The 144,179-nt window shown below is 39.0% G+C and overlaps 1 protein-coding gene across 4 annotated transcripts; it reads right to left on the reverse strand.

The window, feature by feature from the left end:
- Positions 1-9,106: 9,106 nt before the first annotated feature.
- frmd4ba (FERM domain containing 4Ba) lies at positions 9,107-111,438 on the reverse strand. 4 transcript variants are annotated; one of them, XM_036571527.1, is made up of 24 exons: positions 71,489-72,335; positions 63,230-63,295; positions 61,148-61,242; positions 60,605-60,697; positions 58,960-59,044; positions 56,043-56,099; positions 54,965-54,987; positions 42,984-43,067; positions 40,347-40,412; positions 39,323-39,380; positions 38,920-39,006; positions 28,359-28,435; positions 26,761-26,899; positions 24,908-25,049; positions 24,597-24,730; positions 24,375-24,491; positions 23,455-23,683; positions 22,790-22,846; positions 22,094-22,226; positions 21,379-21,543; positions 19,493-20,235; positions 18,827-18,959; positions 13,642-13,823; positions 9,107-11,214 (listed from the first exon to the last, which is right to left on the reverse strand). In XM_036571527.1, exons 1-23 carry the CDS (start codon positions 71,648-71,650, stop codon positions 13,670-13,672), a joined length of 3,099 nt encoding a protein of 1,032 aa, XP_036427420.1. In that variant the 5' UTR covers positions 71,651-72,335; the 3' UTR covers positions 9,107-11,214; positions 13,642-13,669. The 4 variants fall into 4 exon arrangements, with proteins under 4 accessions (XP_036427420.1, XP_036427421.1, XP_036427422.1 ...); XM_036571529.1 differs by lacking the exons at positions 13,642-13,823; positions 71,489-72,335 and adding exons at positions 17,405-17,608; positions 111,177-111,438 and having other exon boundaries at positions 11,129-11,214; XM_036571526.1 differs by lacking the exon at positions 13,642-13,823 and adding an exon at positions 17,405-17,608 and having other exon boundaries at positions 11,129-11,214; positions 71,489-72,336.
- Between the last annotated feature and the right edge of the window lie 32,741 nt (positions 111,439-144,179).

Below are 144,179 nucleotides of genomic sequence, written 5' to 3' on the forward strand. Positions count from 1 at the left end.
ATTCTACAAAAACGTTCACTTTTCTATCTCTCCATAGGAGTCACTGGTGTTACCAATCGTCATTGGTGTTACACATAAGAAAGGTAACATCAGAGACATTTTTAATGAAAAATGCATTTTACAAAACAGCTGCTACAGAGCATCAAACCACATGATGTGAATCATGGAATATCCTCTAAAATATGTAGTTTAATCAATTTATATTCTATTTTTTCACAGTTACCTCAGAATAAAGTCGGTCACACCAGCTGACTTCAGCTAAAAGCTTTATATGAAATCATGAGCTAAATGAGAAAATCTCTGATAACTGAAAGACACAGTGGACTCACCATGTGCTTTTCTTCATAGATCCTCAGAAAACAGGTAAAAGGAAGTCAAATGATGTCATCAGTGTGCTTTTTATTTCAAAATAAGTTTTTTGTTACGCAGTAACTCCAGTGACACGACTCCTAGGGACAACAACCTTCATTCTATATTTTATAATATTTATTTGTTTTCTTTATGTCGTTTAATTCATACATTTCATAGTCGTGTATAGATTATTGTAGTTAAAATTGCAGAAAAACTGTTTTTTTCTTCAAAATATGGCCTCAGCCTTTACACATTACTGTGGGGACAAGCACTTCTGTGGTGCTTGGAATTCTAGATAATTGATTTAAAAACCAATATTGCTAAATTGATGGTTCAAGAATGTGCAATTGTTAAAATAACATTGTTTTATTTTAAAATATAAATAAATTGTAACCCTAGCATGTTTTTTAAATGTAATATATCTGTAAACGCTGGGTACACCAAAATTGACGTTTTCTGGTGAATGACCCAGATGCAGTTGTTAATAAGAAAGATCATTTTACAGCACCAGTAGAATCAGATGCAGCTCACAGGCTGATAAAAGCTCAAGCTGGTGGGAGGGAGGGAGTTGATAAAAGTGGGGAACTTCAAACAATCACAAGAAACAGAACTGATAAGGAGTAAGAGTGAGTCTATGGAACTCTTTGCTCATGCATGACTCCTGCATCTGGCAAGGTGAGTGAGCACTGCTGGCTATGAATGAGTAACACTGTGTCTGAGGGAGTACCAGCAAGGCCCTTCTGCTCTCCTAGCAGCAGCTGTTGCAGGAATCGCTCCAAACGGACCTCTCCAACAGTCATGTGGTTTTGATGAAGTGTCCTCAAATGACCTGGGGTGGTGGGGGTAGCAACTACTCTGGTGGCTCTACGACTTACTTAGACAGTTCTTGTAGATTTCTCCTTTACTTTGTCTCCGTCTGCTCACTGTGTGTTGCGTTCTTGCGTGTCTTACTGCTGGTTTAGCCAGTTTTACACAAGCAGCTGGATCTTCATTAGAGTGCCTCTAAGGTCCACACTGTATTAGAAAGTGTTTAAAGAGCTGTTTTACAGCTGGGGCTGAATGTGAAACTGCCACACCTCCATGCGGCCTTTGATCCTGTGGTGTTAAAGCTCTTCACTCTCTTCCACCCATAAAGGTTAAGCATGACCTCATTAGCAGTGACCTTCAGGTGCACGAGTTGATCATCACTGCAAGGTTCTGCACTTTTACAGAGTTGAGCTCTGAGACGTTTTGGAACGTGTTTAGAAATAAAAAACAGCCTTTAAAACAGCCTTTGATTCACTTTAGCTCAGCTCATCGTACTTAATGAAATACTCTTATTTGATTGTTATTTTTTTTTCAGAAACAAAAGAGGTAAAATCTCAAAACGGCCAATTTTTTTTTCTGTGATATCTACGAAGATACAGCCAAGCAAGCTCTCCCATTAGTTAGGACTTCAGGAACTGAACTGAAGGCCTGATGTATCAGATTAACCACTAACAGAATCAGGAACAAAAGAATCACAATCACATTTTGATTTCCAATGGGTGGGAACAATATTGTGAAATAAAACATCACTCTAGGCCTTCTGCAAGTTCTAGGTTCTAGATAGGTCACTGACTCTAAATAAGCTGTAGTCTAAGCAGGTTTCATTTAGTGTGTTAGGAATGGAAAACAGTGGTGGCGGCTCTATGCCAGGATTCTTTACTGAAAGAGTCACTGTAAAGCTGATACAAGGTAAAACATGTTGTGGTGTTAACGTCTTTTACAAGCTTCAAATGTCAATGTTTAATCTAGAATGGCCAAAATATCTTCATAGAAAAAAAGTGAATTGCTGTTAGCTTAGCGCTAACATACTACCAGATTCACACAGGGGCGCTAGCTGAAATGAGCATTATCCTGTGGGAGTTTTGACATTTATGGCCTAATGGCCTTAAGGTTCACCACAGTCATAATTAGAGGGTAGATGAAGGTGCTTTTCAAAGCCCATTTTCTGACCTGAAAGATCAAAAAAGGCTGTAACCTTCATTTTGTAAAATGTGTGCACAGTTCATACAGATGTCTAAAAGGAAAGTTTCAGTGTTTTCCAAACCTAATCTCTGTCTGTGCCACCGTACCATTGATTACCACAGACATTTATTTTGATCCTTTTCCCTGTGCTTAGAAAAGAATGGAAAAGCCAGAGGTGGGAACAAGTCACTAAGTTGCAAGTAACAAGTAAGTCTCCAGTCTTCGCACTTAATCCTGAGTCAAGTCCCAAGTCAAGATAGTCGATTCTTGATTCAAGGCCCGAGTCAGTACAGGTGAGTCTGAAGTCAAGTCCCAAGTCTATAGTCCTAAACAAGTCAGTCTGCATTCTTTAGCTAATTTAAGGCCATAACACTGAATGACGGCAACAACACTGTAGCCTTTTAATGACAGCACGTTAGCAGTTTATGGCTGTATATTATTTTTTTATTATTATTATTTTTTTACCCTTCTAAAATACACTAAAATACAAAATCCATGGTACACAGATAACCATGACAGGCATACTGTATACACAAAGAGTAGTGCACTACATACAAAAATAATTTTTAAAGATCTTCTAAGTGTCTTTCTCAATATTCTTGAGTCGAGTCTAAAGTCTTCAAATTCGTGACTCGAGTCGGACTTGAGTCCAAGTCATATGACTCGAGTCCACACCTCTGGGAAAACCTGGTGAGTCAAAAACTCACATATAGTACATATAATATAAGTTATTGGGAAGTTGCTGAACTCTGTGTACTGTGTGGAATATGTGACTTTATACATCAGTTAGTTCCGTCCACGCAAGCTGATTGGTTGAGAAGCGTTCTAAACTGTGCTGTTATTTCGCCATAACATCACGTTTTTTTCACAAACACCGTATCACTCCGCTGAGACGCTGTTGCTAAGCAATGACTTTGACAGCTGTAGGAGACGGTCAAGACATTTGAATGTTCACTTCTTACTTTGCCACAAACAGAAAATGGACACTTTTAAGATCACATTTGACCGACAGCTGATTTGGTCAGACTCTGAAGATCAGACTACACTAAATTCCCAAACTGTCAGTTGGTCTGTGAGGAGCTGGAGAACGAACTGCCGGCTGTGCAGCGAGTGGGCGGAGCTTGTTACTCTGACGTAGCAATAAGCTGCTTGTTAAGGAACTATAATTTGGCTGAAGGAACTGCGAACATTAAAACATATTAAACGCCGCGTTCACAGCCCAGTTTATTAATTTATTACTTTATTTATTTCACTGTTGTATTTAAGCAATAGAACCCGAGAGGGAGTTTGTTATCGCGAAATAACATCACAGGTGTGATGATCTACGGCAACCAAATCATAGCCGTGATGTTATTTCGCGATAACACACTCCCTCTCGTGCTCTATTGCTTAAATATAATCCAATTTACAGTCTTTATACTCCAACAATGCGGGTGTAAAAGATGAGACAGACATCTGCACTGCTGTACAGAAGCTTTTCCTATGAAGTTTCATCAGCACTAACGCATCGCAGTAGAAGCTACTCTGGTTTATTTCGTTTTCCGTAAAGCACGTGTTCCCAGTCCTAGTTCTGGAGAACCAGAGTTCTTACTGCTCTAGCAAACCCACTTCAGCTCAGGAAGGGGTTGTTATTTAGCTGATCAGTTGGATTAGGTGTATTAGATCATTAAAACACTAAAATATGCAGGACTGGGACTCCAGAACCATTAATATAATTTGCTGGTATCCATGCACAATCAGACAGGCTTAGAGAGAAAATTTTACCAGCCTTGTGATTGGAAGGTCGCTGGTTCGATCCCCTGAGCCGACAGGACATGACTTAAGTGCCCTTGAGCAAGGCACCTAACCCCCAACTGCTCCCCGGGCACTGTGGATAGGGCTGCCCACCGCTCTGGGCAAGTGTGCTCACTGCCCCCTGGTGTGTGTGTTCACTAGTGTGCATGTATGTGGGTGTGTCCCTGCACAGATGGGTTACGTGCGGAGGTCTGATGTCTCTGTGTGCAAACACAGTTGGTCAGTGGTTCTGAATTCTAATTCTAATGTAAATTCTCATTTGTGAAGATTTTAATATATGAAGATTTTAGCATGTATTGCATGGGTGACTATTTACTTCCAGTGTTCGTTAACACTGCTAGCTTACTGGCTCCAATTCTAAACTAAAGAAGCAAAACTTGGACACCAAAAATGTCTTTGCATGACTGCATTTGGAGTAAGTAGAAAATCATGTAAATTAGATTTCTGGCTAAACTTTTCCTTTAAAGATGCCGCAGACAGAGACTAGGTTGAAAAGCACAAATTTTCCTTTAAGAATCAAATTGGCAACTGAAGAAAGACACGTTTACTGTCACATCTGCAGTGAACAGCACATGCCTCGGGGAAGAGCTGCCTCTGAAGGTGAGAGACAGATAGAAGACCATTGTTTGCTTTAAGTCCAGTGTCAGCCGAGGTTGTCCTCCCAGATATCTGTGCAGCTGGTGTCCTGAAAGGGGGTCGCGGGGACAGAAGGACAGAAGAGCACAGCTGCAACACAAACATCCCAGCATGCAGTGGAAGAACTCGAGGAGCGGACTGGACCAGAGTTCACTGCAGTCACGCTCTTCTCTCTCTGCTGCCTCGCACTGAGACCCTGTGAGGCTGACTCACTGGAGGAGAGCTAACAGAAGACAGGAATGTGGAGCTGTACTCGCAAAGTGCTGAAACGTGGCTCGTATATTTGGTTAGAAAGAGAATGAAAGGAGACCAGCCTGGAAAGAAAGGACGAGAGAAAAGCTGAAAAAATAACTTAAATTATTTATAAGACACATTATAGAGGAAAAGAGGAATTCCATGAAATTTTTCAAAATTTCTATATGAGTAAAAGTTTAAGACGTAAACAAACTCTTTCAGAGAGGTTTGGTGTGAAATGCTCTGTTCTAGAGAAACTTACAGAGACAAAACTGTTCACAGTGGTGGTGATAGGAACCAGAAGTGTTTAATGCCTCTAAAAGCTCCTTCACAGAAAATTATTACATGTAATTATTATGAAAACTTTGATGTCTGAGACTTTGTTTTATGTTCATTTTCATTTTGCGATAGGATTTTGGCCTTAAACATGATATTTTTAAATCTGAAGTGGTTATGCAGGCCGTTGTGAGGCAAAATAGTCCCTAAAGAAAAGATATTTTTATTTATATTTACCTCTATTTTATCATCATCAACATTACATAAAACTCAGAAGACATGTAGGTTCACTGGTGTGATTAGTACATAATATGGATACATTTCTGTGGTCTGTAAGTTTCTCTAGAACTGAGCAATTCAACTCTGAATGACTCTGTTTACATCTCAAAAATTAAATTAGGCAGATTTGAAAAGATTTGTGGAATTTCCCTTTAATTATATTACATGCACTGTTTTTAACTCTTATAAACCCATACGTTGATTTTATGTATTTTCTATTTTTTTTCTTTTTGAAACTCTTTTAGGAATCCACTAACACACATTTTCCTGTAACAAAATCGCAAACTTTTTGAAAGGTATGACAGATTATGGAATTTCCTAGCATTTTTTAAATTTAATATTAGTGAGTTTAGGAAAAAACTAAGTTATAAGTTAATGTAACATAATTTTATTCTAAGTCATTTTGGATCATTTCTATTGGTCAGGTCATCATGAAATCTTTTTACATTCTGTTAAAAAATGAAAAATGACAGAAATGGAGAGTGTGTTCTCTGTAGATGGTGTGTTAACTTATTTTCATCTAGAAAATCAATACGTTATTTGACCAGGGGTGCCCAAACTTTTGCATGTAACTGTATATTATGATTAATACCATAATAAAAATTATTTATTCAAGAAATAACTGACAGAGTGGTTTATACATCAGGGTAACGCTTTATTTGAACAGTCCACTTCAGATGCTTTGTAGATACCTAATTTACTTTCAAGCTACATTCAACTAAATATCTACTAAATTCACCATAATTGTCTTTAAACCTGCTCTAATCCTAACTCTAACCTTAACCTCAATCCTAAACCTAAACCCAGCCCTGGTCCAAATCCGTTTGTTAACAATTTGGACGTCTGTAAAGAATCTATAGGGGTCTATAGTGGACTATCCAAATAAAGTGAGACCTGCATCAGCTGTTATTCTTTTCAAATGTAAACACAGCATTTTGAAATTAAACTCTATATGTTTTGTAGTATGAATTTAGACGCAATAAACTTGCAAAAAAGATGCATTTTCACAAAGTTCCTGCCCCGATACACCCGATCCAACTCAAAAAGGGCTTGAAAATGAGCTGGATCAGGTGTTTTGGGCTGTGGAATAATTTAAAATGTGCAGACTGGATTTGGACCCTTTGTCTGTAATGGGGTCAGTGTGTGAATAACGCTAAAACTGCTAAAACATTCACAGAAATAGGCTAATATTTCTGCTTACACATCGTTTGTTGTCATTTTTTCATCCCTAAACATGTTAGAGATCAGCAAAAAATATTACAGGTCAATTATTTACTGCTCCAAAACAGAAAAAAGGACATCAGCTGGACACCAAGTTGTTTAAATCTGGCATTCTGAGAAATTTAGACTGTTAATCTGTTTGTTATGATACGGTTTAGACTGTGGACTGCTGGGAAATGTATTTTTAATGACATTTAGTCAGAACTAGGCAGTAAATAGAGTGCTTTAAACAACAACAGAGGGTCTGTGAGGGTTAATGTTATGCAGTTCTCTGCTGATCAGCCAGAAGTATAAGCATTCCTATAGGACATTTATTATAAAAGTGGACTGCAGGTAAGATTTACTCTTACTCGGCTATGTAAACACAGCAGGCCGGGTTTTGGCTCCAGCGAGGCTTTGCTTATCTTAAAGAGGAATGACTGCTGTGGTCTAAGTGGGTGTGTCACCAATTTTACAGGTTCTTCTGGTTTTACGGCACCTGCTGTGACCAAAGTTTGGCCACTGACAGCAGATATGACCATAAATCTGATAGGGGTTTAAACATGCCTTCTTAGAATTACAGTCTCTTTAAAGGAACCGATGACTGCTTTAGATGGGTTAAAGGTCAAGGAAATAATGAGAGCACAAGTTCTGTTGCACATAAAGTACAAAACAACTGAGCTTCATTACAAAGAGAAACCGATTCCAGTTCAGGAAGACTATACGCTCAAGAGACAGGCTAGATTTCCTTCAAATTATTTCTTTATTATCTAGACGTCTCTCTCACGTTACAGTCGTGTTTATAATTGGTTAGTGTTCAGAGCTTTAATCGTTCATCAAGAAATAAAAAAAATCCAATTATATTTTGATCCTAAAGATGTTTTTGAGTCATTCATTCCAGTATCTTTTGCTGAACTTGTAATCTACCACTAATATCTATGTTCCTGGAATTTCAGAGGAGGAAACGCCAATTTATCCAGAAGCTGGCAGGTCACCATGGATTTCCATGGAAAAAAAATATGCAAAATTTTAAAGCTGTACTTAAAATAGGTTTTTAGATATGAGTCTTTAAAGGGCCCATTATACTACTTTTTTTGTGGTTCGCTAAGGATGTTTGCATCTGATACATCAAGGTCTGATATATGAAAAAAAGCCATAATTCATTCTTAATTAACCACTGTCCAACCTCTCTTTATCCCTTACAAGAAAACAGGCTGTTTTTGATACTGTGCCTTCATGTAAATGAGCTCTGTTCTGAGTGGCTGCCCTGTACTGTGCCTCATTCAAACTAAACTGCCATAGGCTGAATAGGTGGGTTTGTAAATGTGTTGGTTTTCATGAGATCACAAAAATATATCCATATGTAAACTCTGGATTGGGGGGTCGATGATAGCTTTTGAAAATCTAACAATGTTTACATATTACATCAGGCTCATTTAAAATGCATTTTACCACAATATGAACCATTTAAAGTTGCCAAAAGCATTTTAAACTTCTAACGGAATGATGTAACCGAGCTGAAATATTAACCAGGTATAAAACACGAAGCCAAGAACGATGTTTTAAATTAAACCAGCTGGTTTCATGTTAATAAACTCCCAAAACAAGTTTATTATTGGAGGGTGTATCAGAGCATAAAATCCGTTTTTCTGTCTTTTAACAGTTCAACCCAGTTCAATAATTCTTAAAAAAAGAGATAAATAAAATCACATAACTAAAAAAAAAACTATTTGGAGCACAATTTTGAAATTTTGCATGGTTGCATAACTTAAGTTTTAGCTTTTCTTGTGGGAAGAAAAAAAACCTTTGATGTGATCAAAGTGAGTTTGGTGTGCAATAACCCAATTATTACTCATATTGCTGTCAGACAAAAACCTCATCTCCAAAATGGTAACTTTTCAGGAGAATGAAAAAACAATTATAATACCATTATTATATAATTATAATGTAATAATATTTTGGAGTCTTTCTATTGTTCTATTCATCAGGAAATGTTCAAATAACACACAGGAGAGCTGGTGGTTTTCAAATGATATCATCACTGTCCAAGGAAAAACAAGTGTCTCTACAACAGCAGCTTTACAGCAGAGGGCAAAATGTTCTTAACTTTTAACGTAAGTCAAAAAAATATTTTTTTCAAAGCAGTTTTAGAGCATTTCTACTGGTCCATTTACTATAATTTTTTCACACAATATAAAGAACAGCTGCTGTGCTCAAATGATAGACATGTAAAAAAAAAAAATCACAAAAAAAATGGAGATACATATTTTTCTTTAGACAGTGATGATATAGTAGTTAGTCAAAAGATGCACAGCCTGTCAGTACGAATAAACACTTTAAACTCTGATCCAATCTTTTGAACGTTGGTCATTTTTTAATTCAAATGCTTTTTGTTGATACAAATTACTAAGAACCAGCTTAACAAATTCGATTACTATATATTACATGCTTTGCAAAAAACACATAGAAAAAAATTCTCTCTAAAAAAGACAACAGTAAGAAAGTCTATATACAAAATTCACATATACATAAACAGCTCTCTGCTGGAGAGAGACAGCGAACACCAGGCCTTCCAGTATCAGATGCAGTCAGATATTATAACACGTGACAAAATGTGTACAGTGTAAAAATCCACACAGGTGTATTATATTTAAAAATAAGTAGTAGAAATACGGTTTGGGCTTCAAGGAATGAAAGAAATGTAAGAAATCAATTCAATGAAAGTTCCGGTACTGAACGCAGAGTAGCTTCATGATTCGAAGAAGGCATGCGAAGCTTTGAGGAATGAGGAAAACAGCAAAAGCACCGAGCAAAAGCAGCGTTCCTCCTTTAGCTTTTACCATGCCGAACGTGAACGGGTGCAGATTTGCTGTCCTATCATAGCAGATGTGTAAAGCAATACAGTGTCTTTCAAAGAATTCAAATGTTATGAGTAACTCAGCAACTAAAAGCAACTATTAAGGCGTTTACACACCGAGAGAGGTTTATTTGTGCGATTTATTCGGACTAAAATAAATAGAGCATGCGCATAACTGATGTCTCGCACACCATGAACAATTTTTCCGGTTGTGAAAATGCGATATTTATTCACCCTGTGTTCAATTTTTGTGACCTTTTCGTCAGTATCAATAAGTCACTGACTGATCACGATCATCTCTGGTGTTGGCATGGCAACAACCAAATGATGCACTGGCTGTGTCCCTGTAAATGGAACCCTTGTACAAATATCAAAAGGATTTGAATCTCAAAAAGCAGCTTAAACGGGGCTCAAACTGGGCTACAAACATCCGAGTTATATGTGGAAGAACTCAAAGTTTTAGCTGTGAAATGATGCAATAAAGCTCTCTGTGCTACTTTCACATTTCCGAATTGGAAGGTAGCCCATTGTCACTGTTGGACTGTTTGCACTAAACCATGTTCAGCCTGTTTGTTTTGTGCTTCATCACGTGAGAAGATGCGTCTCTGAAAGCAGCTCAAACTCAGCTGAGATCCTAACTGTGAGTGGAAGCATTCATGAAGTTTCAACTCCTGAATGAGGAAGAGAAACTCTGCTTGCTTTTCCAAAGTGGACAGCATCCAGCACAAGCTCAGCTTGCCTGTTTCGTGAGGAGCAAAGGAACGGCAAGATAGTTTTGATGCGAATGTCTCTTCAAATCGTGCTCGGTGTGTAAACAGCCTTTTACTATCTGGAGTGATGGAGCCCTGAAGAGAAACAACACTGAAAGAACAAGCTAGTTTTTCATAGCTGTGTTCAAAGCACTTTTGAGTATGCATACTTGTTTATAAAAGCTTTAAAAAATAATATTCCAAGACAAAAGATAACCTCAGTAGCAATATAAGGGGTATGACTTCAAGTTATTTAGCTAAAAAAAGACTGCAAAATGTCCATGTGGGGGTTTTCACACTACAGACAACAGAAACCACCTGGGTTCAATCCTTCATATTAATATTTGCATGTGTCCATACAGTGGATTTACTAGTGTAATATCCTTCTGTGGTACAGGAGAACTAGTTCAGGCTTTTTGGCTCAAATATCAATCGATATTAAACCCCAAAGAAAACTCCGCAGGCATTTCCAACGGGTAGATAAAGTCCTGCAACACAAGTGCTAGTGCCAACCGCACTCAAAAATACACAGCTCTCTGGGCCTGTTTCGGATCTGTTCTCAGAGGGAATGAGCAGTGCTCCTCTCCAAAGAGTCACATGGCTCTTGCCTGGTAACATTCCTTTGCTTTTGCAGCTTTGGAATGAGTCGCCCATAGAAAAGCAAATTGAGATGGACTTGAAGAAGGCACGCGGAAGCATGAAGAGCAGCTGCAGGTGGCCTCGCTCAGTCCTTACACTATAGTTCCAGGCTTAGAGTCCTCGTGCCAGTAAAGTGTCTGATCTTCAGAGTCAAAACTGTCCACTGGGCTGCTCATGTGTGCATCCGCTTGGCTCACGTCAATGTACGACCTGGAACACAGAAAAGAGTGATAAGAAATGTGTATGAGGAGTTCGAACAGGAACAGGAACGTTTTAACCCCTGGTTTTCTGCAATAAATCACAGGAAATGTGGGGCCAGAGATACTGTTCCACAAATAACTGATTATATTCATTGTACGGAAAGCTATTTTTCCCCAGATGTTGAGAGATTGAGTAAATCTGGCCAACACAGGAAGAATTAAGAAAGCAAACTGTTCTTATAGTCAACAGTCAGGCCTGAAGGAGTTAGACGGTTGACTAATTTAAAGGGCTCATACCATGGAAAACTGAATTTCTCACTTTTTTTTAAATGAAAGAGTTTGATACAGCATATGCTGTTAACAAGTTTCAAAACATATTCACTCCCCAGTCCATATATGGAAACTAAGCTGCCAGTTTTGAATTCTTTGTTCAGTGATGTCACGAAAACCCCATTTACATATACAGTTGTATGCAAATGTTTGGACACTGTCAAATTACATGTTGTTGAAAATAACACATCCTCTAAAGGAAACATACATAAATATTGAATTTTCAGCAACACAATTTCGATAGTTTAGCACAGGGGTCGGCAACAAGCCACATGGGACTCTTTTACTGTTCTGTTGTGGCTCCACAGCAAAATTAGATACTATGGTAAAAATAATATAATCTTCCTTTGCAGTAAAATAAAGCTCTGCTGATCGTTTTAACACAGTTTTAATAATAAATGGTCTTAAACGCTGGAGTTAATGTAGAACTGCTATTTCACCCTTTAATCCTGAAGGTTGGGGTGCAGACTGCTGGTCACCATAGCAATGCAGACAACAATCTGGCTAACGAAAAGGCATAGAGAAAGATTTAAGAACCAGCATCGATAATTTGGAGACAAATGGACTTATTTGCATTTATAATCACTCCAGCTGGTTTCCTAATACGTCTAATCTGCAGTGAGAAACTGTAAAACACGAAAAAGTCACGAAACTGAAGTCATTCGCCAGCTTCTTAGATAGATAGATAGATAGATAGATAGATAGATAGATACTTTATTGATCCTGAAGGAAATTCCTCGTTCAAAATTTCACGTTCCATCTTAAATGGTGCAACAGTTAGCTACATAGTTGGCTACATTCTGGTGCCTTATGCATTTTTAAGGTGGAACGGGAAAATTCAAACAAGAAGCTCATGAATGAGAAGCTGACTTCAGCCCTGTAAATAGTCAAACGCTGAGAGACAATTTTACAAGAAACTATTTAACTTTTGCGGAACAGTTTCCTGACAGAGATGCGAGAAAACCAATTATAGCTGAGCTTAAGCTTAAAGCAGAGCAAAGTAAGTCTGGATTTTTGTTTATATTATATTTTTAGCCTATACTTGTACATTACCACATACTGATACATATTTACAACCAAAATGGTAAAATGTTACTTCAATAAAATGGACAACAAATGTTGTGGCTCCCAAGACGGTTAAATTTTTGTTGAAATTTGACAAAATGGTTCTTGTTAACATTTGGGTTGCTGACCCCTGGTTTAGGATATTAAAAATTTAACATGCGCCATTCTGTGCAGCAACTTTTGCACAGGAGACATTTTATTTATTTTCCACCAGTGTGTTAAATTCAGCAAATAAACAGCAATAGAGCATTAAAATGTGCAGAAGTGTCTTCTCTGTAGAGGATGTGTTCAACTTATTTTTTACTTCAAAATCAACAAAACACGCAACTTGACCAGGGTGCCCAAACTTTTGCGTATGACTGTATATCCACCTAAAACAGCCGAAAGCAGTTGAGCACTGCTCACTCACGCTGACGCTATCAGGAATGTTTCAGTCTGGACTGCTTTCTGAATGAGGTACATTTTGAAACAGTTAATCATGACAGAGCTATTTTACACATATCAGTCTTAAAGGTACAGTAACAAAAAAAGCCTGTTTGATATTAAAGGGGTAAAGAGAGGTGGTAAAAATGAATTACGACTGTTTCTGATACAAACAAAAAACACCAATATTATAAGTGGATCTCAGTAAAAATGTAGGATATGAGCCCTTTAAACCTTTTTTTTTAATGTACATAGACAAAGAGTTTAGCGGCTTGGTCAACACGGGGTTAAAATGTTCACACACCTGAAGCAGGACGTGCACACACAGCGAGTCATGACTCGCACACAGCAATCAAAGCACACAGAGCTGGGGTCACGTGTTCGCCCGCAAAAGCGAGACCCCACCTTTTTTTTCCCCCACTTCACACCAAACACACAGAAACCGAGCCACCACCAGCAAGCACACAAATCTATCCAGCAGAAGAAATAAAAAGCTAGAGAGATAAAAGAGCTGCCAGACAGGTTTGGTGCATCAGGAAATAAAGCGCTGTGAGTGTCAATGGTTGATTGAGCACTCTAGTTAGAGAGTCAGTGTGAGTAGGTTTGGTATGCAGCTCACCACATTCTTTCGTGCTGTGAGTCTCACACTAGCACTGAGTGTAATAATAGTCCTGGTCATAACCACTGGCAACAGCACCAGGCATGTTTAAAGGTCCTGGAGCTGGGCTCCTCCTAGAAAACTCAGGTGGAGCTCTGTCCATGAGAGGCCCTGGGGGTGGAGCTAGCAGATGGGGGTCACGGCTGGCATGGAAGGGATGGTGGTTAGTCAGATAAAAACATAATTCTCTGTCTTAATTTGTGTCTGTGTGTGTTTAGTGTGGACAGTATGACAATATGTTATGCTTAGGGATGCACTAATAAGAGAACAGAGGGCCAATGCTGGTATCTGATGTTTTTCATGTACATATTTGCTGATGCCGATACATAAACAACACCTAATGTAGAGTTTGTGTTCACATTACAAGGTTGAAGCGGCACAAATCCGATTTTTTGCCCTAACGTGACTCAGATCTGATGTTTTCAGGGCTGCGTAAATCTGCGCAAATCAGATCTTTTCAAATCCGACCTGAGCCACTTTCATACGTGGTCCTAGATCGGATACGTATAGATTCGTGGTCTTGCGACCTTAATGTGATGTTTTCCACTGCGCGTGCGCCATCATTCAGCGTTACCATGGCAGCAGCGCTGAACAGAAGTTAAAGCCTGTAAACGGTGGAAAAGCAACACATCTCACTTGTTTCTCCTTCGTCTCGCTCTAATAATGAAGCTGAGAGCTGATCAGAGTTAATTATCTTCACAGCGAAGCTCGTTCTGCTCGTTAGTTTGTGCTGATGATGAACGTGATTCATTCACGTGACGTTACTGAGTCGGAGATTTGAAATCACTTACCAAAAGGAGAACAATCGAGTCAGAGAAATTGGATTTGAGCAAAAAATCGGATTTGAGAAATGAGGCTTATAATGTGAACGTAGCCTTAATCTATCTGCATTAGCGTTACAGAGTAATCCAACATTTATTTATAGAGAGTTACAAATGCAGTAAAATGAATAAAAGGCAGATAATTTAGTGCAGAAGTCCAGCAACGCCTGAACTTTTCCACACTTCTGGATTAGAATAAATACGTGATACAACATCGGTGAAAGCTAAACATCTGTTCGATGTCAATATATTTTTAAAGCTATCACTGACAAATTATCAGTGTATACTGATATGAATGATATGGATTCAATATCAATGTGCATCCCTAGTTATCAAGAGAAACTGTGTCATGTTAAGTTTTTCCAAGTATATCGTGTGTATTGTCAGTATTTCTATAACAATGAACAATTCGGACCAATTACAGAGAACCAAGAACTGTAACTGCATGGTATAAGTTATTATCCTATTATGGGCGCTTTTCCACTGCACATTCCCAGTAGGGCTGAAAGATTAATCGTTTTTATATCGAAATCACAATAAGACAAGAGCTGCATTTTTTTTTTTAATAGTCTACATGGTTAAAAAAGATGGTTCTTTAGCAAAGACAGTCATTCTTTATAGAACCACGAACACTCAACAACCCTTTTGCATGCTTAAATGGTTCTCTGCATGGTGAAATAGTTCTTCAGATTAATGGAGAATGTGTTGCATGTGGTTCTATATAGCACCAAAAATGGTTCTGCTATTATGATACCAAGCTTGCAACAGTACAAGAACATTTTGCTGCTATATAGAACCCTTTTCAAAAAGATGCTATATAGAACCATATACAGCACATTCTCCATGAATCTAAAGAACTACTTTACCATGCAAAGAACCATTTAAGCACACAAATGGGTTGTTGAGTGTTCATGGTTCTACATAGAACCATTTTCTTTAATAGAGAACCCTTGAACAACCTTTTATTTTAAGTGTGTACATTAGCAAAAGTGTTGTTTTAAGAAAAGAAATCGAAATGCCTGTAGAAAACTTAGACCAATCAGAGGCAACCAAACCTCCATGTGTTGTGGCATCACAACCACAACTTACTGGCAGTTTGGCTCACTACATTCAGGGGTCAAGCCTCAAGCCAAAAAGATGGATATTCTGATCTTCTTGGCCAAAATAAATCAGGCCTGAATCTTAATCGTTCAGCCATAATTCCCCGTCAGGAATCAATGGAACTTGTGATTCTAGCTGTATTTCATTTTTCCACCTGCTTGAGAGACAGTTGGAACCTTCACATTAACCAAGATTAATTTCACTGTCATTTTATGCCACTCTAAGTATATTAGGTATAGACTGTATATAGTGTCTATAGGGTAAGGATAGACTTATACTGTCTACAGAGTAAGTACAGACTGTATACAGTGTGTATAGAGTAAGTATAGACTGTATATAGTGTGTATAGGGTAAGGACAAACGTATACTGTCTACAGCATAAGTCTAGACTGTATATAGTGTGTATAGAGTAAGTATAGACTGTATATAGTGTGTATAGAGTAAGTATAGACTGTATATAGTGTATAGGGTAAGGATAGTCTTCTACTGTCTACAGAGTAAGTATAGACTGTATATAGTGTGTACAGAGTAAGTATAGACTGTATATAGTGTGTATAGGGTAAGGACAAACGTATACTGTCTACAGCATAAGTCTAGACTGTATATAGTGTGTATAGAGTAAGTATAGACTGTATATAGTGTATAGGGTAAGGATAGTCTTCTACTGTCTACAGAGTAAGTATAGACTGTATATAGTGTGTATAAAGCATAGACTGTATATAGTGTCTATAGGCTAAGGATAGACTTCTACTGTCTACAGAGTAAGTCTAGACTGTATACAGTGTGTATAGAGAAAGTATAGACTGTATATAGTGTCTATAGGGTAAGGACAGACGTATACTGTCTACAGAGTAAGTATGGACTGTATTTAGTGTCCTAATTCGGCTAATAACTAGCTAGTTTCCTTGTTAGTTATCTTAACTTATTGGTCGACATAAAAATAATATGCTGCACTGTGTTCTATGTGCAAACTCACAAAAATGTCCACACTTAAACAGAACTATGGGTAAAATCTTGAATAAGGGAATAACTCCAAAAATTGACACGTCATACTTTCTCACTTGTAAGTGTGGAGCATTTATTAATGACATAACAGTGTTTGTTAACTTTATCTTCACTTGTAAAGAAGTGGCTAATTACTTATTGCCTTCAGCTTCAAGAGACACGAGTACCATTAGGTCCTATCGGTATCATTCTTGAGCAGATACCAAAAATCGTAAAACTGGAACCTTCCGTACTGGACTGATGACCAGTGGAAAAACGCCCTTTGTCATTCTATTGCTTTATAATTTTTTGAATTAATTTTTTTATTATTAAATCTTTGGTTTTCACTACTGTTTCTTCTTAAATAGTTTAAAATCAATTTTTACTAGCCTTTTAATAAGGTATCATGTCTTGCCAGTGCCTTTTATCTGTTGTTCCTAAACAAGAAAATCTAAACATTTAAAAAAAAAAAAAAATTCTAAATACCACAACACAAACACATAATAGAAAATGTCTTCAAATATCATGAGTCATGATATTTTTGCCATATTGCCCACAATTAATATGTTTTCTCTATTCAAGCACGACCAGAAATGTGAGCCGTAGACATTTTGTTAGGTTATGCTGTCAGGAGAAACACAGAGACATTAGAAAAGCCATGCAGTTACGTTTTTCACAGGAGGATCAACTGAAAAAAACTCCACAAACAGCTGAGACACGGAGCACAAACGACCCTCCAGAAACTCACTTCACAAAACCTGAGCCAGACACACCAAATGCAGAGGAAACCACCACGGCTGGCACACTTTTTTACTTACTATCAAGGGCTACATTTAGCAAAGGAAGCTTTATTAAGCCTTTCATTTCTGGAGCCACCAGAGGGATGCAGGACAGAGCCCGACTGATCCGCCCGATAGCGGAGAAAAGAGGGTGGAGGAAGGGAGGAGAAAGAACAAGCATGAGGGGAGAAGGGAGGAGAAGGGCAGTGCCAGGAGGATTTAGGGTGTGGACTGGAGACATGTCTATACGAGAGAGAAAGAGCGTGAGAGAGAGAGAGAGAGAGAGAAAGGCAGGCATTGGGGAGAACACAGTGTGAAGGCAGGGTCTGTGAGGACAGTCCTAAACTCTTCTGACTTATAAACCAAACTCAGGCAAGCAGCCAATATTTGTGGCCCATGCCCTACAGCACCTATAGCAGAGCAATTAGCCTACCTAACCACATCTTATTACACAGTAATAAAACACAAAGCCATGAGTAAGTTTGTGTTCACAAGGACATTTTGGTATCCATAATAAGCACATCTACTCCCAGTGGTTTCAATTACAACTCAGTAAATCGCTGCTGTCGGAACAAAACCTCGTATTTCCATTTTTGTCGTTTTGTACTTGTTTACAGAATCTGAAAATAGCAGCTGGACTTTACAACATGCCACAATTTCATGATGAACGGACCAACAGAAATGCTCCAAAAGTGCTTGGAAAGAAATCAAGTTCCATTAACTTCCAATCAAAATTGAGAACGTTTTTCCTTCTCCTGTAAAGTTAACATTTTGGAGATACAAGGTTTTGCTTTCCGACAGCAACGAAATGTAAAACATTTAGGAATGAACAGCAATGTGTGAAAATTAAGCTGCTGCCCACTGAAAAAGTTTACCAGAGTTGAACTTTTGACAGTACATTCTCTGACATAACTATGCGTCAGCCAACCGGAGATGGTCGTGGGTGAGTCAGTCAGTCACGTCAATGTTGACCAAGATGGAAAAGGAACTGCTGTGCTCAGGTCACATCCAGAGTTGTGCAATCCAACTCTGAAGATCTATATGGCCAGCAATGTCACTTCCTTCTGTGAAAAACTGCAACTACCAGCACAGTTGGGCAGTTCAGGTCCAAAAAGTAAAACTGTCTTTCTCTAAACAGCTTAAACCAGCAGCGGAGGCTTCCAGGCAGTTGGATCAATGAATTAAACATGGATCCTCACAAGCAGTTGTGGGTAAAAACTGAAAAAAGGTCTCTCTTCTCCTACAAACATGACTACAACAAACCAGCCATGCGCATCAATGTGTGTTTTTATGGATTCCAAAGATATCCTTGTGAACGTGGCTTAAATAGGACAGTGGAACCATCCAACATGACTTGATCTTCATGGAGTCCATTGATGACGGAGCTGCCTGACCCTGTGGTTAAGACAGATGATGTAAGGGATAAGAAGTAGAGAGGTTAAGAGGTCCAGAGGGTCCTACCTGCTGTGTGCTGGGTGGCTGTACTGGACTGAGCTGTAGCTGTATGTGTGCTGGGGGTGATGAGGCATGTTGCACTCTGATAAGCCCACGGCCAGGTGACTACGCCAGTTGCTCGCATTCACTGCTGAAGACACTGAAAGAGTTGTGGAATTAACGTTGTGCCACAGACTCTAATAAGACAAACCTTGACACATTACTTATTATGAGTTAGCAATGATTTAATGGCTTGGGTGATACTTCCATACACTAGTGCTGAACAGTTTGGGGGGAAAATATCTGAGATTCTTTGTGACCAATATTGTGCCAGCGATTTAAATGAGATCATTTTCGATGAATTAAGTTCTGGGCTGTTTTTGTCCTCCAAGATCACTGTAACTGTAATTTCAATATAAAAATGATTTATTGTTTAGCCCCATCGTAGACAGCATTATGATTAGATTTCAGGTTCTCATGCATCTGTGTGCAGAGAACTCAGCACTACCAGCTATTCATTAAGAGCCTTGATATAGAAGTTGTCACATTATAATACATGCTTATACATCATACTTGATTGTGTAATTAGTCTCAGCATTTTGTTTCAAAACCTTTTCTTTATATACGTTTTATTTTAGGAATCCACAGAACTTCAGTTCCACTGAAACGTTAAGACGGTGTGAGCAGCCTTACCCGATGAGTAAGAGGTGGCGCGGTCATTAAAGCCATAAGCGGTAGGTGCGATCCTGTAGGCCAAGCTGTGCTGTGGTCCCCTGTCGTAGTCATAGGCCGGCTGCTTGTGCCCTGTGTTCCGGTTATACCAGCCTCGCAAGTGCTCAGCCACTATAGCCTTTTGTATGTTTTTTGTCACGTTCTCGTTCCTGGACGGCGGCCGGCTCCTCGATTGCCTCAGGGTGGCGTACGGGTTCTGGCTCATGCTATCTAACTCGTCCTGCCCGTAGCCCCTATAAGGGTCATGCGTGGGATAGGCTGGCACGTGGTAGGAAGGATTGACGTTGTAGTGCCCCTCCACTTCACTCTCGTACACGTAGCCACTGTTGACGTACGGTTCAGGCTCCGGGTAGCAGGGGTATCCGGTAACGTAATAGGCGGTGGTGGTGGGCCGTGTCCGTGACGGGTAGGCGTAACCGCGAGTATCGTTCTGTGCTAGGTTGGGCATGCTACCCGTGTTGGCGTAGACATTGCCTTTCTTCCGTCGGTAGCGGTCACGAGCCCGCGAGGTGACGCAGTATTCTGAGCTGGACTGGCTGGTGTGTGAGGAGACGTCGTCCAGGACCTCTGTACTGTTGCTGCGGCGGGCCGGGGGAGCGATGGTGAAGGCGGGCTCGGGGCCGTCCGTCTCTGCCGGGAAGAGAGACTGAGACTCTAAGCTGCCACTGCGCTGCCGGAAGTGATGAGGGCCGTCGTCCTCACACCTGTACACACACACAGACAAGAAGTGCACCAAGTAAGACAATTAAAGGGGTAGTTTGAACACCAAACACGTCTTGATTGACAGACTGCATTTGGGGTAAGTGGGAAATCATGTAAATCTTCACAAAAGCATTCCTTTTTCTTTTATAAACTCACTTTTAACTTATCATCCCAGCCCTGGAGTATCCTGTCCTGATTTTTATTTTTTTACTTTTACTTTCTTATTTCCTTCATTACACATCTGAGACTTAGAACGTTGATGTTCTTGAATTCCTGAGATCCTTCTGAAACGAACAACCTCTCATTTGTCCGTCTACGACCTTCCTATAGTAAATAATCCACTTATTCAGTTTCTTGCTCTAACGCATGCACTTCACCTCAGAAAGGACTTGTTAAAAAGCTGATTAGCTGGATTACGTGTGCTAGAACAGGAAAATATATACACATATATATACATACATACATACATAATATATATATATATATATATATATATATATATATATATATATATGTGTGTGTGTATGTGTGTGTGTACACATGAATGAATAAGTATAGGAATATATGTCACACCATTACTTTGATTAAACAAATCAGTATTAAGTTCTCATTGTGTACAGTGATAGAAAACAAAGCTCCAGGCTCCAGTTCTACACACTGAAACTGATAAAATGATTTAACTGTTGCCAGCAAAATTCATCCTCTGGCAACAGATGAACGTTGTTTGGTTAAACAATATTCTGTTCCAGTTCGTATGGCGGTGGTTGGTTCAGGATGGATACGGCTGTATCCAAAAGTTTGGGGGCCCCTGATCAAACCACATTGTTGTTGAATTTTGACGCATGTTTTAATGCATAATTATTTTTTATTGTTACTGAATCTAACATACTAGGAAAAAACATGTCCTGTGCAAATGCTTTGACACATATAATACATTCTGGTTTATTTTTTCACTTAAACTCAGCACTTAGATAGAAATTGTGCTCTAAAATTTGCAGCAAAGTTACATATTTAAGTTGCTCCATGTCATGTAGAGGATTAGCTCATTTTCTCTTAGAAAGGCAGCAAAATATGCACTTGACCGCGAGTGCTGAAACTTTGGCATATAACTGCATGTGTTGAACGGAAGGTCAGGAACACTGTACCTGAGCTGGATACTGCTGAAGGCGTTGCGGGTGAGCTGGGGGGTGGGAGGCATGCTCCGGGAGTCACGGAGCTGTCTGGAGGTTTGGTAGTAGGGGCTACTGTGTGTCGATAAGGCATCTCGGTGCATATAGGGGTAAGGTTCCTGCACTTCGCCATGATTTATTCTACAACACAGATAAGGACAATGCTTTCACAACATTTACTTCCTCCGAGGTGGAGCTCTTCTTGTTAAGGAAACCACCCCTAATTACTCACAGGGACAAACACAGAAAAAAAGCTGACCCTGCTCGCTGGCACTTCCGCTCAAAACGCTATGAAAAATACCATGACTGAATTAAACCTTAACTCCTACATAAACCCCTACCTTTATATACTGACTTACTGGATCCTAGCAGAGCACAAGCGCCATTAATACGCTGTGTTTTGCATGAATTTCTGTGAAAAAAGGCCTGTGTCCCTGTGCAAGACTACATTTTCTCTCCACCCTCCTCTGAGACTGTTGTCGGCCACGCTACAACTTGCTTTACTCCTCCGGCTCTATTTTTAACGCTATGGTCTGATAACAGACGTAAGTGGAGGCCCAAGCAGGAATGCAGGGGTGGTTTCTTATATGCAAGCCTCAACTAGCTCAAGAGAGAACGGGACAAACGGAGACAGGCAGTGAGAGGAGAGACACTAAGCCAGGAAAGGGTGTTGCTGCTGGGCTTGTCTCACCCGTTCGAGTCCTGCTGCTCATCGTTGGCAGAGGTCCTGTGATCGGAGTGGTAGGGAACGTCCAGGGCGTCCGAAGGGCGGGGGGAATACTGAACTGAACGGGATCGCTGCCGGTGCGTTCCCAGAGCCTCATCTGTCGGTGAAGGGAGAGGAAGCAAGGTGTTAAAGGGCCTGTACTCTACAGGTTTCTTGTATTTTATACGTTTGTGAGGTTTCATGTGCCAAATAATTCATGTTTACATGACCAATTTCAAATCTCCCTTTACTCCTTAAATCAGGCTGCTTTTTTTTTTTTAACTGCGCTGATCTATGTAAATAAGCTCTGCTCTGATTGGCTGTCTTGTATTGTGCCACATTCAAAAAGCAGCACAGGCTGAAATACTCCTTACAACTTCAGTGTGAGTGCGTGTAGCTAAACTGCTGTAGGCTGTTTGGGTAGATGTATGCAATTGTGTTGGATTTTGTGACATCATAAAAACTGTTCACAATTCATAACAAGCTGTTTTTGCAGCTTAGCATCCATATATGGATTGTATGGACGGTATGCTTTGAAACAATGTTTACACACTGCATCAAACTCTTATTAAGGTGAGGAAAATTGAGTTTTCCATTATGTAGGCCCTTTAAGGCGACTGCAAAGTTGGTCAATTTTATATCATAAAGCAGTTTTAACTGTATAAACTGTGTTAGCCTTACCATCTTCCAGATTCAGGCTATCCGAGAGAGAGCTGAGGTCTGCTATACTCACATCATCTGTGAACAATAGACAGAGACAGTGAGCAGGTTTTAATGTATATCGTCGCTGTCCAATGAAAAACGTATCTCCATTTTTTGCGATTTTTACCTTTCTGCATCATTTGAGCTCAGCAGCTGTCCTTTACATTGTGTGAAAATTTCATGATGATTGGACCAATAGAAATGCTCCAAAATTGCTTTGAGTAAAACTCTTTCCATTAAATTACATTGGAAGCAAAGATTTTTTGCCCTCTCCCGTAAAGTTACTCTTTTGGAGATACTTGTTCTCTTTGGACAGCGATGATATGGTTTTCTCATTGCAGTTATGTAAAAACCTTATTTCTTCTTTAAAGTTGTCATCATTTCTTATTGTTGCAACACCTATACCACCATCATAAGTCATCATTACCGTAAACATCACTCATATCCGTTACGCAAGTTACCCCCCCCCCTTTCACGTTTTTGTACTTCCTAAAGACCTATAAGCTGCTCTGAAGCAGCAAATCAGACCAGTACAGACTTGAACCATGAGCCCCAAACTCCTCATTATTGGGCTGTTAAATGAACCGATATAAATCTCCTTCTTATACCTATCTGGATGTTTAATAATACAAACAAGTCTGTACCAGCAATGATGAGGGAAGCTCTCTGTGTGGGCATCTTGCCAGTCTTCACTCTGTAGTCATTAATCTCGTTCTCGATTTCCTGGAGCTTCTTCATGGCATCTAAACAGTTCCTCCTCCGCTTTTTCTTTACGGTTTTACAGAGCTCAGTTTCGTTGGCAAGCTTCTTCGCTGCTTCTACGATCTTCTGCTGCAGAGCGAACCTGCTTTCCAAATTCCTTAAATGAGGGTCCTGAGAGCACACAAATGTCAAGTCAGCAAAGAGCAGCGCAAGATTACATAATTATAAGAAACTGCTAACAAATAAACTGCTTCAATATCATTTTATATGATACAATCATAGGAGAGGATTTCAAATTGTACAGGGTGTCCCAAAAAAATTGACATCATTTCGTAGTCTAATAACAGCCAATTCTCCCTCAAATGATCTCAAATTTTAACAACACGTGTAAAAACTAACCAAGTTTAATTTTTAATGTTTTTCAGGTTGAAGAACGGCGTTCACTAGAAATGAAAAGGCATTTTGTGTGTTAGAATATGCTCGAACACAGTCAAACAAGAGTGTGCAGCACCCATTTTCAAGAAAACTCAATAAAAATGCACCAACTGGAAAGCAGATTTGGACACGGCACAAAAAGTTCAAACAGGAAGGCTGTGTGTGCAGCACAAAGGGATCTGGACGACCACCAGTATCGGAAGATATTACATTTGTGAAGCTGAAATCAGTTATAAAATCTACATCCGACTGAATTTCTTGTTCGAATTTTGATAAATAAATCTTGTATTGTTCAACATGAAGCCTATTGAATTTCGTTTGCCAGGACATGTAGTTACTCAGATATTCACATCTCAAATGATGTCAATTTTTTTGGGACACCCTGTTTTTGAGGAGTAAAAACTAGATCAAAACAAGCACACCATACCGCATCATAGGGGAACAGGTCATCTAGTTTGAAGGCAGTCCCCACGCGCCTTCGTACAGTAGGGGGTTTCTCTCCTGACGCTAGAGGGTACTCTTTAGGCAGTTTTCCAGTCAGCTCCTGCAAAAAAAAAAATAAAAACAAACAAAAAGTTTAGTCTGTAAACCTCATTTTAGATACAACACACTACTAAGCGGTCAAGTAGCTGTAACATGAACCACTCACTGCTTCTCTGAGGCAGATCTTTTTAAGCTCATTGAGCTTCTGGGTCAGAAGGTCCTGAAGGTTCTTCTCCTTCTTCTTCAGCTCTGCAATTTTCTCCTTCTTCAGTTCTTCACTTACCTCAGAATCTGCAGAACCTAAAGGCACAAACAAACTCAACTTAGATACGATCTCCATCTCCGAGTCTATAATTACAATAATCGTGCTGGAGAGGGTCCAAGCTCAGCTGATTACTTCACCACTAATAAGAGGGAGCCTTCAGTTCAAAGGCTTTTATAAAGAAGAATAATACACAGAGTCAGTGAGTTCATCACCTGCAGAAACCAAGCTTCCATTACTGGCCATGATGAGCTGGTCTTTGCTCTCAACACTGACCATCCTGCTGATCCTGGGGGCTCCGATCTCAGTGAGGTCCATAGCGATGTCGCCCAAACTCTTGGTTGTGGCTATTTTAGCCTTTACATAAAGACGAAAAAGGGAGGAGAGAAAGAACAGCTGAGGACGGATTGTCGTTACATCACGTTAATGAACTCTGCAGTGCTATAAAAAGTCCAATCACTGTGCCAATGACAGAAAGCAGGGGTTCTCATCAATCAGCTGAGTGACTATTCCTGGATCAGCACTGCCCATTGGTTTCTAACCAAGGAAAGCTTACAGCTCATCATAATAAGACTAATAGCTTGGAAACATTCATCGTGCTCTACTCAGCATATTCCAATACATATGAAAGACACAAACTCTTCCATGCAGAGTTTGAAGAGTCCATCGTGATTACTTTATCAATTAAAATTTACATTCTCAATGAAACTGCTTAGTAATTAGTTTCACTGATAAACAGTGTGGGAAGTGAACACCACCATTTGCTTGGTGTTAACAAAACACAGAAGCGCTAGCGGAAATTAGCACTACTGAAGCGGTGGTTCTCAAGTTATTATATTGTGTAGACTGACGCAAAGAAATATGTTGCCATACAAAGTTCATGAAATTAAAAAAAAGAACTCAAACTCAAAAGAACATGACCGATTTATCAAAACAGCATTAAAACTGGCTTCAATTAAATTAGCAGATATCTATTATTATTATTTTTTTTTACACAGTGAGCTTTATTTACATATTTATGAAGCATTTTCAATGCCTTCATTTCGTCTTTTTAATAGAGTATTCTGGAATCTGTCAAAGGCTCTGTAGGGTGTGTTAAAGTTCAGTTAAGCCCACTTTTAAGAAAATAAAAAACAAACAAATCGGTCTTTTTCTCCATCTGGAGTGGGAATTCAGGTGGATACTGTTTTAAAAAATCAATTCCTTTCATCCCAAAACTAAATAATCTTAATATGTCCATTAACATATCCTATTATCACATACACATAAAATTAGAGCTCAATTCCAAACATATTCTACAGTCATTCGTGTTGTATAATTATGGCGTAACACCAGTGACTGTGACTCCAGTGACATTCTGGTTAAAAATGAGGATTTTGTAAATTGGCTGACTCATTGTCGGTCAGGTGACCTTGTGCAACTATTTAAAGTGAGTAATAAAAATGATATTTGGCATTATTTTGATCCAATTTTAATTACCCAGCCATTAAAGCACATAACACCTGTGACACATAGAGGTTGTGCTGCCTGATAAACAAAGAATACAATTATTATTTTTTAAAACAAAATACATTTTTACGTAAACATGAATCTCTTTTATACAAACTCCTAAGTTAAACCTCTTAAAAATATTGTTTTATATTAAAAATGGTTCCTCAAATGTTGAAAATTGGTTCTGTGACGAGCTGCTTTACAGATGTAGGGTGACAATGAAACAGGATTTAAAAAAAAAAAAAAAGATATCATAAGGGAAAAGTATTATCTGATCTTACGTCAACTGTGTAAACACACATACCAGCTTTTGGAGCTGTGTCTAATATTTTAAGCATCTTTTTAAGCCCTGCAAACTTTGCGACGTGGTTTCCCCTCCAAATGGAGAATGACCCAATAAAAAACAAAGATTACTTGATTAACCATCAAAATAATTACCAATATTTTCACATAATAAATAGTAACAGCCCTACTGTACATCATAATGCACTGAACTTTCATAAGCATGGGTTCAGGAGACTGATCAGAATAGAGAATTACTGATAGAAATAATAAATACTAATGCTAGCATACTCACTTTGCTCTGTTTACGATCCAGGTAGAACTGGTGCTGACTGATGGCCATCGCCCAGATGGTTTTGATCAGAGAGTGGCTGGCATACCACGAGTGGATTGCCTGCCCAGACTGTCCGAAAGTACGCTTGGACGCTGCCTTCCTGTAGATTAACACAGATACGCGTGTTAAGAAGAAGCATTACAGACCTGATTTAATTGAATTAGCAGAGTGAAGTACTTTGATACAGCAAACAACTACAATGCAAGTGCCCATACAATAATACACTCAGAGGTACAGTAAATATCAACCAAATGGTATGTTCCATTGTCTTTTTAGACTTGCTTTCAGTTTTTTTTTTCTGAGACACCTGCAGGGATCATTTTTTTCATGCTCCTTTAAAGTTCAGTCCTAGAAGTTGGTTGCATTTTCTGCTTCTTGCGATTCAAGTAACTCCAAACACAATCTACGATGAGCATCTATGACAACACCAGCAGCTTCTTCGTTTGACTTGCAAATGTTCTTCTTTTGTGTCCATTTCCTTTTCTTTTTGACAGCTATGCATGCTTTCAGACTCATAGCGTTGAGCATTTGCTTCTCACAATCCATGTAATCCGAAAAACATTCTGGACTCAGGCCAGGCCTCTGTTCTGAGAAAACCAGCAGCTTCTTTGTTTGACGTGTCCGTCTCCTTTTCTCAGTGAGGTTCTTCTTGACAGCTACACATCCTTTCAGACCCACAGCGCTGAGTTGTCTTCTCACAGTGGAAGGATGGACAGAAACACCTGTGGATGTTTTCAGATCTGAAGCAGCTTGATTTTCTCCTCTCTCTCAAAGATGAAAGCTTTAAGTGCTGTTTATCTGATGGGGGCAGTTTTGATGTCTACCATGTTGTGCACGGTTGTTAGAAGTCCATTTTCTCTTTAATGAAGTTTTGAACTCCAAGTTTGGGAAAAATTTGCTTTTTCGTTTAGTATGGATTTTCTTATATCTAATCTCCTCAGAAATAATAATAACTTGTTATAATAACAGTCTGTATTGACTGGAAATGAAATAAATGAAGGGTGGTCTCTGATTTTTGCACAGTAGTGCTGTATATATCAGCTTGTACAATAGTTATTTCAGCATTTCAGAAGAGGGTTTTAACTGAAAGGTCTCTCACAGTCTGTATGACATTCTTATGGCGCGTGGTAAACCTCACTTATATTTACACATCAACACTAGCCACCTCTACATCAACTAATGCAGTGTGTATATCAGGACTGACCTTGAGTTTCATGCTGCTGCAGTCAGAATACAATGCTTTAGTTAAACTTTCTCCATCTTTTACTCTGTAATTGCTTTGTTGGCGCACTACAGTAAAAGCAAAGGCTGCTACATTAAAAGGCCTCGCATCAGTGACTTTTAATTACGACCGAGGTGGCCAGAAGCAGCGTCCTAGAATCTGGGAGCGGTGTAGCGTGAGGAGCCAAAATAGTGCAGTCTTTAACTACAGGAACAGGCTCGTGTGAGACATCGTGAGCCATCTCAAACGAATGGACAACAATGCAATTAGTCTCCAGGTAGAACTGGAAAGGTTGTACACGGCAAAATAGAAAGTACATCCAAGCTTTTCTCCTCACCTCTGAGGGTCGTTGACCTCAACTGCAAACTTCTTCTCACGGAAATACAAGTTCTCAAGCTGCTTCCAGTGAAAGATCTATAGGAGGAGTGAGACAGAGCAGGTTTACTTTAATGCAGGAACGTGTACGTAGGTAAATAAGAGGTGTCGGATACAAAGCTGATGGAAAACAAACATCCTTAAAGTCAACAAACCCAATCCCTCTAGTGCTGGGAGATACAACACTGTACCAAAAACACAACACAATTAAATCAGACGCTGCTACTGACAAACCATTCAAACCGAGCCAGTCAACTTGCACAAATATCCATATGTTCATCTGCAAGCACAGGTCAAAAGCATCAGCTATGAGGTCAATTTAGCTCCGCCGGTGCTTTAATTAAACCGCAAAAGAGCCTCGAAGCTTTTCAAACCTGCCTGAAGGGAGGGAGCTGAAAACAGGGCACCGCAAAACATCTGCTGCTCAGAATACAGGGCTTGAGAAACTCTGCTGCTCTGAGAGCAGCTCTCCCAGGATCTCAGCAGCTACAGTACAATATCCAGCAGGTGCTATCAGCATGCGGGGGCGAGGATTTAACAGGAATGTTAATAAACATTCTCTGCCAGGTACCGGCAAGACGCCGCCACCGGAACGATTACGGATCACCCAGGAACAGTCCGAGATACTACAGCCGACAACCAGGAAAAAGACTTCAGGTACTTTGAATAAATACATACATGAAGGCAAACCTTCAATGAACCAAGCAAATGGCGTCCGGTTTCCGACTATGAGGTCACGTTTTGTATTTCAAGGAATCTAAATGACCGCAACAGTTTCCTCTCTTTCCAGGTAGCGGTTACCGTCCTCACACGTATATCTCCCAAAGACAACAACCTTCACATTGTACCACAGCTTGAGGATGGATAAATTTAAGCTCTTACCAGCAGAGGTTGGGATGCCTGTAAAACAAAAAAAAAATAATCCTTGCTGAACTGGACAGGTCCTGTGCTCGAGTTTCCCACAGGGCTGGGGCTTCCTTGAACAATACTCTCTTGTCCGCTCTCTCAGAGAGAGGGAGAGAGGGAGAGAGAGGGAGAAAAGGTGTTGCAAGAGTTTCAGTCAAGTGAGCCCCTCCCGTTCGCTCCTCCTCCGCGTGACATCATCCAACCTACCTTCAGCAGACTGACGACTTTTGGTAGAGTACATGTTTCTCAGCCCCTCCCTCTCTGAACTGACTAAGCCTTCTCTTTCATTCCCTCCCTCTCTCTCTCTCGCTCTCTCTCTGGCTTCAACTTCATCCTCTTGTCCAACCTGATGAACAGGTTCCACATACACAGTCACAAGCCTGCAGAGTGCTCTGCCTCTCGTCTCTCTTGGGAAGGAATTTTCATTCTTTCATTCAGGCTATTTTCCTCACACCCTTCTACAGCCACTCATTAAGCTTTGTGCTCCATTTCCTGGTGTGTGGACCTTTCCACAGCCTAAACTGCACGCCACCTCCTGTTGATCTGAGGCGATAAACTCCCTGGCCCTCCCGTCTGCCTCCCAAGGCAAATATGCATGGAATCTACTACTTTCTTTTAATCATTAATAGCCAGCCATGGCACTCCTCACCTCTCCGTGCAAAACAAGGCAAAGCAGCTGAAGCTCAGCTCCAGCTGACAGCAGAGAATGTCTCGCCCCTTATCAGTGGCCAGAAGATCAGCACCTATCTCTGCTGAATGCCGCTCCATTCAACATACAGATAAAAACGCAGGCCTTTTAAGAAGATAAGGCAGAATGCATTTCATAATAAAAGAACTAAGGGAGCTGGAACAAACCAAATAACAAAGAATAGCGTCAGAACGTTTGGTTGCAGAAAAATAATGTGCTAATATGAAACAACAAAAGGACACACAGCCAAGATATAGATCTTTTCTGTAACCCACGTGGCTTCTGCTGAATTTCCTACAGAGTTAGGCCGTTTCTGCATAGCAGCTGTTTGGTCAGCTAGGCCAAATACAACGGGTGGAAAATTCTCTCAACAACGCAGAATGTGCTAATTAAATGGCCAAAGGAAAGAGACTACACTTCTCACTGTCTATATCTGATAGTACAGGACAAACATCTAGAGTTCATTCAATTAGTCTGTCTCTGACCAGCAGGGGAGCGATTCATTAGCTTAATTCACAGCCACTCAGATGTAATTAAGATACATTGTTTGCTGATGCAAAGTAAACTTTATTTAGGGACATTAAAATTTTCAGTATCAGTAGATAACTGCTTTAAAATCAGCAAAAGGACAGATTGTCAGATTTTTCCAATATGACAAACTGATTTGATGAAGTATTTACTGTACTTTGAATGTGAAACACATTTAGGTGAAAATACATGCTAAATATCTGCATTTTATTACTTTTACTGCATTTGTAGTGCTGCAAATAAGTATTACATTTCTCTCTAATGCAAATCCAAGTAGTCCCAGATTCTTTATTTTATAATTATGTATCTGCATCAAATTTTATTTTGTTTTATCAAGAACAATTGATGTAGTAAGCTCTTGAAAAAAACTGTGTTAATCCAAAATGCTGCCTTCACTGTACTGCAAATAGATCTGCACTACCCTAAAGTTCACTACTCTTATTACTGCAATGTTCTACACTTTCAATTCTCTATTCAAACAAGCTAGCACCATGTTGAAATTGCATTTTCCTACTTTCTAAAAAATGGAAGTGCCAAAGAAATCTTTTTCTTTGGAGCGATGCCACTGAACCACTCTTGCTTCCCTGAAGAGCCTTTCTTATAGTTCTTATTCAGCCCAGCACTGAGCTGTGGAGCAGTGAAACTGCATTCTCTGGAGTTATGGAGCTCAATCCAATACCTCTGGGATGAGCTGGAGTTCCAGAACTGATCATCCAACATCAGTACCTAACTTCAGTAAAGCTCTTGTGGCTGAATACAATCAAATCCTCAAAGCAAAATGTTCCAAATCTAGTGTAAAGCCTTACCAGAAGAGTAGAGGCTGTTACTGCAGTATTAATGCCCTTCATTCCAGAAGAATGGATGAGCAGATGTCTACAAGGTTTTGGACCTACAGCATATATAATGTCAAACTTTTTGCTACAACAAACAAGCAGCAGTGCTGCATTCTCAAATTAACATATGAATCAGAGTTTCGATGGGTGCCGTTTGGGGGGACATTAGATGAGTTTGGATGTATGAATGAGTACTAATGAGTATTTCTCTAATAATACAAAAAGCTCCACAAACATCTTTAGAATAAACCTGCTGGCAAAGAGAGGAGCTCGCTCTTCCTTCAGAAAACAGGAGCACTGTGTTTACAAAGTAAACATCACATGAAAGTTTAGGTCATGAGTTGATGGCTGGCTCCTTCTTCAACCTACTCAGGTTGTTTCTGTCCACCATTCTGTGTGACAATTTCTCAAAGTATTTATGCTAGAAAGTTAAAAAACATTCATTTAATTTTAAAGACTTTTCAGGACCAAAACTTCAAAGAAAGTTCAAAGAAAATAACACTGTCTTGACAGTGACGAAGCTACACATCTACAAATGAGTAAATGGACAAATTCATTATCATCACTTTGAATAACACACCTGCACCTGAAACACTTCGATGAGTCATATAACCAAAAAATATGAAGCACTGTCAAAATATGCCAGAGATTCTGACACACCTTACTCTATTACAGATTGCTTAACTTCCTTCCATAATGGAACAGCGGAAATGAAACACTGAAGCATCCAAGAGGAATGAAAAATATGTATAAGGACATGATTACAAAGTAAGATTTGCTTACTTAGAAAATACATGGAAATAATGCTATTTTCTAGAATATTAGTAACAAATCCAACCCTGAATATACACTTATATGTAAAAGGAAATGTAAGATAAGGTTACTATAACCAGAAATTTAGACAGAGTACAGTATTGCGCCCCTGGCCGCTGTAATATTTGACACCTGACTACTGGGAGAGGAGACAAATTCTGTCTGAGCATGACCTATTTCAGAAACCTCAGTGATGTATCATCAAATCTAGCGACGGTATAACCAAAAACGTGTGATATAGGTCACACAGATCCAACAGCTTGAGCCTCACCATTTTCATCATTTACATCAGGCTTATCGCTGTTGTCGGAAGAAAACCTTGTATCTCCAAAATGGTAACTTCACAGGAAAAGGAAAAAACCTACTTCAATTTCAAGGTAAGTCAATGGAACCAGACATCTTTGCAAGTCATTTTGGGTCGTTTCTTTTGGTCCATTTATCATGGAATTTCCACACATCGTAAAGAGCAACTGGCATTTTCAGATTATGTCAAAAACTGAAAAACAACAAAAATGGAGATACAAGGTTTTGTTCTGACACCAACATTATGCTGGCACTGTATTAGAGAGTTCCACCACCACCACCACTCAATTCTGCCTGAGCTTGACCTATTTCTGTAACCTCAGTGATGTATCATAATCAAATCCAGTGACAGCGTTACCACAAATGTGTGATGAAGGTCACACAGACAGAACAGCTTGAGCCTCACACCCTTTTCATCATATACATCATACTTATGCTGGCACTGTATCAAAGATTTCCACCATCATCACCCAAAACATCGATTCCTGCAGTTAAGACCAACAAGACATGGTGTACTGGGCCTCAGGCCAGGGTGAGACACTCCACTGACTGAGAACACATCAAGTTAAATATGAACGTCATACCAAAAAAAACAGGTCAATGTTCCAGCACAATATTTACTATGGCTGGCTTTACGCAGTGAAATATTCATGCACAAAGTTGCATGTTGTGAGTTACATGCAACATCACTTCCATACTGGAAAAAAATGGTATCTTGTCAAGTAAAACTATCTAAAATCTAGTCAATAAATCTAATATTTCTCCTGAGATTGTTGTGAGCGTATTTTAAGATTATTTAACTTATGTTTTAAGTGATTTTATTAAGTAAAATTATCTCACTATATGAGAAGCACATGCACTCTCAGCCTGACATGACCGCCAGCCTACTGATGACGTCACTGCCGCTCTGCCACGACTGTGTTTTTGTTGGTTTTATGAGGAAAAACAGCGAACCACGAACTGCTGGGCAACTAGAGTTACACTGAATGTATATTTACCTTGCCATTCCGATAAAAAGATTCAAAATAAAACCTACCATGACAGTAAGACATGAATGTCAGGTTAATTCGCAGAAAAAACAAACAGGCTACTGAAACTAAAGCTGAAACTGAAAGCCATGCTGAAGATGATTAGAACCAGTTATCATTGATTAAAATAGAACTTTGATTAAAATTAAAATAGAACTTATTAAGGATTCTAGGAGGTTGTGACAACGTACAATGTAGCACCGATTACTTTTGCTGTCTCGTCAACGTCGTCACAACCTCCTAGAAAGCTGTCAGATAATGTTGTCTTAACTTTCTGAGGAATTACATTTCAACGTTGTGAGAATGTAGAGAGCACCAAGTAGACGACGCTGTGGGCACCAAAACAGTACGTTGTCACAACCTAACTGTGTTTGCAGGGCTGTTAAGAATAAAACCTACTGGTCTTGCTTCCTAACGGGAATTGGCTTAATGGTTGCCATTATAGGCCATTAGGAAACGATCAAATGTATATGGAATCAGTCCCAGAAGACCTGATTAAACGATCAGAATCTTTTACACTGTGATATCAACCCATCAGAAAACACAGAGTACTAATAGTGACTACTGGACACCACCAGGAACCAACAGATGCTTTTAATGGGTTCTATGTTTTTTTTTTTTCAACAGGGAGGTACATTAAATGCGTTATGGATGAAAAATGGATTAAGTGATGTCGCTAAGCAGCAGCAGCCAAAAGTTTGGCTGATTCTGCCGTTGTGGCAGAGAGTGCACTTGACGTCACTGGGGCCGAGAGTGCATGTCTGCAGCCAGACTCTGCTGCACTATATTGGCACATAATTTAGCTTGTTTTAAGAATAATACCTTAATAAGATTACCTAAAATCTTAATGAAATCACTTAAAACAAGCAAAGCTAAGTGAAATAAGCTAAATAATCTTATAATAAATGCACAACCATCTTAAAATGAGAAATATTAGATAGATCAACTACAATTAAGATCACTTCGCTTGACAAGATACTGCCTTTTGCAGTGCATGCAACTTGACAGTTACACAAAGCAATTCAAAACACAAAGTTGCACACACCACATTCAACCACTCCATTAGTCAGGCAATTGAGCAGTGTGTATGTTTAACAAACCACATTATTCTTGCTATATAAAGTAATCTATGTAGAGTAATTTACATGTCCCTTTTCAACGGCCCCACAAACCATCTTCTGTGTTATTTTCTTATTTTCTTCATTAGCCACTTCTTAGCTACATTAGCCACATAGCTCCAGTGCAAAACTAAAGAAGCAAACTTCAGACACCGAACATGTCTTGGCCGACATTTGAAGCAAGGAGAATAAATCAGATTTGTGGCCTCCCCAATGCTTTAAGATGACCCAAATCTGATCCCAATGAGATCATATTTCCTGAAAAGCCTTTTGCAGTAAAACTAACAGACAAAAAAAAACATCACAGCACAGTAGCTGCCTTCACTCCACATCACTCCACAGACCGGGAAAAGGCGCTCTTTAAAAGCTTTTTAATCTGACGACCCCCAGTAGATCCCTCATGTGAAACAGGCCCGGGCGCGAGACCAGTCCTCTGCTCCCTGAGCCCCCCTACTAAGCTAATTGTGTTTTATTGCTTGATCAATTGTTTGGGCTGAGAGAGGACCACAATGACGGGGGACGGATTTGCATAATGAGCGCGGCCCGCTGGTGGCAGACTCGGGGGAGCGGGCCAGGAGGGAATACAAAGGCTAGCTAGCACTGACAGCAAGCACAATCAATACTGGCAAGATGACGGGGCGTGCTCTGACAGGGCTGTGTACGTTTAAAAAGAGCGAGTAAAAACACTCGAGAGAAGGAGCGAGAGGGGGGAGCGAATGAGTGAGGCAGGGACAGAAGAAAGAGAGGGAGGTAGGGGGAAGAAAGAGGGGAAAGAAGAAAAAAGAGGGGACAGATCTAGCGTGAGGGCCCCTCATGCCCCCCACCCACGTCTTTGCTATAACTTTGCCAGGGGAAAAGCTGGCTGAGAAAGAAAATGAAGGGTGAGGAAAGAACTCCCATCCCTTATTTACACCTCAGCTTTGCCAGACTGAATCCCAAAAGGCTCCCTAGTGGTGTTTTGGGCGATGTTGCCAAAAAAACACCACGAAAAAGAAAATCTACACTGGTTTTAATGGATTACAGGTTCTCTTAGATCTCTGTGATCTAACGTATTGTTCAGTGGTGCACAGTAGTGCAATAAATGTGTCATCAAAAACTGGTTAGAAATATCTGCAAAATCGAAACATCAGTCAAAATCCGACAATTATTTTTAAGCAATTGTTTGCTGACACAGATTTGAGTCCGATTCATTGTGCATGCCTTTCAACTCATCATTTTGTAGCAGGTAAAAGCAGTCTGTCTCTTTACTGACTCTGGAAGGCCCAGTTTGTAAAAATTACTGACATGGTGGATTCAAATGGAACTAAAATCCCTGTGAAGTGTAAGCTGGTGAGGCAACTCGGAGCCAAACCCCTTTCACACACCAACGGATCCAGCTCGAGCCCATGCCTCCCAGCTCTGCTCCCCACAGAGCCCCACAATTACACCTTCAACTGAAGGGCTGGGCTGCAGAGAGCGACATGCCCATTAACGCTCTGCCACTGTGCAGGGCACTCACGCGCCCAGCTGTGCTCTACTGAGGGCTCAGCTAATGGATGCCAGTAAGCACACACTGTAATGAGGGGGTCCTGCGGGGGAAAAACGCAGCCCCTCTGCCAAATGAAAAAGAGCAAAGTGTACATACTTCTTAAATGGCAGGGCAAAAAGCCAAAATCTGTCAGGGGGAACATGTGAAAGTGGGAGATAAAGATGCTAGTTAACAACAGACTGAAACAATAACAACAGAAACAATGAACGCCACGTTATTTGGAGCAATTTTGTTTGCTAAAGGTAACTTCCTTTAGATGAGAAAAATGGTATCTTGGCAAGTGAAATCATCTTAAATCTAGTCGATATATGTAACATCCTTATGAGATTGTTGTAACAATACACAAAATGTAAGATTACTGAGCCCATTTTAGATACTTTTACATGTTAAGTAGTTTTTGGGGGGCAATCATGGGCTGAAGGTTAGGGAACCAGCCCTGTGACTGGAAGGTCGCTGCTGAGGTGCCTTGAGCAAGGCACCTAACCCCCAACTGCTCCCTGGGCGCTGCGGATAGGGCTGCCCACCGCTGCGGGCAAGTGTGCTCACTGCCCCCTAGTGTGTGTGTTCACTAGTGTGTATGTGGTGTTTCACTGCACAGATGGGTTAAATGGGGAGGTGATATTTCCCAGTTGTGGGACTAATAAGGGTCATTTAATCTAATCTAATCTAGCGGAATTGTCTGATTATTTTGGGAGAATATTGCTTGTTTAAAGCATTATTTCTGAAACAAGCTAAAAGATCTGCATTAAGGCAAGCAGAATTACCCAGCAACAGGATAAGCCACTTTCACTAGACAAAATTTCTTAAAATAAGGAAAAAAGACACCTAGAAATGAGCTGAAATAAACACACAGTGGGTTTACTAGGTTGCCATCAAGTAGCTGTTACTGGAGCATCTAGGCAAGGACAAAGAGGCTAAAGAACAGCTGGCAGTTTCATTCTTACACGGAACTGTAAACAAGTCACTTACTGCCACAGCTTAGTCTCAGGCTGGTTTCACGCCTACTTCATTTGATAAAGTTCAAACCAGAGTTTGTTTTTTTTTTGTGACACTATCTTTTTCATTTGGTTCGGTTGGTTTCACACCACAACGGTTTAAGTGCATCAAATTACACACCTGAGTTTTTATTTATTGTGTCAGACGTTTTGCAGAGATACAAGCGCACTGCTACTCTCACATTCGCCACTGTTTGAGCCAAAACTTTAACTTTGCATGAAAACAAAGACATTTAATGTCTGTATGCATCACATTCAATAATAATAAACCTTACTTAACATCTGCTTCTATATGACTGGGCTGTCAATTTGAATGTAGCCAATCAGGTTGCGGATGCAATATGTTCTGCGATCCATGTGCCAAAATTATAGTAATCGCTTTGCTGTTGTTTTACTGCTTGTCTGCCGTTTTTAGCAGCAGTTCGTGCTGCAGGAATAATATAATAAGTAAGATTATGCAGACAGTACAGCGCTGATGTGCTGCAAGAAGAAGCAGAGAAGCTTGTTCTGATGTTGAATTCCATCATTTGGTGTGGACCATCGTAAAAACGCACCCCAACAAGCAGCGAACTGAACCAGGGTTCACTTAGCGGTGACGCGAGACCTGCAATTTTGCCAGACCACCGATCATCTGTTGGGTGCGCACCTGAGTATGGGTGGAGTGTTCACGCCTGCCATAACGAACCCAACTAAAGAAAAGTTTGTTACGTCCACATCAAACAAGGTAGGTGTGAAAGTGCCTCTGTATATTGTGTTCAAGTAAATGTTAAATTTTGGAGCATTTTCATTGCTGCATTCACCATGAAATTACAGGGTGATTCAAAAAGATTCATCCGATTTCAAAGCGCTATATTTTACAACCATGAGGCGCTTAGGAACCAATCACATACCAATTGAAAGACGGGGTCACAGAGTTTCTTACTGTCACCGGAAGATGGCTCCCTTCAGTCTGTGACTCCTCAGCAGAAAGCGTTCTGCGTTGGTTCGTTCGTCGTTGGTTCCACAACACTGGATGATCTCCGAAATCGCACTGAAAGAGCCGTGAGTACAGTGACACCCAACATGCTCAATCCAGTATGGGATGAATTTGACTATGGTGTTGATGTTGTCTGTACAGCTGGAGGAGATTCATACTGAGCACTTGTAAAATTACATAAACTTTATGCTCATTTAAACCATTTACAGTTTACCGCATTGTTCTGTAACGATTTACAGGTGAAATCATTTTGAAATCGGATGAATGTTTTAGAATCACCCTGTATAACACACTGTTAAGAGTAGCTGGCATTTTCAAATTCTGTAAAAAAAAAAACTAAATGGAGGAAAAAAAACAAAAAAAAAACAAAAATGGAGATACAAGGTTTTGCTCTGATAGCGTCAATATGACAAAACATGAATCATCTTTTAATATTTTTCCAACAATCAGTAATTAAAAATGTTAGATATACAGTAGATTTAAGATGTCACTCAAAAAGACATCATTTTAAATGCAACACTGCAAGAACTAACTAAATGAATTACCACCACAGCGAAACACACAAACCTCCTTGTTGAATTTAGCACCACTGATACAGTTTCTCGTTTCGGCAGGTCGTTCACACTTTCCTGTCGTTCTCACTGTTTATTCCAGATTCCCTGCCTTCCCTGACCTTTTTCTCACAGATTCTCTTTGTGCGCTTATTTACAGGTTGGTAAAATATTAACTTAGGGGAAGGTTCGAAGATAAAGTGTCGAAAAAAGCAAAAGGGAACACGTCACTGTATTCACAAAAGCAGCACTGTACCTTTCTAGGCTTCAGCTTGTCCTGTTGGTCATACTGGGCAATGCCTTTATAGCTGATTCCCAACCACCACGGGATCCCCTGCTTGTCCTGTGAAAAGGAAACAGTGGAAGGTTTAAAAGGTACAGTTTAAAAGGGAAGTTGGGCTGTTATTGAGGCAGTTGCCCAATTAGACTAGAGACATTAGCAAAATAAAAAGATCAAACGCATAGACTGCGGCTAGTCAGGTTCGCAGCATCGTTTGAACTCCTCAGACAGTTTTAATGAGCCAACTCAGCAAACTTTAAGACATGCACACCACTGTCAGCAGGTACAGACGATGTACTTAAATTTTGTTTGGGTAACAAAGCAAGAACTTTATTCTCCAGCAAGCTTTTGTTAAAAATGATGCTAAATGTTTGCATACCTTCACTTCATAGTAATGAACCCCATATGTAGGTAAAGATTCCACTAACAAAAGATACCTGTTGATGGAAAAGCAGAGGTTACTCATCAGAAATGGGAAATCATGGCCATTTAAGACGTCTAGTTCTGTTAACATTATAATTTGGACGGGTTACGTTTAACTTGTATGCTATAAGTTAGTGACGACAGCTTCACGCCGCTACTTTCAGAGCTGTCAGGGCAAAGAAAGTCTATTTGTTGATCAACTCCAATACAAATTAAGCTGGCATAAATGACCTTGTGTTACAGAAGGGAAAAGTAGGACAACATGCCGGCAGTTAGCAATGCTAGCAGCTGCCCTGCTCAGGCAATGTGTTTAATTAAAGGGGAATTCCACCATTTTTTTTTCCAATTTCTACATAAATAACTCGATAAGATATAAATAACGCCATTCAGAGTGGTTTGATGTGAAATGTGACATTTAGAGATAATTACTGAGGAAGCAGACGTCTGACACCTAGCCTCTTAAAAGTTATACCACTAATGTATTTGATTAAATAACTATGAATGCCTGATGCCAGACATAGTTTTGGGACAGTTAATGACAAGGGTTTGCAGGGCTACATGCAGGGGACTGTAAGGCAAAACAGTCCCTAAAGAAAACTTCTTTTCTTCAGATTTACTGTCATCAACATTATCATTGAAGTGCTGAATAGATATAAAATAAATAGAATGATTATATTTGTGTCATAGATATTGTGACCTCTTATCACCACCTCTGTAAAGAAATCTCAGTAAGTTTCTCTATAATAGACCAGCTCACACCAAACCACTCTGTGGTGTGTCTTTGGTTTGTTTACAACTACAAAAATATGCAGGAAAAACATGATGGACTTTCCCTATGATTCATTTTCTTTAGCAGACAGATTGTGATCCTTTCACAAACAAGTTCAAAGCAGCAAATATGAGGCTCTGATCCAAATGATAGGCCCTTCATCAGTCAGTGCGCTTGTGGTGATGGTGAGATAAATTATTAGTGTGCTTACTGTACAATGGCTTTTCCTCGGGTGAGTCCCTTGAGAGCTTTGTAATGCTCAATTACCCTGTCTTCACTAAACACAGAGAGAGAGAGTGAGAGAGAGAGAGAGAGAGAAAAAGAAAAGGGAGGGACACACAGACAGAGATCGAGACAGAGAAATGAGTCACAATTCACACGTGCAAAATGAACAGTAATTGAATGCTGCTGGGCCAAAGTGTGAATGTGCCACTTGAAATGACTGCTGCTCTTTAACCAGCCAGATACATGAGTTCAGCGTGTTCATCCGTGAAATGCCATCTGGCCAACTGTCCTGTCAATCACCCAGCGTCTGCCCTTCGCCTGGTATCTCCTCTAATTACACTACACATACCCCAATAGAAAGTGGCTGTAAGGCAGGAGCTTCACAGCTGCTTCTGCACACGTGCCCCCACACACGCACAGGCATCACACCACGTACACACACACACACTCCTATATTCAAGTGTGTCACTTGTCCAGTCCAGCTGCTTCTCTCCTGAAGGGCCACTGAATAAGCTCCACACACCAATGAAGCTACTATTCTAAACAGGTGCCAGACCACCTCTAGGTGATGTTCCAAAGCAGGCATTATTAATTTAGTACAATAAAGGAATGGTTCAGCAAAAAAATCTAATTTACATCATTTTCCAAATCTTTACCCCAAACCAGGGCTGTATGTGATTTTATTTAAAAGTTTGTAGCATTGGTGCCATGAAATTTGAAAGTGTTGTAGCACAACTTAAAATAACACTAAAATAAAAGCATAACAATCCCAATTAACAGAGATTGAGTGTCAATAACAGCTGCAGCAAGCAATTTTGGGAATTACTGACTTTAGTACTGATTCACAGTACTTCAGATCCCCCACTAGGGGGCACTGTTAGCACTCAAGTAGCATTTTCGTGCACAAATAAGTGAGATGAAGCTGACACGTGAATCCACACCAGCAGGATCTTGAGTATGGTTGCTGTCACAGATATCAAAATGAAACACTAAACAGTTTAATATCTAAAATAATGGATATAAAAACAGTATACCTATTTTGCACGTGTGCAACTTTGTGTTTGCACGCGACTAATTTCTCCTAGTACGTGACAATAGTGTTGCATCGTACAGCTCTGTCCCAAATGTAGTCAGTCAGCCAAGATGCATTTATTGTCCGAATTTTCCTTCTTTATTTTTTTTTATTTTTATTGTTGTTTTATGCTGGAACTATGGGGCTAATGTAGCTAACAAACAATAATCTATAGTCACCCAAAATCATTTCCGCAAATACATGTGCAAAACTTCATATACTTGCTTCAAATGACATCATGAAGCTATGTAATCTTATTTTGAAAGCTGATGTTTTGTTAAAATTGAAAGAAGTGCATTACTAAGTCAAGAGAAAAAAGAACATGCTGAAGTATGGTGAGCATGCAGTGCTGCGAGCTGCCCTGGAACATTTATTTAAAAAAAAATTTCAGAGGTATCAGATTTGGAGGGAGTTTTTCGAGCCATGTCATATGTCTGGCTATAACACATATTAACGATACAAGCACAGGGTCAAAAAGAACAACATTATACTGATGAAGATGTGATGAAAAGAGTAGATAATTCACTCACATCCTCAGAAGACACGTCCTTCACCAAGTTCTGACTGAATTCTTTTTAAACATGCTTGCAATCATCAGATTAATCCGCCCGGGGGAGGGGCCCGAAGCACAAACCATGTTACCAATTGTTCTTCCGCACACTGTCTGCAATTACACATTTCCACCAGAGAGGTCTCCAAATGCCCAAATCAACTGTTTAATAAAATATCAGTAACAGCAAATACAGGCTGCATTTAGAATAAGCTCAAAATAGGACTATATTATCATCCACATTACTTACAGGCCTCCAGTATAATTCTGCCTTCCATGTGGGGCATGTAGCGCAAAATTACTGTGAGACAGTGAGTTACTTCTGATTTTACCACCTGAACTGTTAAACATCTCACAATGAAGTGCTGCATTCAGGACTGTAACAACAGAACTGAAAACTCCTGAGGAGTCTTATACATCAAAAAACTTCCTAGAGATGCTATATTGTGTAAACTACAGCTTTTGCCCATTGACTGTGACACTGTACTGCTATATGACATCATTTTTACTGATACTACCTTTAAGAGGTGAATTTGCAGGAAGCACATTTTATTTCAGCTACAGTTTTGTTGCTTTTTATTTACTTTATGGAAAAGACTTTGGGCAACTATAGACTTTTATTATTCCCTAGCTTCATGAGCCTCATAGCTCCTGTGCTAAAACTAAAGAAGCAAACTTCAGACACCAAACACGCCATACTTGATCTATTACATTTAGTGAAAGGGGGAAATCATGTAAAAGTGATATTTCCACAAATTGTTCCTTTAACCGGCCGTGTTTTGGGGTAATTAGTCTGTTACTCGCAGGGACTAAACACTTTGCATCTGGCTGTAATAAGTAACTTTGACAATCATAGCTACTTTGAGCTTCTAGGCTACAATTAAGCAGACTGGAGGTGATAATTAAAGGCCATTAGAGGGAAAATTAAGGCTGTTTGAGGTGAACAGTAAACCTGTGAGTAGAGGTTGGTACTGGTTACTGTTTCTTTAAATATCACTTACCAATAGGTCAGCGATGGGTGCTCCTTTAAAACAGCTGTGGGGAATACGGGGAGCTTCTTCAGGTCTGATCTTGCACTTTCATCACTGAAAAAGAATGTCTTATATTAACCAGATGACAAGACAAGTTATACAATACATAACGTGGTTAAAAGGGGACAGATGGCTGTCGGAAAAGGTTTATGTAAAACTAGGGCCCTACAAATCGTTAAAATAATGAATCGTAATTAGTCACATTATTTAGTAAAGTTAACCCTTGTGTGGTGTTGATGTGTTTGTTACTCAGTGGTCTGCTGGACCCACCGCATTATTGTTTTTTAAATCAATACAGCCATAACAATTTATGTAAAAATACCAGATGTTTAAAATATCACAAGTGGCCAGCGTAGGGTTCTCCTTTAGCAGCTGTAGCCAGTCAGCAGCCTGTCCATGTTGTCCACCCTCACACACACAGACACACAGACACACACACACACACACACACACAGACACTAACAGCAGGCCATGTAGGAGGAGAACAGAGTGAAGGACACAGCACCTCCACACTTTTACTCCCTGCGGGTTCACCCAACACCATGTGTAATATAAATGTGTGGGGGGTGAACAGAGTGAAGACACTGAAAATTGTGGTATTTTATATGTTCTTCACAGAAAATGAGCAAAGGCCAAGAATCTGAGGTTGAAATAATAATCAATCACATCATTTTTTCTTTCGGTAAACACTGAAAATGGTCCCACAGACCCCAACACCACACAAGCGTTAATTACGATCAACTACACTAAGTAAGAAAGATGAACATGAACCAGAACATGAAAATTACGTGAGCACCATAGAGTTTTTTTTATTACCCATACAGGAAATGCAGTTGGTCAATGGTGCAAAAATATATACACAACCACACAAAAATGTAATAAAAACAATAAAATTACCACAAAAAGCAACACCTTTAACCACAAAGGTGCAGCCAAGCAACTCAAGCTTCAAACCAAATTCCATTTGACTGTAATACATTCATAGCAGCAGGTTGGAAAAGACTGTTTGAACCTGGTTGTTAAAGTTCTGATATAAAGGAGAAACTTTAATAATACATTGAAGCTTATTTAAGACAAGGTCAGTGCAGAGCTCACTAAATGGCCCAGTTCCTATAAAATGACTTGCTATTTTGATTAACCAGAGTGATTTACATATCATATATACCATATATACAGTTAACGGTTCAGCTCCTCCCTGATAGTAGCCTCTCGCTGTTGTTCATACCGCTTGTGAATTCCTGTTACAGTGGAGGCTCTCGAGGGGAACTGGAGCTCCACTTGGCTGTTGCTTTTGTTACTTTGCTACTGATTGATTTATCCATAGGTCTCTCGCAAGCACTGTCCAGAGTAGTCTGCTTAAGGTTTCGCCTTAAAATCATTTAAAAGCTGTATTTGAATGAGATACTATCATACAAACATACTCCTGAAACTACTGCAGATGTTTTGAAGGAAAATACAGCATTTAAAATTGTGGCGTTTACACTGTATTGCATTAATGCCTTATTAACTTATTTAAAAGTGAATTATCAGACATACTTTTGATAAAACAAAGTAAAAATATGCATTCAGTAACAAAAATGTGCTTTGAAAAATGGTGAATTGGGGGAAAAACAAAAAACTCAGCTGGTCTGACAGTCTAACACTGATAACGACCAGCAGAAATGGATGTTATGGATATTTTTTCCTCAGAGGGTTTTGTTGACACCATCGGGTTTGCAGACACCAGTGGGTTTTATCTTCCCTTCGGTCTTGCCAAATCTCTGTAGATAACGATAAAACCTTCTGAGGTTAACCATGTTTTGTCCTGTTAGTCTCTGCATACCTCCTGCTCTATACCATTGTCTACATTTTAAAATAAACCTCACATAATCTTCCACTGAGCCTTTCACAAGGATTCACTGAGACTCTATATATGGCTGGACTGTTCAGAGCCACAGACGTTCATTATCTAAATTTGGCTTTGTACAGCTTATTTTTTCCACACACGTCCTGTATCGCTTTAGATTAAAGCTAAAGCTTGTGGCAATCTGGTATTAATGGTAATAGCATTTATCTTGGTGGGGAGAACATGCTGTATATCAATGTCAAGATGGAAGATAAAGCTACCTGTGAGTCACTCAAAACACACAGGCAGAGCAAAGTGCCTTTCAATTATAAAGCAACAAAGAGAAGTGCTGCTTGGCTGAGCCCTGCGCTGCTAAACTAAAACAAAAGCCATTCAAGAGATCTGGCAGGCTCCACCGAGTTGAGAGGTAGAGACACAACCCACACATTCTCCTACAGGCCCGCAGCATTCAGCAAAGGAACGTCTCGTGCTTTAAACATATTTACACTATTAGGTCTATCCACCCTAGAAAGGGCGGATAGACCTGATAGGCTGAAAGTTAAGCAGGCTTTCGCATCTTCTGGCTAGTGACCTGCCTGCCTACGGTCACGACTTCAGCATGGCTGATGAGGCTGTTGTGCCAATGCAAGTGTGCATTACTGCCAAAGTATTTAAAGGAATACGTCCTTGTTAGACACATTGGCAGCAACACTGAAGGCTATAGGAGACTAGTTAACACAAACTGTTTAACAAAAGATCCTGTCATGATTATTATATAGTTACATCATCAGGATTATCTGAGCTGATCATTCATTTGTAACAACAAACAATGTAAACTGTTCATCGGTTGGGTTGAAGCAAATACATGTACATAAACAAACAAATAAAAAAATACATTCATTGAGACATCATGTGTCTTGCAAAAACAAATGTTCTAACATCTGACTGATGAGTAAACATCTTTAGAAGACGATGGCAAGTAATGCGTGTTTATTTGTTAATAACGCCTTTAGAGGGCGGCAGTTAGTAACATTGGTTTATTTGATGGATGTGAATAACGCCTTTAGAGGGCAGCAGTGAGTAACGTTTGTTTATTTGATGTTTGTGAATAACACCTTTAGAGGGCGGCGGTGAGTAACGCTGGTTTATTTGATGTTTGTTAATAATGCCTTTAGAGGGCGGCACTGAGTAACGCTGGTTTATTTGATGTTTGTTAATAACGCCTTTAGAGGGCAGCAGTGAGTAACATTTGTTTATTTGATGTTTGTGAATAACGCCTTTAGAGGGCAGCAGTGAGTAACGTTTGTTTATTTGATGTTTGTGAATAACGCCTTTAGAGGGCAGCGGTGAGTAACGCTGGTTTATTTGATGGATGTGAATTACGCCTTTAGAGGGCAGCGGTGAGTAACGCTGGTTTATTTGATGTTTGTTAATAATGCCTTTAGAGGGCAGCAGTGAATCGTGTTTATTTGTTTCTTAATATGTTTGTTAACACTAAATCAAGCAAGATAGCTAATAATTAGACCATTTTAGGCTTGCTCTTTAATAGCTGCACTACAACAAAGTAAGAAATTATTAATTGCAATTTAATCGTCAGCTAAAGTTTCATGATCATGACCAGCCTTTTTCTGGGTAAAGCATTCCCTCCCGAAACACTCCTAAAAACAACCAACAGAAAACTCAGTCAGTGAACTGCAGTGTAAAGGAACTGCAGGCAAAACTTCAACCCTACTGGTCACTGCTACTAAGCTTGACTGGGCACTGCTGCATTCAGAGGCACTGTTCTCTGCACAAGCCAGTAGTTTTAACAGTTCAGCGATTCATGGTTGATGTTTAGTAGCATAAATCTGGCTGCGGATCTAGGCGGGTTGACGATGTGGTAATGTACAGTATGCTGCGGCACTCTGACCACAGCGCCCAGTCAGCAATCTGGAATTCATTACTCTGTCTGTAGTATCAAACGGCTCGCTGCGGGGGGCCAAGTCTCCACCCAGCCAAGGCAACATGCAGAGGAGGAACAGTAATGTGTCAGCTATTTCACTGAAGACCGAACCACTCCCCCACCCCCCACCCCACACACCAAAGGGAAAGAGAGAGGTCATTATATTATGATGTGCTTGGCTAAACAGTTAGAGGCCACCTGACTCAATCTTCGAGGAGCAGAGCAATGCCAGAACTCGGCATGTAAGTGAAGTGTGAGGCACAGATTATGTGTTTCACATCAAATCAGTGAGGAAACTCTGATACATGACAGTCAAACTTGGGCAATAAAATGATATCAAAAGAAAACTTTCTTTTTGTTCAATATAGATGATGAATCAGTGTTTCCCACGGATTTGAAATGTACTTTACGTGCGTGGGTGGAGACACTGATTCTAAAGCGTGAAGCAAGAACAAAATTCATCATAACTTTGACAACAGTGATTGCACTTGGCTATTTTAATACACTTTTTTTTTTCATTTAAAAGAATATGCAAGTATTTCAGTAACATACAAATTGCTGCTGTCAGGACAAAACTTTGTATCTCCATTTTTGTCATCATTGTCATTTTTTTGACAAAATTTGAAAGTGTCATCTGCTCTTTACATTGTGTTAAATTTTTATGATGAATGGACCAACTGAGATGCTCAAATTACCTGGAAAGGTCTGGTTCCATTAACTCCCATTCAAAGTAAACAAGTAATTTTCCCTTCTCCTTTAAAGTTAACTTTCTGGAGACATGAGGTTTTGTCTCGACAGTGACAAAATATTAATAACACTAAGAATTCTTTATTTATAGGCTTAATTTATGTCTTCTTTAAGTGCCAGTGATGTATTTGTCCTCTGCGGCATGTAAATGTATAAAAACAAAATGGTCTGATCTGCTGCCTGCCTCAGTTTTAACCTAGCATCTTTATTAGTACTGTAAAAGGTGATGATCTGGATCCGTTTCTGAGTCTTTTTGCTCCAGTAAAGGCCACAGCAGACTTCTTGCGTAACAAAATTCTCGAGGGTTGTGCGAAGCCGAAAGCGCCTTCGCGAACTTACAAGCTTGCATACTTTCTGCGGTTTGGTGTTGCCTGTTGCAGATGCTCCATGTGACGCTACGTCATTTTTTATGATTAGTTTCACTGCTGGAAAATGATTTTCACAGTTCTAACTATGACTAAGTTTGAGTTCAGAATACTGCTACCATTTAAGGTGGAACGCGAAAATTCAAACAAGAAGCTGGTGAATAGCAAGCCAACTTCAGCCTCCTCCTCTTGTGAACCTAAACATAAGATAACCTTATATCATTTAAATATCATAAATATTAGTGTGTCTGTCAAAGCCGAAGCTCCTCAAAGTCGTCCATCCTTGCAGCAAGGTTTTCCGTGCCATTTCCGGACGGCGGAGCTGCCACTTCCTGCTGCCAGATGCCAATCAGGGACTGAACCCCCTCTCCATCTTTGATTAATGGCATGCCTCTTTTTTACCGACCAATCAGAGGCTTTGTCACATAGCGGCTTCATCTACGGAGATCGCCCAGCTGCCATGTGCGCGACACAGCGAATGAAGCCTCCGCGTGACGTCTGCTGTTGTTTGTTTTCTCCACAATTACATCATATTGTTTGCTGAAGCCAGGCGAACGTCGTCTCCACAAGAACTATGCTGAGGCCTTAAGTCACACTACAGCTCTGCTGGAGAAGAACAGAGAACTGAGGAGTTTATGACTAACAGCAGAAACCATAATCACTGGTAAAGGGAGTTAAACACATGAGCTGGATCCAACTAACGTGTTTTACATGAATACACGAACATGAAATGTTCAAAACGCACTTCTCTATATAGACGTTTCTTCTGACTGTATCTCAGTGAGGTTTAAGCTCACTTAATGACTGCAAAGTGCTTCTCTGTGAATTTGCACACATCGGGACACCTGAGCTACGGGTCTCTCCTCCTCGTGCAGCTTCACGTTTAAATATTTCTCAATACTCATTTGTTAAGCAAATATGTGATTAAACTCTAATGTAACTGCAACTAGACATTCTTTCGAACTAAGATAGCAAATTCAGCTGGGATTAACTGTAAATATGCTGACTTTATGCTCTTCCTGCTCACTCCTGCTTTTACCTTCACTCTCTCTCACTCTACCTGCACCCCAACGTGAGCAGCACTCAAGTAGCAGCCAAAGTCACAATTTTTTTTAAACGAGCAAAATATACTTTAGCAACTGTTCTTATATCCGAGTGCATCGCCGAAGTATAACCTACACACTTAAAAAAGATGGTTCTTCAGAGGTTCTTAAGTAAAGAAAATGGTTCTGCAGAGAACCATGAACACTTAAAGAACCCTTTGCATGATTAGAGTTCTTTGCATCATGAAAGAGTTCTTCATAATGTGCTGTAGAGGGTTCTATATAGCACCAAAATGGGTTCTTCCATTGTTACGATATCAAGCCTGTAACAATAGAACCCTTTAAGTGCTATACAGAATCCTTTTCAAAAAGGCTCTATACAGAACCATATATAGCACATTCTCCATCAATCTGAAGAACCCTTTCCCGATGCAAAGAATCCTTTAAGCTCAAAACATTTCAACGTTTTTACTTCTTACTTTGCCACAAACAGAAAATGGACACTTTTAAGATCACATTTGACCGACAGCTGATTTGGTCAGACTCTGAAGATGAGACTACACTAAATTCCCAAACTGTCATCACCACTGAGCAGCTTTTCAGTCGGCAGCTGAGACAGAAGAACAGCTAAACAACCTGGAATCAGCCAGAAATGAACCCAACACCATTCGCCAAACTAAATGGGCTGTAAGATGCTTTACAGACTGGCTGGAACAAAACAACATTAATACTGATCTGGCAAAAAGTGACAAAACTGAGCTAAACTTGATATTGCGGCAGTTTTATGGCTCAGTCCGTACTTCAGAAGGTGAGGCCTACAGCAGACTGTGCAGCGAGTGAGCTGAGCTCGTTACTCTGACAGGCAACAAGTTGCTTGTTAAGGAACTATAATTTGGCGGAAGGAACTGCGAACATTAAAACATACTAAACGCCGCGTTCACGGCCCAGTTTATTAATTTTTTACTTTATTTATTTAACTGTTGTATAAAAGCAATAGAAAACAAGGTTGTGCGTTATCACGAATAACAGCACGGCTCTGATGATCAAATCACAGTCGTGATGCTATTTTGCGACAACACACTCCCTCTCGTGTTCTATTGCTTAAATAAAACATTGGACACCTCAAAGGTCAGGATAAAGAAACACCCCATAAAAGCAGTCTTACACACAGAGCAGAGGTTCTTCACCACCAATGATGCCTGAAATTGTGAGCTTCTGCATTCAGATTGAGGTTTTCTCCCACACAAGAAGTTCCAGCTCAAATTAGAGGTTCCTCCTGCTTTTTAAAGGCAGACGCATCGCTGATGACATCACTAACCAGCCCGACGCCTGTTTGTCCGCCAAGGAGCGATATCTCTACTCCCTCATGCTTCATATCCACCCAGGCTTAAAGATGGAGGAGCGCAGGGTGGATGGGGGCAGCTGAAGGGAGGTGGGGGTCCTCCTCCACTCCTACTGCCCTAATCTCCTGCCATGCTGCTCTGCTACAGCTCCTTCTTTATGGAGAGGATTTGGGGGCCTCGAGGCGTACGGGTAAAATACAAGCTGTTGGAAGGCGGACAGGACAGGGCTTCATCCTAAGCCTAGTGGCCCTGAGAATATATGCTTTCAGTTTTCATATTCTGTCCTGGAACTACTTGGCAGCTCTGTTTTATTGCTCCTGCTGAAAGGACGAAGACTACACGAGCAGGAAATCAACTTGCGTGACACAGAGCACTCCAGGCAGAAACTGACTGTGCATGCAAGGCATTCTGAAAGTAATCCTGCTGGCCCCTAAAAGCAGAACAAAATGTCTTCAGGTTTAATGAATCGAGTCTGGTCATAAGATGTACTGACACTCTGTTCTACTGTTCTGTTTCAAAGTATGGAACATGTTCTCTAAAAGGAACACTTCACCTACAAGCGCTACCATCGCTAATAAGATAAGGCCTAAAAAATAAATGTAAACGAATCTCAAGTTGTCTTAACTGAACTTAACTTAACTATGACATGCTAGGGCGTCGCTAAAGTGTTGGTAGGCTCTTGCTGTGTGACCGCAGGTGGTTGCTAAGGTGTTAGCAGACTGTTGCTATGGCATTGTGGTGGTTGCTCAGGTGCTGCTAGGTCAACGCTAATTGCGTGATTTAAGGATTTCTCGCATCATGAAAGGGTTCTTCAGAGTAATGGAAAATGAGCATTAATGTGCTGTAGATGGTTCTATATAGAACCTTTTTGAAAAAGATTCTATAGAACACGCAAAAGGATTCGTCTATTGTTATAAGCATGACATCATAACAATAGAAGAACCCTTTTGGGTGCTATAGAGAACTATTTTCAAAAAGTCCTATACAGAACCATCTACAGCACATCTTCCATCAATCTAAAGAACCATTTCCCACTGCAAAGAACCCTTTAATGATGCAAAGGGTTCTTCTGGCATCCAAGGTGGTTGCTAGTGTGTGTTTGTGTGTGTGTGTGTGTGTGTATACACCGATCAGGCATAACATTATGACCACCTCCTTGTTTCTACGCTCACTGTCCATTTTATCAGCTCCACTTACTATATAGGTGCACTTTGTAGTTCTACAGTTACAGACTGTAGTCCATCTGTTTCTCTGCATACTTTGTTAGCCCCCTTTTACCCTGTTCTTCAGTGGTCAGGACCCCCATGGACCCTCACAGAGCAGGTACTATTTGGGTGGTGGATCATTCTCAGCACTGCAGTAACACTGACGTGGTGGTGGTGTGTTAGTGCAAAGAACTGGATGCAGTTTAAGTCAGCAGAGAATGAAGTTGTATTTATGGAAAAGATTTGGGTGACTACTGACTTCCAGTGTTTTAGCCTCGTAGGTCCAGAGCTAAACTAAAGGAGCAACATTTTTTTTTTTAAATTAGATTTTTGCTAAACTGTTTCTTTAAACAATAAAAATGATGTCTTGAATGAAATATGATGAACTATGCTGAACTATTTTCAAAAGGTACATGAAAAAATAAGGTTATATTAAAGTTGACTTAAAGGTCTGTTAGCACTGAACAAAAGAAAATGATCACTGAACATCAGTCGTATTTTTGGAACAGCCATTTCTTTCCAGTCCTTCTTGTACATCTCCTTCATCTAATTTACGAGAAGGCAAAGCAGTTGTTGCAAAGCGTTTTTCAAGAGTAAAAACGATCCAATCGCAGCACTGAGCACACACACGTCTCTGCTTTCACTCCACATGACGCCGAGCCGTGCAGAGCTTTGTGTTCAAATAATGCATCATGGGGCCATTGGTGGGACAGAGGCAAACAAACGGGTTTAGCCTCAGACTACCCGCTCATCCACTTTACTGCTGTAATGTTTACAGATTACCGCTGGCTTCACTATACGATGACGCACTGCCAGTCCACCTTAAAACAGGCCACCTTATTTATTATTTAATGCCTAAGAAATCTTTAAGCAGCCAGTAAATATGCAAGTTTAAACAGAGTAATAACAAAAGACACACTGTAAAATGATTACAGGTAACAGAAATGGACATTTTTCCTCCCATAACCACCCATAAACTCTGCATTAACATTCGCTGATGACATCACACTACAAGACTTTTATACAGCTTTGTTATTTGATGCATTAATGTATGTAGCTGTAAGTTAAGGTCAGACTGCTGTGAAAGGAAACCTTACAGTAGGGAACCCAAGCCAAAGACTTTGGAATGAGATTAGTTTGGGTTGCCTTTGCCAGCTTACAGCATCACCTAGTACAAGTTAGAAAATGATCAACTAGTGCTGAACAAAAAAAATCATGTAAACATTAACTTTAAACTGTTAACTCCCACACAGCAAATCCAAAATGAATCTCTTCCTATGAAGTTAATAATCAGTTTTCGATAGACAAATATTCACAGCGTTTAGACTTATCAGGGCCAGACCAGTATAAGCATTTCGTGGACGATGCTGTTTTTAAAGGGCTGAAAATTCTACCAACAGATAATTTATATTTTAATTTCAGATTTGAATGTTATTTTCCAATAGTTTTAGTTAAACAGTGCTTTATTGACAAATACAATTGTGAGCTGTAATTGTCAAACACCTAAAACGCTAATAAACAGCAGAATTACAGTCTTAAATAACAAACATAAGTAGCACTGGAGCTACGGCTTTTGGCTTCTGTTGATTACCTCTCATTTTACATATTTTAAATTAGCCATTCATTAAAAAAAAGCTTCTCTGGCAATTATGCAGCTACAAATGTAGCTAACTATCAGCGCTGTATCTGCAATGTTTTTGCAAGACCAATAAAATCTCAGGTTGTTCATATCAGCTGATATATCAGTTGGGTTCTAACACTTAGGCACTTACAAAAATCTGACGATTTTCTAGGTGAAAATCCGTTAGCACATCCTCTAGCGACAACACCCTTAAAACTATGGTATTTTTCACAGTTTCTAAGTTTAACATATTGGAAAAAAGTAAAATACACAACACAAAATGTGCCATAACTTTTGCACAGGCCACATTTTATGCTTTATTGTTTCCAATATGTTGAATTCAGCAAATAAACAGTAATTGTGCATTAAAATGTGCAGAAGTGTGTCTCTGTAGAGGATGTGTAACTTATCTTCACATAGAAAATCAGCAAAACATGTCATATGACAGGGACGTCCAACCGTTTGCATACGACTGCAAACTAAATTAATAGACACACTTTGCGTACAGACTTCATTCGCAATTAACATAAATGCACTGTCATATTCAGGTTAACATAAACCTTCTGTTTGACTTTTTGAAGAAGTCAGGGGTCAAATTTTACCATTAAAAATCATATAAAGTCTTTATAAAGCAGCAGGCTGGTCAGCAACCGCATGAGAGTCACGATACGATATAGCACAGCATCAGGCGAGTCAGTAAGTTTTATGGGTTGTGGTGCTGCTAGAGTATTTTATTGAAATGTTGCCTTTGCAGTGGATTTTTTTTCTCCCCTCAAGCTCAGGTTTGCCATGAGCGCATTCATTTTAAATATCACACTGTTAAAAGCACATTTAGACCTACTGATAAATCCATCACCATATTGATTTGAGTATTGCCAAGAGCTTATTGACAATGTTTTGCAGCACAAACATTTTTCAACACAGCTGTATAAAGCAGTACCAGACGTGGCATCACACGTCATCACATCTCATCTCAAAGTCTACTTTCTGAAATTATAATTCAATTAATCATGAATTCTTTAATATTAAAGGGGAAATTCCAGTGATTCTTCAACACTTCTTCAAAATTCAATGCATGAAATATCAGCAAAGTCATTCAGAATGGTTTGATGTGAAATACTCCATTCTAGAGAAGTGTACTGAGTCAGAATTGTTTACAATGGTGGTGATAGGAACCAAACGTCCAAAGCCTTTAAAAGCTACATTACAGAAAGTAATTAGGTGAACTGGTTATGAATACACTGCCTGATGTTGGATACACTGTTTTATGGTAGTTCTGAGAAAATTTTGACTTAAAATATATTTTTTAAAAGTTATTTTTGACAGAGCAGTACATGCAGGTCATTGTCAGGCTTTTTCAGATTCCTACCATTTAAACATCATTAACAATACATATAAAAAACTTGCAAGACACGTGTAGGTTCACAGGTCGTTTAGGTCGTAAACAAAATGGCTGTATTTGCATTGCAGAGATTGTGACCCCTGGTCTGCTTCCCGTCACTCCACCACTGTAAAGAACATCCAAGTCGGTAAGCGTCTCTACAATTAACCATTTCGCTTCAAACCACTGTGAATGACATTGTTTCCGATTGATTATGCAGAAATTTTAAAATATCAGTGTAGTTCCCCTTTAAGTGCAGCCCAGCTACTTCTACACTGCCAGTCTTTAGAATATAACACCAACAGCCTTTGCCCCCTTAACAGAGAAGTGATGACAGCCCACCGATGACTCAGACTAGAGATATTTTCCTTCACTCATTCGTGGACATTCACACTGCCACAGACCTCAGTCATTAGCACCCCGACATACAATTACAATGACTCTGGTCATAAATAAGAGTGTCAATCTCAGGTCTTTACCTTGTGTAGTCTCCCTTTGCCTCCTGAAAGGAAAAAAGCACAACTGTTAGGGACAGTGCACATCATGTGCAAAGTGCAAAGTAGCCACATGTCCTGACCGCACTGCTTCTCTTTATAAATGGACTTGTGTAGGCAACATGCCTTAAGAAGCTTAAGTCTCATGAGTGAGTGCACATGCAGTCGCACAGTGTAAACTTTACATAGGATCTCTGTAGACTCAACGAGCGTGTTCTCACAAAACCCAGCCCTGTCGGCTGAACTTTGGTTTGAATGATGTTTGTAAAGACACATAGAGCAGAGTGAGGCAAATCTAGAGCTCATAAATTATTTCAACATCAAGAAAAGAGAGAAAAACTATGGAAGCCAATTCCCACCACCTCTAAAAAAAACATTAGCACCTAATTTTTTTTCATTATTTAAAAAAATTAGGTATTTATTTTATAGGCCATTATTTTAAGTCTTTATTTTGAGATAATATGACTTAACATTTCAAATAAATGGTATTCTCAAAATAATGACTAAGCACATGAAAGTAATGATTTAGCATCTCAAAATAATGAGATGTTACATAAAAGAGCATCTCAAAATAACGAGAAGTCATTGTTTCAATGTAATAAGTCACTGTTTCTGTCATTACTTTTCATTTTTGAGAAAGTTTCATTATTTTGAGATGCTAATACTTTGAAATAATGACTTGGCATCTCAAAATAATGACTTGGTACATCAAAGTAATGACTTAGCATCTAAAAACAATGAAATAGTGCATCAAAGAGCATCTCAAAATAATGAGAAGTCATTATTTTAATGCACTAAGTCAATATTTTTTAGATTTTGGGAAACTCATCATGTTCGTCTCAAAATAATGAGAAAGCATCTCAAATGACTTAGAATCTCAAAGTAATGACTTATTAAGTCATTACTAAAAAACACTTATTCCCTCAACAAACTCACAGTAAGGCTGGGGAGCCTCTATTGAATCAGCTCTGATTCAAACAGGCGGAAACTGCAGAGACTACATGCAGCGTGTTCGCTCACATTACAGCTTGTCAAAGTCCACAAAGCTCAAAATTTCACTCACCTGCAGCGCGTATGCGGCTAATTTAAACACATTTTCGCTCTCCAATTCAATTGTCCCCTGTGGGAAAACAGCAAATGCGAGAAAAGTCAATAAAAACTACCGTTAAGTCCGCAAGCGGACTCGGTTAGCTCAAACTACTCTCTCCCCCAGAGTCCTCACAGGTTCCTGCGAGGGAGAAACCATTCACACAAAGGCGGGGGGAGCATCAACGGACTCTAATAATTAAAACTGGTGAATTAATTTATACTTACCGCATGTCTAAGCTTCAGCAAAACGATCAGTACACCTTGACACTCTACACCATAATACACCATATTAAATACAAACATGATCGCGTTTCCTCCTTCAGAAATCTGTTGGTCGTAACCCCCAAATTACATGGTACAGCCTACAAGCAGGTTCAGCGTTTACTTCGAGTGGCGTCAAGTGAACTGAAGCAAACTCTCCTGAAAAGAATTACAGCCTTTAGGTTGGTTTAATTAACTTTTGTTTGTTTTTAACACTGCAAAATGTTTAATTTTAGGCTAGAAGTCTACATCTTTCGTGTAACCCCTCTCGTTAACGTGCAAAAGTTTTCAGACACCTGCTCATCCGGCGTTTCGTTTGAACTCAATGGTATTAAAGGGCCCATATCATGGAAAAACTATGTTTCGTTGCTTATTTTAAATAAAAGAGTTTGCTGTAAAGTTAAAGTTCATATACAGAGTATATATAGAAAATAAGCTGCAAAACCAGCCCCTTTTTAATTCTGTTTTTAGGACATCACAAAAACAACCTCGTTTACACTTATTCAAATTTTCAGGGTACAGCCCTATGCACCCCACTCATTCGTGCTGAAGTCATAAGGAGTGTTTCAGCCTGGATTGCTTTTTAAATGAGGGAAAAATACAGGGCAGCCAATAAAAACCGAAGCCATTTACATATGTCAGTCTTAAAGGCACAGTAACAGCCTCTTTAAGTCTATGAGAAGGTTGGAAAGTGGTCATGTACAAATGAATTATGACTTGTTTTCAGTCTAAACAACACAAACATACATGGACGTCAATAATGCACAAGAAAAATGTAGAATATGGGCCCTTTAATAGGGAGTTGGGCCCACTTTGCTGCAGTAACGGCCTCTACTCTTCTGGGAAGGCTTTACACTAGATGTTGAACATTGCTGTGAGGATTTGATCGAGCATTAGTGAGGTCAGGTACTGATGGTTGATTAGTTCTAGAACTCCAACTCTGGATGGATGGATGGATGGATGGATGGATTGCAGTGTTTCAGTAGCAAGACATATCATTGCACATAAACTTATATTTACTGAGCAGAAAATTCAAAATAGAAATCAAAATAGACATAAGTTATAGTATAAGTAGAAATAAAAGTATATCTGTTTGCATATTTACATAGTATATAAGACAGATTTGTTGTATTTACATGATGGCAGGCACTAAGTGGTAAACTAAATAAACTTTCTCTAGCAAGACTATAACCAGCGACCCGCTGATATGCGTAATTTTTTGTAAACTGTCTACATGTTCATAAAAACAAAGAACATAATAAGGCTGGATAATATATCGTTTAACTTTTATCACAATATTAGCATAGCAATACATCTCTAAAAAGGTACTCTGGCCATATTGTGCAGTAAGAGTATTGTAGCATAGCGTTGTTTAGCTACAGCAGTGCAATGGAAATACACCGAGATAATAGGAAAACAAACTGTTTGTGTATGGAGAAAAAGAGTGAGTGAGTGAGAGAGAGAGAGAGAGAGAGAGAGAGAGAGAGAGAGTGAGTGAGAGAGAGAGAGACTTGAGACTGGGCTGCTGGCCTTGCGTTCTTGGCATTGCCCTCCTCTTCATTAACACAAACCCAGTCCAATATTGTTATATAGTCCAGCAGACAGACCTCCACTGTCTGTCGCTGGTCTCAGACCAGTGGACACCTTTTATTCAATTTACGCCCCCCCACTGACCCCCCCCCCCATTACACTGGCACACTTTGCAATACCAAAATCCAGTGAGTCAAGTGATATTTCTAGAGGATTACAGAATCAGTAGATACTTTGTACAGGCGCCTGAATGCTGGCATTGTGCAGCCAGAAACAATGAGGCTGCTGGCAGTAGAACAAGCAGCCGAATGAAGTTTAAAATTACTGAAGGTCTTAGAGCAAATCTGGAGTAAATGCTTTCTACTGGCAGATGCCTGATGTGGAGTTAGCGTAGCTCCGTAGCCGTGTCAGTGGAGTAACAGCTCTTAAGGTGGGGAGGAGCTGAACGGCAGCCAACTGACCCTAACAGCTTCACGCTGCGCCTGCTGCCTGTAAACGCCCATCAGATAAAAGACCTACAGGCCTACTGCGCTCTGAAGACAGTGAGAGGTACTGCAGCCTTAAATATGTTTAAAGTGATAGTTCAGCGAAAAATCTAACGTGTATAATTTCCTCCTTGCCCTAAATTTGTCCTTCGGCCAAGTTAGACTTGGTGTCTTAAGTCTGCTCCTTTAGTTTTGACTGGAGCTACATTAGTAATAGCAAGTAATAGCCAATAATTAGCATTACTTCAGGCCTATATCACCACACAATTACCTCAAACCACTTGGAGTTGTTAAGTAAGCTCAAAAAGACTTGTTTGTGTGGTTTATGACACTGTATGACATACTGTTTTGTATAAAAACAAATAAATGTACAGACAAATGATCTAGTCATGCAGTTTCCACAATGCATTTGGTGGTCATAAGCTTTTGTTAATTGCTACCTACATGACTTGGCCGAATGACTACATTTGAAGAGAAAAACTGTAGATTTTCTGCCCAATCCTTCCATTTGTGCCTCAAATGTGAAAGTACACAAGTGTCATAACAAGAATTACCAACGACAATCAATGAAAAATACATTATTTTCATAACAAATGAATATTTATGAGCACTTACATCATAGACAGAAGACTTTGCGTTCCGGTAAAACAGCTCCACCGTTGTTGTGTCTTTCAAAAATGTGATACTCTCGATGTAAAACCTGTCAGAGGGCACAAGGTCATTCTATATTATAAGGCAGAGTTTTGATCAGATTAAATCATATAGATTTTTCAAAATATCTATATAATTGTGTATTTCAATTGCTGAGATGTCAATAGTCATTCAGAGTTTGATTTGATATGGTTACTGGAGAGAAACATACTGACTTTCTTTACAGTGGTGGTGATGGGAACCAGGGGTCACCATGACTACAACACAAACATAGCCATTTTATTTACTATCCAAAACAGGCAATGGACATATATGATGATGGTAAAATGGTGGAAAATCTGAAAAATTAAGTTTTTTGGAAGGGACTATTTTGCCCCATGTGCCTCTCCATTATGAATGTATTTCAAAAATACGTTTTAAGCCAAAACCGTCTCTAAATTATTATAAAGCAATGTTTTGGCATCAAGCAGTGTTCTCATAACCATTTCATGTAATAGCTTTCTGTGATGGAGCTTAAGAGGCATTAAACTCTGCAGACGTCTGGTTCCTATCACCACCACTGTGAACAGTTCTGACTTTCAGTTCTGAATTTTTCTGCAACTTATAATTTTACATCAAAACACTCTGAATGACTGTTTACATGTTAAAAAAAAAAATTTAACTATGCAGAAAATTACAAAATTGGTGGAATTCCCCTTTGAGGAATATACTGTACCACCATGCTGAATGTAAGTATTAAGTACAACAAAATACAGAGATTACTGTCTGTAAATCTTCTCAGTTGTCCAAGCAAACTACAGAAAACAGTTCTCTCTAACGCTCAATGTTGGCACAACCGCGCCCTCTAGTGGATAGAACCGCATGGTGATAGAGCATGGTTGTACATCTACACTACTGTCAAAAAGTTAAACAATGTGGATTTAAATCTCATAAACTAAATGCCAAAAAGCATTTTTAGAATTTTTATTGAACATGTCAAATTGAGATTTAAACAATATAGTAATGTACTGCAGTTATCTGAAATATACTGTAATATACTGTAATTCTTTATTTACAAAAATGTTTATGTCAAGTTTTTGGCCCTATAATTTTATTCTTGATGTTATACAGCTTTTTCACTCATTTCAGAATCATACACATATGCTGTATGGCTCTATTTATTATTCTGAGCACATCTAATGCAGGCTTTTTTGCTCTAGCTACATGGACAAGCAATATAAAAAATCCTTTTAAAGTTTAAAGTTTTATTTGTCACATACATAGTCATACACAGTAAAACTAGCAGTGAAATGCTTGGATAACTGCCTGCTCACATGAAGCATTAAGGTAATAGGGGGGATATATGACATGAAGTGAAATAAAGGGATCGGAAACAGCAGTTAAATAAAAAAAACAATATTGCACAGAAAAAAAATATAAGAAAATATCCATCTATGAAATATACACTAGAAACAATGAAAATATGAAATGTGCAATGTACACATTGCATTGTTAGGAGTAAATTTATATATACATACATATGCAGTTTATACATTTATCTATAATAAAATTGCTTCTAAATTATTGAAAACACTGACTACATACTTTCCAAATGGTAGTGGACTCTCACCTGACTTGGAATTTGAGCTCGAGTGGTCCAGTCTTTTTGGAGAAGTCGTGCTCCAGGACTCTTCGGTTCAGCTGGAGCCAGTTAGTCTGACCGCTAGTGAGAGAAAAGAGTCCACTATACTGCAAAAACTGCATAGAGCATTACATTCAATCATCTACAACGACTTTGCGCTCACTGATTTATTTCTCTTTAGCTTTGCTAATTGCTAATTAACTTTGCTGACATGCTCGTTTATTCAGATTGGTTAATTAAATTCATTAATCAACTGCCTTCATGTCATTTGTAATGTTAATGTTGCCCCTGAGTCCTAATGTCAACATGTTTTGTGACACACAAAACGTAATTACAGTCATGACAACAGTTCATGGAGACAATAAGTGTAATAAATAAATGAATCTAGGCTTTAATCCAAACACATTAGTGCTTATTTATTTCAGTATGAACTCTATGACAGCTCATAATACGTGTTAGATAATAAAATATCAACAGGAATGTGTTCATTTCTAGTAAATTAACCTCAGCACATGCGATAAACACACTTACCCCTCATCCGTGAAAGAAATTCCAAAATACTCTTTCTCCTTCAGGTTAAAATGGGAAGAGACCAGGTCCAGCAGATCTCGAGACAACAGCTTTGGCTGAAGGAAAGAGAAACGTTAGGGCGTTCACTAGCAGTGCACTGAATTAGATTTACTATTAGGAAAGAAAGCTAAATTAGTGTTTTAAAATTCAGATTAAAACACATTTGTTCAGGCTAACATCTGCCAAACATGCTGGATCACTGTAATTAAGTTAGCTAATGTACTGTTCTTCATTTAATTATTCTACACTTTTTTGTACCTTTATCAGGATTCCAGTTTACTCTGCAGGATTGTAGAGTCTATACACTGATCAGGCATAACATTATGACCACCACCTTGTTTCTACGCTCATTGTCCATTTTATCAGCTCCACTTACTATATAGGTGCACTTTGTAGTTCTACAGTTACAGACTGTAGTCCATCTGTTTCTCTGCATACTTTGTTAGCCCCCTTTTACCCTGTTCTTCAGTGGTTAGGACCCCCATGGACCCTCACAGAGCAGGTACTATTTGGGTGGTGGATCATTCTCAGCACTGCAGTAACACTGACGTGGTGGTGGTGTGTTAGTGTGTGTTGCGCGGGTCTGAGTGGATCAGATACAGCAGTGCTGCTGGAGTTTTTAAACACCTCAGTGTGACTCCTGGACTGAGAATAGTCCACTGCAGCAGCAGATGAGCTATCGAGCTATCTACAAGGTGGACCGACAAGGTAGGAGTGTCTAATAGAGTGGACAGAGAGTGGACACAGTGTTTAAAAACTCCAACAGCACTGCTGTTTTAACGCACAATTACTTTTAGTTTATTTGCTGTGTTTCTATCATATTTGGGGAAGAAAACACAAAATGTGGACTGTGCAAAAGTTATGGCACATTTTATATTTTTTATGTAATTTGACCAGGGATGTTCAAAGTTTTGCACTGTATATCATTATATGTTATTCTTACTCCTGTATTTGCTGTAAAAACCACCACTCTACATATTATGATTATTAATAACACAAATATTTTACCTGTTACCAATCACTGCTTTTTGAACATCACTACTTTTTAAAATGTGGAAAATCTTATTAACATATGCCATCAGAAAAAAGAGGCATTTGTCCACTAAGGTAACTGTCCAAATATAAATGTACATTTTGGACATTACACTGTCCTAAAATCGTACACCTTAAAGGTGCATTTACGTTGTTTCCAGGGGAAAGTACATGTTCATATTTTCCTAAACGTATTTCTTTTTTTAAATAGAAACATTTTTAAAAAGCCTGGAGTCAGGACAGGATGTAGGGAGTCAAATTAAATGTTAATAAATAAATAAAAGTAATGACAGCAATAGAATATGCAAATATTCCATATCGCTGTCGTCGGAAGAAACCCTCATATCTCCATTTTTGACGTTTTTCAGTTTTTGACATAATTTGAAAATGCCTGTTGCCCTTTACATTGTATGGAAATTTCATGAGGAATAAACTAAAGGAAATGACCAAAAATGACTTGGAAAAAAGTCTGGTTCCATTGACTTACATTAAAAGTAGAGTAGGTTTTTTCCTTCTCCTGTAAAGTTACCATTTTGGAGATACAAGGTTTTCTTCCAACAACAGCAAAATGTTCCCTAACTAAGGGAACTAATGACTTACCACCTCAGTGACAAACGATGGACACTTTGTTCCCTTTTTTTCTTACTTGGCAACATACATTATGCACTAAACAGCTGTATGTCTGGGTATATACAGCTGTATGCAAAAGTTTGGGCGCCCCTGGACAGTGTCATATTTTGTTGCTTTTTGAAGTGAAAAAATAAGCTAACACATCCTCTGCAGAACACACTTCTGCACATTTTAATGAGCCATTACTGCTTATTTGCTTAATTTAACATATCAGGAAAAAAAATCACACATAAAGCAAGACCAGTGCAAAAATTATGGCACATTTTATATTCAACATCTTCTTTTTCAAATATGTTAAACACAGCAAACAATATGAAATTGTGCACTAACTACAACTGCAGCGAATGACTGAAGGCTTGTATTTAGGTATTAAACTCTTACCTGGACCAAGAGTTCCAGCTGTCTGTCATCCAGCAGAAGCACCTGGCACTGCCGGCCCTCCGTCATCTGAGAGAAAGAAACAGACACGCGCTGACATTATCATGGTGTAAAAGAGACAGCGTGTCTTTTGAAAGTGGGATGGCATTGAGTGTTATTGTTATTGGCTGCATGGTCAGCAGTTCACCTCCATATACGCTGCTGTGACCTCTGGAAATGAACCAGGCAGAACTTCTGGCTATAAAAGTCTTGTAAGCTAAGCGCAGTTAATGTAATAATGTGAGGGCATTTTAGGAGTGACCTTGTCCATTTTTGTCCAACTAAAGATCTAGTGTATAGATAAATTGGATTGTGGATCCATTGGTGTGATTGATAGTGGTGTTAAACTGCGTCAGCTGGATCTATAGATGCAGTAAAATATTATGTATCAGTGCTGGAGATTAATGTCCTTTTGAATAAATGCCTTTCATTAATTATGTCCCAATATCCAGCATAATGTGAATAAACTAGATGACAGCACAAAAATGCTTTTTCATTTTGCAGCATTATTAATGTGTTCCAGATAATGAGCGTATACTGGTCCGGTGGCTTGAGAAGGTCCGCACCCTGCTGACTGTATGAAACTGCTGGTCCACCCTCGGACCACCTAGATTACTGTCCTGCATACAAACTCTAACTAGTTTTTAATCTCCTCAGTTTGAATCCACCGAGACTTTTATTTAAAAAAAAATAAGACAAATATTAGGTAGAAAAAATAAATAAATTGGACTGTGAGTGAAAAATGAGTGATGATAAGTGGGATTTTGTCTGATATTCTGCTTTACCACTGGTGGGCCTCCCAGAAAACGCTGAGCAGCTAACTAATCTAGCTTTTTTGGTTGTAGGTATTTTCACATGTCCATCGTTTTTCACTCTGCAGTCTTAACTAAAGAAAGGAAAGTAGGAAAAATAAAGAAATTGGACTATGAGGGGAAAATGAGTGATGATAAGTGTAGTTTTGTCTAATATTCTGCTAAACCACTGGTGGGCCGCCCAGAGAACGCTAAGCAAAACTACAGTGGACCACCAGCTTTGCCTTCAGCGGTCCAACAGTTGCTCACTATACTCTTGCTATCAGGGGTGTTTTAGATATCATAGCATAGCACCTAGTACCTACCTGGAATACCTTAGTAATCACCTAGAAACACCCAAGCAACCACTTGGAATACCATAACAACCACCTAACAATAGCCTGGAATACCTTAGTAACCAACTAGCAACACCCTAACAACCACCTGGTATACCTTAGTGACAAGAAATTACCTGGGATACCATAGCAATGGCCTAGCAACACCTTAACAACCACCTAGGATAACATGCAATGGCCTAGCAACACCTTAGCAACCAGTGGGAAATCTCAGTTCCTCTCAAGGTTTCTTCCTCTTTCCTTGGCCCTTGCTTGCTCATTTGGGGCTTGGACCTGTATTTCTGTAATGCTGCTTTGTGACACCCATTGTAAACACTGCTATATAAATAAATAGCTGCTGATTAACATTACACTGACACTAAAGGCAGTGTAATGTGCTTTAAAGATGGTGCTGTTCCAGCCGCTTTCAGTGGAACAGTTTTCACGTTCCCCTTAAAAGCTGTCTGCATTCGGGAGAGGAAGAAGTCTACAGTGACCAATGACGCAGCACGCCCATTGCCAGTATGTGTGTCTGTTTACCTACATCTAGTTTCTTGTTAGCAAGCTGTTTGAACATATTCAGCTAACTAATCTAGCTTTTTTGGTTGTAGGTATTTTCACATGTCCATTGTTTTTCACTCTGCAGCCTTATAAGCTGACGTTATTGGACTTATGGTGAGCTGAAGTGATACCAGCGCTAGTATTTCTAAAGTTAATAATCATCTGTACACTCTTAGAAATAAAGGTACGGTGCAGGTACATTTTTCATTCATCAAGGTACAAACACTGTAAATGTTCCCTCAAAGGTACAACAGTGGTTTTAAGGTCCAATTGTGCATCTTAAATAAGTTTTTCCAGGTGAAAAGTTCGCATTTGTACCTTTTCATAACCAAATGTTTTAAAACAGAACAATAAAATAAAAGCCTGGAGACGAGACGGGGTGTGTGGAGTCAGTACAGCTTAGACAATGTCATTTCAGTGTATTATGGTACAGTTATGTTCCCTGACTAAAGGTACTGAGATGTACCCTTGAGGGTCCCACCCCAGTGACAAGAGGGATCCTGCCCCAATGAGAGTGTAAGGCAATAGTGGGACATATTTTCCATTTCTTGTGAAAAGGCCTATTTGAATTGAAAATGGAGCTGAATTGAGCCACATGCATCAGAGGAACAACTCTACTCTATAGAAGCTCTTTCAGAACATCAATATAAAGCTGAATGTGCTCATTAAAGCAACATGAGAGTATAAGAAAGGAAACCCATAAGAGAGGATGACGCACGCCCACAACAGGAGCTGAAAAAAACACTAAACCGGTGTATACTTGAGTTTGTGAGGACACATTGTTCTCTCTGCAAGAACCCACAACAATGCTTTAATTATCCCCTGTGTTGATTTAATGCCTGTTTTGCAAGACGTCTTACTCTGTCCCTTAAGAGCTTCAGCTGAAATCAGTTCTGACAGATGCGTCTTATCAGTCTGTCTCATCACTTCTCATATTGCTTTTAGCTGATTGCATAATCAATACAAGCACTTGGTTGAAATGTCCCTCTGATGCAAACTTGGTTCATTAAATTAATTAAACTAAAAATATATTGAGCTGAATGGATCGATACATAGAAGCTATGAGTGCGCTCTCAATTAATTAATTAATTAGCTCTGAATTATCGCTCTTCACCACCTGCAAACTGCATCTGCATTGATAACGTATTAGTTAACCCTAATTAGCACAGTCTCTGTGGGCACCGACAAGTAAAGGGATTAGTTCAAACTATCTTAATAAACTATTTGTTGCTATTGAAACATTAAAACGAACCAATTTAAAATGATTTTGTTGTTTTTAAGCAATTTCAAGCCCAAAAAAACAGACAGTACAGACAAAACCATGAGATCAGCCCCTAAAAACACATAGTATTGTCCTTAATCCTTTTTAATAGACAGAATTATCGCCGCTGTTAATTACACAGGCTCCATTGTCTAAGCAGGGATTAATCACTATAGTAACCCTTTAAAGGACTTTGCATGAGCTGGCCAAGATTTATCAAAGCTGCACTGTAATGGCCAAACAACATCAAAACATAACAAAATACAAAGCACATATTTGTGCATTATTAACTTTCAAATCTGTTTTAGCTCTGTTAGTTATGATTTCTTCTGTTTGATCCTTAAAGGGCCCATATTATGGAAAAGACACGTTCTTCTCTTTTGTAAAAGAACAGTTTGATAAGGTATGTAAACATTGTTTGTGTAAAAACACACGCTTCACTGTCCAGTCCATACAGTCCACATACGGAAATAAACTGCAAAAACAGCCCATTCTGAGCGCATTGTTTTTGTGATGTCACAAAAACCAACTACAGCCGTTTAGCTCTGTCCACTCACGCTGAAGGAGTGTTTCGGCCCACTCCTGTTTTTCGAATGAGGCAGAATACAGGACGCCCAATGAAAACATAGCTCATTTACATATATCAGTCTTAAAGGTACGGTACCAAACATAGCCTAAAGGATAAAGAGAAATGAGAAAATGGTCATATCAATATTTTCCTATCTGGCAAAAATTTGTTCTTCTTTAAAATATTACAAGTGTTTAAAAGACCATTTAATATCTGTGTTGTAGTCGTGTTTCTCGATGTATTGTTGCCTATACATTTATGTTTTATTGTTTCACTTATTGTGATTATATATTTTTACTATCGCTCAGGAGTTAATATGGGTGTATAAATCTTCATCATTACACAAATACACTAGTAATTTCATATATATACACTCACAGATGACCTTGTGCACACACACATATGCTTACACATTCACATGTTTTTATTTAATGCGTTATGCCGATATTTAGGTCATTTGATGTTTATTTCATTATTATGTTTTGTATATTGTTTTGTATTTTCTATAGCATTGTGAAATTTTAGTATTATTTAGGTGGAGGCTTTATATAAGCCTATTAGGTTTTTTGCCTCTGCCTGCGCTGTATATTATGTTATCTTTGTTTATTTGTGTGTATTTTAAATTGTGCAAAAATAAAAAATACAAACATAACTTTTTAGCAAGAATGAAATAGGAGCTGCACTAGTGGAGTAAAGATCTGGATGTGGCTTGTGCAGGTTTGAAGAAGTTTTGGTGATGCATTTTTACCGAAACCGCTTGAGCTATGGTGACTAAAATTTGGAGACAAACGGCTAATTAAATTAAATGTAATTGATTTAAATACACATCTTTAGTGATATCGGCACTTTTACAATGTTTTATTGCCCAATGCAAGTAATGATGCTTTCAGTCAGTTGTTCAACATAACAAACCAAAGAAGTCTTCTCAGAGAACCTTTACCTTGACCAAAACACCAGAGACAATGTTCTTAAGGTCTTCCCTGACAGCATCAGCATTATTTAAGCTCAGTGTGGTCCCACCACCCCGCCCCCCGTCTATTGTGCTCGTCCACCCCCCACTCTTAACCTTCACTGATGCGTGTCTTCACTGGTTCGTATGTATTCACTCATCACAGCCACCTCGTTGTGCTGCTGTCTGTCAGTCATGGCTCTGCCTGGCTCAGAGTGGCCTTTGCATCATCACTGACCACTGTGTCACATTGAGTACGGAGAGCAGTGCATCTAATTGTTGCCCACTGACCAAGACGTGCATAGAGTAGTCAAAACAAACAACTATCTGAGATTCTAGAGAATATGCTTGATAGTTCTGTCCTCGGCAATGTTGCATGTGGCGACAATTTACAATAATTACTGACGGTTTAGAACTTTAATGGGATTTTACCACTTTTTGAAATGTTTTAACCAACAAAATGGTTAAAATGGAAAGTCAGAGTGGCTTGATGTGAAATGCTCCGTTCTAGAGTCAGGATTGGTCACAGTGGTGGTGATAGGAACCAGACGCCTGAAGAGTTTAATTCCTCTAAAAGCTCCCTCACAGAAAGTTATTACATTAAATGGTTATGAATGCACTGCCTGATGCCTAAAACTCAGAAGACACGGGTAGGTTCACTGGTGGTTTTGATTAGTAAAAAAATGGCTATATTTGTGTTGTAGATATTATGACCCCTGGTTCCTATCACCACTGTAAAGCATTTTGAGGTGGTAAATTTCTCTACAATAAACAATTTCACATCAAACCATTCTGAATGACATTGTTCACATCTCAATGACTGAATTTTGTAGAAAGTTTGGAAAAAAACCCCAGCAGAATTCCCATTTAAGCCTTTAAAATCCCAGTCGTATTAAAGACTAAGCCTTATTATTCAGTAACTACAGGGACTTCAATGCAAACTGGCTGAGTTCTTCATAGGTTATAGAGGTGAGTAATAAAACTTTGGCCATTTAAGGGGTTAAACTGCAAGGGCCTTACTTTACAGTTACTTGACTTACATATAATGTCGTAGCAGTTTCCAATTCATTTATATTAGCAACTCAGTACAAGGTACAGTACAGTATGATTAACTATTGAGGTGTTGAGGCAGAGAAAAGTGCATATTCTACACTTTCAAACCGTTTGTGTTTGTAAGTAGAACAGTCAGCAGTGCAGATTCAAACCTGCCACTACAGAATGCAAACTGAATGTGTAATTCACTGCGCTAATTACATATGCAGTTACGTAATTACATTTGAATAGTATAGCAAAATGAAAATAGCTCAACCTCTAATTAATGAGGTAACTTCAGTTGGGATCAGCGAGTGACAACTGAGTTTTTATGTAGAGCATTGTACATAAACTAAAGTAGAATTTCAGTCATTTTCATTGATATGCACAGCCAGATAGTCCATTTTGAGTGTGTGTGGGGGAAAGAGAGTGTAGGAGGAAAAAGGGAGGGGTCATGTGATGTGCACCGGTCGTGACACATAGGTCAACGGCCCCTGAAGCCCATTCTCAGGGTTACGAACTTCAAACAAAGCCCCCTCAGCAGTGCCCCCACCTTAAAACTCGAGTTTCTCTCTATAGTTAACTACACATACCACAAAAAAACCCTTAAACAGCTCAGTGGTGCTGTTCTGATTTACTCTTATAATCACACTGACGCATCTGCACTGACCCATAAATCTTAAATCCTTGTGATGTTTAAAAATGCCAGCTATTTCTGCTCCAGCCCAATGCTAAGTACACTCAGAGTCTCCACTGGAGGCGTCATGGAATGAATAAAACAGAGTTGTAATGACTCAGACCTACCAGCCACAAAAACTACTATAAAGGTTTGATGCCAAAGTCTGGAGAGACGATTGTCTGCACATATAAATATGATCCCACTGTCAAAACAGTGAGGACAAGCAGACAGTGGTTTACTAGGCAGTAAAAAAGTGTTAATAAAGAAATATAAATAACATTTCATGACAATAAAAATTGGGACTGATTTCCTTCTCTTTCACTAAGCTAAGTGAAATAGACTTATGCATTTCATTCTCCCTGCAAGAAATATGTTCTATAAAAAAAAAGACAGAAACAAGCTTAGGTTTTAAAATAACTTTGGTAAAAACAATTGGAACAGATTTACTTTATTTTATTAAGCTTGTTTGAACCAGACTTATTAATTTCATGATTCTGGCCCGAAATTGAATTCATAAAGGTTCATTGGTGCACGCTATTGCCAACTATTTCCATCTGGTCCAAAAACAACCTTTTAGTTGAAGCACATCTTTAGGATCAGAGGGAAGTTGCAGACTGTGAGCGGTCCACATTTGTTCCCAACCCTTTGGTCAACCCAAAGACCAAAGACGTCTTTTGATGTTTCAGCTTGATGATTTAGTTTAGTTAAAGTGACCTGTTGCAGGCAAAATTAATTATTAGACATAAGCTGCAAGCGAAATGGATAACTAGTTGCGTTTTAGGCCAGTTTTACAGTTGCATGAAGCAAAAGTGGCTTTACATACAAAAACTTTGAGTTGCATAATGTAAAGTGTCCTGCAACTTACTTGAAACTCAGCTGCAAGTGTCTCAACCTTGTGGAAAAAGTTTCACAAAGCCAGTCAAAATGCAGATTATGCATGATGTGATCTTGTCAAATGACATACTTTTAAACCACATATTTCACCAGATCTATGGACAACAAAATAAAACAAAAGATGGTTTATTGGATGGTTGAAACTGAGTTTATGTAAAGTTGGCAGTTTTTATTATTTTGTCAGTTCTCTGAGCTGTTGGCTTAACTAACCAACTAACACTAAGAAGTGTTTAAAGCTGTAGCTTGATTCATTTTCTCTTCTCTAATTTTACACAGAGCTCAGATTCCTTTGGGATGCGAATGATAAAAAATATCATAGAAGAGGGTGAACAGGAGGAGCAAGACATCAAGTACAACTATAATGGCTTATTAAACTTTAATCAAACTTTAGTGAAATATGTAGTAAAGAACCATAGATGGATAAAAGACAGATAGAAGACACCATAAGGATGACTTTATACAGCAAGAATGATATTGTGTAACAAAAGATATGATCTTTTAAACTGCCTTTTTAGTGAAGTAATCAAATGTGCTGCGACCTTCAAGAAGACCTGGATGTGGTTTGAGTGGGCTGAATAAAGCTTTTCTGATGTATTTTACAGAAACCATTTGGGCTTTTTGGGTGACTATTGAGTTGTAGTGTTTTTTTTAGCAACGTTAGCCTCGCTGTTCTGGTTCTAAAACCAACTTTTGGACTACAAACATGTCTCGGTCGATCCACTACATCTGGACTAAGTGGAACGTTGCGTAAATTTGATGGGCAAACCTGTCCTTTAAGGCCAAAAATGTCGTAAACCCGCAAAGCAGGCATCTCCACTTTCTCCAGTCAAAACCAACCAGATCTCACCATACAAGAACCGCTCTATTAAAACTGTGATAGCAGAACCAAAGATCTGACCGAAAACATTCTCCAACTAGCACTCAGTCACTCAGTAAATTCCATAACATATGGTCAGTCTGTGTAAAATGTCAGGCTTTCTAACCACCACATGTGGCTTCTTGAAAGCTACTGCAAGGAATTTAGAACAAAATAACCAAAAAAATCTTTACACAAACATTACATACAAAAACTCAGAAGACGCACGCAGTAATATTTACAGTTTTACATCACAAGATGCTGCTATCTGACCTCTTCCATTCCTCTGTGTCATACCTGATAGACATCTCCTATATGGCACAGTGTCTGTAGGAACCTTCTACACGGCACAAGACCTTCATTGTAGCATCTTCTCAGCACCTGCTCGGCCACGGTCCACACCAACTGACTCCCTGAAGCCAGGAAGTCCTCGACCCCGCAGAGAAACCCCAGAGCCATCCCAGAACACTCCTGCAGCCGGGCTGATATAACCTGACTGGATCCCGGAGGAGGTTTGGGTTAGAAAGCCAGAGGCTGGACTCAAGGCTCTCTCCGTGGGCTTCAGTCCAAGTCTTTCCCCCTTGGAGGAGAAAGCAGGAGGGCAGGCCCCAGAGCTGCCTGCAGTGCCAGTCCTTCAGACGAGCCCATTCTGCCCACTTTACACACACACGCACAAAGTATATACACACACGCGAGCAGACACAATGACTGCCCCAGTCTTTCCGCTCCTTCCACATAAACAGGCATTGTGGTTTCTGACTCTATTCATTTCGTGCTTTTCACAAGTCTCTCTCTCTCATAAACTGCCCTACGCACAGACGTTTACGTAAATATTTACTCCCAGGAAAAGAATAGCTGTTTTTGTGTTTACAGCGATCAGCGGATCAGTGCGCCACATCCAGGTCTTCTCATAACGTGTTTATTTCACTACACATCTATGATAGTGTGCAAATGTCAGAGACCACTCTTCATTCATTTCATTTCCAGTCAAAACGGTCATTACGTGCAAGCTATTCTGATATGTTTCAGAAGATATTTCTAAGCAGATTAGATGTAAAATTATCCACTTGCAGGAGAAAGTCAAAAGAAAATAAGTGGAAAAAAACAAGACTTCGCAAAAACAAAGTTCAACAAATGATTAAAAGCTGCAGAGAAAATGGGCCTCCTAACAACCACCTGGAAGACCTGGTAGACACCAAAACTGCCCTCATCAGAGAAACAGCACTTAAAGCTTTCAAACACAAGGGTGGTATGGAGTGAGAATCAGTTAATGTCAAATTTCGCCATACAGTACTGTGCAAAAACAAAGACCGTTTCCCTTAATTTCTTAAATTTTCAGTCAAAACTGTTCATTTCAGTTACTTTATCACTCACTTATTCAAGTTATTCATCAGGAGAAACTTCTGTGGAGATTAAAATATAAGACAACCAACTTGCACAAGGAAGGTGAAAGAAAATTAGAGTTCAAAAATGATGCAAAGATTAAAAAAAAAGGGAAAATGAGAAAATGGGACTTCTAACAACCACCTGGAAGACCTGGTAGACACCAAAACTGCCCCCATCAGATAAACAGCACTTAAAGCTTTCATCTTTGAGAGAGAGGAGAAAATCAAGCTGCTTCAGATCTGAAAACATCCACAGGTGTTTCTATCCATCCTTCCACTGTGAGAAGACGACTCAGCGCTGTGGGTCTGAAAGGATGTGTAGCTGTCAAGAAGAACCTCACTGAGAAAAGGAGACGGACACATCAAACAAAGAAGCTGAACAATGGACTGATCACCCCAGAGTCCAGACCTCAACACCACTGAATGTGTTTGATTACTTCAGAAAATGATCAACCAGCTTCTAAGACTGAACTTTGGAGGTGTGGAAAAACATCCCTGAAAAACTAAAGGAAACCTCATGACAAGAATGGAAGCGCTCATAAATAATTATGAATGAATTATTATTGTTATGAATTTTTATCATAAACAAATTCTGAATTTATTATAAATGAATAAATGTATATTTTCTTTTGTCGTTGTGGCTTCTGTGTAATATTCTGTTAAAAACGTTTACTGCATTTTTTCTTGACATTAAAAAATGAATAACTTCATTAAATAAATGAAAGGTGGTCTCTGACTTTTGCACAGTACTGTGATAACTGCCTTTAACATACCTCGCAGTAGTTCTTCTATGCTGAGTAAACAGGGAAATGAAAGGTATTTAAAGATACTGTGTGTGTGTGAGTGAGTGAGTGTGTGCATGTGGTGCATGGGATGTCATTTCCTCCAGGCACCAGACGTCTCCACCCGGTATATTCCGAAGGAAAACCATTTAAAAATAACCACTTTCATTTCAACCATCCGTGGCATTGAGCCAGCACCAACACAATACAGCCATGACTGACTGCACTGTGAATTTGGAAAACGAAACAGGCTTTAAAATTCTGGACAGAAAAATATGAAACAAACTGCAGCACATTTCAAACCTCTGGTTTTTACAACCCTCACTTGGAAATGTATAAAAACTAAGATAAAACATGAAACAATGAAAATATCAGTGAGAAATGATAAAAGAAACTATAAGTAAATATGTATTCTGTGTAGATCCTTCATCATCATTAGCCACGTTTACATGCAGCCTAATAATCCGGTAATAATCCGACTAATAGCTCAGTCAGAATAGAATACGTCCATGTATGCACCTCCACGAGGTGGGTAATCCTGTAAATAATCAGTTAAATAGAAGAATAATAGCCATGGAAACGCCCGTATCCGATTACCCTTACAATCGGAATGTGTAAGTACGTTCTACACATGTGTGTTCGCATCATAGCAAAAGCAGAGAACTCATAAACCGGCTCAAAAGTTTATACCGTTCAGCATGGCGGAGCAGAAACTGGTCTGCAGAGGAGACAAACTTTGTGCTCTGATCTTTAAAAGACGGCGGTGGGACGGACGTCCAGCTTATGTGTCTCGGAACACGACGGCTTCCTCTCGGCCTTCTTTAATAAGGGCGTTTTTCTGAGTCTGACATATTTTTAAAATAATTAAAAACACAAGCGCGATAACTGAAAACTCATCTCACTCTGATTGGTCTCACATGATGTTCGCTGTCATGGTAACATTTACTCTAAGTGGTTCTCCATGCATGCGCGTCATTTTCGATCGGCTTACTTGTAGAGCGCATGTAAACGAGGATTTTCATCAGATTGTTGAGTAGAGTGAGAATATAAACACCTCAGTCTTAATCTGTAATCGGAATGTGTTCAGTCGCATTGGCAAAAATCTTTGCATGTAAACACAGCCCTTTTTGTCATTACAGTATTATGTAAATGTCCCCTGTTTTCTCTTACAGTGTCAATTACTGCACTCACCACGTTAACACAATTATTTGTGGTAGCATACTACATGCTCGCCATATAACAGGCTCTCTGTGACACTCTACACTCTATATTCTCTGTACCTGGAATATATTCTCCCCTCAATAAAGCAGGCTGAACAGGCTAACAGGCTCCTCCAGTAATATTCTGAGACAGGCTTTAGTCTTCGGTCAATTTAATATTTTGCCAATGTAAGAATACGTTACATGAATGCCGGTTATAAGTTACAAATGTCCGTGTTTAAGCTATACTCTTAAAAAAGATGGTTCTTCAAGGTTTCTTCAGTAAAGAAAATGGCTCTATATAGAACCACAAATACTCAAAGAACCCTTTGCATGATTAAAAATTAATTAAATTAAATGGTTCTTCAGATTGATGGCGAATGTGCTATAGAAGATCCGATACAGCAATATAAAGGTTTCTTATATTGGTATCATGTTAAGCTTGTCATAACAGAAGAACCCTATTTGGTGCCTTATAGAACACTTTTCAAAATAGTTCTATGTAGAATCATCTACAGCACATTCTCCATCAATCTGAAGAACCATTTAGCAATTCAAAGAACCCTTTAATCATGCAAAGGGTTCTTTGTGTGTTCATGGTTCTATATAGAACCATTTTCTTTACTGAAGAACCCTTAAAGCACCATCTTTTGTGTATAGAGTGTGTATAGAGCTTGGAATAAATGTCTTAAAGTGAATATACACCACTGTTAGCTTGGCTCTACTAGGCTTGAGAAAGCGTGTGCAATGTACCACTATCCGATCACATCCCCTTACTGCCCTTACTGAAAAAAGAAACAATGGACTGACCACCCCAGTGTCTGGACCTCAACATCAATAAATGTGTTTGGGATTACTTGGATTGTGAGAAGCAGAAAATGTAAGAGATAAAAGTGTGTGTCTGTGTGTGTGTGTGAGTGTGTCTGTGTGTGTGTGATTGTGTGTGTGTGTATTGAAGGGGGGGGACCTTGATACCAAAAAGCAACATAACACTGTTGTCAGAAGAAAACCTCATATCTCCAAAATGAGAACTTTACAGGAGATGGAAAAAACTGACTTTATTTTTAACGGAAGTGAATGGAAGTAATTTTGGGTCATTTCTTTTAGTCTATTCATCATGAAATTTACAGACAGTATAAAGGGCAACAGCCATTTTGAAACTATGCCAAAAACTGAAAAACAAAAACGGAGATATGAGTTTTTCTTCCAACAGCAGCGATAAGCATCACAAAAGCAACATAAGTTCCACAATATTCCTATTGTGAATTTACCATCACAATAGGAAATAAAATGGTGAAAATGGTGATAACATGTTGCTTAAATTACACAGTTCTATTCTCTCTGAAGACTCACATACACTACAAAAAAGAAACAGTGGTTACTGGCCAGCCAACTGGTGTAGATCTTCACCATCTGCGTGTTCTGAGGCTTGCAAAAGCGTTACTGACATCAGATTAAAAAAACAAAAACAACACGAGGAAGAAGAAACACACAAAAACGCACACTCAGCTGTCATGTGCAGCAGTGGACCATCTGAAAAACATCTGAAAACCATTTCCTGCTGTTTGTTTGTGAGCTGGCGGACTCCCAGAGCACAACACGCAACATGATGATGATAAAGAGCAAACAGGCAGTGAGCACAGAAGGCTGAGTAGATCTTGTCTTGACATGATTCGACTATTTTGGTTTGATAAAAGCAGTTCAAAAGCCTGAAGCGACAGCCACTTTAATAAAACAGGCTAATCAATACAGAGACCACAAAATCCAGGGTGGTTATAAAAGTCCCCTGATAATAGTTACATAATAGGTTTAATAATTATAAAGTGCAGACTCATAAACTGATAACTGACATAAACTGATTTTGTTTTGGCTGTATGAATATTGATAGTACTAGATAAGTGCCATGCACCATAAAGTCTGAGGTACTTTGTAGTGCAAATGTTTCACATTAGCCTGTATGCACACTAATTTTTAGCATGTTGTCTATCACATTGAGTGTATTTACATGCACTTAACAATCCGATAACTGCAGAAAATCAGATATTGTCAGTAATCTGATCAAGGCATTTATATACACTTGAGTAATCAGATAATGGGGAAACTCCAGGTCTACATAAGACAGGCATAATCAGATTTCTGCTTTGCAAACAGCCAATAAACTCACAGAAGAAGATGCAGCTTAAATGTAATGTAAAACTTAGGTAAAAGGATTCTTCTATTGTAACACGCTTGACGTCGTAACAATAGAAGAACACTTTTCAAAAAAGTTCTATACAGAACCACCTAGAACACATTCTAAAGAACGCTTTCATGATGCAAAGAACCCTTTTATCATGCAAAGGGTTCTTCGAGTGTTCATGGTTCTTTATAGAGCCTTTCTTTACTAAAGAATCCTTGAAGAAAGAAGATGTTTTTTAAGAGTGTGCAAGAAAGTATAAGATGTGGGTCCTTTAAATACCCATTTAGCATGTATGGCGCAGATTTGTGAACAACTGCTGATAACACTTTATTTGGACGATCCACTGTAGATGCTGTGTAGATTCTCAGTCTGTCTTTAACAAACACTAAATATCTATTAAATGCAACTGAACTTGAAGTTGTGTGTGAAAGGTTCTATTAAATCTGTCCCTAAGCCTAAACCTAACCCTAACTTTAACCTTAACCTCAAGGCAAAACCTACAGCTACTCTTAAACCTAACCCTAATCATAATGTTGTTGATAATCTACTGAGTATCACCATATAGTGTCTTAATAATATAAGTGTCTGTAGATCATCTATAGGGGACCATCCAAATAAAGTTTGACCCAAATGTCAAGAACGAAGACAACTTGCCATCTGGCCCCAGTAAGTTTGTATCAGCATTATTTACCAGTCACATTGTCCAGGTGTACTGTGGCTAAACCTGCCGGTGGTGTCATTGTCTGTTCTTTGGCTTGTCATAGCCATAACATGAGTTGAGAGGCTACTGTTCCTCTGCTGTGGTCTTCGCCACAACAACAACAACATAATAGGTAGAATAATGGAGTATGTTGTATGCACAGTGATGCAGGCTTAGTTGAGCGGTTACAGAGGGCAGAGAGGGGCCTCAGGCCCCAACACGCCTGTCCTTCCACACCAGCACTGATCACTCTGCTCAGGGTTCAAGCAGAGGATAAAATGAAGATCCTCCCTGAAACAGTTTAGGGATTTAGGAGTGACTTATTCAATAATGTCTCTCTCTCTCTCTCTCTCTCTCTCTCTCTCTCTCTTCTTCAACAGCCCACTATAACAGCCACAGCTGTGACGAACACAAGCCTCTCGTTGTGTTGCATGTTGCACCGCCAGCACATCTACAGAAATTATGAAGGGGGAAAAGTACAAAGTCGGTGCTCAGACTCAAAGAACATTTGTGTAAAAGTGCCTTTGAACTACGACCAATGAAATTCTGACCCCGTGTAGAAACAGGCAGCTGCAGTTTAGTCACCATCGCAGTGCATTAGTGGTTTGACGCCTGAAGTCAAAGGTTTGACTGCGTTATGGGTAACTGCTCTAGCCCGCAGCAAAGGGTCAGCACAGAGGGCAGTGTTACTCCTCAGTGGCTGTGTTTCCATGCAAAGATTTTTGCCAATCCGATTGAATACATTCCGATTATAGATTCAGACTGAGGTGTTTATTCTCACTCTACTCAGCAGTCTGATGGAAAATCTCTGTTTATATGCACACCACAAGTAATCCGATCCAAAATTATGCGCATGCGTAGAGAACCACTTAGTGTAGACGTTACCATGACAACAAGCATCACGTGAGTCCAGTCAGAGTGAGACGAGCAGCAGTGAGCAGTGCTTGTGTTTTTAGTTGCTTTAAAATGATGTCAGACTCAGGAAAACGTCCTTCACATGTCCTTATTAAAGAAGGCCGAGAGGAAGACGTCGTGTTCCGAGACACATAAGCTGGACGTCCGTCCCACCGCCGTCTTTTAAAGATCACAGCATAAACTTCGTCTCCTCTGCAGACCAGTTTCTGCTCCGCCATGATGAACGGTATAAACTTTCACTATGACGTGACGAACATGATCAGAACGGACTTAAACTTTCAGATAGGGAATGTAATCAGATACAGGCGTTTACATGGTTATTATTCTTCTATTTAATGGATTATTTACAGGATTGCCCACCTCGTTCAATCCGAAATTCTATTCTGAATGGCTTCAATCGGACATAGTCTATTCCTATTGAGCTATTAGTCGGATTATTAACGGCTTATTAGGTTGCATGTAAATGTGGCTACTGCTGTGCCGTACAGGCTTATCTAATGCTGTTTCTCAAGCCCATGTTCTTCAGCTTAGGGATGCACAATGTTATCAGAGTCATATCGATATCAGCAGATAATCTCTTTAAAAGGTATCGGCGTTGGAGAGATGTTTAGATTTTACCAATTTCAAATCGATATTTGATGATGTATTTAACGAATTCTGTAAGAGCAGATCATTTAGGTGATGCTGCTGTGCTGAAAATACAGGCTTATGCAAAAGTTTGGGCACCCCTGGTCAAAAGACATGTTTTGTTGATTTTCTAAGTGAAGTTAACACATCCTCTGCAGAGAACACACTTTAATGCACATTTTAATGCACAATTACTGTTTATTTGCTGAACTCTGCATTTTATTCACTTTACTGCATTTGTAACCTCACAGAAGTACAGAAATAAATATTACCTTTCTCTGCAATGCTAATCCTAGCTCATGTAGTCTGCATTTCAAAATTTATAAATGTTTATTTATGGGCATTGGCACATGCATGCATAAAAAATATCAAATATCATCATCGGCCCATAATTCCCATATCGGTACATCCCTACTTCAGCTCCTGTTTCCCACTTCATGAGCTACTCTGGAATTCTGAGAACAAAAGTATCTGGTGAATGTGTTGTTGTTGTCACTAGGGCATCACATTATAGTGACCATAGTTAGGTTATTCCAGATATCAAGTCATGGTAAATGGGGAGTCATAACGCATTTTCCTTTCGTACGGTTAAGTGTTTTTGCGAGCGCAATATCAGGGAAGATCTTGTCTGCTGGTGCACGGTGACTTAATCAAGTCTTTACATTTTGATGGATGGTGTGATGAATCATATTTAATATGAGCAGGGGCATGAACTAACAATAAAAAAGGACATTTTTATTTCACATTGACTTCACTTCAAAGCAAAATTCCACTGGGCAATGAAATCAAGGAGAAAACCTAAAATGACAAACTGTCACTGTTACAAAACATCAGACTTTCCTCTATATTGTGTGAACATTTCATGAAGAATAAATCAATAGAAATGCTCAAAAATGACTTCAAATAAAATCCTGTTACTTTAACTTGCATTAAAAATTACTGTTACGCAACACTTTACACCACAATAATTGTTTTTTTGCTTATAGAAACACTATATAACATTAAAATAAATTTAAACACACATTAATGTAGCAAATGTAGTAATTAATGTAGTAGATATAGTAAAGTAGTTCTTGTTAGCTAGTTTAAAATTGCATAGAGCTGTTAAATTCCATAACCAGAACACTTGATTTATGATAATAAAGGACTAATTGAGCCAAACCAGGTACTGACTGACAACTACAACTACTACCAAGGTGTAGAAATGGTTAAACAAGCACACTGACATACATAACATCACTTCTTATTGTATTATACACATAGATTTTTAAAGAAGATGTTGCTCAGGTGGTTAAAATGTTTGCATTGTGCTGTATGAGAAGCACGAGCTAGCTAGTAAACTCAACATGCACCTCACTGGTAGAGTTCGGGTTTGAATCTCAGTTGTGCTGTGTGGTGTCTCTGCAATGCAACAGAACTGTCCAAGTGCGCAGAATGTTCAGTTTCTCTGGATTTCAATCGATATTACCCAACTCTGCTAATCTTATGAGACATATTTGATCCCATCCATTCGGGCATTTTATGCTGGTCAGGGATCTGGCTCTGTTCTCCCGGGCGAAAGACAGAGAGAGATTGTGTGAGGAGAGAGAGAGAGAGAGAGAGAGAGAGAGAGAGAGAGAGAGGTTGGAAAGGTCTGTTTGCTTCAATAATAAATGAGGCTGTGTCAGCTCTCCGAGGTTCAGCTTGTAGTCTTACTGTACTAGACAAAGCAGTAATCAGCACAGAGACCAAAACAAACACACACACACACACACGCACACACACACGCACACACACACACACACACACAAATACGGTGCTGTGGGTTCACACGCTGCCTCCAGGTTGGATGTAAACACAGCTGTTCTGCTGAAGCTGTGCTTTACGACCAGATTAAAACAGACAGCAGTCTGTGCACTAAAACAAAACCTTACTCTTCAGTCTCGCAGCACTAAAGAGAAAAGGCTTTACAGAAAGAGTTACTCAGTAATGATTCAACAAACAACACTAGTACATAAATAATTACAGAGAACTGCCAAAGGCCTATAACATAGTTCATATTTTCCTATAATAATAAGTATAGTTTTAATTCACAATAATTCATTTGGTCAGAAAAATCAAATAATAAAAATATGATCATATCAGTAGCATAAACACATCCAATATGGACTCTACTAGGCCTACTGTTGTGTGATTGTTTGCAATTAATTAACCCCATAACAGGTTTATTTCATACAAAGGCTTATTATTCAGTTACTACAGGGACTTCAATGTAAAACTAATGGAGCTATTCTTAGGTTATAGAAGTGTGTAATAACAAACTATGGCTTGTTAAGGCGAAAAATAAAACCTACACATATTCCCACTTGCCTCAGATATAGAAACATTTGGTGTCAAAACTGCGTTCTTTAGTTTAGCACTATGAGCTATGAGGCTAATGTTGCTAACAAACACTAGAAGTCAATAGTCACCCAAATGTTTTCCATAAATACCTCCCCAAAACTGCCTCTCAAACCACTTTCAAGTCTTCATTAAACACAGTATGGCTTACTGTGAGCTACAAAAATGAACAACAATGTGTGTTGTGGCTAATTCTGATTCCTTTGCAGAATCTGACATACGTTTCAGATCAAAATCAACATTAAGCAGTTATTCCTAGATAAAAACAACAGAAATTGCAAAGGTAGTCTGTAATGTCTCTATGCCTGCGTGATGTGCGTGTACACCAAGTGTAGTCAATACAGCCCAACATCTGAACGTCTAAAGTGGCTGCCCATTGCATTCAGCTACACAGCTTTAATGAAGACCTGGGTGTGTTTTGAGCAGGTTGAGAGAAGTTTTGGGGATGGATGTAATTTTGTTTTTTCACGTCTACTATATGTTAGCAATGTTAGCTTCGTAGCTCCAGTTTAAAACTGAAAACCAATCTGATGTATGGAGAAAATAGTATAAATTTGAATTTTCGCCAAACAGCTCCTTTCTCTCTCATGGAACAATGAACTTCCAGCATGTTCTCTACTGTGAAAGCATTCTGTGCTTTCTGTGGTGTGGTAGTAGCAGAGCTGGAGCTACGCTGTAGTAGGCCTACACAATATGGACAAAATACTAGTACATGTCACAATTGTGATATACCTTGTAATATAATAAAAAGGCATTAGTAAATCAATAATGCGACAAGGTTAAAGACTAGGTAGCAATATTAGGTCATACTATTGAGATAGTCTAGTTTGAGTTTCAAGTTACATTCAGCTAAATATCTACTAAATTGACCATAATTTTCTTTAACTCTAAACCTGCTCTAATCCTAGCCCTAACCTTAATCTCAACCCAAAACCTAAACCCAACCCTGGTCCTAGCCCTAACCCTGGTCCAAATCCTAACCCTAACCCCACACTGTTTAGAATCAACTGAGCTTCAATAGATAGTTTGTTAACTATTTGAACATCTGTAGAGAATCATAGGGGACTATAGTGGACTATCCAAATAAAGTGACCCATTATTTTTATCATTATTAATCAAAATAACTTTAAACACCCACATATATTGATCTCAATATCAGAAAGGCTAAATATGGTTGTTTGCAAAGTTTTTTTTTGTTGTTTTGCTGTGAGTATATGTCAACACACCCTCTACACTCTCAGACATAAAGGTACTGTTCCTGGGGCAGTGCCCTGCTTTTCACTGGGGTGGTTCCCTCAAGGGTACATCTCAGTACCTTTAATCAGGGAACATAACTGAACCATAATCCATTGAAATGATATTCTCTAAGTTGTACTGACTCCACACACCCCGTCTCGACTCCAGGACTTTATTTTATTGTTCTGCTTTAAAACATTCGGTTATGAAAAGGTACAAATACAAACTTTTCACCTGGAAAAACTTATTTAAGGTTCACAATCAGACCTTAAAACCCATTGTTTGTACCTTGATGAACGAAAAATGTACCTGCACAGAACCTTTATTTCTAACAGTGTACAGTGAGCTTCCCTAAATATTCCTGCTAATTTTATTGCACAATTCGTTTATTTACAGTGTTACATGTGTCATAACTTTTGCACGGCCACATTTTATGTTTTATTTCTTCCCGATATGTTAAATTCAGCAAATAACCAGTAACTGTGCATTAAAATATGCAAAAGTGTGCTCCCTGTAGGGGATGTCTTCACTTATTTTCACTTAGAAAATCAACAAAAACATGTCGTCTGACCAAGGACGCCCAAACTTTTGCATACAGCAATATTGTGCAGCACCCTGTAGGCCTCAGCGCATTACCAGTGATGAGGCGTGTTATGTATAACACTAATCCCAGCCTAAACCATCCATACCGAGCATTACCGCTTGTAATAGGATAACAGATCATTTTATCCAGTAAGGCAGCACCGTCTAACCTGACCCCTACTTTTGTCTTGTATCCCTGCCTCAGCTGGACAAACGCTGATGACCGCACACACTGACTCACTCTGCTCTGATGTAATCTGTGTGTGGAGAAGCCTCTACGCGTCATGGGTCGCACAGAGGACGTCTTTCACTGCCGTGGCAGTTACTCTCCTCTTGAGTGCTTATTGTCTTTCTTTCTATTAGGGGACAATAGTGTGTTGTTCATCAGGACACCCACAATGCGGTGCTCGGCCAGCCGTCTGTTGTAGTTGCTAAACGAAGCCAGTAGGAGGGGTAAGATCCCAGGGGAGAAGCTCAGGGTGAAACGCTTCATGCAGAGTCATCTCTATCTGATCAAATTTCTGGATGTAAACACGCTATCAGCATGCAGTCCTTTGTTGAAATGACTGTCAACTGAAACGGAGTGCAAAGATCTGTCTAGACTGCTGTTTGGGTTTAAAGGTAAAGATAAGATGTTTATCAGACATATGTATGAATCAGTTTTGACTGAATCTTGAAGTGTGTCTTCCGTCTCTGATAGTGATGAGGCTTTATAGTAAAAACCATGCATTCCTACAAGAGGGTTTCAAGCACCATTTCTAATGATTGTGAAGTGGCAAGTTACTATTCTCTCGCTCGCTCTCGCTCGCTCTCGCTCTACAGGTTTGTAGAAACCTGCTTATTCTTAACTTCCTAAATCAATGGTTCAGATGAAAACAAAGTCATTCAGAGTGGAAATCTATAGTCAGAATTGTTCACAGTGGTGGTGATAGGAACCAGACGTCTGAAGAGTTTAATGTCTCTAAAAGCTCCCTCATAGAAACATATTGTAAATACACTGCCTGATGTCTGAGACATCGGCCTCATTCATCAACCATTCTTAAGAAAAAAATTCTTCTTAAAACCTACTTCTGCAGTTTTGATGAAGATTCTGACATTGTTCATGTTTTCTTATTTGGGATTTCTTCTTAGCTTAGAACAGAATCTACACACACAGTCAAGAGCACAAAGGTGTGAACAGTTCTGCAATTTAAGAACATGTCATGAATCTGATGTAGACTTTTTCTTAGGAGTTCCCAGATAGGAAAAGCATTCGGGCCCAGATCTGGCCCACATCCCCCACTTGCCATATGGATTGACGGCACTTGGACGGACCACTCGCGGTTGCTAGATGTGGACCACATCTGTACCAGATTAGGGCCACAAAGTCAGCCTAAAGTGAACCACACAACTGGGCCTAATCTGGGCCAGAAGATGACTACAAGATGTGGGCCATATCTGAAAAAGATCTGCAGCAGACTCATTATAGATGGCAAAATGTTTCTGTCCCAGATCTGGTCTCATTTCCATCTGGCCCACTTGCCACATGGATTGACGGCACTTGGGCGGACCGCTCCCTGTTGCTAGATGTGGGCCACATCCGTGCCAGATTAGGGCCAAAAATCAGACAAGGGTAACCACACAACTGGGCCTAATCTGGGCCGGAAGCTGACCATAAGATGTGGGCCATATCAGAAACAGATCCGCACCAGACTCATTTCAGATGGCAAAATCATTCTGGCCCAGAACTGGCCCACATCCCAACCCCCATTTTCATCTGGCCCACTTGCCAAATGGATTGACGGCACTTGGGCAGACCAATCCTGACTGCTAGATGTGGGCCACATACAGACCAGATTAGGGCCACATGTCAGCCAAATGTGAACCACACAACTGGGCCTAATCTGGGCCAGAAGCTGACCACAAGATGTGGGCCATATCGGAAACAGATCCGCACCAGACTCATTTCAGATGGCAAAATCATTCTGGCCCAGGACTGGCCCACATCCCAACCCCCATTTTCATCCAGCTCACTTGCCACATGGATCGACGGCACTTGGGCGGTCTGGGTGGTTTGATATAAAACCAGAAGAATAATGCCATCTGAATTGAGTGGATCTGTTCCAGATACATCCTACATCTTTTGGTAAGCGTCTGGCCCAGATTAGGCCCAGTTGTGTGGTTCACTTTTGGCTGAGTTGTGGCCCTAATCCGGCCCAGATCTGGCCCACATCCCACCCCACCATTTTCATCTGGCCCACTTGCCACATTGTGATTGACGGCACTTGGGCGGGCCGCTCCTGACTGCTAGATGTGGGCCACATACGTACCAGATTAGGGCCACAACTCAGCCAAAAGATACCCACACAACTGTGCCTAATCTGGGCCAGAAGCTGACCAAAAGATGTAGGATGTATCTGGAACAGATCCGCCCCAGACTTGTTTCAGATGGCAAAATTATTGGCCCACATATCTCGTAAGAACAAATTAAAGAAAAATATATTGGTGAATGAGACCCATTGTTTTTATGATAGTATAAAATAAGGTTTTGGCCTGAAATGTATTTTTTATTTCATTCATGGTGGAGAGGAACTGGCCAGGCAAAACAGTTCCCAAATAAAATGTGGACATAAAAACTCAGAAGACACGTGTAGGTTGACTGGTCACTTTGGATAGTAAATAAAATGGCTATATCTGTGTTGTAGACATTGACACCTGGTTCCTATCAGCACCACTGAGTCAGTAAGTTGCCCTACAATGACTCATTTTATATCAAACCACTCAGAAAAACTACATCTCATTGATTGAATTATGCAGCACCATACTCTAGATAGGGGAAGGCCTTACACTAGATGTTGGACCATTGCTGTGAGGATTTGATTGCATTTATCCACAAAGAGCATTAGTGAGGTCAGGCACTGATGTTGGATGATCAGTTCTGGAGCTTTAACTCATCCCAAAGGTATTGGATGGAGCTCCATCCCTCCAGATAATGCAGTTCCAGTGCTGGGGGTGGCGGCAGATTTTCAAGCTGCTTGGCATTGGGCGTGGTGACCTTAAACTCATGTGCAGCTGCTCCAGAGTCCCATTCTATTAGTCAATACTTTTCCATGGAGATTAATTCACTAATTAGAACTAGTATCTACATATCCTTTATGTTCATGATCCTCAAACCAATAATTGTGGCAGGCTTTAAATATGGGTTTTATTGTGTGTTGTGAGCATCCTGACCAACCACAGATGTTCTTTGGGTGTTTTAGATGAATCAAGGCTTTCACATTACCCAACAAACATAAATGATTTCAGTCTAAATGATGCAGGTGCAAGACTGCATTACAATATGTAGCAATATCATCGCAATATGGTATTTTCTCCAGATCACGCAGCTGTAACTCATGGTCACATTTACACTCTGATCAATATTAATGAGTCCCTCTCTTGTGTGTATCTCACAGTGCGATGAGGCAGATCCGCCTCGGCTGCCAAACACATAATCAGTCTCCATCGTCAAGGTTCACGGTCATGTGACATCAATTACTGTGTACAGTGAGAGGCAGATTAATTGCCTGTATGAGGCCTGTAAAAACATGTCATCTCTTGCATGCATGCAGAGGGTCTGCACAGACCTGATGGGCGAGCAGCTGTCTGAAAACAAACATGCACACAGGCCAGCTGAAGGCCAGTTTGCATGTGTGGTATGTATGTGTTCTGGGATTGGCCTTCTAGAGCAGGTGGATTAGCAACAGCATGAATTTTGAACTTCATTCATTCCTTCAATTTTTAGCATCTCACAAGGAGAACTAATTTACAGTCACAGTACATGCACATACACTATACATCCAAAGGTTTGAAGACAACTGTTCATCCGGTGTATCTTCCGAAGGGGTATTAATACTGAATTTGTCCCCCTTTCCTTCAGTAACAGCATCCACTCTTCTGGGAAGGCTGTTGGAACATTGCTGTGAGGATTTGTTTGCATTCAGCCAAAAGAGCATCACAAATGCCGATCCGGCTCATCCCAAAGGCGTTGTATGGCACTCCATCACCTCAGAGAATGCAGTTCCAGTGCTCCAAAGCCCAGTGTTGGGGGAGCTTTATAGCCCTCTTAGGCTCATGTGTGGCCTCCAGAGCATCCCCTTCTATTGATCAGTACTTTTCTATGGGGATCAAGCAACTGAATGTCTGTGTCAGCAATGGGTGCAGCTTAAAGTAACTAAACTTACTCATAAGAAGGGATGTCTGGATACTGTTGGACTTAGCAACACTTTAAAACACAAAGGCAATAAATGAGTAAAAAGACAAAGCAAACGAAGGAGAGCATAAGATATGATCACAATCTAAAAAATATAAAGAGTCCTAAGAGTTGGACTGAGAATTCAAAATGAAGAATAATCAGGTTTGCCACTTATCTGGTTAAGCAGCAAATCAGATTACAGCGTCCTACTGAAGTTTTTCGGTATTATGTAGCTGGCTCTCCCGTAAATAGACTATTCATTTTTTCAACAAGCAGCTTCCTTCACACTCTTGTGGGGAGTCCAATTTCTCTGATTCACCGCTGATTTCTGATCAAGGGTTGGTGTCAGAGAGTAGGTGGGCAGAGTAGTCTCAGTATACCCATTATTCAAGTAAAAGTACACTCTTATGCAACAGTGTGATTACCCTTGGCCAAACTACAGGTTTCCTTGATTGAAAACAAGTTAACATATTCTCTACAGGGAACAAACTTAAATATGGCGCTTTCTTGCAAATGTTAATGCGCAACTTCGGTTATTTGCTGAGTTTAAAAAAATAAAACATAAAATATAAAGGTGCCATTACTTTTGCACCAGACACATTTTATGTTCAGTTTTTTTCAAATATGTTAAATCCAGCAAATAAGCATTAACTGTGCATTAAAGCGTGTGTTCTCTGTAGAGGATGTGTCCTTATTTTCACTTAGAAAGTCCACATAAGTCATGTAATTTGACCAGGGTGCCCAAACCTTTGCACACAACAGTGTAAGAGTAAAAAGCTAAAAATCATTGGGAGAAATAATCTGGCTGTTTGTAATGGTGCAAGTAAACAATCGAGGGGCTCTCAGATCTTGTTGGGCAAGATCTTTCATTGGGCTCTTTTGCTCCCCCCCATGGCGACAGGCCCGAACAAGTTACTACACACCTCTGGGTGTCACTTCACGCTGAATAAGAGAGAAGCTGTAAGTGCTGGTGCAGTAGGGAGAAAGGGCTTCGCTACACAGTCAGGCCCTGCTTTTGTGTACACTTAGTGGGTTTAAAGAGTGACCGCGAAGGGGGCGGGTGCGGAGGTGTGGTTCTGCCACTGCTACACCATTGAGATGTCTGTTCAGATGAAGATTTGGGGCCTGTTGTTGGCACAAGGCCAGAGAGCAGCTCTGCTGCTGAAGCCTCTGAACCAGCAAACAGTGTGTGTATGTGCCACAGATGCCACAGAGCAGAGCAGAGCAGAAGGGGGGAGGTGAACGATGCTGCTGGCTAACGTCACTCGCATGCTGTCCGTCTGCCCCCACTGATAAAGTCCCAGGGGGATAGTGGCTCTGTGCTGTGGAGGGAGAAGTGTGCTGGGTTTAAATATTGTATGCAGGAAATGAATGGCATGAAAGGATTCCTTTATCTTCCCTGCAGGGGTCAGAGGAACGGACAATGACCTGGAGGTAAGTTAACCATTGACTGAATGTCACACTGAATGGACACATTAAATACTGAAAAAAAAATGTTTTCTGAAAGTGAAAACCGTACTAAATAACTGGAAATCTATACATATAGTGTAGTGGTGATGATAATGGGACACACCTCTTAATCCCTGAATTATGGTGTTTCATTCAGCCCCATTGCCACAACTACATATAATATCAAGCCCCTAGCCATGCAGTCAGCCTTTACAAACATTGGTGAAAGAATGGGTCGTTCTAAAGAGCTCACTGAATTTGAATGTGGTGCTGTAATTAATAGGATGCCACCGCTGCCACAAGCCTGTTCATGAAATTTCGTCCCTCCTAGATTTTCCACGATCAACTGTGAGTGGTATTATTGAAAAGTGGAAGCATTTAGGAACCACAGCAACTGAGCCATGAAGTGACAGACCACGTAAAGTTACAGAGCGGGTCGCCGAGTGCTGAGGAGCGTAGTGCATAAAAGTCACCAACATTCTGCTGACTCAATAACTGAGTTCTAAACCTCCATCAACATGAGCACAAAAACTGAGTGCCAGGAGCTTCATGGCAGGGTTTCCATGGCCGAGCAGCTTCATGTAAGCCTTACATCACCAAACACAATGCCAAACATCAGATGGAGTGGTGTAAAGCGCCGCCACTGGGCTTTGGAGCAGTAGAAACGTATTCTGTGGAGTAACAAATCACACTTCTCTATCTGTCAGTCTGATGGACAAGTCTGGGTTTGGTGAATGCCAGAAGAACGTTACCTGCCTGACTGCACTGTGCCAACTGTAAAGTTTGGTGGAGGAGGGATGATGCTATGGGGCTGTTTTTCACGGGGTTGACCTAGAACCCAGTTCCAGTGAAGGGTAATCTTAATGCATCAGCAGACCAAGACATTTCGGACAACTGTATGCTTCCAACTTTGTAGGAGAACCTTTTCTGTTCCAGCATGACTGAGCTCCAGTGCACAAAGCAAGGTCCATAAAGGCATGACTGGGTGAGTTTGGTATAGAAGAACTTGACTGGCCCTCACAGAGCCAGTCAAGCCCATCAAACACCTTTGGGGTGAACTAGAATGGAGACTGCGAGCCAGGCCCTCTCATCCAACATCAGCATCTGACCCCACAAATGCCTTCTGGATGAGGGCAAAAAATTCCCTCGGACACTCTCCAACATCTTGTAGAAAGCTTCCCAGAAGTATAGAAGCTGTTATAGCTGCAAAGGGGGACCAACTCCATATTAATGCCGATGGATTTAGAATGAGATGTCATAAAAGCTCCTGTAGGTGTGATGTGTTGCTGTCCCAATACCTTCATCCATATAGTGTGTGTATGTATATATACACAGGCAGTTTCTACTGAACATCTTATCTGTCCTTTTTCCAATGTTTATTCTGTTAAGTACTCTGCACTCTAAACTTCTATAGCTCTAAATCATCATAACATGAGTTTGAACACATTGCCGTTCATCTACTACATCCTGTACATCCTCATGTTTCATTTACAGGAAGTTTTTACCCTCATTTCAGCGATGGAGACCTTTGTCCTCCTTCCTGCTGACTCAGAATGGAATGCTGTTTGGAAATGAGGAACTCTTGTGTTGAATAAATAGCAGTGAATTATACGCAACATCTCTCTTGCAAAATAACACGCTGGTTCATACTGAGGGCAGAAAAAGCCTCCATGACTGTTAGAAAAAAAAGCCACAAATTTACTACGAGAGTAAGATCTAGCTTTTTTCCTGCCATATGGCACAGACCTAATTCAATTACATTACTCTCGGCACATGGGATTCAAACTGAATTAGGGTTTATGTGATAGACTGCTAAGACAGTGCAAAGTGAATCTGTTCCAGCATTTAATCGTTCTGGAAAACATTCATATTTAATCAGGCTTTTTATTTCCTTTCACAGGCAATGTAAATGCAAGGCAACGGGGGGAGTTCCTTTGAGGAAGAAGGCCAGAGACCCTTCATATGGCGATGACAACCCAGAGTTAAACACAGGTTATCCACTAACTTTAAAGGGGAATTCCACTGATCTTTCACATTTTCTGCATAATCGAATCATTGAGATGTAAAGTGATTGAGAGTGGTTTCATGTGAAATGGTTCATTGTAGAGAAACTTACAAACTCATGTTTCGGTAACACTTTACTGTTGGGTGCTGTTCATAAGGCTAAATGACACCTACATAAGCTTGTCATTACAAATGACATAACCCTACATAACTGCTTATAAATGCTTATTGCAACAGGCGTCATCTGTCATAAAGGCTACTTTAGCAGACTTTGATCAAAGTTGGCAGATGTAACCTTAATAGCGAATGACGATTATTGGAACAAGCATTTATAAACAGTTATGTAGGGTTTTGTCAGTTGTCATGACAACCTAACAGTAGTCATGTTGCTTAATGAACAGCACCCTACAGTAAAGAGTTACCCATGTTTCTTTACAGTGGTGGTGATAGGAACCAGGGGTTGAAGGGAGCCAGGAGTTGTCTAAGCAGTTAAATAATGTGGTTAACAGAGACACATTCGAGACTAGTGTTGGAGGCAACACAGTGCAAAGTAATGTAATGCAGTAATACAGTAATATGATTACTTTTTCCTGCAACAAATTACTATAATGCATTAAAGTCACTGACTTAATACACTTTTTTTACTTGCTTTACTCACATGTCTCTAAGAAAGCAATATTAATTACACATGATGCATTTAAAGCACGAATTTCCTCTATATAGATTCTCCATGTCAGTCCTTGTACATACTTTGCATGCGCATGTGCAACCTGAGTCTGTGTGTCTGCTTTGTGATGGACTGGTGACCTGCCCAGGGTGTTTCCTGTCCTTTAATTATGCAAAGGGTTCTTTGAATGTTCGTCGTTCTATATAGAGCCATTTTCTTTACTAAGAACCCTTAAAGAACCATCATTTTTGAGAGTGTACAATATAAGCGTATGTGAAAACGTGTATTGCTGTCTTTGTTGGATGTCAGTCAGCCATTCACAGCCTTGGTTATACTACTGTATAAACTTGGCTTTACTCAAGGCTACTCCTTGTTCTTCTAGACATGAGCGTATCACTTACACTCGTTCAAACAGGGCCATCAGACCTCCTCATTGTCTCCATCTCCACCCCAGGGTGAATCATACGTTACTGTCAGCCGAGGATGACACCTGTTTGGCACCTTTTTCCCAGATCATCTGTCTCTCAGGGCTTTAGAGCAGTGGACCGGGGCAGGGCACACTCAGCGTGCATCAGGTTTCAGACTGAGCTCGGGTCATATTGTCGGTGTGATGAATCCATTGTGCTGACGCTGTTCATTTTCATTGCCAGATGAAGCTCCTGCCTGATAACTTGAGGCTCCAAGAGCAAAACTGGCAGTAGGAGACGGCAGGGCCTCATTGTGACAGTTGTCATGGAGTAAAGACGCACAACGAAATCATTGATGTAAACTCAACCTTGCCTAAAGTGAGCACTTGAGACTTGGAACTGGAGTAGCCATACACCATACACTGCCGACTAGTTTAACACCTCAGGTGTTAATTTAACACCAGCACTTCAGCTGAATGAAGGCAACTTCTGGTTCTTTACACAGTGATTTAAGACATATTTACGGCTCCTTATCAGGAAGTCAAAGAGGCTATGCAGCATAATTCTCAGTTATGCTATATGTCTGTCTTTAGGGGTAGGCGATATGACCAAAATATCTCATCACAATGCCTAAAACCATTTCATAATCCATAATACGTATCATGATATTTTAACACACAGACTCAATGCACCAGTAGTGCATCACTGTACTATAGCACAATGCTTTTTATTCAACATTTCATCCACTATACTTCACTACCTTCAATTTAACAGACCTAATTATGCTCTCAGTTTAAAGGAGAAATCTACCAATTCTTTACAGTGGTGGTGATAGGAACCAGGAGTCACAATGTCTACAACACAAATATTGCCATTTTATTTACTATCCAAAACCACCAGTGAACCTACACAAGTCTTCTGAGTTTATATATATAATGATGATATTTAAATGGGGGCAGTCGTGGGCCGGAAGTTAGGGAACCAGCCTTGTGACCGGAAGGTCGCCGGTTCGATCCCCTCACTGACAGTATGTGACTGAAGTGCCCTTGAGCAAGGAACCTAACCCCCAACTACTCCCCGGGCGCCGTGGATAGGGCTGCCCACCGCTCCAGGCAAGTGTGCTCACTGCTATCCAGTGTGTGTGAGTTCACTAGTGTGTATGTGGTGTTTCACTGCACGGATGGGTTAAATGCGGAGGTCTAATTCCGATGTGTTCAGACACAGTTGGCTAAAAGGTTCATTTCATTCATTAAATAGTCATAAATCTGAAATAATAAGTTTTCTTTTGGGACTATTTTGCCTTGCAACACCCTGCATGTATCTCTCCACCATGAATGGATTAAAATACATTTTAAGCCAAAATTTTATCACAAAACTGCTGTAAACCAATGTGTCAGACATCAGGCTGACTATTCATAACCATTTCATGTGATTCTGTGGGAGAGCTTTTAGAGGTGGACGCCTGGTTCCTATCACCACCACTGTGAACAATTCTCATACAGTAAGTTTCTCTAGAACAGAACATTTCACATGAGATGTCAAACCTGTAACAATAGAAGAACCCTCTGGGTGCTATATAGAACCCTTTTCAAAAAGCTTCTATAAAGAACCATATAAAACACAGCCTCTAAATACCTGAATCTGAATCCCTTTAACAATGCAAATAACCCTTTAATCATGCAAAGAGCTTTTGTGTTTATTTAGAATTCTATTTTATCATGTTATTGTTTTAAGTTTGATTTTATTTCATTTTTAATGTAAATTTAATGCCCTCTTGATTTCTTTATTGCTTTTACTTTTTTATTTTTATTTATCAGACTGTTGTTTTCTTTTCTTGTTCTTCGTGTGCTGTCTGGTTTACATGACCTGCCCTAATATTTAATTGTACCGTGAAGCACTTTGAGTGCTTAAGTGTTCAAAGAGTTTTTTTAGCCCACTTTGGTCCAGTCTTGTTTGCTGAGGCTTACTGTCCTCAGACCGTGATGTGTTGACCAGCCTGTAGCCTCTGTTTCTGACTCCAGTGACAACTCCAGATAGTGGGACTTGACAGTGGAATCAAGTGGAGGGGGTCCACTTTCACACAACATGAAGAACAGAAGAAATTCTGACTCACAGCAGGAAATCCTGCCTCATCACGTCTCTGTGGAGGTTTCATTCACCAGGAGAGAATGAGAAATCTGCAGGGTTTTGCTATGTTTTGCTGGCTTGACCCTCACACTGGTGATTCACCTTCTAATGGGGTGTTGACATGGTCCCCTCGTTCGCCCTTGACCACACATAAACCACTATTTCAGGTCAGTGAGGCTTTCTCACACAGATAAGCACTCTGTCCTAAAAGCTGACCAAAGCTTGCATTGTCCTGCCCAGCTGAAAAGGCTACCACTACAAAAGAAATGAGGCCTACTGTACTGCTGCTGATGCTGGTGCTCAACTTCTATAGACTGACTAGGCAATTTATCACAATATGTTATTGTTATCCCAAAAATTCTGTCATCATACACTTTTCTGAGTATGTTATAGGTATTATAGGTATCATAGGTACTAGAACACGGAACAACTGCACGACCTACCATTCAAAAGTTTGCAATCACTATTTTTTAATCATGTAAAGCCAATGTGGTTGCACACAAGTGCATAAACTGAATCTAATATGTTTGTACTGTACGACTCCACATGTTTAAAAAAATTGAAATTATTAGTAGCTAAATAAAAATGAAGAAATGTTAGATGTGTCCACGAATGATGAACAGAGCTGTAGAAGTTTCTAAAATGACTGAGCAAGCTGCAGAACAAGAATTAAGAATTAAGATTTAAGTTGTAATAAACTTAATAACCGGAGATCGTTAAACAAAACCAATGTAAACAGACCTTTACAGTATATTATTTATCATTTTATCAGCAAAAATACTTTTTCATGAATGGTTTGTAATATTTAAAGAGACTACATCTTGGAAAACCAAACTTTTCATTCAAACCCTTCACTCCACAGGCCATTCCATCCATATTTCAAAACTAAGCCCATTCTGAATTATCACTGTTTCTGTGATGTCACAGAAAACAACCCATTTACATTTACCCACCTATTTATCATTTATAGTTTAGCTTCGCCCATTCACACGGAAGTTATGTGTTTCAGCCTGGACTGCTTTGGGAATGAGGCTCAATACAGGGCAGAACAGAGTTCATTTACATATATCAGTCTTAAAGGTGCAGTAACAAAAACGGACTATTCTAAGGGATAAAGAGAGGTTGGAAAGCCGTCATGCATGAACAAATAATAACTGTATATAAAATACAAGAATAAGTTAGGATATGGGATGTTGTGAAAGTTTTATTATATATCAAATAACTAAACATGTTAATATTATAAAAATGGACCAATTAGAGAGAGTCTGTAAACAACAGCCAGTGTAGATTAACTGCATTAACTACCCTATAAATAATAAATTTTCCACTTTAATAAATTATTTTCCTAATTTTCTTCTGGAACAGTTTATTTTCGCAAACACTGAATTAAAAAAAAAGTGTTGTCGTCATTTTTTTATAGCCTTTTTCTTATGTAGCGCTACTTTTCAGCATTGTGTCTATTCCAACTTGTTCACAACAAAACTATACATTGCGATACAAACCATGCATCGTGAAAACGTTTTCACGTGTCATGATATCTCCCAGCCCTGCTACGACAACCCAGAGCCCTGCTGCGGAACAGTAAATGGTCCCAGCACTCGCTCTTCTTCTGTGTATCGTCTAATCTTTGGCTTTAAACCCATCCTGCTGTCTCCTGTATGAGTAATGCTCAGACTGTGCGGCAGTTGGAAGTGGTCAGAACCGAACACCTTTGCCAAAAAGTCTCACACAGTTTCCGCTCTTCTGATTCACACGCACTGGATCATCCCAGACGAGTGGGGGATGTGAAGGGGGGGTGGGGGGTTTACAGCTAACCCTCTGACTCCCATATAGAGTCCCTCTCCACCCTCAAGCTGTGCTGTTCATATGGGACTTCACTCTTTACCCACGCTGCGCTATTGATTTCTGCCGTTTCCAGACTGTAGGCCATGACTGCTCCCCTGTGCCCCACTGTTTCTATATACTTCATGCTAATGTCTCTCCAGAGAGGAAGCACACTCACAAATATACACTGAGCGGGAGCCGTTCTGTAGACCGTAGCGGATACACCATCATCACAACCCCTTCCTTCCCTTGTCTGTCACTGTGGAATTACATTAACACTTATCATTATTCAGACTCTGCACTGGCGTTGAGGTGTCTGTCTGTCTGTGCGTCTATATCTGTGTCTCTCTCTTTGTCTGTCTATCTTTTTTGTCTGTGCATGTCTTTTTTTCACTTTTTTCACTTTTGCCTTTAAGCATCTTTTGCTTGTCATTTTTTATTCAAATTCTTTACTTTGATTTATTGTATCTTAACACAGGACGAGATTTTCTACATTAAAAAAAACTATTGATTATAATAGCTGTAGGAAAAATCAGTGTAACATCACAACAGCAAAGAACTAACTTTCTGCTTTTTATGCTGATTCTGAGACGTATTTACACAAATATTGGTAAAATAAAGCTTTTTTAAACTGATCTTCCCAGATTAATAGCTTCACAACTTTGTGTGGTTAATTTTTATCATACTTACATGAACATGCACCAGCCACACATTTCACTGGATGGTTTAATGGAGTAATATTTACTTTATAAAGGTGTTTTCCCACTGCATATTTAAAATAAGATCTGACCCAAACACGAACCAGCTGAACTTATAGTTCTAGTTCTAGTTCTAGTTCATTTCTCATTTGCTTAAGACAGACTGAACCATAATAATAACCACAATTCATGATTTAAAGCCCATTTGGTCATATTATGCCACACATTGGCCAATTAGCTATCTTGCCCACTAGTTAGCTTACCTTACTGGCTGGTATGAAATATCATACAGCACTGCTCTGCTCACTCACTCAAACAAATGTCCACATTTACACAGATTTATGTAGAATCAAACATGATTCATGTAGAATTTCTCTGTTGAGTGTTAAAATATGAGCCAAAAATTCATTCTGTGGCCGCTAACGTAAATGCTAATAGCTTTAGCTTATGTCGAACTCTCTGCAAAGTTATCACCACCGCTGTAAACAGCTCTGACTGAGCATTTCACACCAAACCACTCTGAATTACATCTTCACCATTTAATGATTCAGAAATAATAAAAAAATCATAGTCCTTTTAAGTTCTCAATTATCTTTCCCACCTTTGCCTTATAGGCCGGCCCATTGTGTTGAAATGTTTGCATTTAAAGCACCATACCCATATGGAAATCTGATATATGTCCATATATGCACATGTATCATAAAGGGTCAGGTATGTATTTCAAAATATATGTACATATATATGTATGTTCATATCATATAAGTATCAAAAGCTGGACATATATGCATACTAAATGGATTTGATATATGTGTTGGATAGGTGGGTGAGCTCATATATGCATAATATATGGATGACATATGTACTTTCTGTCTGATAAATGTCTGATCCATGGATCATATATAAATATATATATATATATATATATATATATATATATATATATATGTATATATATATTTGTATGTCTAATACATCACCAGAAGGTTTTTTTAAAGCAAAAATCTAAATGAAATACACCAGCAACATACATGAAAAAAAAACCTATATTAAATAACATGAAGCAAGAATTTATTTTCAAAATAATTTGGCACATTTCAATTTCAAATCAATTTCAAATAAGTTGGTCCAAATGTAAGTAATATTAGTTAAGGATATAAGAGAAATCTATATCTCGCTGTTGTCGGAAGAAAACCTTGTATCTCCAAAATGGTACCTTTACAGGAGAAGGAAAAAACATACTTTACTTTTAATGTAAGTCAATGGAACCAGACCTTTTTTCCAAGTAATTTTGGTTCATTTCTTCTAGTCCGTCCATCATGAAATTGACATACAGTGCAAAGGATAACAGGCATTTTTTTAAATACGTCAAAAGGTTTTGTTCCAACAACAGTGATATGCTAATACAGATCATAAATTTAAAATCCATACATTGCCATATATCAGATTACCATCTGGGTATAAATAAAGGTTTGATTTGCTGTCTGTGTGTGTGCCTGAACATGTGCCAAGCATCTATGTGTAGCATGTGTATGTGTGCCTGATGGACAGTGTAATTACAGAGCAAATCATCCTCAATTTTCCCCTCTAGCGCGTTAGCAGAGCAGCGGGGAAGCTACAGTGCGCTGTATGAAACAGATCAGTGCCTGAAACCAGCATGCTTTGTTCTCAGGGCTTTCTGCTCCGAGTTACTGCCTGAGATCCACAGGAATAAGTATATGCAGTAAACGATGCCAAAAAGGCCGACACCTAAAGCTCTTTACAGAGCAGACTGCTCTGCTCCAGGAAGGGCCAACAGGCTGGAGTCTCCCACAGCATCAGTTCACAGGCTTTGTTTCTCTGAACACACAGCGAAACCTGTTTCAAAGCCACTCCAAGAACATACATCAGAAACAAAAAACAATGGAAAACTGGAAAAGGATCAGCGGAAAAAGCCTTAAATAGACAACACGGAGCAGGACGACAAGACAAATACAGTCTTAGGTTACGGTGAATGCAGGTTTACCGTGGGTGCATTATCATTAAAGGAAAACTCATTTTTTAAAAACCTATTCTCTGTGTGCTGTATCTGTAGCATATGGCCATTTTTCCCTGAACATACTAAAAACAGAAAAACTTTTAACTTGAAACTGCTTACAATAGAAGTCAATGGACAGTTGTGTGACTGCCTGCACACTGACTTTCATTCTAGGTTTTCTGCTCTTTTACTTTGCCAACAGTGCAGCTCATAGGTTGAAAAATGCTGTAATTTTAATGGGAGGGCTAATAAATAACTAAATAAATAAATAACACTTACCATTAGCTCGCACACTGTAGCGTCAAATTTGAGACCCCTTCCCAGCTACAGCGACAAAATAATGAAATAAGCTATCTATTTAGATGGTCACACTTAAATGTTTAAATGTTGATGTTTACCATTAGCTAACTAGCAGCTAATAAGACATTCACGCTGTGTTTCACATCAGAAGCTCCAAATGTTAGCTTGGTGATAACACAATACTGCTAATCCCATAAGGGTGCTAATGGAAGTTATCATTATTGTGGTGGTGGAAATCAGATTAAAGCAAGCTTCTTATGAAGTACAGTTCTGAATTAAACATTGTCATGTAATGACACGCTTACTATTGGTCAGTACAAACGAAATTAAAAAGTTGATATTCATTTGTGTTTATGCAATATTTTACTTTTATTTTGTGCAAAAACATTAGTTCAAATAACGGATCTAGGTGGCGTTTCATTAAATGTAAAATGCATTTGACATGGAATCATACATAAGCTGAGTGAATCTACAGATTGGGCTTGACCTAAATCAGCCCCATCCTAGTAAACTCATATCTTTCTTATGTTTTTTGTGTCACTTTTGTTCTTGGGTCCACAGAAGTCCAGTATAATCAGCTTCTAGGCCCATTTTCAATACTTTTTAACATGCTCTCACCTACTTCGACTCACCATTCGGATGTGCGTCACGTTTATGTTACGCAAGGGTTTACTTGGGCAGAAGGGGAGGAGGGGACGGTGATGAGCAGATTCTTCAAACAGAACATTGTCACCCTCAGCTAGGTTAGCCTCAGTGAGCTAATTGGCTAGCCATAGAAACTTTGTAATGCAAAACATTTTTTTGAGAAGTTTGAGCAAACATAACATTCAAAAAATTTGTGAATAATTGCTTCGTCTGGCTATAACGTTTCATAAAACTTGTCTTATATGATTTTAAATTAGTACTCATTTTTTCTGTTACTGTCTGTAAAGCACTTTGAGCTGCCACTGGCATGAAAAGTGCTATATAAATAAAGATTATCATTATTATTTTTATTGTAAAGATTGGTAGTGCTGGTGTTGCTAACTAGCAAGCTAGCCAAGTGATGAATTTGTGTCAGCAGTCATGTATAAGAGATATGAGTAACAGTTAAGTATAAGAGTAGTTTGCAACTTTAAGTCCATGGTTTTGAAATGTTAAGCATTTTAAAATAGTTTACTTCTATGGATTATTAACAGCTTTGTGGAGGGACGAGGGCAGGATAAAAAAGCTATTGAAACGGACGGCTTTTAATTTGTTAACAGCAGGTAAAACGACGTGGATGCCATAAATTAACCTTTATTTTGATACCCTTTTTTCTTTATATCCCATCTATATCAGCCACCCCTGGAGTATTCCTTTAAAAGCAAACAGCCCCTCACTGTGAACTGTGTTTTATGTTAAGTACAATCAGGCAAAAAAGGACAAAGTAATGAAATAATGCATCCATTAGGCACATAATTCATGCAGACGTGCGGTTTTTCAGGGATTTGTTCACAAACATGCTGTCTATTGTTCCTGAAAAGGGCTTTTCACTCTCTGAAGAGACGAGCTGCCTCCCAGAGGAATCTCCCACCAGCAGAGAGCACTTGAAACATCTGCCATCAAAGCCCCCTCAATGCACACGTGCGCGAGGTGAAAGAGTGTGTCACTGTGAATTAGCCCAGGAATCATCTGAGTGACTCATATTCCTCGATAAACTCACCTGCTCTGCATAACATTCAGCCATTCCTGCTGGACTGAATTAGCAGAGGCGGATGAGCACATAGATCCTGTTAATTTGTACAGGAAAGATGGCCTTTAGCTATCTGAGCAAGGAAACAACAACTGCAGCTTTTCCATGTAATTTAACTTTACAATTAGCAGTAATGTGCAAACATCCCATTTCCGTCATGTGGGTCTGTTCGAAATAAGTCAGAAATTTGCATTTAAAATGCAACATGCCTGTTTTTTATGACTACTGAAAGTTACAGAATAGCTAAGTCATGTTGACATGAAAACCATAAACCGCAATTTTTGTATTGTTACAGGGATGGAAATGTCGTTACTGTGAGGTTTACAGTGAAATATCTGCTAGAAGAGGTTGATAGAGAGAGAGAGACAGAGAAAGAGAGAGAGAGAGAGAGAGAGAGAGAGAAAGAGAGAGAGAGAGAGAGAGAGAGAGAGAGAGAGAGAGAATCTCTTCTAGTCTAGGGTTGCACAATGTATTTGTAAGCAAAAGTTTGTTGATTTTGGTGCTGTTGCTTTTCTATGTGAAAATTTTAATTAGCCTGCATAACATACTGGCAAAAAAATAAAACATGAAATATTTAATGTTCAGCAAACTAACAGTAACTATGCACTGATATGTGCATTAAAGTGTGTTCCCTGCAGAGGATGTGTTAACTTCACTTAGAAAATCAACAAAACATGTCATTTGACCAGGGGCGCCCAAACTTTTGAATGAGACTGTATTTTAGCACAGCAGCCCAGCATCACCTAAATGTTCTGCTCTTCCAGAGCTTAATAAATACATCATCAAACACTGATTTGTAATATCAGTCAAATCTAAACATCTCTCCAACGCTGATACTTTGTAAGCGATTGTCTGTAGATATTGATATGACTCTGATAACATTGTGCATAAGCTGAGGAACATGAGCTTGAGAAAGCAGCATTAGATAAGACCCGTATGGCACAGCGGTGAGGAGTGATAACCTGTAACGCTGCCCTCTGTGCTGACCCTGACGCTGCAGGCTAATCCTAAAATATGCAAATGAGCCCTTGAACCAATAATGTAATTGTGTAATCCAACAAAAATAAATTATTTTGATCAAAAAAAGTAAAATAATTAAAATAAAAAAGGCTTATCTTAAATCACATTACTTCATTCATTCACCCACACATTTATCATATATTGCATGGTGTATCGCAATATGTAGCAATAAACAGTAACACTTTATTTGGATAGTCCACTTTAGATGCTTTGTAGATCCTTAATTTACGTTCAAGTTAACCTTAACCTCAACCCAAAACTTAAACCCGACCCTCACCCTGGTCCTAGCCCTAAAACTGGTCCAAATCCTAACCCCAAACCCACCACTGTTTAGAATCAGAATCAGAAGTAGAGTTTGTTAACTATTTGAACATCTGTAGATAATCTATAGGGGGCTATAGTGGACTATCCAAATAGAGTGAGACCTAAACTTGTTTGTTTTTAGTAAGAATCACCTCCTTTCACAGAAAAAGGGCTGTTTGACATGCAAAATGACCAAACACAGATTGTTGTTGGTTTGGTGTGACAGGTAGGGTAGGCTATTCTCAAAACAGGCCTACAACAAAAGCACACCCGCAGGAAACAAAGTGATATGTGCAGGCAAATATACAAGGATATCTCAGTTGCTGGCTTAATTTCTACTGAAAACTCTTAGATAACTTTCAAAGATGTGATGCAGTTTTCAGTGTAGCTGCTAAGTCTTGTTCCAAAAGACTCATCACTGCGTGCAGAGCAGGCAACTGTTTGCAAAAATGGAAGCTTTAGTGAAAGTTCTGCTGGGAAGACTCCAATGCTACGTCATTCATTCACTGGCCCTGATCACAGGCCTACACCTGTCTTCACAATGACTCGACTTGTGTACCTATTCCGCTGCTTTCAGGTGCTTACATTTTGACGTTTCCCTCCTTCCTCCCCACCACCACCAGTTGGGTCCCTGTCTGGTTGTCCGGGGGTAGGCTCCGCCCCTGCCGTCTCTATCTGGCAGGGTCAGCAATGGTCTCGATGCTCCATGACCTGGACCGAGGACGGGGCCTATGCCAAAGACTCCTTAATTTCTACTGAATTGTTATCTTTCAACTTGTAAAATTCCACTGAGGATATTAAAAATTGTCCTCCTTCACTCTTTAGAGTAAAAGCTTTCTGCAATGTAGCTTTTAGAGGCATCCACCCTTCAAGGTTGAAGCACAAATGTAGCTGTTTCTGCTGTTTCATTGACTCTTCTCCACTTATATTCTGACTTCTCAGCGCTCCTGTTGCGTTTATTTTGTCCTATTTGGTGCTCTGATTGAACAAATCAATAATAAGTGCTTTCTGTTTTGAAAATTGTCCGCCTTCACTCTTGCCTCCTGAGTCTTTCTGGCAGAACTGTGTTTCCCCTTAGACCCCATGTGTCGAACACAAGGCCTGCGGCACAATCCTACCCGCAAAATAACTCTAATTTTCTGTTAATGTTAGCCCATTTCACCATGAGCTGCACTACATGCACTGCAATGTAATGTGTGCTCCCACCTCCTCCCCAACAATGATCTATGGGACCACGATACAAGATGCCAGGTGTCTAGGTCAAGTGTTCTAGTGTCTAGTCTAATGTTTCATATAAAACAATTTGTATTTAAAATGTCTTTTGAATCGTTCAAGTATTCAGTGCCTGTTTTTTGCTCTTGTAGTTTTTTGGCATATTTTGAATAAACAATGGCCAGTTTGGGGTCATGGCAAAAAGTAAAAATAAAATAAAAACACAGCTGGTCTGGATTTGCTGAGATTTTTTAATATGGCCCTTATAAGCTACGTTCACATTACAAGCCTCATTGCTCAAATCCGATTTTTTGCTCAAATCCGATCTCTCTGACAGGATGGTTCACACTCGTTTAGGTAAGTGATTCAAATCTGTCATTAATGTGACGAACCGGCGTCCTGAAATGACCCTCATGAGCACATCCTACTCAGTAACGTCACGTGAATGAATCACTGCATCATCAGTACAAACTAACGAGCAGAACGAGCTTCGTTGAGAAGATAATTAACTCTGATCAGCTCTCAGCTTCATTATTAGAGCGAGACGAAGGAGAAAAAGGTGAGATGAGCTGCTTTTCCACTGTTTACATGTTTTAACTTTCATTCGGCGCTGCTGCCATGGTAACGCTGAATGATGGCGTGAGCGCAGTGGAGAAGAAGCACATGAATTATGATCTGATTGTCACATTAAAGTCACATGGCCATGAATCAGATACGTATCCAATCTAGGACCACATATGAAAGTTACTCAGGTCGGATTTGAAAAGATCAGATTTGTGTCCACACAGCCCTGAAAACATCAGATCTGAGTCACATTAGGGCAAAAAATCGGATTTGTGCCGCTTCAACCGGGTAATGTGAACGTAGCCTTAGTGGTTGAGTTTGACACCCCTGCTTCGGGCAGAATAAAACCAGTGTATGAAAGCGCGTACACACAGACGCATGGATGGCCAGTCAGAATGTACCTGACAAAATCCCGATAGCTGTGACCAACTCAGCATGATAAAGATATCAGACAGTCTGTGTGTGAGTGGGCGGAGCATCTAAGACTCTCAACCCTTTTTCCAACTCAAGCATGTTTTTCATTCCTCACGTAAACTGAGAACTAACATGCACCCCAAATGATAAGGAGTGGCGTGGCTGCTTTTGTTCTCTCAAATTACTCACGGTCCACACATAACAGCAAGTCTGCATCCCTCCAGTGTCATGTTCTGCTCTCTTGTTGTACATTATCTGCCCCCACAGACATAAATATTCCTACTTTGTAACACAGGATCAGTTATATAATATAACACTGTGACACGCTTGCTCTTTAGCTCAGCTGATTTAATTTAATCTTCATTTGCCTGTCCCTTTGGGGCGTCCTTATTCTGTTAGCAGCGGCTGTGGGGGCTTTGAATTGATTTCCACTGTTAAGCTTACTGCTGGTTCAATAACTCACATTGACTATCAGCTCCCCAAACCTCAAAGCCACTTCAGCTTTCACACTAACTGAGTCCCTGAACACAAACAGTGGTGTGGACTTTAAAACTCAGTCTGATGGAACATGGCAGCTTTATTTACTTTAAGAAGTATCCCTCTTCATAGTGCCCAGCAGTATTGATGGTTCAATACACAGTTCAACAGTTCAGTTGTTCAATACACAGTTCAATTCATGCACTCAGAGTCACTCAGAGTGGTTTGGTGTGATATGGCTCACTGTAGAGAAGCTCATAGGTTTCTTTACAGTGGTGGTGATAGAAATAAAAGTATGAAAACTACATGTAATCAAATGGATCACAGATGTTTTTCCGAAGTATAACTATACAAAATGTCATCATTTTAAACCAATCAGAACAAGTTAGATGGCATTTTTTCTCGTTATGAATGAACAGGGTAAGCCGACTGTAGACGTTGAGGAAGAGGAGGACTTTATGGAGCCTAAAACATGAACTAAAAGAACAAAAAACAGGCTTTAAAAGGGAATTTAATTGATTTTCCAAAATTTCCTCATTAATCAATCAAGAAATAAACTCATGTAAACTCTGAAAGTCATATTCAGAGTGGTTTGACATGAAGTATTTCACTGTAGAGAAACTAACTGATGCCGATTTTTTACAGTGGTGGTGATAGGAACCAGGGGTCACAATGTCTACAACACAAATATAGACATTTTATTTACTATCCAAAACCACCAGTGAACCTACAAGTGTCTTCTGAGCTTTTATAAGGAATGTTGTTGATGGTAAAATAGTGAAAAATTGGGCATTATGAAAAATAAAAATAGAAATATATAATACAAAAAAACAAACAAAACATATTTGAGGCCAAAATCTCTCTCTCAGACATCAGGCAGCATATCTGTAAGCATTTAGAGTAAAAGCTTTCTGCAATGTAGCTTTTAGAGGCATTCACCTTTCAAGGCTGAAGTGGAAACGTGGCAGTTTCTGCTGTTTCATCTACTCTTCTCCACTTATATTCTGATTTCTCAGTGCTCCTGTTGCATTTATTTTGTCCTATTTGATGCTCTGATTGAACAAGTCAATAATAAGTGCTTTCTGTTTTGAACTGCGCTCTAAATGAGCTGTTGGTCAGAAAAAACATGGTGCAGCCAACAATAATGGAAGCCTCGTGCACCTTTTATACAGTAAAAAAAAACATAGTAGTGCACAGAAAGTCATGATACTACATGCTGAGAGGTGGATCACTCCTCTAACTCCACTGGCGACAGATTTTAACAAGCTTAAAGGGGAATTCCACCGATTTTTCAAAATTTCTGCATATTTAAATGGTTAAGAAGTAAACAGTCCTTAAGAGTGATTTGATGTGAAAACCTTACAATAGTGGTGATAGGAACCAGACGTCCAAAGCATTTAATGCCTCTAAAAGCTACCCGAGAGAAAGGTATGACATGAAGTGGTTGTGAATACGCTGCCTGATGTCTGAGGCATTGTTTTACAATAGTTTCAGAATATGGTTCTGGCCTAAAATGCATTTTTCAGTATCCATTCAGGTACATGTTGTGAGGCAAAACAGTCCCCAAAGAAAACTTGTTGTTTTCAGATTTACCACCATGACCATCATTAACATTATATAAAAACCTAGAAGACACGTTCACTGGTTGTTTTGGATAGGAAATAAAATGCTGTAAATAAAGTGCTGAAGACATTATGACCCCTGGTTCCTATCACCACCACTGTAAAGAAATCTGAGTTTGATGTCAAACCAACCAACTCTGAATGACTTTGTTTACATCTCAGCGTTTGAATTTTGAATTGAATTTTGAAACGTTGGTGGAATTCCCCTTTAAGGGGCTATACCAGGTTCTCAAAATCATCAGCAAGACACTCCATAGGGTTAAACTCCTTAGATGTCTGGTTCCTATCACATCTTTAGAACGGAGCATTTCATTATTTACATCTCAACCATTTAATTATGCAGAAATGAATAATAAAGCTTTAATAAAGTTAATGAGCCCATGAGTGCTCCTGCTTTATTCCACAAGAACGTCTTTCAAATCAATAGCTTGTTTTGACAGGACTGTTTTCTACTGTTCTCTTCCTGTACACCAAAGGAAGTTTACACAATGTTGTAAACGCAAACCTCACAGAAACCAAATTTCCAGAAAGGAAGCAACTTATTGTGAACTGTTCTTTCAAAACAGCACCCAGAAAATGACATAACTTTTTGGACTCGGGCTTCATCTGAGAACAAGTGTGCTTAGGAGAAATTTCATGCAAAGCCCGCATTTAAAAACCTGTCCGACAGGATGTTAGACCGAATTCGGCAACCTGTCAGATTAGACATCGGGAACAGACTGGGCTTACAACTGTATCATGTGACGACACCTTCTGAAACTCTGAGCGTGTGAATGAAAACGTCTGGTTAGAAATGGTGAAATGCTGACAGTCAACACGCGAGAAGAGGTTGCACAATGGCTAGTTCTTCAACCAAGGACACCAGCCTGCAGGGTGAATGAGCCCTACAAGCGGCGTCTAGACAGGCAGGAGAGCAGCTTTCTGTAGAGTTTTGCGCTTTAAAAGCTCGACTTGTATAGGCCAGTCCATTAATGTAGCCTGATTGGCAAATGACTCTTATCTGTGTTGGCTGAGCACCAGCAATGGAATCTTCTGTGTCTGTTAATAGCTTTATTGAATCGGAACAGCTGACCCCATTAAAGGCAACTGAACATCCTAGACTGAAATCAACACAATGCCCGCCTGTTTTTGTTCTCTGAGCATGTGTGTGTGCCCCTTTCACCAGCCCTCAATTCAATACTGGCCCCATTACAATCCTGGACAAAAACATAATGCACAATATTTCTGGTCCTAAGCAATGTGCTGCTTGTTAAAGGAGAATTCCACCAACTTTTACAAATTTCTCAAGAATTAAATCACTAAGGTGTAAACTAAGTCAGTCAGAATGGTTTGGTGTGAAATGCGCCGTTCTAGAGAAACGTACCAGGCCAGAATTGTTCACAGTGGTGGTGATAGGAACCAGACGTCTGAAGCCTCTGAAAGAGCCCTCACAGAAAGTTCTCAAATGAAATGGTTATGGCCAGTTTTATAATAGTTTCAAATCAAATCACGTTTACTGTTACATCACATTTACACAGGTGTGAAGGTGTGTGTATTTTTATTATATAAATATATAGATTATATATATAGATTATATATCTATATATAATATATTGCTTTTGTTGGAAGAAAACCTTGTATCTCCAAAATGGTAACTTTACAGGAAAAGGAAAAAACCTACTTTACTTTTAATGTAAGTCAGTTATAAAAGTTATTTTGGGCCGTTTCTGTTTGGTCCAGTCATCATGAAATTTACACACAATGCAAAGAGCAACAGAGATTTTCAGATTATGTCAAAAACTGAAAAAGGACAAAAACAGATATATATATATATATATATATATATATATATATATATATATATATATATATGTGTGTGTGTGTGTATATACACACATTTATATATATGATATATGTATATATGTATATAATTTTTTCAGATATATGACTATATGACTATTTTACCATTAACATTACATATAAAAAATCAGAAGACACGTGTAGGTTCACTGGTTGTTTTCGATAGTAAATAAATTGGCTATATTTGTGTTGTAGACATTGAGACCCCTGGTTCCTATCAGCACCACTGTAAAGAAATCAGTACATTATTCTACAAGGAACCATTTCAAATCAAACCACTCTGCATGACTTAACATCTCTGCAATTGAATTATGCAGAAACTTTGATAAATAGGTAGAATTTCCTTTAAAGGAATAGCATGATCAAACATGCTAATGTGCCTAATAGTAAATACACCCCCCCCCCGCTAGCATAAAATAATCTGCATAATACTAATTGTTTGTAGTTGTTTTGACTCAACTATTCCTTTATTCCACAACCATGCGCTTGCTTGACAACAAAACTCTCCCTTTGTTTAGTTATTTCACTTTGTCTTTAACAACATCACCTGATTTGAATGTCCACTGATGCTCAAACACTCACCATAAAGGCCAGCTTTATTACTTTATTAGATTTAAGGGTCAGCATGTGTTATGCTCTCTCTAAATCTGGTCTGCGATGTGTGAGCCGAACAGCCAGGATGTCACATGTCCCTCCTCTCCTATTGTTTGTCTTTCTCAGGAAACAGGAAGTTCAGAGCCAGAGTCTGCCACAACGGAGGGGAAGACCAGGGTCTTCTGATAAAGGTCTAACTCCCACTGTTCTTTAGACACACCAGGCAGGAGTTGTAATCAATGCCTGCCAGCTGTGGTTATAGCAAAACAAGTGTACACACGTTTCATGGGTTCTCCCATGACAACCAGTGGCCTGCATGTGACGGGCACCTGCCATACTGTTTTTACTGCTGTGCAAATAGTTTATTTACTTAACAGTCTGCTCTGTACAAGCTTCTGCCTACATGCACTATCATGTCCTCTAGAGGTGACACAATACCACTTTTTCTTTTCTGATACTGATACAGATATCGAAACCTTGGGAATTGATCTGTATTGATATTTTTTTCTGAAAACTGAATGATTAAAATGAACTATTTTTTAATTGAAGCGCTTCACTTAAGATGGGATTTAAAAGCAAAAATGGGTTCTGTGTAGTACCAAAAGTTTCTACGACTTAACAAAAAAAAGGTTCTACGACATAACAAAAGCTCTTTTTTGGTGCTATACAGATCCACATATTTATAGAACCACATACAACAACCATAAAAGAACCATTTATGCTTTCAGGTGGTTTTGAGTGTTTACAGTTCTAGGTAGAACATTTACTGAAGAACCATTTACGGGTTCTCCCATGACAACCAGTGGCCTGCATGTGACCGGCACCTGCCATAAGGTTTTTGCTGCTGTGCAAATAGTTTATTTACTCAACAGTCTGCTCTGTTTGAGCTGTATATAATCATATCATATAAAGGCGACACGATACCACTTTTTCTTTTCTGATACTGATACTGATATTGGAACCTTGAGTATTGATCAGTGGGACATTGTTTTTGAAAACTATGCCTTAAAATGAGCTTTTAGAAGTGAAGCGTTTTTACTGAAGATGAGCATCTAGAAGAAAGCTATCATGCTGATATCAGATCCAGGATTTTCTGCTGATATCATCCCGAGACTGATACCAATCGATACCAATAGGCCGGCTCTAACATCTCATCAAATCTGTAATCAGAATATCCTTCTCTTTGGACATCTTCACATCTGGGAATGATGACAGTATAAGCAGTATGAAAGATGTGCTGATGATGACTGCGTATTTTGTCAGTGCCATAACAAAACCGTACATTTTTATATCACTGTACACTTTTTCCGCTGCTTTCCACTGTGTGAACATTACATGACGAATAGAAGTCGACTAACAATACTTCTCATAAATCTCATTACATTATTGTACATTAGAGTTAAGAAGGCCTTTTTGCTTCTCAGTTCAGAATAGCTTTATTAGCATGACTGTGAGGTACAGGATGCTAAAGCATCACAACAGTAGAAGTGCTTCTCTTTTAATGTTATTATTTTGGAGATACAGTTGTGTTACAGATGGTCCATGATTGATGGACCAACATAAACAGTCAGAAATGACTTGGAATAAAACCTCTTCACATCAACTTACATTAAAAGTTAAGATTTTTTTACCTTCTCCTGTAAAGTTACCATTTTGGAGACACTTTTTTTTGGACAGCATTCAGATCTTTCTTGTATTAATTGCTCACTGTGTGGATTTAGACTTTTGTGCTGCCTTTCATGTGTTTTATGTATTTTATATGTACAGAAAGCGTCTTATCTGTACCCAACTGTGGAAAGACCAGCATGTAAAAGTCACATCTACAGTGATCCGCTGTGTTCGATGCCATCGCTGTTTTGCAAAAACCCTGTGTTTCCACTTTTTTGTTTATTTTGTTTGTTTCACTTTTGTGCATGATTTGACTGAATGAAATGCTCCAAGATTAAAAAAAAACTTACACTACACTAACTTTCATAACAAGTTGACAATGTTTTTCCAGAGACGATATAAAATAATGTACACATATTCATATATTCACTGGAATGTGACATGAATGAGCATCCAACACTTCAACAAAGCGCAGCAGCCTTTTGTTTTCACACACCAAAGACCAGGAACACACCACTAATACATATTTACTATTCATATACATATAAAGTTTATATATTATTGCGCTTATTTTAGTTACAAAATACTTTGACTGATGTTTTTTCTTCCTTTCATTGCATTTCTATTACCTGTACCTGTTTTATTCTTTTGCCAGCTTTTGTTTAATTTCCCTGATGTTTTTTATTCTGCAAGGCTGCATGTTAAATATACGAAGTGTTAAATAAAGTGCATTATTATTATCATTATTATTATTATTATTATTATTATTACTCAGCAGTTCTCTCGCTGAACTGCAGACCCCCAGCAACATCCCAATAACAGCCCGAGCCGCCAGAGAGTGGCTTCCCTCTGGAACACAGACCCACAGCAGGAGTGAAGAGCAGCACAAAGCGCTCTGCTGAACACTTGACAAAGAGACAGGAGCTCTTACCGTCTCGCGCTCCGGTCCCGCGTGTCTGTCCGCTCGGTTTGTTTTTCCTATCGCAGTCTGAACTGCAGCCTCCTGATCCCGGTCATCAGCGCGCGGCTAAAGGCGCAAACATCCGCGTAAGGGTCTTTCGGGGTCTCACGTTCTTCACACGAGGAAGCAGGATCTGCCGGCAGCTCCTTACGTCCTTCTCGCTCGCGCAGGGTCCATTCACTCTCTCTCTCTCTCTCTCTCCCTCTCTCATACACACGCGCTCCGTTCTCACTTCCCCTCCCCTCTCCCCCCACAGCGCACCCGCGTTGCCAACGTAACGCGCCCGCAAATGACGCTCAGCTGAACCGCTGCAGGTCAGCCGCGATACGATACGACACGATGTCGGTTCGATACGATACGGTTCGATATTTGACAGCGACACGATATTTAAATATATCGTTAAAAGGTATCAGTTTTTATGTTTGTCACCTAGGACAGTGTATTCAGTTATTCAGTCATCATTACTTTTGCAAAATTTCGAGGAATACAACAGAGAATAAATATACAAAACAACAAAACAATATTATTGTATAATTTTGACAATTACTATAAAACAATGAAATATGATTATTAATAACATTTCCCTTGTTACTACATTTTAATTTTTTATTAAAGTTCACACTAAAGTCTACTAGCATCAGTTTCAAGCACTGCTTGAATCTTTTAGCCTTGATCACAAAACTGTTTGGGGTGGAGACACTGTTTTCACTTAGATATGTACAGGCCATAGAGTTCTACCCCACCAATATCTCAGAAGCACAGGAGCCTAAACACTACTAGCTAATCCCAGCGCAGGAAGAGGGACACTACCAGCCAATACCAGCGCAGGAAGAGGGACACTACCAGCCAATCCCAGTGGAGGAAGAGGGACACTACCAGCCAATCCCAGTCCAGGAAGGGGACAGTACTAGCCAATCCCAGTGGAGGAAGAGGGACACCACCAGCTAATCCCAGTTCAGGAAGGGGACACTACCAGCCAATCCCAGTACAGGAAGAGGGACACTACTAGCCAATAGCCAATCCCAGTACAGGAAGAGGGACACTACCAGTCAATTCCAGCACAGGAAGAGGGACCCTGTCAGCCAACGATAGCGCAGGAGGCGGGTTTGTCAGAAAAGAAATAAAGCCAAAACAGGCATGTGGCTAAAATTCACTGACCTGAGTGAACAACTGAGGTCACTCTCAGCAAAAAGGGTTCTATATAGTACCAAAAAGGTTCACTGACCTGTAACAATAGTAGAACTCTTTTGGCACTATATAGAACCAAGTGTTGATTTTTGAGGGTGTTGATTTCAAATAATAAGTCATTTCCTTGTAAAAATACTTCTGTGTGTTACTTTCCTGTGCATAAATTTAAAAAGGAAACATCACAAAGTATCAGAGAAATGCACTTCAGTTTCTGTATTTAGTTTCTATATTATCACACTGTGGTCATAAGGAGTTTTTCAGCCTGGGCTGCTTTTTGAATTAGGCACAATACAGGTCAACCAATCAGAACAGAGGTCATTTACATAAACCAGTCTTAAAGGCACAGTAACAAATCAGCCTGGTTAATTCTAAGGGATAAAAAGAGGTCGGTAAATGGTCAAGTAAAAGCTCAATGAACCTAAATAAACATCATAAGTGGACCTCAGGGGAAAAATACAATACAGGGTGTCCCAAAAATTTGACATCATTTGAGATGTGAATATCTGAGTAACTACATATCCTGGGCAAACGAAATTCAATAGGCTTCATGTTGAACAATACAAGATTTATTTATCAAAATTCAAACAAGAAATTCAGACGGATGCAGATTTTATAACCAATTTCAGCTTCACAAATGTAATATCTTCCAATACTGGTGGTCGTCCAGATCCCTTTGCGCTGCACAGACAGCCTTCCTCTTTGAACCTTTTGTGCCGTGTCCAAATCTGCTTTCCAGTTGGTGCATTTTATTGAATTTTCTCGAAAATGCCGCTGCTCACTCTTGTTTGACTGTGTTTGAGCATATTCTAACACACAAAATGCCTTTTCGTTTCTAGTGAGCGCCATTCTTCAACCTGAAAAAAAAACATTATAAATTAAACTTGTTTAGTTTTTACACATTTTCTTAAAAATTGAGATCATTTGACGGAGAATTGGTTCTTATTAGACTACAAAATGATGTCAATTTTTTTGGGACACCCTGTACAATCAAAATGGAGGATATGGATCCTTTAAAATTCACACCGGTCCTACATAAAAGCACTAAAACGCATTTCATTTCAGTTGCATGTGGTCGACTGTGGGGTCCTTTGTTTGTTTTGTTTTCACTGGCCTGTATTCAGGTAGCAGCCAAGTTCTTTGTTTGGGCAGAGTCATGGGAAACTCCCTCACGAACAATAATAATGCCCCGTCAGCTCCGACCCACCACTTACTGATGACAGATAAGCATTATTGAAAATGTGCAGATATCACAGGTTGGGAGTAAGAATACAGGAATCCGACCAACACAACAGCATGAAAACGATCAGCTTACAGCAAAAGACTAAAGCTAAAGTGTAATACCTAAAGGGCCCATTTCATGGAAACATGAATTTCCCTCCCTTTTTTAAAAAAGAGATTGATGTAGTATGTAAACAAAGTTTCAAAACATACATTCAACACACAACATTCACTGTCCAGTCAATACAGTCCATACAGGGAAACTAACCTGCAAAAAAGAGTTTGTTTTGAACATATTGTTTTTGTGACATCACAATAATTTACATAATAGCTTATGCAGCCTATAGCAGTTTTGCCCCACCCATTCACCCTGAAGTTATAAGGGGTGTTTCAGCCTGGGCTGCTTTTTGAATAACACACAAAACAGGGCCAATCAGAGGACAGGTCATAATAAAAAAACAGCCTGTATACAGTTATATGGAACAGTTTAAACAATCCTGGACAAATGACACATAATCTACAGGGAATATACTTAAATATGGATTGTTTCTGCACATTTCAGTGCATAATTCCTATTTATTTGCTGATCTGAACTTATGAGGGGAAAAACATTACATTTAAAATGTGCTATAACTTTTGCACACTCTACATTTCATGTTTTGTATTTTCCCCAACATGTTAAATTCAGCAAATAAACAGGAATTGTACATTTACATATATCTGCTTATTCAGCCTACAGCAGTTTATCCCCGTCCACCATCAGCCAGCACTGCTTTTTGAATGAGGCACAATATAGAGCCAATCAGAGCTCATATATCAGTCTAAAAGGTGCAGCAACAAATTAGCATGTTTAATTCTAGGGGATAAACAGAAGTTGGAAAATTGTCATATAAAAATGAATTATGACTGTTTTTGGTACATAAAAGTGCACAAACATTAAGTATGAACCTCAGCAGAAAGAAATAACATCCAAAAAAAATGGAGGAGACACTGCAAAAAAAAAACAGAATCTTGTCAAGTGAAATGATCTTAAATCTAGTCGAGATATCTAATATTTCCCATGAGTTGGTTCTGCACTTAATATTAGACTATCTAGCTTATTTCTAGATATTTTTACTTGTTTTAGGTAATTTTGTCCAGTATACTGGCAGATAATTTTGCTGGTTTCAAGCACATTTCTCAAAACAAGCAAAATTATCTGCCAATATAGTAGATAAAATTACTTAAAATGAGTAAAAACTGTTTGGAAATGAGTTAAATAATCTTAAATTAAGCTAACAACAATCTGAACAGGACAAATATTAGATTTACTAACTAAACTTAATTAGATTTAAGATAATTTTACATGACATGATTTCATTTTTTTGCAGTGAAATGACTGAAATGTTGATAAATCAAAAATTGATAATTTATTCACAATTTAAAGTATTTTGGGAACAGGCAGAGGGGTGTTCTGTGTAGAGGATGTGTAACTTATTTTCACTTAGAAAAACAATAAAACACACTTTCACTATGGGTGCCCAAACTTTTCCATAAAACTAAATTTATAAGTGGCAAAAAGAGTTTGGAAGTGGTTATGTAAAATGAACTATGACTATTTTGGGTATATAAACCTACGCAAACATTATAAGTGGACCTCAGGAGCAAGAAATATACAAGAAAAATGTAGGACACATAGCTACTTGTTTTATACAACTGCACTGCATTACAGTTACAGTAATAAAGTAAGCAATATGGGTTCAGAGAGATGACAAGATCAGGTCAGAGCCAAACTTCTGAAAGCCTCCATGCATTTATATTACTTTTGGTGCACATATTGCTTTGGAGGTGGTGGTGGTTGTGGTGGGTGGGGGGGGTCTGAAATGCGTGAGGGTTAACAGTCTCGTCTGGTCCAGCTCTGTGATTTCACCCTTGAGTGAGTCGGAGACAGCGATGCAGCGTCTGCTCCCTCTCTCACATCCATAACGATTGGCCTGATTATGAGAGGCGACGGCTTAACAAGTTCTCAGGATTCACTCAGCAGAGAAAAGTTCTTCTCCTCACTTCATCGGCCATGAATGGACCTTTTCTCAACACGTGTACATGTGTAGAATCAGTCCCCCTGGTCATCACTGTGAGTTACAATAAAAAGAACAACTGACTAAAAGTCACTTTCATCACAGGCGTTTTGAACTGATTGAACAAAACTGTTACTGAACCCTTTAGATAACCTTGTATATGGACTATATATTCAACATTTTTCAGACAGCTGTTCTAATTACTGAATTTAGCTCCTTTAAGGCTGTATAATCTCCATTGAAAAGCATTGCCAATAGAACTGGACGCTCTGGATCAGTTGCACATGAGCCTAAGGTCACCATGTCCAATGCCAAGCATTAGCTAGAGGGGTAAAAAGTCCCCCCCAGCATTAGGCAGAACTGCATTCTCTGGAGTGACGGAGCACTATCTAATACCTTTGGGATGAGTTGGGAGTTCCAGAACTGCTCATCTAACATCAGTACCTGACCTGACTTATGTTCTTGTGGCTGAATGCAATCAAATCCTCACAGCAATGTTCCAACATCTAGTGTAAAGCCTTCCCAAAAGGGTAGAGGCTGTTACTGCAGCAAAGAGGGGCAAACTCCCTATTAATACCCTTCATTTCAGAAGAAACGCTCAATGGGCAGGTGTCTACAAACTTTTGGACACACAATGTAGGTGCACATTTCAGTTCCTACAAATTACATAATTACAAAAAGAGTACAAAATAATATATCATTAACATAAGTAAACGTTCATAACTTTAATAAATGTTGATGTTACAGGGTTTTATTCTGAGCAATTTCTGACCATTTCTATTCTTCATGACATGTTAACATGATGTAAATGACAGCTGATTACATGCATTACCATTCAAATGTTAGTCATATTAAAGGGCACATAACATGGAAAAACTAGTTTTCCTTTTTTTTTAAATAAAAATGTTATGTTGTATGTAAACAATATAAAGGTTTCAAAACATATACCTCACTCCCCATTCTATACAGTCTATATATGCAAACTAAGCAGCAAAAATAACCCATTTTGAATTTGAAGTTTTTATGATGTCACAAAAAAACAACATGTATCCCCCTACTCAGCATACAGCAGTCTAGCCCCACTAATTCACATCAAAGTTATATGGAGTTTTTCAGTCTGGATTGCTTTTTGAATGAGGGAGAATTCAGGGCAGCCAGTCAGAATAGAGCTCATTTACATATACCACTCTTAAAGGTACAGTAACAAAAAAGGCTGCTTACTTCTAAGGTATAAAGAGTGTTTGGAAAATGCTTATGTAAAATGGGCATTTTCTCATATTGCATTATTATCCTTTGTACATAAAACTACACAAACATTAAAGGTGGACTTCAGAGAAAGAAATAAAATCCAGGATAAATGTAGGACATAGGAGCTTTAATAATTTTCATTCAAAAATAACTTTAACGCAGATGGAAGCGTTATTAACTAGACACATAAACTAATTTGGAGCAAATTCTTCTTATAAAATAACCACTTTTTAAACATGAGTGACTCTGGAAATTCTTTTTATTACAAGTTCATTCTCAAGTTCATATTGTACAGCTTTTTCAATGGTTTTATATTATGACAGTTTTTGATATGACAGTGATGACGTAGCAGTTGCTTTGGTAGGGGAAGCATTTTTTAGGTTACATGACACCTATTTATCACTGCTGTCAGAGCAAAACCACATATCTCCAAAATGACAACTTTACAGGAGAAGGACTTTACAGGAGATACTTTTCTTTCAATGTAAGGCAATGGAACTAGATGTCTTTTCAAACAATTTTGGGCCTTTTCATTTTGTCCATTCATTATAAAAATTATGCACAGGGTAAAGGGCAACGGGCATTTTCAAACTATGCCAATAACTGATCAACGACAAAAATGGAGATACAAGGTTTTGTTCCAACAGCACCAATATGGTTGTCATGACAACTGACACAAACCTAAATAAACATTTATAAAAGCTTATTCCAAAAGGCGTCATCCGTCATAAAGTTCATTCAATGTTATTTAAGCAATAGAACGGCCAGATTTACGGCCAAATGACAGCAACAATGTTATTTGCAATAAAACACAACCTCGAGTGTTTCTATTGCTTTTATACTACAGTTAAATAAATAAAGTAATAAATTAATAAACAGGGCCATGAATGCGGCGTTTAGTATGTTTTAATGTTCGCAGTTCCTCCCACCAAATTTTAGTTCCTTAACAAGCAGCTTGTTGCTGCGTCAGAGTAATGAACTCCGCTTACTCGCTGCACAGTCTGCTGTAAGCCTCACCTTCTGAAGTACAGACTGAGCTATAAAACTGCCGCAATATCAAGTTCAGCTCAGTTTTGTCATTTTTTGCCAGATCAGTATTAATGTTGTTTTGTTCCAGCCAGTCTGTAAAGCATCTTACAGCCCATTTGGTTTGGCGAATGGTATTGGGTTCATTTCTGGCTGATTCCAGGTTGTTTAGCTGTTCTTCTGTCACAGCTGCCGACTGAAAAGCTGCTCAGTGGTGATGTCAGTTTGGGAATTTAGTGTCGTCTCATCTTGACCAAATCGGCTGTCGGTCAAATGTGATCTTAAAAGTATCCATTTTCTGTTTGTGGCAAAGTAAGAAGTAAAAATGTTCAAATGGCCTGAGCGTTTCACAAGTGTTTGTGAAAAAAACGTGATGTTATGGCGAAATAACAGCACGGCTTAGAACGCTTCTCAACCAATCAGCTTGCGTGGCCGGAACTAACTGTTGTATGATTAGTCATAACATCTATAACATTAGGTTGTGTCATGACACTCTCTGGGGTGAAACAACAGACTGTGTAGCTCGATGTTTGTCATAGTGACATAATGGCAATGATATGACAGCTTGTCATATCAGGCTGGTTGAACAAAAGTAAGCATTCTCTGTGGTTCTTAGATGAAGTGAGTTTCATTTTACCATTTATAAGATTTAAGATGTTACATCATCAGCATTATGTCACTGTGATATACACTAAGCTACGAAGTCAGTTATCATAACATGCTCTGTAATTTTACCCAAGAAAGTGTCATGACACAGCGCAATTTCACCTCACATATGTGTTATGTCACACCCCCTCCCCTCGTTCCGGCTATAACAACCTTCACTCTTCTGCGAAGGCTTAAAACAAAATTCTGGAGTGTCGTCTGTGGGAATTTGTGATCATTCAGTCTAGACAGCATTTCTGAGGTCAGACTCTGATGTTGGACAAGAAGGCCTGGCTTGCAGTCGACGTTCCAGTTCATCCCAAAGGTGTTCAGTGGGGTTGAGGTCAGGACTCTGTGCAGGCCACTGGAGCTCCATCACACCAAACTTATTAAACCTTGTCCTTACTGGCTTTTTATTTAATTATGGCCATTGCTTCTCCTGCTTTTCCCCTTTTCCATATCTTATACTAATGGTCAAACCTTATTCTCTGCTCATCTTGCTGTTGTGTTATTGTTTTGCTATCCGGTGTTGACCAGAAGAGGATGGCTTCCCATTTTAAGTCTTGGTTTTTCCTACTATTCTTAGGGAGTTTTTCCTTGTCACTGTTGCCATTGGCGACGCTCATGGGGACTTGGACTTGTCTTAACGGAGCTCGCTTTGCGCACAAGGGCAGAGTCATGCTGGAACAGGAAAGGGTTGTCTCCAAACTGCTGCCACCAAGTTGGAAGCATGTAATTGCCTAAAATGTCTTTGTGTGCTGTGGCATTAACATCACCTTTCACTAGTACTAAGTGGCCCAAACCCTGAAAACAGCCCCAGTCCATTATCCCTCCTCCACCAAACTTTATTGTCGGCACTATTCATTCTGCCAAATCCAGATTAGTCCATCAGACTGCCAGATAGTAAAGCATGATTCATCACTCCAGAGAACATGTTTCCACTGCTCCAGAGTGCAGTTGTGGCACACTTTACACCTCAAACTTATCATTGCGCATAGTGATCTTAGGCTTGTGTGCAGCTGCTCGGACATGGAAACCCATTTCATGAAGCTCCCAGCACACAGTTCTTGTGCTGATGTTGCTTCCAGAGGCAATTTGGAACTCTGTAGTGAGTGATGCTTCAGCGCTCGCCGACCCCCAGTTTCTGTGGTTTACTCCTTCGTGGCTGAGCTGTTGTTGCTCCTAGATGTGTCTATTTTACAAGGATAGTACAGTTGCAGTTACAGCTACAGTTACAGTTACAGTTATAGTACAACTTACAGTTGGCTGGGGCAGATCTAGCAGGGCAGAAATTTCACAAACTGACTTGTGGCAAAGGTGGCATCCTGTGACAATGCCACGTGTAAAGTCGCTAAGCTCTTAAGTACAACCCATTCTACTGCCAGTGTTTGTCTGTGGAGACTGCATGGCTATGTGCTTGATTTTACACACCTGTTAGTAATAGGTGTGGCTGAAACACTTGACCTCAATAATCCATATACACCATATACTTTTGGCCTTATAGTGTAGATCAGTACTGAACATGAAGAACAATAGAAAAAAAAGCACAGCTGCTTGTGAGCTTATTTGTGTGCGGAGGTGTCCAGCTCAAAGGCAAATGGTTTTGCCCTAAAAGGCAAAATGTGTGGGGTAGGCCATGCAGAGAGAGAGAGAGAGAGAGAGAGAGAGAGAGAGAGAGAGAGAGAGATGGGGAAGGAAGGGAGTGTCAGAGCTTTGGGACTATGTAGCTTTCAGAACAATGGAAAAGCTCCTGAAATCATTAAATCCACTGCTGCTGGGAAAAAGGAAGGGATAGAAAAAGAAAGGCAGCTTTGTTGTATTCAGTTAAACCCACCCACAGTTGAGGTGTAATTATAGAACACATGCACTGTATGATTTTTTAAAAGAAAGACCAACATTTTCAATACATGTAAAACAAAAGAGTACATGTTTGCTGTCTTTGCGCTCATTTGGGCTCCAAAACTGCTTCTATAGCACTGTGGAAACAGGTAGGAGGGAAAAAAACAGTCTGTCAGTCAAAATACAGAGAGGAGAACAAAGCTCTCTATAGCACACATTAAAGCCTGGGTGTATATTTCTAAAGTCACCATTTATACAGATCAGATATGAATGCTTTTATTATATTAATACAATGCCACTTTGTCTAAGGCTGAATTTAACCATGAAAATAAGGAGGCAATTAATTTCAAAAATAGAATACCCTTTCCAAGAATTATTATCAGACATGATTACAAGCTACATTAGTCAAAGCCCACAGAGAGCAATCAAAATGACTTTGGCTGTTGCCAAAGTCGTGATACATATAAGCACAAAGCAAATTTCCTAAAGCTGAAACTAAAACAGTTGACATGAGGATTTACCCCCCCCATCTCCTCCCCTCCCCCACTGACTGGGATTTCTGGAAGAGTGTCATTAGGCCTCCTCCTCCTCCTCCTCCTCCTCCTCCTCCTGTGCCATGTGTTCAGTGAGCATCTCAGCGCCCCCCAAATCTCCTCTTGGCCTCAGGTACCCTGGGGATTACCTCAGTCTTGTCATTTCCGTAGCGGCCAGTCCACCGATGCTCAGTCTTTTTGCATGCATTTACATGTCAATGCTATTTCAGCAGACCAGGCAATTGTCAGAGCTCGTGTTCCTGTATGGGCACCTATACTTCCTCAATATTATGACTACATAACTTACATGTTGGTGTTGCAGTAGTTACTGAATAATTTATGACAGTTATTATAAATAAAGCCTTAAGATTAATAAGTCAATAATAAATAGAGCTGACACAATTACTTGAGTAAACTTGGTTACAAGATTTTAAAAAAAGATTAAAATTTACTTTCTAAATGAATAAGCAGTGATTGGTTGGCAATCAGCTGGTTGGAGACTGAAGGTCAAAATCAATTTTTTGTTTTTCATGATATATGAGGGATATGTGTGGACATGAAATATATATATATATATATATATATATATATATATATATATGGTTTGATTGACATTGAAAGTAAAGTAGGTTTTTTCCTTCTCCTGTAAAGTTATCATTTTGGAGATAAGAAGTTTTCTTCTGACAAAAGCTGTATATATGTATGCTATGCCGAGAAACAGATGGACTACAGTCTGTAACTGTAGAACTACAAAGTGCACCTATATAGTAAGTGGAGCTGATAAAATGGACAATGAGCGTAGAAACAAGGAGGTGGTCATAATGTTATACCTGATCGTTGTGTATATATATATATATATACATATATATATATATATATATATATATATATACATATATGTATTGCTGTCGGAAGAAAACCTTGTATCTCCATTTTTGTTGTTTTTCAGTTTTTGACATAATTTGAAAATGCCTTTTGCTCTTAACATTGTGTGTAGAAGAATGGACCAAAAGAAACAGCCCAGAAATACTTTGAAAAAATTCTGGTTCCATTGATTTACATTAAAAGTAAAGTAGGTCTTTTCCTTCTCCTGTAAAGTTACCATTTCGGAGATACGATGTTTACTTCAGACAAAAGCTATATATATATATATATATATATATATATATATATATATATATATATGCATATATATATATATGCATATATATATACATATTCCCTAGTCACCTTCCCTGGTTTACAGTCACTCAGCATCCTCCTCTCATATTCTACAGCTTGTCTGATTTGATAGCCTGAGGGCCATGACCCAGTCTGCATGTACTGTTATGGAAATTTGGACACCTAGTAGATCTTATCATCACAAACTGTCTCCTGTATTTTTCTGTAATCTTGTATATTTGCCCTCAAGTACATGAGTCCATTATCAGGCCTACAAAAGCAGCTTATTATCATTTTGATTAAATGGCAGTGTATCGCACTCGAGAATAGGTGGAGATCCTTTTTCCTCTTGGTCTGTCTTTCTTCTGCTCGCCTGGTTTGAGTAGGTCACTCTTCACTTGCCTTAAAACATGCTATAGATTTTGTAGGTTATAAAATTGGTGGTTAGGGGTAATCTTATGTATCCTGTGTAGCCCATCATTCTGTCTTCTTTCTTTTTGTAATTGTGTGTGTCAGTTCACTTGCCACAGTGAGGAGAGCCTGAATGAAGAGCCTACTCACATGACACTGTGCATCTTGTCCATAAAACTGAGTTATGTGTTTGGTTAAAATGGATCGAGTCCAGTCCAGGCCACCACCTAATTTAGCTTATTTTATGCTGACATCTAGTGGACGAAGCACAGAATGCTGCTTGTTAAATACTGACCAACGCTGATCTGGACTCACACTCACTCACTTCTGGACTCACACTCACTTCACAGGAGAACATAGACTTTGGACCACTAAAAAATGCCATTTTAGCCCATTAATTTCTTACACTTCATATTTTCTTTGATTCATATATTCTCTGAACTTGACTGAGCACATTTTTTTAATTATTCAAAATCATATTAAATCTAGTTTTGATCAAATAGGACTACTGACGTTTAACAAATTAAAACGGCCTAATCCTGTGAATAAAAGTATGAAAATTACATGTAATCAAAACATTCAAATGGATCACAGATGTTCTTCTGAAGTATAACTATACAAAATGTCATCACTTTAAACCAATCAGAACAAGTTATGTGGCATTTTTTCTCATCATGAATGAACAGGGTAAGCCGGCTGTAGACGCTGAGGAAGAGGAGGACTTTATGGAGCCTAAAACATGAACTGAATGAACAAAAAAGGCTTTAAAACGGAATTTAATTGATTTTCCAAAATTTCCTCATTATTCAATCAAGACATAAACTCATGTAAACTCTAAAAGTCATATTCAGAGTGGTTTGACGTGAAATATTTCACTGTAGAGAAACGAACTGACGCTGATTTTTTACAGTGGTGGTGATAGGAACCAGGGGTCACCGGGTGTACAACACAAATATAGCCATTTTATTTACTATTCAAAACCACCAGTGAACCTACACATATCTTCTGAGTTTTTCTGTGTAATGTTGATGATGGTAAAGTAGTGATACATCTGCAAAACAACAACAAAAAAAAAGTTTTCTTTGGGGACTATTTTGTGTGTGTGAATGGATTAAAAGCATATATTTGAGGCCAAAACCTTCTCAAACTATCATAAGATAATGTCTCAGGCATCAGGCAGTGTATTCATAACCATTTCATGTGCTATCATTCTGACTTGCTTTGTTTACATCTTAATCATGTAGTTTTGCAGAAATGTTGAAAAATCAATGGAATTCTCCTTTAAAAGGTTAGTGGCAGGTTCATGGTGGAATATGTTTGTAGACAAATTGGGCCTAAAACATCAGCGTGCATATCGAATATATACAAAAAACAGTGTACAGAAAACAACTCACGGGCAGACAGTCAGCTGTTGAGCTGCTGTATGATTTTAGTACTTCACACCAGCTTTCCTTATTCAGCAGGAGAAAAAAATCAAGACTCCAAGCATTCCAGCACCCAAACATGGACACAACATGTGACTCCATCACAGCGCACTGGCTGGAAGACCTTTTAACATGAACTCCCTGGTGTGCTCATCCAATTCAACCCCCTCCACAAACACAGAGGCCCAGACCTCTTTATGATTGTCTGAACAAAAGGAATTTCAGCTGATTTATCATTATATTACCAATGTTTAGAAAGATCTCCACTGGCTGCCTGTTTCCTTTAGGATAGATTCTAAAGTTCTCCTACTATCTTTTAAGGCTCTAAATGAATTTAAAGCACCTGTTTACAGAATGTCTGTCTGTTTATGTTCCAGCATGTAATCTTAGATCTGTATGTACTGACCTTCTGCAAACAATACAGAATAATGGAAAGACGCTTTGTGGAGCTTTTGCTTCAAAACTGTGTAGTTTAGTTCCACCTTTTATTAGGCAGTCAAGCTCAGTGCACACGTTTAAGAAACATTTGGAAACTTAAATCTATAATTTGACATAGACATGGCATCCCCTGGTTCCTATCACCACCACTGTACAGAAACTATTTCACAGCAAACCACTCTGAGTGACTCTGTTTACATCTCAATCACTGAATTATGTAGAATATATACAGTATATAAAGGAGATGCAACATGATGCAAGAGTGTTTCTGCAACTACAGGCACTTGTAGTGGATTTTTTAGCTCAATGCATAGAGAACAGTTCAGTATTCTCATAGCACATGTTCACATAAGAAATGGCTGGTAAATGTACTGAACTAATGTAATTAATGAAGCATATTTTGTATCAAAATCTATTTTGTATCCAGTTTTATTCATGTCCCACACCTGTGATTTTGAAATTCAGATGTATAAAAGGAAAATTATTGACATCTTTTCATTTGAAACCACACTGTATTAATGTTAAATCATTCTATTAACCTGTCATTAATGTTATTTTCCTTCTAAATAAACCTGTTCCACATTTACAGTTATATGCAGCTATACTGCATTCTCTGTAAAGCACATGTTAAGTTCATAAAAAAACAACAAAACATGTCGTTTGGCCAGAGGTGTTCAATTTTTTGCATATGACTGAACATGATTTGCAAAGAAATGTCTGAAATTCAAATAGCTGCTACGGCTAACATTAGCAGTAGTAATGGAGCAGGCTTCATTTATTAACAGTGCAGTTCCAAGCTTAATGGGAAAGCAAAGTAGAGTAACGCCTTAGTAAGAGTCTTATTAGGCAGTCAAGCTCAGTGCACATGTTTAAGAAACACTTGGAAACTTAATTCTTTAATTTGCCTTTTAAATAAATTTCTATATCTGCCTTTTTCATTTATATTTGTAATTCGATCTCTCATTGCTTCAGATGATTTAATACTCTTAACTTTCATTTATTTAATTCTTTATTTCCTATTGCTGCTTTGATTTTTTTCTATTATTGTTAAGCTTCGTCACCTGTTTGTAAAGCACTTCATGCTACTACTGGTATGAAAAGTGGTCTAGAAATAAAGTTAATAGTATTTTATTAGTAACAGTGAAACTGAGTTGAAAGAATTTGAAAAAACTGCGAAAATCTCACCTGTTCTGTATTTAACATATCATTTTTTTTTAATTAGGCGACCCTTATTAGTCCCACAACAGGGACATTTAACTTCCGTGTTTTTAACCCCATTCATGCAGTGAAACACCACATACACACTAGTAAACACACACACTAGGGGACAGTGAGCACACTTGCCTGGAGTGGTGGGCGGCCCTATCCACGACACCCAGGGAGCAGTTGGGGGTTAGGTGCCTTGCTCAAGGGCACTTCAGTAACATACTGTCAGCTCAGGGGATCGAACCAGCGACCTTCTGGTCACAAGGCTAGGTCCCTAACCTCCAGCCCACGACTTTAGGACAGTGAAAGCACCCATACTTTTTTACTGAAGTCCATTTGTGACCTTTGTATGGAGCCCTGCTGGTGACATCCCATGTAAATAAAAATAATGCATGGCCACACCTTTTTAACACGTGGGAGTGAGATCCTAATGCGTGGCCATGACTTAGTAAGACATGGGAATGACATAATTAAGACGTAGTCACAACTTAGTAAGGCGTGGGAACGAGATCATGCCTTATTAAGTTTTGGCCACACATTTGGATCTCGTTCCCATGCCTTACTAAGTCGTGGCCGTGACTTAATTATCTTGTTCTCATGCATTACCAAGTGGTGGCCATGCATTATTTTTATTCATACAGGATGTCACCAGTGGTGCTCCGCACCTTTGCATATTTTTACGTATGAATATTTTTATGTATGGATCGTTTTCCATCCTCTCTTTATCTCTTAGAATTACACAGGCTTTTTGTTGATGACCCTTTAAGACTGATGCATGCAAATGAGCTCTGTTCTGATTGGCTGTCCTGTATTCTGCCTCATTCAAAAAGCAGTCTGTGCTGAAAGTCTCCTTATATCTTCACTGTAAATGGGCGGGGCTAAACTGCTGTAGGCTGAACAGATAGATTTTATGCGCTGGGCAGAGGTACATTTTGAAACGCCAACAATGTTTACATATTACATCAAACTTTCATTTCAAATGTTCCTTTAAATATTCCACCATCTTCATAAAGCAGTATTCCTGTATCAGCCAAATGGAGGCAGCACGAGTTTGGTCCTTCAAATCAGAGCAGAGAAAGCAGGGCCCTATGGGGAGGAGTCGTGTTGTAATGTGGAGAAGTTGTAGCATCAGCAGCCTGGGTGCACACAGAGAAGCACGTATACTAACTTCCCCTTCGCTCCTGTTAATTATCGCAATTTCAAAGGCATTTTCAATCACCGCTGAAACACCTCAGCTTGAGGCTACCTGCTCACTGTAGTATATTGCAGTGCTGCAAGTGATATGTGTCAAGTCAGAAGATATGTTTAACATCATCTTTAAAGCGTGACCTTGAGTTTTTCTTTGACATGAAAAATATTAAGCTGAGTGGTTTTGGCCCTGAGGCTGTAGCGAATTTAGACCTGTTGCCCCCGTCACATAGCTGCAGAACGAGAGTCTCAGTGAATGGAGTGCAGTAAACCTGTGATAAAATCACTGCTTCGCACAACTTCAAGAGGCTTCTTGCTTTTATAAAACACAATACAACATAAAATATAAAACATTCTTTCAATAATTTTTCAATAATCAATTTAAATCATCATTGAACTAGTTTAAGTTATCACTACTAATACATATTTTCTCATCTAATAATGAACATATCATAATATCACAGCATTTAATGCAAAAACCTTTGCTTTATAAGTAGTTTTCACTCACTAAATTACCACCATGACAGCAACGCTAACTGCAATTATCAGTCTTTTTTAGCACCAAGCTTTCCTTTCCTTTTCCCACGCTGGGGCTGAATCTCAAATCGCTCCATACTCCCTACATAGTACACTATGTATGAATGAGAACGCTGGCTCCTGCACCCAAACAGCACATGATACATCAACACATAGTCATTTAGAATTCAGTGCAGTTCCACACTGGTCAAACAGTGCACTAGCCAGGAAAACTTAAACAGTGCCCAATATAGGAGGGTGGGACTTGTTTGAGATTCAGCCTGGGTTTAATGCTACTTAAGGCAGATGTGACTAAAACAGTGACATGCAAAGAGTGAAAGTCATTAAAGTGACACATTCTTTAGTCTTTATATTGCAGTTTTGCAGAGAATTACGCATTATGAATGAGATCGTTCCAGTTCCAAAATCTGATTGGCTGAGCCACATTGTAAAATACACAATACATGCACAGCAATGACTGCCTCAGGACAACTGAACTCTGTATCACTGCACCGTGTCATGAAAAGTCCTTGTGCTGTGAATGGAATAATCTTCAATGCTAATGCAGCTCTCATGGACCACCGAGTGCCATTTTTTGTTTCAGCTGAGGGGCTGACAACTTATTTTCTTAACTAGAACTAAGCTGGTCAGCTAGCTAACAGGCTGAAAGATAGAAAACAAGCTAAACAACTCCATTATTAATAGCACAGTCTTGAATTACTATGTGATTCACTCACCTGCATTATAAAAGACTAAAGAATGTCAATTGAATTAATTACACGCTTCAAATATCTGTGTTTTTGTCATATCTGCCTTAATAGTCTCAAGTTCAGGCTGAACATCAAACGGCTCCGTACTCCCTAAAGAGTGTGCTATGTAAGTTTTAAGATTCTAGCTTCTACAGCCAATTATTGCACTATTTACCAACTATGGATGTGTCTGAGTCCCAAATGACTATTTTGGCTATATTATGGCTTTATTATGGCTATATTATGCACTGTTGGGGTGCAGTATTGAAATTCCTACGTAGTGCACTATGTAGGGAGCAGAGAGACATTTGAGATTCAGCCCCAACATAGCAAGAGGGGCACCATGCTTATAAATGCAACATTTTTTGCTTTAAACAGTGCTGTGTTATCATATGTTCATTATTATGTGACACAAAGTTCATTAAATGACCACAGTGTACAGTGATGGGAGACCGAATGTTCTTCTCTGCATTCAGCAGTCCATACTCTAAAGGAACTACATTTCTTGGTGGAATACTCGTTTACATCACTTACTATTAACAATAACTTTAATTATTTTTTTAAAAATTGTGTATTTTATCATATTTTATGTTGGCCAGTGTTTTATAAAAGCAATAAGCCACTCAAGACCACGTGTTACTGTGATTTTATCATGGAGAAGCGGTTTATAATGATAAAATTGCAGTAAAGCACAGCCTCTGGTGGCTAATGGCTTTAACTAACCAGACTAAATTTTAAAACAGCTGGCTAGTGTATGGTACAGTAGAAGAGCGCTTATGCAACTGCAGGCACTTACAGTGGATTTTCAGATACATATTAACATTTTTAGCTTAATGCACAGAGGACAGTTCAATAGTCTCATAACGCATGTTCACCTATAAAATCGTTGGTAAATGTAATTAATGAAGCATATTTTGTGTCAAAACTCCAGTTTTATTCATGTCCCACACCTCTGATTTACATATTCAGATACATAAAAGGAAAACTAAAAATAACACCTTTTTCATTTCGAAACTGCACTGCTTTAATGTTAAATCATGTTACTGACCTGTCAATCGTACTATTTTTCCTCTAAATATGCCTGTTCCACATTTGTGGTTGTATGCAAAAGTTTAGGCACCCCTGGTCAAATACAAATGAAGTGAAAATAAGTTAACACATTTAAAAAAATAACACATTTTAATGCACAATTTCTGTTTATTTGCTGAATTTAACATATTGGGGGAAAACAAAAACATAAATTTAGCCTGTGCAAAAGTTATACCATGTTTTTATTTTATGTTTTAGTTTTTTTTAGTAAACTCAGCAAATAAATAGATAAATAAATGCAGAAAAATGCCATATTTAAGTGTGTTCTCTGTAAAGCACATGTTATTTCTTCATGGAAGACCGAACATGATTTGCAAAGAAATGCCCAAAATTCAAATAGCTGCTACAGCGAGCACCAGCACTAGTATTGTAACAGGATATATTTATTCACAGTGAAAATCCAAACTTAATGGGAAAGCAGGGTAACCTTTTATTAAGAATCTTAGTGGTATTACCCCTGTGGCTGTAGCTATTTTAGACTTTTTGCTTCCTGTTACAAAACCACTAAGCAGGTGTCTTCAGGTTCTGCCTGTCTCTGACAGTCTGGATGACTGAAGGTTGAATAATGGCACAGGGCACACAGTGGTCAGCTTTGACATTTATCAATCACTCTTGCCTGAAAAACTCATCAGTCACTCTTGTTTGTAGACAGACGCTATTTAAAACATGTGACTCCAGCAGAAAACACAGACTCTGTATGTGCAGCATACATTCTAAGATTCAGTGTCACTGAAATAACTGAAATGAATTAAGGGAACAGTAAAGGAAACTTTAGAGCAGTGCACTTCACAAAGATGATGAAGTTGTGATGACATCTTGATATGTTAATGCTAATGCTAACACTACATACAACACTACTCACTACATTTCACTACATTTTGAACAGTATGTTTCTTAATGTTATTTTTTTTTTATTGCCAAAAGCACTCTAAAGCCCTATTGGAGCTGGATTAGCTTTATCTGGTGAGGTGCTGTAATTTGAGTGATTACTGGTGGGATCCATGATTTTAATCCAGTATGAATGAAGTTTGCTAAATTATCACTCCGTCGTGAATTACCTTCTACAATTCATCAAACTTGGAGCTGCCCTGGTAACAGTAGCTCTGTTCAAAATTAACATCACGGTAATGTAATAACAAAACCAGAGAACAGAAAACAGCACCTCCATTTCTTCTTTTTGTCACACCCTGAACAGTCTAACAGCTAAAATTGTTAGTTTGACTCAAATCCTTAATCCTCAAGTTCATGACAACACTACTGAAATCCACAACAATTTGGTGTAAATTCCCTCCAATACGCTACGATTATGCACCCCCTTTTGGAACTGCTGTTGATAACAGGCGTCACTCCACACTGAAAAGAGATGTGACATTTTTTTTGTCATGTAGCGGCACAACATGTTGCTATTGTTAAGAGGTGTAGTGCCGTAATGCTGAGGTTAATGTCCACGCAATGAGGTTTGGTCCAGGCTGTTTGGGGTAAGGAGGCACGGTGGCGCAGAGGGTAGCGCTGTCGCCTCACAGCAACAAGGGCCTGGGTTCGATTTCTGTGTGGAGTTTGCCTGTTCTCCCCGTGTCTGGGTGGGTTTCCTTCCGGGTGCTCCGGTTTCCTCCCACAGTCCAAAACATGCAGTCAGGCCAATTGGACATGGTAAATTGCCCCTAGGTGTGAATGTGTGTGTCTGTCTGCCCTGCGATGGACTGGCGACCTGTCCAGGGTGTATCCTGCCTTCCGCCCAGTGACAGCTGGGATAGGCTCCAGCACCCCACCGTGACCCAGAAGGATAAGCGGTTTAGATGATGGATGTATGTTTGGGGTAATTCAGGGAATTACTCAAATATTTAATGCTAAACAAATTGGCCAGTTGATATGTACAGATTACATTACTGGGCCTCCTTTTAAAACTAATCCAGCTCCAATAGGGCTTAAGACATGCCTTAAAGCTGATGTTTCCTAAAATATCCAAAAAATTCAGAGAGCTAGTATAACTAGCAGGAGCACAGAGCAGCAATGGCAGGATTGCGCAATATATTAGCCAGTTGCTACCACAGAGCACAATGTTTTAGTATAGACCTTCTCTGAATGTTTGGAATGTTTTTAGCTGTTTTTCTACTTTTCAGCATCGTCAGCTGTTTTAGCAGTGCAGCCACCTCACTGCTATACAAATAGGACTCTGATACATGTAAGAGATAAATACAGGGGTGTAGAAGAAAACAGAAACACCTTCATATGAAATATTCCTACTCTTTGGCCATTTTGTCAGAAACACCTACCGCTTTGTACGTTTATAGTTACAGACTGTAGCCCATATGTTGATGCACAGTTTATCACCAACCCCCCAGCACATTTAGCAATGGAAAAGTGACCAGACACTATTTGGATGGTGGACCATTCTCTCTACAGCAGTGACACTACAGTGTTGGTGTCACAGTTGTGCTGAGAATGGTCAACCATCCAAATAATGTCTTCACAGGTCCATTTCCATTAATGATAGGGGCTGATAAACTGTGCATTAACAGATGAGCTACGGTCTATAAACTGGGCCTGGGCACCTACACAGGCCCAGATTAATAAAACATAGCACCAGTTTCACGTGACAATAAGAGCAAATAATGTGCTGGTTTATCTCATTTAAATATGGTTGTACCAATTTGTAACACAGCACAGTCATCTGGTGGCAGTTTTCCAGGTAAGAAGCCGATGTGAACTGAGTGATATTTTCTACAGTGTTTCCAAACATGTTTGGTCACACATACAACACTAGTTTTACTACGCTGTTAGAAATAAAGGTTCTGTTCAGGTACATTTTTCATTCATCAAGGTATAAACAATGTAAATGTTCCCTCAAAGGTACAACAGTGGTTTTAAGGTTTGTGTACCTTAAATAAGTTTCTCCAGGTGAAAAGTTTGTATTTGTACCTTTTCATAACCAAATGTTTTAAAACAGAGCAATAAAGTAAAAAGCCTGGAGGTGAGACGGGGTGTGTGGAGTATAATTTTAAAGGATTATGGTACAATTATGTTCCCTGACGGTTCCACCCCAGTAACAACAGGGGTACTGCCCCACTGACAGTTTCGTACCTTTATTTCTGAGAGTGTGGTAAAAATTCATTTCTTAAAAAACTTCAAAAAACAGATTTTTTTACTAGTCAACATTTCATTTTGAATTTTCACATGTGCAAAGTACCTAACCACTCAAAATTTATGTTAGTACAAATTTTTACTGTCAATATAATGACCTGAAAAAAGGCTTGATTTATTATTAGTGTTATTATTATTATGATGATGATGATTATTATTGTTATTATTATTGTTGTTGTTGTTGCTGTTGTTGTTGAATTATTTGATTTAGAAATGAAACCTCACATAAATATCATTACAACATTATAATGTACTTCCAATAAAAGAAAATAAATGAATATGATTCCAACGATGAAAAGTTTAATTTTAAGATGTTACAATTCATTTTTTATAAATATCATTTTTTATAGGATATTTTTCTGATAAATAAACTCTGTTTCTTCATTAAAAGTTAACAGTATCTTTACCAAAACAGTCGACTATTATTTGTTATTTTGTAAACCCTCTGTACGTCTGTATGGTTGTTGTGTGTCTGCGCCACATATGGTTCTGATCAGATTTAGGGTTGTTTGACATCACAGCCGTGAAGTCTTGGTGTTTGTAATGCTGTGCAAATATAAACAGACAAATATAAATACCAGTAGACATACAGCATGGTGCCAAAGTCAGAGACCAACGTTCACTTACTTCATTTCCAGTCAGTCAAGTACAAGATATTCATTTTTCAGTGTCAGGAAATATTCTAAAGAGTCTTGCCCTCAGTTTTTAAGGAAATCTGCAGGAAACTCCACAACTCCAAAGTTCAGTCTTAGAGGTGGGTTGCATTTTTGACTCATGATGGAAGTTATCCTAATTACAAATCAGTCCATTAAAACCTCACTCCATATCTCAGATGTCCAGTTCTGGTGTTCACATGCAAATGGTGGTCTACTAGGTCTTCTTTGGTGGTCAACCAGATTGTCCAGTAGACCCCACAAGTGGATAATTTATATGCAGTCTCCTCAGAAATGTCAATTTTTTGTTCTTAGTAAGGAGTGCATATCGCTGTTGTCAGAAAAAAAACCTCATATCTTCAAAATGGTAACTTTACAGCAGAAGTAAAAACATACTTTACTTTAAATGTAAATCAATGGAACCAGACATTTACCTACAGTGTAAAGGGCAACAGACATTTTCAAATTAAGTCAAAAACTGAAAAACATCAAAAATGGAGATACGAGGTTTTGTTCTGATAGCAGCGATAAAAAAAAACAACGAACACAACTATAACTTTTTCGCATATTGTTGCATATTGTTGCTCTCAAGGAAAAACGTGTTATGCTTTTACTTTTCTGGCTGATTTAAAACTCTAGTTACCCTTTGCAGGTCATAATAAACGGACCAATGAAAATGGTTCAAAATTACTTCAAAATTAATTTCCTTACATTAATTTAAATTACAAGTTCTCCTGTAAAGTTACCACTTTGGAGATAAGTGATTTTATTCCAGCAGCATTTGAGGGAACGTGTAGATATATGATGTTATATACTATCCTCTATAAATATGAATACAAAAATATGGCTGTAAGTAGGTCTGCAATATCACAGAAACCTGTAGCACAAACAGCACTGAGGGAGGTGAGGAAACAAGCAGGAACCTTTTCACAAAAGGAGGTATTTTTAGCACCAATTAGAGTCTGGAAACAAATTCATTCGTCACGTGTCATCCTTCCTGTTTTACACCAGCCACAAGTGCAGAGATGGGCACGCACATAGACAGGGCTTGGAAAGACTTCTACTGTGACTGGAAATTTCCATGCATGAGCCATGTTTCTATGCTGCTTGGAAAGGCACTTTTGTGCTGCACTTCTTGATGTAGAGTGGACAAAGGCCTGCATTAAAGGAAAACTCAGACATTTTTCAACTTAATCTCGATCTGCTGCATTTGTACAGCATGGTCTATTAGCACAGACGGTAATTTTAATATGTTTATCTATACTTGGAAAAAAGCAAAAAACGTGTTGACTCAAAACACACTTATAATAGAAACCAGTGGGCAGTTGCTTGAGTGTCTGGTTTCTATTATAACTATGTAAAGTCAATGGGGTTTTCTGTTCTTTTACTAAGTGCATGGAGAGTATTGAAAGTATCGTCCATGATAATTTACCGTTTGCTGCAGATGCAGCTGATAGAAGCTCTGAAAGCTGTCAGAATCTCTGAAGCATTCCTTAAAGTACTCACTCGATGGGTCATTCTACAGAAATGTCCACTTCTTTATCTGTCCATAGGAGTCACTGGTGTTACTGATCCTCATTGGTGTTACACATAAGAAAGGTAACACCAGAGACATTTTTAAGGAAAAATGCATTTTACAAAATGTCTGCTACAGAGCATCAAACCACATGTTGTCAGTCATGGAATATCCACTAAAATATGTAATTTAATCCATTCGTATTCTATTTTTTCACAGTTACCTCAGAATAAAGTCGGTCACACCAGTGACTTCAGCTAAAAGCTTCATATGAAATCATAAGCTAAATGAGAAAATCTCTGATAACTGAAAGACACAGTGGACTCACCATGTGCTTTTCTTCATAGATCCTCAGAAAACAGGGAAAAGGAAGTCGAGTGATGTCATCAGTGTGATTTTTATTTCAAAATAAGAGATTTTTTGTCACGTAGTAACACCAGAGACACGACTCCTGGGGACAACAACTTTCATTACATATTTTATAATATTTATTTGGCATTTATTTTGTTTATGTCATTTAATTCATAAATTTCATAGTCATGTATAGATTATTTTAGTTAAAATTGCAGAAAAACATATTTTTTTTAAATGTTCTCAAAATGTGGCCTCAGCCTTTACACATGACTGTGAGGACGAGCTCTTCTATGGTGCTTGGAATTCTATATAATTGATTTAAAAACCAAAATTGCTAAAATGAGGCTCAAGAAGGTGTCATTGTTAAAATAACATATTGTTTTATTTTAAAATATAAATAAATTGTAACCCTAACATGTTTTCTAAGTGATATATATCTGGAAACGCTAGGGACACAAAAATGGACGTTACTGTAGAATGACCCAGATGCTAATAAACTCTTTTTGCAGCATCTTTAGTACGAAGCAGCTCTTTGTTTTTCATAAAATAATCCGGAAATGTTTCTAAAACCTTAGACTTTCAGCTCCAGACAAAAACTTATGCAATCTTTGATATCCACCAGTGAAGTCATGACAATCTGCAACTGCTTTTGCAAGCACAAAAATTGTCTGTAGTATAGTTTTTTTTTGTCTTTTTTTTTTGAAGCGAGTGACTTACAGAGTTGGTTAAATGATGCTGAATGACTCATCTGTTAGAGGCCCCAAACACATCTAGAGCTTTAAAAAGAGATCCTCTCTAAAAGCACACACTCACATTCCATCACTGGAAACTGAAGATAAGACAATATGTTCGTTTTTTAATAATAGGCCAAACATTTTGGTTTCACTCATATCATAATGAGCAGTAGAGCTGTGAGGACTGTTCAGTCTCCACTGAAGCAGAGAGCTCAGCATCACCTGTGGTGAGTATTTACTTTTGAATGGAAATCACGATGCGCTTCTAGAAAATCAAGGCCTGCATTTGTTTAGTTTGGAATCACTAGAAAATCTGACCTTAACTTTAGTTACACTTTATATGTGTGTCCGAGTTTGAAGCGTGAAGAGGTCAGCATTAGTTACGGCTCTCAGTGAGGTCTCCGAAATAATTAATGTGTAGCATCTTTTGAATGCAAACAGAGTCTTGAATAGTAGAGCACATTTTTAATTTTTTATTTGTTGAGTTTAAAACATTGAAAAAAATAAAAAATAAAATATAAAATGTGTCAGATATTTTTGCACAGGCTGCATGTTCAATTTTATGTTTTATGGGATTTTAAGAAAACATACTGCAGCTTCAAATTCAGTAAATAAACAGTAATTGTGCATTAAAATGTAAAGTAAAAGTGTGTTCTCTGTAGGTGTTAACCTCTCAAAATCTCAGGCTTATTACATACTAAGGCTTATTATTCAGTAACTACAGGGACTTCAGTACAAACTAGTTGAGCTATTCTTAGGTTACAGAACTGTGTTATAAAACTTTAGGCCTGCCAGCGGGCCCTGCCCTTTTATGAGGATAACAAAACAGTAAACTTGGTATTTGTGTCTTCATGTTTTATTAAATTGTTTGGTAACATTTTTCTGAAGGGTGGTGGTCATAAAGCTAAATGACAGCTAACATAAAACTACACATTTATAAAGGATTACTACAACAAGGCTCATGATAACTGACAACATTCTGAATAAGCCTTTATAAATATTTATGCAGGTTTATGTCATTAAAGGCTTATGTAGGTGTCGGGCAGGACCAGAGTGGGACTTCAGACTGGCAGTTGCATAATGCAGACCAGCCTACCACAAGATCTAACTGTATTTCTCCTGTTATGCACACATACACAGCGTTGCAAAACATGCAAAATAATGCAAAATAACTTTTTCTAAAGGCTGCAAATTTTCATCTCCTTCATTTCTTACTCTTATTTATTATTTCTATACTATTTATTATTATTATTGCTACACTGAGATAACTGAGGTGGCTCGCTAGTGATAAAATGAAACGTGACATGGTCACGACAGTCAGAATGCTACAAACTAATGCTAGTTTAGTAAGTTAATGTCAGCGTTTCTCACTGCTCTCCTGCTCGGATATGTCCTCATCCTCCTTAAGTAACTTTTTACTGTTGTCTTTTTGGTGCCACCTTGTTTTTTGCGGCTGCTGTCCATCTACACTTGGATGTAACATGTATAGTTTGTCTGAGTGTTCTAGTGTTTATATACATGAGTTTATGCATTAGCTCATGGTAATCGGCTCAAAATGCTACCGGCCCACCAGAAAATCTCCCGACTCTCCCAATTATCCACTCTGGCATTGGAGTCATGTTAATTTATGAATTAACCCTTCAGTGAAGTGTTACAAGATATTTCAATTCTGCCCTGTACTTTCAGTGACAGGTATAAAGTGTTGTTTTGTTAAGGTAAAGTGCATCACTTCGACATCAAGTATAGTGAACATGCAATTAATGTCAAAAAATCATATTAAACTGGACCAGCAATGCTACTGCACCTAATGTTCTGAAATCTGAATGCATCTGAATGCTGAACGATTTGGGCAAAATATCTAATTGCGATTTAAATTGTAGTTTTATATAAATTAAGGTCCATGTAAAACTCAACATTTACTGGTCTTCTTGGTTAAAACATTTACTGATTTAAGGCTTTAATGCTGAATGCCCTGCACCAGACTGCCACTTAGTTTGGATGTGATGTCACAGCACAGGGTGTTTGGTTGCTTCATCCAACTCATCTACAAGCAATTCAGAAGCTCTTATTTGGTTAAAGTTCCACACTTAAAACATGCATTCTATAATAAGAATTGTAGATTTTTGAAAGTTGCACTTTTGCAATTTCGAAATGAAAATCTAGTCCAAAGGTTTGCTCATCCAGCATATCTTCTGAAATCAAGGGTAAATCAACCCCTTCATGTCCAACATCTAAATTTAATATGACAAGGAGAAATAACAGAAACAGTTTAGGGTGACAAAAGTTTGAATAGTTATATCTGTTATAGTTATAGTTATATCTTGAATTTTCCATTGTTTGTGAAAATCAGTAGGCCCATGTGACCAAAATACTAAATGTAATATAACAATTAATAAATCAGTTTAATAGATTAAGTGACTGACATTTTAATTTCTTTTGTGATCAGTTTCTTCAGAGAACATACAGAACAAAGGAAATTTAATATTTCAGATATAAGAAATGATTCACTAGGTGGATTCATCAGGTGGCGCCTGGAAACTTTTGGGCATATAATGTAAATATTAACCCATGTGTTAACACGTGTAACCCACGTGTTGGGGTCTGTGGGACCCATTTTCAATGTTTGTCAAAAGAAAAAATAATGTGATTTATTATTATTTCAAACTGAGATTCTTGGTCTTTGCTCATTTCCTGTGAAGAACATATAAAATAACCCATTTTCAGTGTCTTCACTCTGTTCACCCCCCACACATTTATATTACACATGTGGTGTTGGCTGAACCCACAGGGGAGTAAAAGTGTGGAGGTGCTGTGTCCTTCACTCTGTTCTCCTCCTACATGGCCTGCTGTTAGCGTGTGTGTGTCTGTGTGTGTATGTGTTTGTATATGTGTGTGTGTGTTTGAGGGTGGACAACATGGACAGGCTGCTGACTGGCTACAGCTGCTAAAGGAGAACCTACCCTGACCACTTGTGATATTTTAAACATCTGGTATTTTTACATAAATTGTTCTGGCTGTATTGATTTAAAAAACAATAATGCGCTGGATCCAGCAGACCACTGAGTAACACACACATCAACACCACACAAGGGTTAATGAGTTCATATACCTGTTTTTGCTTGTTAATATCATTTATTAAGGCTTCACAATATCAATGGTCAAAATGTGCTTTATTCTACTTCTTTTGTCTCTCCTCCAGGATTTTGGAAGGCTGAATTAATCATGAATTTATTGGAGCTGATGGAGGAGAACAGACTCTGAAAGGTATTTCCTGGCAATTATGTGTTTAAGCTACGAAGTGGTTTATTATAAGTGGACTTTGTATTTCGGATATCCAGGTCAGAGTGCTGATCAGGCTGCTGTTGGCCGGTCTCTGTGGTCACTGTGCCAGTTATGGAGATTTGAGAGAATGAACTTCAGCTCATTGCTCCTTCTCACATACTCACAGACAAACCTCCCACTGTGAGGGTCATTTATTTCTCGTCCCGCAGGCCGGACTGATCCTGATTTAACTAAAATATGACACTTCCATGATTCTACACTATTGACTTCCTCTCTGCAACTCATCCATGAAGAAGCTCTTTTTTGCTACTTCCTTCTTCCTTGTAAATGTGTAATGACATCCTTCCCCTTCTAGTTGCTTCCAGTGATATTTTCCTATTCTCTCACTCCTTCTCTTTCTCAGCTGCCACACATTTTCCTCTCTGACGCTGTCAAGCTGTGGAATTGTTGCTTAACATGAGGCGTTATCCTATTTGTTAAACCTGGCTGGCTCAGACTAATTGAATTAGCAGCCTTGTCTCAGTACAAACTGATTTCTCTCTCTCTCTCTCTCTCTCTCTCTCTCTTCCCTCTCCATCTGTCTATATCAGCAGCAAGCCTCTTAATGGACATGGGAGTGCTAAACCACTGCTATTGTCAAGCTTGGTGTCAGTGACATCATTGTGAGTGTCGCTCCATCAGCAGCCGATGCAGGAACAGTTACGGGAGGAAGAAGAGGAAGATTGCGATCGTCAGAAAGGCTGAAGTGCGGCACCCAGCAAGAGCCCAGCTGCCAACTTTGGAGAGCGCCCCCTAGCGGCCCACCCTCAGTTACCTCATGGAAGTTCTGAAGGTTTGAGAAGTTGTTTTTTAACTGATGTGTTTCAAAGAATAAGGTCTAGTCAGTAGTGAACTGGAACTATTAGAGCTAGGCCTTCAGTTTGGGTCATAAATGTCAAAATGTGGTACAATGCTAATTCCTATTAGCTGTCACTGTTCTTCAGTGCCACATGTTTGCATCTTCCTTCACAGCCTCCCATGCAGTTCCACAACACTGCTCTCAGGTCATCTTGGTGACTTTGCATGTTGGGATAAAGCTTGAGGCTAATATTGCTGTGGTTTTATTTAGAGATAGCAAACAGATGGTCTGAGGGGACAGCTAAACATACTTTTCATACAGTTAAATGTACTCATTATACGTAATATTTATGTATCTATAATGCAGATGTACATATTAGGCCTACTTAATTCCAGAGGGACGCTGTTTACTGTGGTCAGATTTCCACTTGCTTCTTATGGGATTTCTAACAGTATGTTAGGATTGAGCTAACGGTGGTGCACATTTGGTTTACAACCAAAACTTATCACTGAAGTAGGGGTATTACTACAATCTTTGTAGAGTTTGAGTAACGCATGATGAATGTGTTAAATAAAAAACACAGCTTATGTCACATGCTCATTTTTGCTAGTAAATGTCATGACATTAAACATTATTACATTTGTTGTGACATTTATTGGAAATGGTAACATGATGTTGTTATATTACTGGACATAATGTGTCATGACAACTCATGACAGCATATGACATCCTCTATAACATGTTTATGGCATGATTTTGTCAATATTATGTAGCAGAGTTTAAGTAACATGTACACAAAAGTGCGTATATTAATTTGGTCAATGTATTTGCAGATGAGCAGTGAATGTTAGCAAAATTCTATAAGTGTAATATAGGAGCAGCTCTTCTGTTACTCACTAACCTAAAATAAAAAGTCAGCCTGTGGTTTCCAGATTGTATGTTTCTCATATCTCAATAACAAATCTCTTATGTTTGACACTAGTGTCCGATGTGAGAAAATAGTTATTCCACTTAAAAATGATCGAACAAAAAAATAGTTTTGGGAAATGCAAAAGCAAGGAATTTAAGGATAATTCAAATCAAATCACGTTTACTGTCACATCACGTTTACACAGGTTTCGAAGGTGAGTGAAAATTGAAGGTGCGTAGCCCCCTTGTAGAATTTAAATACAATATATATATATTGTATGAATCTCACCTTTGTAAGCATCTATAAACACATTCATAACATGTTATAATGCATTCATGAGACATTATAAACATAGCTATAAATATTTATAAAAATGCATTATATGTTATAGCCATGTTTATTATGCATTATGAATTGTTAACATAATACAAGTACATAATTATAAGTACTGTTCATAACAAATTATAAGAGCTCATAAGCTGTATTAGTCCACTCTAAGTAAAGTGAAGCGTACTGTACTAAAGCCTCCTCCAGAGTGAGGCTTCAAGTTGAAGTATTTACTGAAGGATTTACTGAAACACTAAAACATTCACAGTAAAGCACATTACAGGCTTCAAATGTCAGAGTTTAAACTAGAGCTGCCATCAGTGTTTTACCCAATGTGGGAAAGGTAATGTTCACCACCGTTAGCTTGGTATTTGTCTTTACTTTATGCTCTCCAAGCTGGGACTGACATTATAAAACATTATTAACACTATTTGTAATGCATTATATTAACAATTCATAATGTATAATAAACATGGCTATAAAATGTAATTCACTGTAATTATTTTTTATAAATATTTAGAACCATGTTTATAATGCCTTATGAATACATTATAACATGCTATAAATGTGTTTATAGATGCTCACAAAGGTGACATTCATAGAAAGTGTTACCGAAAAAAGAAATATATATACACTGACTCTAAATATATATATATATATATATATATATATATATATATATATATACACAATATACACTAGCATTTCCAATGTACAGTTGTACAGTAATAGGTTCTGAAATAAAACTATGATATGTGCTGTTGTACACATTTCTGTATGTGCAGTTAGTGAGTCTGAGGTAGATAATAAATGAGATGCAGGTACACAGGGGATAGAATATTGATATAGAAATCTTCCAGATTATATAAAATATGGAAAAAAAATGTACAACTTGTCAGTCTATATGTAAGTACAGATTTGCTAGATTGAAGGTGCAGTAACATCAGAGAGAGTCTGTTGAGATGTGGATGAGGTGTGGATTGTCCATGGAGATCATCATGATGATGATTCAGAGGTTCAGTGACAGGCTTACAGACCAATGCACCAGCACTACTGGCTGTTCAGCAGCCTGATGGCTTGGGAGAAGAAACTGTCTTGGAACCAGCTGGTTCTGGACTTCTCTTGCTTGGCAGCTGTGGGAACAGACAGTGGCTTGGGTGGGTTTAGAATCCTTCTGGTCTCCCTCAGGCAGCGACTGGTGTATAAATCCAGGAGGCTTGGGAGCTGGACCCCGGTGATGTGCTGCGCTGTCTGCACCACACTTTCTGCTCGATGGAAAGCTCTACTCGATTCCACTCGATTTAACACAAAACCAAAGTTTTTACATTTTTCCCCAATCCATCATGACAAGAAGCTACTCAGTTACAGTGTAAACATGCTCACAGAGCCTGCGGATGCAGCTGGCAGAGACAGACGAGTCTACAGCGTTATGGATTTTCACAAACATTGTGAGAGAAGGATGCAAAAACAGAAGGAAAAGCAATGTAATGCACAGCCTCTAGTGGCGTATTGCTTTTATAAAAAGGCCACAAAATACAATCTGATAAAAAAGTGAAACAAGTAATTTAAGCTATTAACCCCTTAATAAGCCATGGGCCCCAGCAGGCCCACAGTTTTATTACACACTTCTATAACCTAAGAATAGCTCCATTAGTTTGCATTGAAGTCCTTGTAGTTACTGAACAATAAGCCTTTGTATAAAATACACCTGGAATGTTAGGGGTTTAATAATAATTACAATAATGTTTGTGGCATAGCAACATAGAATTCAGTTGAAATGTGCGCTCACACTTACATGCCTCAATCAGATTTGAAACTGGAACTACCTGTTTTATGATTACAGTTATATGCAAAGATTTGGGCACCCCTGGTCAAAAGACATGTTTTGTTGATTTTCTAAGTGAAAAGAAGTGAACACGTCCTCTACAGAGGCAAACTTCAGTACATTTTAATGCACAACTATTGTTTATTTGCTGAAATTAACATATTGGAAAAAATAGAGGGACCTAGAGGGAACAAAACATAAAATGTGGCCTGTGCAGAAGTTACGGCACCTTTCATGTTTTAGGTTTTATTTTTTTCCAACATGTTAAACTCACCAAATAAATAGCAAATTGTGTATTAAAATGCGCAGAAGGGTGAACTTATTTTCACTTAGAAAGTCAACAAAACATGTCATTTGACCAAAGATGTTAACACTTCTGCATGAAACTGTGTATTAAATCTATTAGCAGCTTTGAATTTAGATATCAGTGCCATTTTGAGTTTTGCTTGCATTACTACAAGTAAGTGACATTTTTAGTTTAGCCAGTGAACTGAATCCTTCTTTATTATGTTTATTTTAGTGCTTTTCATTCAATTAGACTTTACCTTTTTAGATTTATTGGGGTTAGCTATTTAATATTCTTTTGACTATATTATATTCATTTTTACTCCCTCTCATTGTAATTTTATGTTTTATGTAGCACATCTTGTATGAAAATGATTATTATTATTATTATTATTAGTAGTAGTAGTAGTAGTAGTAGTACTAGTAGTATTATCAGCTCAAATCCACATACGGCCCTGACTTTTGTACTACACCACCATATATTTAATAAAAGAACAGAAAACATGTTGTCCTGAACCCGCTTATAAAAAAAGAAGTGCATAACTGTTTCAAAGCAACAAGTTTCCTATTCTGAACTAAGCACAGAAAATGTGTCAAAGTTATTGTCCATGCTAATCGATTGAATGCCACAGATGCTGCAGATTGAGATTTGGTTGAAAAGTGCAGAAATAGTCCTTTAAGGAAGGAAAGACATGTGGGAACTTAATGAGGCCTTATGCGCCCGTATGTTACTGGCTGGCCGAAACCCAGCAAACAAGCCAGCAAGTGTGGCCTGGACCTTCGTGCCCCATTATCATGCCCACCGCAATACGCACTTTTGTTTTGGGATAAGACCCCTTGTGTGGATCCCCCATTAAAACACAGAGATAATGTGTGGCTTTGGGGTCAAATTGGGATCCCATGTGAATTCCACGGCCCGTGTCAGCGCTGAGCTAAAGAATACTGCTCTTTAAGACCAAACTGTGTTAAATCCATAAGGGGGATTATCTCTACTCAGAGAATTCCTCCCCTAATTCGCTCTGTGTTTCCAGACTTTTGGCGTTCAGCACGTTTAATCCTATTTTCTCCACTACACTGACGTATTTTTCATGGCTTTGATTTCTGGTCAGTCTGGTCAGAGTGGACTACACCAGCCGTTTTGCCGAGTATCCTCTGCAAAGAGGCACAACATG

This window comes from Colossoma macropomum, unplaced genomic scaffold (assembly GCF_904425465.1).
Source record: "Colossoma macropomum unplaced genomic scaffold, Colossoma_macropomum, whole genome shotgun sequence".
NCBI lineage: Eukaryota > Metazoa > Chordata > Actinopteri > Characiformes > Serrasalmidae > Colossoma > Colossoma macropomum.

Excerpts from the sequence above, each read along its gene's own strand:
- frmd4ba (XM_036571526.1), bottom strand. The coding sequence starts at position 71,650 with ATGGCTCTGGGGTTTCTCTGCGGGGTCGAGGACTTCCTGGCTTCAGGG. Across the intron at positions 60,698-61,147 it reads ATTTCTTTCACGGATGAGGG|CGGTCAGACTAACTGGCTCC; the intron begins GTAAGTGTGTTT and ends TTCTCTCACTAG. Across the intron at positions 23,684-24,374 it reads ACCTGTTCCCCTATGATGCG|GACCCTCATTTAAGGAATTT; the intron begins GTATGGTGTGCT and ends GTGTGCTCTCAG.